This window comes from Spermophilus citellus, assembly GCF_964194105.1.
Source record: "Spermophilus citellus genome assembly, chromosome: 10".
NCBI classification, from domain to species: domain Eukaryota; kingdom Metazoa; phylum Chordata; class Mammalia; order Rodentia; family Sciuridae; genus Spermophilus; species Spermophilus citellus.
This window is the reverse complement of record NC_138197.1, coordinates 133,329,055-133,450,950: the sequence shown is the minus strand read 5'-3', so window position 1 is coordinate 133,450,950 and position 121,896 is coordinate 133,329,055. Positions and strand designations below refer to the sequence as shown.

Below are 121,896 nucleotides of genomic sequence, written 5' to 3'. Positions count from 1 at the left end.
CAACAGCCCTGCACCTCGCCCTCCACCCCACCCCTCGGCACCCAGGGCTGCCTGCCCTGGCCGAGCTGCAGAGCAGGGAGGGGCTGGGGCACCCGTGCCTGGCAGTTGAGGTGGTAGAGCCCGGGGATGTAGGGAGGGACGGGATTAGAGAATCAAGCCGCCTGGGGGCCATTCCCCTGACCTCGGCCCTCTGCCCAGTGGTGTCAGGGACCTTTGAACATGGCCTGGATCCCTGAAGGCTGAGCGGCCCCAAGGGGAACCACCCGGGGCCATGGGCACCAGGACCCTAGAGCCAGTGTGTGGAGGAAGGAAAATGGACACTGGCTTTCCATGTGTCCTTGGAAACTGGGCCAAAGTCCCCAGGGAGAACCCTGGCTCCTTCCGGCCTGGGGGCAGAGACACCCTCCCTCCAACCACCCTGGCAGAGCATCTGCAGACGGAGTGGCCTCTGACCTGACCTGACAGAGCAAGCGGGCAGCAGCAAGGCCACCAGGCGCCAGCGTCCAGCTGCCCCTGTGTCAGATGAGCAGGCCAGGCCTCGTGCATGTGGGCGGCAGGTCCACCCGGGATCAGGCACAGGGGCAGCGTGGCAGCTCTCCAGCGGAGTGGGAGCCGGGCTCCCCCTCCCATGACCACCTCCCCTGGCTGAGTTACCTGCACACGATTAACTATGCAATTATCCAGGCTGAGCTGCGGAGAGCAGCCCTCAGATTGTCCAGGTGGGCTGCGGCACACGAGCATCTCGCGCTGCACTGTGGGAAACATGCCTTTCTCTCTTCCAGAGCCCGGTGGTGGTGGCGGTCACCTCTGGGCCAGCCCAGCTCGGGCATGTCTTATCATTTTCCAAGCCCAACCTGCCCGTTCCGAGGCACCCACCACATGAGCCCCTCGGTCAGGAGGTCAGTGGACTGCACGAGGTGGCAGCAGGGGCCTCAGAAGCTGCTCTCTCGGAGCATGGGGGTCCCTGGTGCCAGTGTGAGGTCAGGGCCAGGGAGGGGGAGCGGAGGGGACCTGTGTGCCCTGGTCTTGGCCATGCTGTCCTGCTGAGCACAGCCCGCCCTGCATGGAGCAATCAGAGAGGTGCACAGAGCCCAGGAGGGACAATCAGTGCTGCAGGCCTGGTGCAGGGGAGGCTGAAGCCCGGGTCTTGTGCAGGGGGTTTTGGGTCTTTTAAATGGATTCTTGTCCCAAAGATGCGTAAAGTTAGACCATAGGAGAGGAGAGGAGGAGGAATGGATTTAAGTTAGATCTCAGAGAGAACTTCCAAGAGCAAGGTTTCAAGTATTTGAATTCTTGAGAAATCAAGAACGCTTTCTAGAAACTGTCTCCTTCCTCAGCTCCCACTGCCACTGCCCACGTCAGCCACCACCATGACACTATGGGCCACAACGTGGGCTGACCATCTGGTAAGAATCGGAGCATCATGCCCCTTCCTGTCCGTTTGCAGGGTTTTTATGCTGTCCATCCCATAGATGCTTCCTGGGCGCCTCTTCTGAGCCACGCACTCCCTGGGGATACCCCCAAGTGAACAGAGACGCGTCCTGGTCCCTCAGTGCTCCCCACCCAGCAGGGGCCAGGTGCACAAATGGACGTCCATAGCCAGTGACCCATTCTTGTGCAGTTTCACTCTTTCTGCTTCCTGTCCAGACTAGACTAACAGAAAGTGCCACTAGGTGCCCAGGTGTCCTCTTCTTTGCCATGGTGAGAAAGTGGCAGGAGTGGAAGGCAGGCTGCAAGCTCTGCAGAGCTTTTATATTTATTATCTCACTGAGTCGCCGATTCTTCCAAATGCAACTAGAGCTCGTAATATGTTAATGGCAGGGTCAAGGCAGCGGGCACCTTGGCATTCTCCCTAAAATTCCTTCAATTTTGCTGTATATTTGAGAAAGCTTCACAATGAAATATTAAGAAAGAAGAAAAGCACAGCTCGACTCCCAGGGCTTCTTCACTAGGACAGACTTGGGAACCTCACGGAGCCTTGGCGCGCCAGCTCACCTCCTTAGTCCCCTTGGCTGGGTGGCCCTGCCACTGTCCACCCAAGTCCCACAAATGTGCCGACACTGGTCTCACTAGGATGCCAGGTGGCCGGGGAGCTCCTGCCACATGCCGCGGAGCTTCTCAGTACAGTGGGGCAGGTCCTTCCCTCCAGCCAGCAGTTTCCTGGTTGAATGATAGTTTGGGCTTTCTGGAATCTTCCCTCCAAGTCCTTCTACTTCCAGGTCGGCAAAACGACTGGCCCTGTGTGTCTGCCTTCTCAGGCTTATAAACTGCTTTCCCTTCAGCGACTCCCCGCAATTACTTTGTTTAAAGGCTGCAATTAAGACAGGGAACTGCTGTTGGGGCCCAGAGGCACCTCCAGCTCTTATTAGCTGGGCCCTGACTGCGATTTCTTTGTAAGAATAATGGATACTTATTGGTGCATCCGGTGACCAACATGGAGTGTGAGATGAAATGGGAAGAGTTAGGGTTGGGTGTGATTTACACAGCTATCTACCGGGTCTCTCATGGGTGATTAAGAAATGGAAATCAGGGGCTGGGGCCGGGGCTCTGTGCCAGAGCGCTCACCTACCACGTGTGAGGCCCTGGGTTCGATCCTCAGCACCACATAGAAATAAATGAATAAAATAAGGGCATTGAGTCCAGCTACAACTAAAAAGGACACACACACACACGTAAATGGAAATCGGGACTGAAAATACACAGGCTTCTGGAGCCCGTTCGTGTGGCTTCAAGGCAGTGGTAGCCATCATCATTTTCACAGTCAGTGGTCACGGGATCTCACACTGTGTGCTTAAAGATGCAGAAATGAAGGCTTGGAAGATGAGAGGGATGCCCTGCTGGCCCTGACAGAGCTGAGGTTGGGTCCAGACTGACTCTGGATCAGGAAGGGTCAACACTGTCCCTTCCTCTCCGTCCCAGACCTGGCAGCTCCCAGCCCTGCCCCCTAATCAGCCCCCTCAGGGAAGGCCCTGATTGGCCATCTTAAGTCACATGCTCATCTGGGAGCCAATCAATGTCAGGAGGCTTGGCTCTGCTCACCAATGGCAGGTCCCATGCTAACTAATGCCAAGAGCCATGTGGAGGTGCCCTTTCCTGGAAGTTGTCAGGAATTCTGTGCCCCTGGCCCAGTCCAAGTCCCAGTCAGACCTCTGGAAGAACGTTCCAGAAATCCTTTGTTGAGCCTGGCCCCAAGCTGCCTGGCCCTGCAGATGACTCCCTAGCTGCAGGTGGCTGTTGGGCTCCACCTGCCCTCTCTTCTGCCCCAAGTCCTGAGGATTCCATTCCTGTGATCGCCCCAGGCTGTGCTCCCCTGCCAAGACCTGACTCCTTGGTCTGGAGAGCTGCTCGAATCCCCCTGTGCTGACCTTGTCACTGGACATGGCTCCCTGGTCTGCCCAGCCCCACACGGCCTTCCCCAGGCCTGGCCTGGCCTGACAGTGTTCACACAGTGACGTCGAAACACTTGGCGTTCCCCGAGGAGGCTGGACTCGTGTCCTTGAGGGTCGGAGAGGTCTGAATAGGCCTTCTGCAACACCAGCCGCACCCGGAGACCTGCTGGGGCCACGCTGCATGTGAGGTCCAGATCTCAGCCAGGGCCAGGGTCCAGGCTGCCGAGAATGAGAAGGTGTCCTGAGGGTAAAGGGGGTCTGTGCTTGAGAGGAGGGGAAAAGGACTCTTGGGGGGACAGTCCCTGTCCTTTTGCTGCTGAAGGACCCCTGAGCTAGCAGGAGCCCCCTCTTCCTTCTTTTTTTAGCTATAGATGGACACAATATCTTTATTTATTTTTGTATGTGGTGCTGAGAATCGAACCCAGTGCCTCATACATGCTAGGCAAAAGCGCTCTACCACTGAGCCACTGCCCAGACCAGGAGCCCCGTTCTAGAGAGAGTTCCATACACAGGCCATCAGGAGGATCACAAAGCTGTTTATTTCCCACCTGTGAGAAAGGATGCAGGGTACAGAGAAACCCAGCCCGTCCCCAGGCGACCACATGGGGGCCACACCAAACACAACAGCCTGTGTCTTTACCAAGAGACCCCCTTGTTTCAACAGGACTGCAGTTGACCTTCGGCGTTCTTTCAGGCTGCTTCTGGGGAGAAATGATTGTACATTTATGTGCTATTCTTCAGCAGCCATGAACTTAGAACACAGAAGCTGATTGGTGTCAAAGGACCAAAATGTCAAATTTCGTGTAATTGGGCCTTCTCTTGGATTTTGGACTGGCTGCCCCTTTGAAAGATGTCTTTCCTCAGTTCTTACCAAGGCCCAGTCCACAGGCAGAGAAAGGCACAAAATTTAACCTTGGCATTAAAAACATCAGCAAGGTCTTCAGCCAAACAGCTGAGCAATTACACTCATTATTTAAACACCAAAGTACATCGGATGGGCTTATTCACCTGGCTCAGCAAAATACATATTGGCCTAATGCTACAAACCAACACATAACATTTAAAAATGCCTTCAGGGTCAGACAGGCACAGCGGTCACTGCAGCAACGATTTGGGCTGCAGGTGCACCCTCGGCTGCCCTGTGGACCAGCCCTCAGAACCAGTACTCAGAGACAAAGATGTGGACGTTGACGACATTTCGATGGGAGACCACACCCCCGACCACGTAGTTCATCTCCAGCTTCAGGACGGCATGAAATGGGCCCACGATGGGCCGCACCTGGCGCACGACACCTGAGGAGAGAGCAAAGGTGTGCTGGAAGTTACCATGGACTGCAGCAAGGAGAAGGTGTAGGAGGCTTTCCCTGGAGCAGTGTCAGGGCAGAAGAGACCCAGGCTTCATCGCCCCAGCCTGAGCCAGGCCCCCAAATCCCTCGACAGCATTCCCTTCCAAGTCTGGTTCTGCTTCCCCCTCAGGGGCCCAGATGTGGACTCCCTACTTCCTGCATCACACGTGGCTGGGACAATGAGAGTGTGGGCCTTGCAGGCCGGTGGCTCTGGGGTCAGTGCCACTCCTGCCTTCTTGGAGCCTGGGTTTCTGCTTTACCACCATCTACCAGACAGGGTCTAAAGGAACTGAGAAAAAGGGCTGGCATGGAGTCGACGCCTGGTAGGCCCTGTCCCTCTCCTCCTGAGTCCCATGCCCAGTTATGACCCAGGGAGAAAAGCAGCAGAGGCTCTTCCCTGTGTTACTAGAGGATCACAGGGCCCTGGATTCCCCTCTTCCCAGTGGAGCAGCCCTGATTCCCGGGATGTGCTGAGGGCCATTGCCAAGTAGGAATGACGCATCGAAATTTCCTTGCCAGCGTACCCCATGTTAAATGGACTTGCCTTGGAATTTCGCTGTTGACATTGCATGTGTGTTTGAGAAAGGTGAACCTGCTCAAGGACGAGGGTGGATCCAGGATTAGGGTGTATCCTGCAGTTTGAGGAAGTATCCCGCTCCTTGGGTTTAGGGCGTTCCCAGTTTAAGACAATATGGGTTTTAGGGAAGTTGGAGGTTGAAGATTATTGCTGCCGGGATTAGGGTGTTCCTGCTGCTTGTTCCTGTTGAGTTCTCGTGAGATTCAAATAGGATATTGGAAAAAAAGCCTCGTGGAGTAGGTGAATGGGGCAGAGGAGAACTGGGATTGCCCCAGAGCGTGTGTGGAGGCCGGTGTGAGTTCGGGAATAAAGATTGCTGTTTGAATCTACAAAGCTGTGGTGGCTCGTGATCTTGTGCCCAGCCAAGACTGCGGCAGGGATGTGCCTGCAAGATCCAAGTGCCCCAATCATGTCCCTGAGCATCAGCTGCAGGAGTGCAGAGCCCAGCTCCTGCAGACCGGAGGGCTCCGCAATTCGCCTTATGCACCGCGTGCCTTCTTCACAGTGCCCCAGAGACAACTAACAGCCCTGCTTCCAAAACTGGTGGGGGATCTAGGATTGAAAATGGGGAGTGCTGTGTTCCCGCAGGAGTCTGTGCAGGTCCAACAGGGGTGAGGAGGAGGTGAGGAAGGCTGGGAACCAGGACAGGTTGCCGGAGGAGACGCCCTTCCTGTAGAGGAAGCCCAGGAGCCACACCTGCAGGCCTGGGGCAGAGCGTGCAGGGCTGCTGATGGCCTCTAGAGTCCCTACTCCACCCCACACCTTCCGGCATTAACTGCTTAGGAGCTGGTTCTCTGCTTGAACCACCTGCCAACTTCCATGGCTGATTGCAAGATTCCAACACAACGTCACTTCAATGGAGATGGGGAGAGACGTCTGTTAGCAGAGCTCCTGAGCCAGTGCCGTATCACATGGCAGCCTCATGGCCGTACCAACTCTGACCCCAGGCTGGCTTCCGCAACCCAGGCGGCCACAGTCTCAGGAAGTGCAGGGGACAGCCTGCATCAGGCAGCAGAGGCCTGGGAGGACTGAGGGTCATGAAGGCCCCCTGCACCTGCAGCAGGTCCATGTCAAGAACGTCAAGTTCATGCTCCAAAGGAGAATCTGGGCACACTTCACAGTGCATTGCCCAGCCGTCAGGGGGGAACCCCAGGCTGCTCCCCAACAGACCTGGGCACTAGTTCCAGGGAAGAGCGGCCCAGGCCTCTGCAGGCTGACAGCAACCTCTCCCCACCCTCGACCCTCCCCATGATGAGGCAGGTTTGTCATGAACATCTTCAGCTCCAGGGAAGGGGCGTGGCTTGTGGCCACTCGGTTGCCCTGGGTCTGAAGACAAGGGCGCTTGAGTCCATCCCTCCCTGGGCTGGGCCAGCCTGTCAGGGTCAGGGTGGGCTCACTCATGTCCCCGTCGCTCCACTATCACCTTTTCCTCTCCCAGGCCGGAGGCTGACAATGGCACCCACCAGCCACAGCACCCTGGGCCCCCTACTGACCTCACCTGTCTGGGCACAGCGGGGGACAGGGGGGTCCTTACTGCCCTTCCTGGCACTCAGAGAATGTGGCTCCAAGGAGAGAGTCAAGTGGCTGTGAAGCACCCCAGGGCAGAGGAAAGGCACCATCACGGCAGCTGCCTGTCTACTCTGACTTCCACGTGTTAATGAACAATAAGAACATGCAATTATTCAGCTGAGCACGGTGGCCCACGCCTGAGATCCAATCAACTCAGGAGGCTGAGGCAGGAGGATTGTGAGTTCAAAGACAGCCTCAGCAACTTAGCGAGGCTCTTAGCAACTCAGGAAAACCCTGTCTTTAAATAAAATATGAAAAAGTGCTGGGGATGTGGCTCAGTGGTTAAGTGCCCCTGTGTTCAATCCCTGGATAAAAAAAAAAAAAGAGAATATGGAGAATATGTAATCATTATAATAAATATATGTTATTTAAAATATATAAATATATATAGTTAATATATAAATGTCACAACATTTTATATAAAATAATTAATAAATTCGCATGTAATTATATGTAAAATATATTTTGTGTTTGGTTTTTTTTTGTTGTTTTTGTTTTGGTATCAGGGATTGAACCCAGGGGTGCTTTATCACTGAGCTACATCCCCAGCCCTTTCAGTTTGTAAAATATGACTTTGATATAAAATATTTATAGATTATGTAACTAAATATTTGCGTTGAAACATGTAGACAATATAAACATTCTAAAATACTGAATAATGACCCTCGCTGTTATATTTACATGTTTACCTATTTCACTTTACGTCTGTTTGTATCTGAGCTGTCCTGGCTGCATGTGGGACCTTTAACAACAGAACCCACAGTTCAGACAGCCCGCCCGTGACGGGGCCAGGTGCTCAGCTAAGTGAGCAGGTAGAGCCCGGCGGGTGGCGCTCCTCTGTGATCCCAGTGACTTGGGAGGCTGAGGCAAGAGGATTGCAAGTTCAGGACCAGCCTGAGCGACTCAGTGAGGCTCTGTCTCAGGCACACGGCAGGAGTTCAGCCATGAATGTCGAATGAGATTAAATGAGAAGAAAGAAGGAGAGAGAGAGGGGGGAGCCAGTCTGCAGAGCCTCCTTGGTCTAGAAAGATAAAACGTGGTCTTGAGGGGGGTCAACAGAGCTCTCTCTGGGTGAGGTATGTTTTGGGATTGGCCACTCTAGCAATAAAATGCAGGACAGAGGGGCAGCTCCGTCACGCCTGGCTTGCCCGTGCCACCTGTTCACCTGCCCAAAGGCTGGGGGAAAAAGGAAACAAGGACGTGGTGCTGAGTTCCACCTGGTTGACCTTCCGAACGTGCGTCCTTGGCATTTCTGCTCGGGGTCTGGTGCTGCTGGTGTTCCTCGGGTGTCTGTGCCGCCTCTAGATGTAATTAAGTCTTCCCCAGTAGAAAAACGTAGGCCCCCTCGGGCATTTCACCCTGGTGTCTTGGCTCTGCTTTGTAAATCCAGCTGATGCCCTGGGATCCGGGATCCTGAATACACAGCACAGGTCCAGAGAGGAGAATGTCATTGCGTCTTGGGGTCCGTGGCCACATCTGTGGCCCCTGAAGCCATCTCCCAGTTTCTGCCACTTGAAGCTGTATTTGCTGTCCATCAACCGTTTGAAATGATAAAGATGAGCCTCGGGGCTCTCAGCACCATCCCCACCCCTGACTCACTCAAGACACGGATCTATAAAGAAACCTAGAGCCGGCTCTCGGTGGTTCCAGGCTGGCCAGCTGAGTGGCCTCCTGCAGGCACCATCCGGGCTGAAGTCCATCCTCCAATGCAGGACTCTGCGATTCTACCCAGTGTGGTGGAGAGTGCAGGATTGTCAGAAGCACTTTAACAAATGAGATGACAAATCGAGACACTGCACGAGCTCTCATGCCAGGGGAAGGTACCTGTCTTCCAAAGGCAAGTGGCTGACTTTGAAGGCCACATGTCAACGCTACACAAAGAAAAAGAAGCTGTTCCCACTGAGATCAGACGAGGGAGTCCTCTGTCTCCTTGGTCATGGTATTCCACCACCAGGTGAGGCTGGGCCACGGGCACTGCTTTTCTTGGCCACTCCTGTGTCCCTGGTTCTTAGAACATGGCTTGCTCTGCCTGATGCACTCCAAAAATGGTTGTTGAAAGAATGGATGGACTCAAAATTCACATTAAGCACCACTTATAAAAGTACCACCCACAAATGAAAGTATTGGGAAATAATGACCAACAGCCGAAGTCACCGAGAGTTCAGTTGCTGCCCACCTGGAGGGAGACAGCAACAAAGAGAGCCAGTCCTCACCGTCCAGCCTTGGTGCCAACGTGTGCTGCCAGCCACGGGCAGGGTGAAAGGAGGTGTGGGAGGAGGGGCTGGAACAGAGTGCCAGGAGCTCAGAGGACACCTGTGAAGTCTTGCTTGCACACACAAAGGGCACTGGAAAGCAGTCACCAGATCTCAGAAAACTTCCTTGGATGGGAGTCACTGTCCCTGGAGGCTGAGACTGATAAGCAAGGGGGAGAACAGAAAGGACTGCCGTGGGCACAGTAGAGGATGCCTCATTGGAACCGGTGGGGGCAGAAGGCTTTGGATTTTGAAAGTTTCCGTCTCCATGGTGCGGTATCTTGGGGACGGCTCCCATGTCTGACCACGAAACTCTTCTGTGTTCCACACACCCCTCACACATGGCCTGACGGTCACCTACTCAATGCTCCTATAATTTTGTGTAAGAAGCAAAGTTTGAAGGTGTGGGATTTCCCCCAAGGTGGTGTGTCAGCATCTGACTGTCGGGTTTTAGAGCAGCAGAGTGAGGGTCTGGGTCAGGGGTACTCAGCTTGGACCTGCAGAGCAACAGACCTGGGCTGTTGCACGGCTGGGCTGGGAAGCAGGCTGCGCCTCGGGGGGCAGAGGAAGTGAGGAAGTGCACGGAGCCTGCGGCCCCCGGCCTCTTCCATCCTCCACCGGGCTCTGGAGACCCCATTGCCTGTCCCAGATTCCAAGCTAAGGGCCGTGGAGTCCAGCCCAGTGGGGCGGTCCCCAGAACCCAGCTCCTCCCAACCCACAGCCTGTCCCCACGTCACCCTGTGATGTGACCCTCAGGGTGCTTTCAGAACACACCGCCCTGAGTCTCAAATGTGTGGCAAATGTAGCAGAAAGGAATCGCGCTTTCTAGAGTCACCACCAACTCAGGGCGCTCGGAGTTGGTGGTGCACGGAGGGGAGGTGCCCAGGGCTTCCCAAACCCTGCCTCTCTGCACCCCGGGAAAGGGCGCAATGGTCCAGAAGAAGGTTGGGTGTCCCTTCTGCATGTTTAAACACCGACTGTCACCCCGTGCGCCCCAGGGAAGCCCATCCCATAGGCCACAGGGTTAGGAACGTGCCCCCCCACTCTGTGGAGGGGACAGCTAAATAAAGCAGAGCAGCCCAGGGGGCACCTCCCCTCCCACTTCCTGTGGGAACTGGGCTTCCACGCCTGTGGCCACCCAGCCCACCCGCCTGCCTTTCTCCCCTCACGGGGCGTGGCAGGGGCCACTACCATCTGTGGCTCTCAGGGGACTCAGGTGGGCGGGCTGCTGAGCATCCACAGCTGGGGAGAAGGAACCCAGGCCCCAGGCCACTGAGCCTTCCCTGGGCCACCGAGCCTTGCCACAGGGGGTGGGGGAGCCTGGCGGTGTTCGGGAGGGTCTCTCTGATGCACCCTCCTTCACATCGTCAGGCAAGATGGGAGGGGTAAGAGACCATCCCCTTCCTCTGTATCCCTGTCTGTCCTCCAGGGCCCTAGACCCAATCACTGACCTACTGGGATCTCCCCAGATGACCACAGAAACCCACCTCCCTCCCAGGACTCCAGCCTGCTCCCCAGAAGTCCGTCTCAGCAGGCCCTGCTCCCTCCTAAGGCTGGGGAGCTCTGTCCCGTTGGTAGGTGTCCGAGAGCAGCTGTCCTTCAGCCCTGCCCCTGTGCACCCGGCGTCCACCTGGGCTCTCAGGCCCCTCCTCCCCCCACACCCTCCCACTGTGGTCACAGCCAGACTCTGGAACGCGAACCTGATTGTGGGGTCCAGTTTCCGCCCTGCCTGAAGCTCAGCAGGGCCCTGTGCCACACAGGGAGGAAGACACACCTTGGTCAGGCCCCCCAGCCCTGTCCAGCCCACTGTGCCCCAGCCACACTGCGACCCCAGGTCCTGCCACCACACGGGGGCCTCAGAGGACAAGTCCCATCAGCTTGGCTCAGAATCGATGTCCCAGAGGCCATGGAGGGCCGGGTCCTGCCCTGTGCACCCCAGAGTTCAGCCACACGCTTCCTTCCTCAGATTGGGACGCCCCATGGGATTAGGACTCCCGCAAGCAGCCAGCGAGCGCAGGCGCAGACCTGAGGCCCAGGCCTGCAGCTGCACCCGAGCGAGGGCTGGCACTTGTTGGCCAGCCCCAGTTTGGGTCCTCGCAGGGCGCTGGCCCACGGTGGGGTCAACGCAGAGGAAACATGATCAGAACACAAAGGTGCCTCAGAGCTGGTGCTCGGAGGGCTCCTGGCCACTGTCCCCAGGACCGAAACTCCAGCTGAGCCCGCAAGGAAGGGGCTGGGGGAGGCACCTGGGCAGGAAGGGAGGGCTAGGTGGAGGGGCTCAGTGTCCTGGTGGAGAGCAGAGGAGGGAGGGCACGGGAGCAGGGAGCGGCACCCTGAGGCGCCACCTCCACCTCGCTCTCCTGAGCTGCTCTGTGGATGAGCCCTGGGGGCAGGAAGGGCTCCTGCAGGTCACGGCACAGCACCCCCAGGCTGAGCCAGGCCCACCTCAGCACCCCATTAGCCAAGCTCTGAGGGCAGAGGCCCTTCCACATGGGAGAGGCCCAGCGAATCCTCTGAAAGGGGATCTGATCCAAACACGGAGCCCGAGCCTGCTCCAGGAGGGCACTTGCTGTGGTGCCCACCGCACGGGCACAGCTGGGTATCTCAGAGCTGGGCCGGGCCTCCAGGAGTCACCAGGAAGATGGTGGCAGCAGGAACTCCCAGTAAGTCCCACTGTGCTGTGCACATTCTCAGGTCCTGTCACCTGCCCTGGAGTCCCCTCTGTGCCTCGGTTTCCCCACCTTGAGAAGGTAAATCACTCCAGTGTGGGTTCATATCATCCCTGGGCCATTTTTTTTTCTTTTTCCCTTCTCATTCTTCCCAGATGCCTCTATTGCCGCGGCCTTGGCTAGAGCGCATCGTTTAAAATCGGGAGTGATGGGTGCACCGCCTGTGGATGTCAAAGGCTTTGCAAAGGTTCACAGCAGCAGCAACGAGGGGGTCACAAATCGTCCCACTGGACCCGAGGAGCCTGAGAAGCTGGGAGGTCCACGAGGTGCCCTGGGCTGGGGGACTGCGGGCGTGTCTGCTCTGTGTGCACAAGGAACAAGCAAAGGGGCCTCACTGGAGGAGGGGACCCCTGCTCCTCCCGTCAACGTGAGTGAACGTCGAGCCCCAAGCTCAGGAGGCTGTGACTGGCTCTGGCATTGCTCCTGACCTTCGTCCTTCCCACGGGCACAATCGCGTCTCTGCCCTCTTCATGGCGGACTTCTAGAAGGCGTCAGAAGCCCTGGTGCCCCCACTCAGCAAGTCTTCCCTCCACAGGGCTCCAGGGGCCCCCCGGTCCTGGACACCCACGGTGCGTCCTCAGTCCTCATCTGACAAGGCCCCACCTGGAAACGCCGTCCCTCGGTGCTCCAGGATCACCCGATGTCCCTCTGCTGCCTGCTCTCATCCCCGACCTCTGACTACCAGGGCCCAGGCCCTCTTCTCCCACCCCTCTCCCCGTGGTAGTGAGCCAGTCCACGCTCGAGGCTGTAACCAACGGTCATCACACAGACTCACAGACCCGGCCCGTGCTCAGAGCTCGTGTCCACAGTGGCCGGTCCTCTCCGCACCTTTCTGACACAGTTTCCCCACGCCAGCTTTGGCAGCTCTAGTCTGAAGGTGTTTGGCTGCAAACCACGCAGCCCTGCTTGACTCCACATCCACCCCGTCGGCAAAACCCGGTACCACCTTCCAATCATATCCTGAGCCTGCCTACTTCCCCCTTCCCACGGGACCCCTGTGGCCAGACACCATCGCTGTGGCCAGGACTGTCGCAGGAGCCACTCAGTGCCCACAGGGAGACTTTGAGGTGTCGGTCATCTCACTCCTTCTCTCCAAACCCTTGTGAGGCTCCCAGCTTCCTTGCTCCATGGGAAGCCAGGGCACTGCGTTCCCCCCCCCCCCCCAGGACCTGCCCATGGCACCACGCCTCCCCAGGGCCGCCACTCCTGGCTGCATTTCTGGCACAGCAGGCTCAGCCCTGCCTCAGGGGCTCGGCACAGGCTGTCCCCTCTGCTAGGAGCACTCTTCCTCCAGGCTGCCCGGCCCGTCTCCCCAGCAACTCGGCAGTCGCCGTTTGAGTGGTCCCCCCACCCGTGCCCCACGCCGCGGGCGTCCCCTGCTCTGCTTTCTGCGCAGCACCCACCACGGCCACGCAGCACAGTACACTTCCTGCTCCTGCACTCTGGATGACAGGGTGCGACACAGGGATTCAGGTCGGTCCCTCTGTCTGTCCTGGTCCCTGCCACAACCCTTAGATCAGGGCCTACATGCTCCTATTGGGGAAGGAGCTCCCAGAGGCTCACCCAGGATGCCACGGGGTCCAAGAGAAGGGGTGGCAAATGTCACACGGGGAGGGGTGTGGAGGGCACCCAAGAGAGGCGATGGCTGGCCTGGGCTTTGAGGGTGAGTAGTTTACCAAGAGGAAAAAGAGGAGAAGGTCAGGGCGGAAGTCCAGGAAGGGCCAGAGCCGTGGCTCGGCCGGGTGGGTGGAGCAGGACAGAGGGGAGAGGAGGGGATAGGGCACGAGAGGTGGGGCCGGAGGAGCCAGCCAGCAGAGGTCAGAGCCTGGGCACCCCCAAGTGCTGGGCCTGGGGTCGGGCTCTGCTTGCTGTAAGGGATGCACAGTGACCCAGACAGACAGACGTGACTCCCTCTTCCAGAGGAGAGGGGCAGGCAGGCCTAGGTGGGGATGTCTGTCCAGCCAGAAGGCAGGACGGACAGGAAAAACAGGACTTCTGCAGAGTCCCAGCGGCTGGCCGTGGCATCAGGAGAGCCAGAGGGGCCACTGGCTTCTGGCTTCAGGAACCCAGTGGCTGGGCACGTCTCAGCACATGCAAGTCCACGGCTGAGACCAGAGGCACCTCAGTGGCTCAGCAATGTGCCCCCGGGATCCTGCAGCCTGGATGGAGGTGGGGAGGGGGCTGCCAGCCCGAGAAGCAGCCGCAGTGATCATGGGTCCAGGGCAAGGGGTGCTGGGTGCAGGGGGCTCGGCAGGGCGGCACTTCAGGGGTCCAGGACCCACAGCTGGCCTTGTCAAGAGGCCACCTGAAGGGCTTGCTCTGAGTCACCCCTGGACTCTGTCCACACAGCCTGGCTGCACCTGCCCAGGGTTTCCCCATGCTGCCTGATGGCTGGACTCCTGATGGCTGGGCACCCAAGCTGCTTGGCGCCTGGGCAGGGGACAGGTATCCATGACTGTGGGTCGAGAGCACGTGCTCCTTCCCCACTTCAGGCCCTCTGCATCCTCCCTGACTCCGGGGACACCTGGGAGTGACCCTGCACCACCCTGTGGCACAACATCCTGTCCTCTAGCACCTGTGACTCTGTCCCCAGGACGTCCCTGTGCCTCCCCAGGGACCACAGAGGTGTGGGGACAGGATTCTGAGATGCCCCCAGGCCCGAGTCTCCCAGCCCAGCTGCAAGTGCCGTCACTCACTTGAGAGGCAGGTGTCTCCAGTGTGGCCTTACATCTCCCCTGGGGCCACAGTGGTCCCACCCAGGGTGACTGAGAAGGCAGGGCTGGGAACCCACGGTGTTCTTGCAGCGTGGCACCAGGAAGCCCCCTGGAGTGCACAGCAGAGCCACCATGTTGCTCCTCCTTCAGGGGTGGCAGCTGCAAGGACAGGCCACCCCCACTGACTCTCGGGGCCAGGTCCTGCGCTGCCCAGTGCATGGGGCTCCCCCTCCAGTCGAGGCCCTGAACAAATACATTTGTGCCACAGATAGGCCCAGGGCGGGCAGCCAGGGAGCCCAGGGCAGGACAGGCAGCTCCTGGGGTGGCTCCCTGTAGCCCCTGGGCACCTCAGACAGGTGGGCCCCCAGCAGAGGTCATACCCGCCCCACTGAAGCCCACCAGTCCTCTGAGGAATCCAGCCCCAGCCCAGGGGCTGTCACTAGCTGTGTGACCTTTGAGTCTGCATCTGTGACTAGGGCAGGTGACCCCTCCGGTGGCACTCTGGAAAAGTAACAGCTGTCGTTTCAGAGTGGTCAACCTGGAGGGCACTGCCGCCTCTGCCCCGTGGGGTCCCCACACAGTGAGTACAAAGGTGCTTTTCCTTTTATGTCCCCCTCTCCCTTCTAGGGGACCTTCTTGCTGCCCTCCACACTGCCATGTCCCCTTCTCCCCTCTAGGGGACACTCTGCCTGCCCTCCACACTGCCAGCCTCTGGGAGAGTCAGGCGGCAGCCCACCCCAGAAATAAGATGGCGCACACTCGGCACTCGCCCACCTGAGCACACACACCTAAGTGCTCGGCCATCCCCACCCAGCCCACCTCCAGCCTCACGTGCTCACCAGATGGGACCGGGGGCTCGCCCGGGACCGAGGTGCACAGCAGAGTGGGCTGAACGTCTTCTCAGACATGAAGCTTGCACATGAGGCCAGGGAGGGTCCCACCCCGACCCTGAAAACGGTGTTCCCACGTGGCAGCCAACCCCACATCGGCCTCAGGGGTGCTGCCCTGGGGACCGGCAGGCTCAGGGTTCCAGGGCGCTCCAGGCCCTGTGGGCAGGTGGGAAGCAGGCGCACAGAGAGTCCTGTGTGAGCAGGAGGTCGCGCCGGCCAGGTGAGGAATGGGAGAGGAGGCCATAGAACACTGTCCTTCCCCAGCCTGGCAGGGCTGGACCTCACCTCTCCCACGTGGACACAAAGGAGGTCTTTACCCTAAAGGGGGCCAGGACCCAGGACCAGGGGCATGGCGGCTGTTTATAAGGACCTGCTTCACTACCGATGCTCTGTGGCTAGGACCTGGACAAACTGCAGCCAGCAGATGCCAGCAGTGTGGACAGTAGAGACCAGAGGACACCGGGACTCCACACTGGCCTGGAGTGGAGTCTAACCTCCACCCTCGCTCGCACCCCCACTACCTGGTCCGAGAAGCCTCCTACCCTGGACTGCTCCACCATCACGTCTGCGATCACAGCTGCTGACCCAAAGGCCCAGGACCAGTCGAGCCATGTGCACACCAGCCGCAGGCGGAAAACTACCTCGAGCTGCCTGCCCCCTGGCTCCTCCTGGCTCTCACAGAAACGTTGGCCAAGCCAGCTCTCCACCAGGGGTGCGGTTGAGAAGCAGAGAGCAGAGGGTGGTAAGGGGCCTGAGGCCCTGCGCCTGCTATAGCCCAGCAGCAGGGGTGCCCAGGGGCCTGGGGCCTGTCCTCCCACCCCAGGCTGGCCGCATGCAGCTGGCACCATCCTGTTCAAAGATCCCCGTTGGTCACCCAGAAGCTGTTACTTGACAGAGTTTTCTGAGCTCCCTGATCACAGCCTGCACCCTGCAGAGCCAAGGGTGAACCCCGAGACGGCTAAGGAGGGCTTTGAGGCCCGAGAGCCCCTCAGGCCCTGGAGGAAACACATTCTTCATTTTTCACTGACAGCCAGGGAGAGAGGAATGCAGGGGCACTGTCAGGGACAGCCGCTCGCCCGGCGCAGTCCCTGGATCCCTTAGAACAGGCTTCAAGACTGCATTAGCCGAAGGTCTGGCTCCCCTGGGTCCTGGTTGTCTCGGGGCATTGACCTCCTATGACTTTGAGGGGGGTGAACACTGGTCACTGGGCCTGCAGGCTTGTCCACGGGTGACTTCCTGGGACACCCACACTCCTAGCCAGTGGGTCTTAGTTGGCACCAGCCCAGCTCTGGAAGGTTGGGCTCCAGGCCCATTCTGGTCTGCCAGCCTCGTGCCCACCTGGCCCTTGCACCTGCGTCCCTGAGTAGGGGTGACCCACAGCACAGGGCATTGGCCATCATGGAACATCAGCTCCTATGCGTAGCAGCTCACCAACGTCCTTCCTGCCCACGGGTGGAGACTCAGCCTGGCCTTGCCTCCTTCAGGAAGCCCCTGGTGGTCCTCAGTGTCCACCCAGGGTATGGCCTTGAGCTGGCAGGCGTCCAACCAGTGCCCTGGGCAGGCAGGTGCCCCTGCCGTGTGCTGCTGGTGGCCGAGCTGCCTGGGGGGTTCTCAAGGGGCTCAGGAGCCTCCCAAGGCCTAGCAGGGAGCAGCAGATGGCAGGCCTGAGTGTCCAGGGACACTTTCTCCCCCTCAGTCGACACCCGGGCTCCATCTAAGATGGGGCCTGGGAATGCAGCGCGCTCAGAACAAGTCTGGAGATGTCCCGGCTTTGCGGTTTTCAGTTACAGGCTCACGCGGTCATTTAGCTCCCTTCCCTCCTTGGCCCAAGGGAAGGGCTCCTGCCTCATCCCGGGCGGTGATGTGAGTGGGCACAAGAACATAGGGGGAGAGCGCTCAGCAGAGGAGAGGAGCATCAGGGGGAAGCCCACTCCCAGGCAGCTGCATGCTGGCTCCAGTCCAGCAGGCAACCATGCCAGGTGGACGGGCCTGGAGCTGTGTGCCAGGGAGGTCCCCAGGGCCTCGGAAGCTCCCAGAGGTGGTTCTGGGCAGCAGAAGAGAGGAAAGAGGTGGACGGTGAAGGTCCCAGGGAAGACAGCCCCAGCAGAGAAATGTCGCATCCAGAGGCCCAGGGCCAGAGGCAGCCAGAAACACTCCAGAGACACCAAGATGGGACCTCCTGCCCACAGTGAGGGGGGAGCCACAGGGCCACCTGGCAGGCAGGGCTTCGGGAGGAGCCGTTCCCAAGGGCCGGGCTGGGGCCTCCCCATGGCCCAGCCCAGAATTCCAAAGACCAGGGCACCCGTGACCAAGCGCAGCGAGGGGAACGGCCGCTGTGTGGCTGGGTCCACATTCCATTCCCAGGAAGCCCACTGCCGGGAACACCTGTGGTCACCTCTCACGCCCTGGGGGCCGCTCCATGGCCTGCGGTGCCCCGAGTCACTGGTAGAAGACCAACAAGTCCCTGCCCCTCTGGGCCTCGGTTTCCCCTCTAGAGGGGGTTGGGGGAGGTGGTCTCCGGGGCCGCACGGCTGGCTGTTCTGCCCCAGCGCATGGGAAGCCGAGAAACGAAGACTCCCAGGGTGGTCCCTCTGGGATGCTGATGTGGCCAGAGACGGCATCCCAGGGCACTGGTGGTGTCATTTCCAGGCCCGGCTGCTGCCCAACCTCCTGGCTGGGTCACCCCAGGAAGGATTTAGCTGGGAACAGAAGATGCAAGAATGTCCAGGGACTCGCCCCCAAGAGCCCCCACCGGCCGAGGCTCCACACCCCCCAGGCAGGCCGTTCTGAGCTGTTGGTGAGGTGGTTTCCGCCAGGAGGGCTTGGGAAGGAGTGAAGGAGTGAACCGGAAGGTCTGTGATTCCAAACCGCTATGGTTCCCAGAGCCGGGAGCTGCCCAGGGGCCAGGTCCCGTCACAGCCACACCCGCAGGTCATTTTACTAGGGGGAAACAGAGGTCCAGAGCGGGCAGTGGCTCTGGGACGAGCAGCCGGTTTCATGACTGCTGACAGCCACGCTGCGCCCTGCTGGAGTCCCGGCGCGGGCTAACACACTTAACTAATTATTGCTGTTGCCAACTAGCGGAGGAGGAGGCTGGGGCGGGGAACCCCCAGACGACTCAGTCATGTTTACAACATGCAAACCCATTTAAGAGCTTGTAAAGTCGCTATAAATGGCTCTTTGGCAACGAGGGATTAACGGCCAGTTTAACAACCGGCAGGTTTGGGGCGGCAGGGGTGAGGTTCCAGGTCCAACAGCGCCACCTGGAGCCCACGTTCCAAAGCGTCCCGATCTGGTCAGGACCTCAGAAGCCCTCGGCTCACATGCCCATTCACAATGGGGACACTGAGGCCCAGGTGAGGGCAGGGGGTGTCCTCAGCTGCTTGGAAAGTGTTCATAGTACAAATCCAAGTCCAAACCGGCAGACCTGATGGTGACATTCCCTAAGAATAGAATTTCTTTGAGATGTAACTTTCAGGCGAGGTTCCGTGGACACAGGAAGCGTGTTGCCGAGTGCTGTGGTCTGAGCGTGTTTTCAGATGTGCTTTCAGACGTGGTTGAGACAGAGAGGGCTCTGCCCCGTCCCCTCCCATCCCCCTGACCAGCAGCTGACAGCATCCCCGCCTCCACGGGAGGGCACAGTACACGATCTCCCAAGTTCACTAACTTCCCTCTGGTGTCTGCTCTGGCCAGTCCTGTGCCCAGCTCACCCCTTCTCCTGCCCCTTTTACCAAGTTCTCTGCCCAGGTACCAACTCCACAGATTTGTCCTTCACCTGTCCTTGCTCTGGTCTCCTTGGTGCTCCGGAGACACCAAATCTCCAGGGAGGAAGCACAGTGGCTGCCTAGCCAGAGGGGCTCTAGGCAGTGGCCAGGCCTGGACCTCTTACCAGCGGACACTTGGGGAGCAGACAGAACACGTTCAAGGGTCACACCACAAGTCACAGTAGCCCTGTGGCCGAGACTGGAGCCCAGGCCCTCGGATTCTTCCTTTGCTACTCCTCCCCGAGACCCCAAGGGTAAAACCCCAGCGCTCCACTGACCATGGGGCCATGCTGAGCCTGGGCCAGAGCTCCCTTCACGTGGCAGCCTTTGGAGGTCACAACTGTGAGAGGCCACAGCTTTTAACCCACCTGTTTTACAGCTAGGGAGGTGGAGGCCAGGAGAATTCCCATGGAGAGCCAGGGGCACTGCCAGGGCAGGCTCTGCCACGCTGGGCTGTGCCTCAGGCTGAGATTGAGGGGGCTGCAGGCTGGCCCCAAGGGATGGTAGAGGGGACTGGCTTGGAAAAGAGACTCAGGTGTGGGCCGGGCAGGTCCAGAGAAGGCTTCCTGCCCAATAGCACAAGGAGGGGCAGTGGCTGATTCTTGGAGCACCGGGGAGGGCCACTCACCCACGGTCATGCCGTCCATGTAGCGTTTGATGATATCGAAGGAGTCCCGCAGGTTCCCTTCCGTTATGTCAAAGATGATGTCAGCCTGGTTGGCAGGATACAGCGGCGTGACCGTCCGCAGGAAGATGATCTCTGCAGAGAGGACATCGGTTGGGAAGGGGTGCACGACGGGGCCCACCCCAGTGACGCCCCCAGTAATGAGCACCCAACACCAGGGACTGTTCACAGGCAACGTCCCTGAAGCTGCGGACGCCCTACATGGAAAGGTGGAGCTCCCGAGCCCCACGTCACAGGCTGGGCGGCCCCATCAGCAGGGAGACGGGGGCTGGAGAGGTTTGGATGTGCCTGAGGCCAGGAAGCCCATCACAGCGGTGTCCACTGAGAAGTAATTAGTGAATGTTACAAGCACTTATGGAGCTGGGGAAGGGGACAGGAGGTCTGCGAGGACACCAAAGGCCCAAGCTGGTTCCTCTCCTGTGCACACCAACTCGGGGAGAGAGACCGCTCCTTGGGGAGGCTGGGCTGTGTGGGTTGGTCCATCTCTAGACCATTGTGAAGAGACCAGGCCACCCTGGCCTGGGAGCCACTGGTCACAGAGCCCAGCCTGACTCCTGGTGGTCTTGGGGGAGTCTTCCTGGGGCCTCAGTTTCCCCATACATAAAGTAAAGGGCCATTGGGTGACCACTAAGGTCCTCTCAGCACTGAAGTTCAGGGTCTGGACTTCCTGGGCCCAAGATACTAAGAGGCATCTCCAGCCACATCCAACACCCTGGGAGTCACCAGCCCCCATGTCGGCACTGGCTGGCAGGGCTACGAAGCTGGCCGTGAGGACTTGGGGAGCCTGCTGTGTGGCTTGGTGAAAAGCCAGCGTCACCAGCCTCCAGCCCGAGTCCAGACCCCCGTGAAATGCTGCTCCTTCCTTCTCTGGAGCCAGTGGGGAGGGACTGCGCGGGGACTGAGGCCTGAGGCAGCTGGGCCCTGGGGATCTCCCCTGTCATCCCCAGAGCCCTGCACCATCCTGCCACGGTGTCAGCACCGGGGTTGCCCTGGCTGGCTCAATTGGAAGTCTCCTCTGAGAGGAAGGATCTTCTAACCCTGGTGTCCCCAGAGCTTGACATGGGCTCAGTGAATGTCTGCGGAGTGGTCTGGTGATGGTGAGCGCCTTTGAAGGCCAGGGCTGGAGACTTCACAGTGGCAGAGTGGCTGGGGACCAAGCCAGCCCCAGCACAGGGCCGAACACCCGGGTGTGAGGGCCACGGAGCATTGGGCCAGCCTCTGTCCTGCCTGGGCAGCGCGCTAGGAAGGCAGGTATGCGGAGCACCCTGAGGCCCCTGGAGAGCGGGCGTGGGCGTGGGAACATGACCCAGGTGCCGCTTCCTCCGCCATCGTCCCAGGCTCCAGGACCATATTTCCTCCTGCAAATCTGACCAGCTGCAGCCTCTCAGTGCTCCCCAAAGCCTTAGGATGAAGCCCCAGCTCCAAGTTCAGGCTGATCCCTGCCGATTCCGCCAGCCCATCTCTTGCCATGTGGCTGCCACTCCAGCCAAACAACGTGGCTTCGTCCTCAATGCCCACGTTGTCCCACTCAACTCCAGACCTTGCCAGCTGTGACCTGGGCTTGGCGGCCTCCTTGCCCTTTCTGGGCTTTTCACTGAATCACCTCTCAGCCACCACTTGGGCCCCAGCACAAAGGTCACTTCCTCCCAGAGCCCTCCTGACTCCACAGAGCTTGGCACAGGAGCAACACTGTGGCTATTTGCAGAAGGACCTTGCTCTGAGGGCGGCTCGGGCTGGAAGGGTGGGTAGATGCTTTCGGCTCAGCCCTGACCGTGCCTTCTAGGGCCCAGCTCTCTACTCAAGCAGAGGGAGGCCCTCCAGGGGAGTCTGGAGCCTCCAGGCCACTGCCACTCACCTTCAGGGCGGGTGAACTCGCGGAAGGTGGGCAGCGAGATGACCGTGTGGGAGATGGTGTGCACGGGGTCCCGCATACAAGCGACGTCGGCGGGGCGGCAGGACTTGATGCAGCGGACGGTGTCCGTCTTCTCTTGCCGGACCCTGAGGGGAACCACAGCACACGCAGCTGATGGCAAAGTCAGGACCTCAGCTCCCACGGGGACCAAGACCCAGGGAGCAGCAGCAGGTGGCCAGGCCAGGGAGCTCCTGGCCCAGAGGACGCTCCAGTGGGGAACCGTGGCGGCCTCTGCAGCCGGGCTGCTCTGCGGTCCTTCCTGCAGACTGGAGCCAAACACAGGAGACACCCTGCAGCTGCGTCTGCCTGGTGGTGGGTGAGCAGGGCTCTGAGAGGGACGGACGGCAGCACCGAGCCTCAGTGCCTACACCACACGGTGCACTCACGTGCTGCTGGCTCAGCAGACGATGCCTAGTGCCTGCAGGGCACCAGGTGCACCGGCACCAAAGTGAGCAAGGGACACAGGCTCCCTACCCTGGGGAGCCCACGGTTGGGTGAGTAGCGGGTCACCAGCATGTACAAAGTGCCGGACTCAGTGCCCAGAATGAAGACGTGAAATCCGTGCCACTGTGCGACGGGGAGCAAGAGGAAGAGGACCTCAGCTCCCTCGGGGACCAAGACCCAGGGAATCACAGACCCACATCCCAGCACAGCTCCAGACATATTCTTAAGACCTCCTTATCATAAAATGAGACAGACACAAAAGCAACCCAAAGTGAGGGTCTAGCGAGATCAGATTGAAGGCAAATGTCTTCCTCATCATCACCCATGTCAAGAAAGAGGGCGTGGCCAGCGGTCTGGGCTGCCTCACGGGCACAGACCAGCGTGAACCCTTCTGTCCCACAAGCAGTCCCCGGCTGAGCCCCAGGGCAAGCCAGCCCGGTTTCCTGATGGTTCTCTGGTAGCAGAGGCCTCTCTAGACCTTTCATCTAGACCTGCTCGTGGATAAGTGCCCGCTGTCCTTTAAGTTCTTTTTAACATATGTCTAGGTTTCTTTTCCAGCTCTTATTTTCCACACAATTTATCTGTTAAAGGATGCAAAGCAGTTAAAGGGCTGGGCTGGAGCTCAGTGGCAGAGTGCTTGTCTGGCTCGTGTGAGGGACTGGGTTCACTCCTCAGCACCAGATGTAAATAAATAATAAAGGTTCACCGACAACCGAGAAAAGATTTTTAAGGAAAGTATGTGACACCGATGAGCTAAGAGGCTCTGCAGCCTGGGCTTTTCCATCTGCTTTCTCCTGGTACAGGTCACTGTGTCCCTGTCCTCTGGATTTCCTGCACGATGACCACTCAGCTGGTGTCTTCCAGGGGGTGTATCTTCCTCAGGGCACATGGGATCAGGTGCCTGTCTTCCTGCGATGCCCATGGTTGTCGATGCCCAAGGCCTAGAGCTGCCGACTCACGGGGATGGTGGCTCATGGTGGATAATGGCTCATGTTGGGTGGTGGCTCATGTTGGATGGTGGCTCATGGTGGATCATGGCTCATGTTGGATGGTGGCTCATGTTGGGTGGTGGTTCATGTTGGGTGGTGGCTCATGTTGGATGGTGGCTCATGTTGGGTGGTGGTTCATGTTGGGTGGTGGCTCATGTTGGGTGGTGGTTCATGTTGGGTGGTGGCTCATGTTGGGTAGTGGCTCATGTTGGGTAGTGGCTCATGTTGGATGGTGGCTCATGTTGGATCATGGCTCATGTTGGGTAGTGGCTCATGTTGGGTGGTGGCTCATGTTGGGTGGTGGTTCATGTTGGGTGGTGGCTCATGTTGGGTGGTGGCTCATGTTGGGTAGTGGCTCATGTTGGGTGGTGGCTCATGTTGGGTGGTGGTTCATGTTGGATCATGGCTCATGTTGGATCATGGCTCATGTTGGGTGGTGGCTCATGTTGGGTGGTGGCTCATGTTGGGTGGTGGCTCATGTTGGATGGTGGCTCATGTTGGGTGGTGGTTCATGTTGGGTGGTGGCTCATGTTGGATGGTGGCTCATGTTGGGTGGTGGTTCATGTTGGGTGGTGGCTCATGGTGGATCATGGCTCATGTTGGATCATGGCTCATGTTGGATCATGGCTCATGTTGGGTAGTGGCTCATGTTGGGTGGTGGCTCATGTTGGGTGGTGGTTCATGTTGGGAGGTGGCTCATGTTGGGTGGTGGCTCATGTTGGGTGGTGGCTCATGTTGGATGGTGGCTCATGTTGGGTGGTGGTTCATGTTGGGTGGCGGCTCATGTTGGATGGTGGCTCATGTTGGGTGGTGGTTCATGTTGGGTGGTGGCTCATGTTGGGTGGTGGCTCATGGTGGATCATGGCTCATGTTGGATCATGGCTCATGTTGGGTAGTGGCTCATGTTGGGTGGTGGCTCATGTTGGGTGGTGGTTCATGTTGGGAGGTGGCTCATGTTGGGTGGTGGCTCATGTTGGATGGTGGCTCATGTTGGGTGGTGGCTCATGTTGGGTGGTGGCTCATGTTGGATGGTGGCTCATGTTGGGTGGTGGTTCATGTTGGGTGGTGGCTCATGTTGGGTGGTGGCTCATGGTGGATCATGGCTCATGTTGGGTAGTGGCTCATGTTGGGTGGTGGCTCATGTTGGGTGGTGGTTCATGTTGGGTGGTGGCTCATGTTGGGTGGTGGCTCATGGTGGATCATGGCTCATGTTGGGTAGTGGCTCATGTTGGATGGTGGCTCATGTTGGATGGTGGCTCATGTTGGATGGTGGCTCATGTTGGGTGGTGGTTCATGTTGGGTGGTGGCTCATGTTGGATGGTGGCTCATGGCTCATGTTGGATGGTGGCTCATGTTGGGTGGTGGTTCATGTTGGGTGGTGGCTCATGTTGGATGGTGGCTCATGGCTCATGTTGGATGGTGGCTCATGTTGGGTGGTGGTTCATGTTGGGTGGTGGCTCATGTTGGATGGTGGCTCATGGCTCATGTTGGATGGTGGCTCATGTTGGGTGGTGGTTCATGTTGGGTGGTGGCTCATGTTGGATGGTGGCTCATGTTGGGTAGTGGCTCATGTTGGATGGTGGCTCATGTTGGATCATGGCTCATGTTGGGTAGTGGCTCATGTTGGGTGGTGGCTCATGTTGGATGGTGGTTCATGTTGGGAGGTAGCTCATGTTGGGTGGTAGCTCATGTTGGTGGTCACTCCTTTTTGTTTACTGGCTGGCTTACTTCCTGAGATGCCTTCCCTCATCTGCTACTGCTGTGTGGTCACTAGGGGGAACAGTTCACAGAGGAAAAGCAAGACCCATACTGGTTCTCTCCTTGTATTTTCCAGTTTTCAGGATTATGATCTAACTCTTATCATTCTCCAAAGAAAACACACACACACACACACACACACACACACACACACACACACCAGTGTAAATTCGTGATTGGAACCAATTTGATGATACTGGATCCACTGTCACTATCATCCTTTTGTTAAAATGCAAAATTTTCCATCCTTGTCCAATCGGGAAATGGTGCCTGGGTCCTTTGGGTCTGATTCTAGTGCTTCTTGAAGGCTTCTGGTTATCTGAGAGGACAAGGCATCCAGCCTCATCTTGACCTTTTACTGCCAAGACCTGGACTCAGTCATCGCTCCAAGAAATTCTGCATTTTTTTTTTTTGTTTTGCAGAAAACTGTGTTTCAAGACCACAACCAGGATATTGGTGATGCCCAGTGGCCCTGGGTTGGTCATTGTTCCTAGGCCTCGTTAGTGGACATTTTCATACATAAAACACAACATGAGTTCACGCTGATATTTCCAACTTGAAGTAAGGATCACATGATTTTTAGCTTAAGCTTTTCCACATGACCAAAGAATCTTCTTTGTTCCACAATAGGATCCCAATTTTCAAGGACACAGGGAATGACAGAATATCCCATAATTACTCATTTCATTTACCCCACATTTCACACAGGAGATATTCAAATCATCATCACTAACATAATTACTGAAAACAATTTCTTTGATATGTCCTCTCTCTTCTACTTGGGTTTTAAAGTGCTACCTCTCTGTTGTCTGAGCTATACAACAATTCATACAAACTCTTTCTGTTATAACAGTCATTTAGTTATAATTTTACAAATAATCACTTGTGCAGTGCTGGCATGTTCATAATAGCCTGTGGTCTTCATTTACAAAGTCAGTTTTGCTAGGTATAAAATCCTTGGTCTGCATGTTCTTGAGTGCCCTAAGTATGCTATTTAATTTTCTTCATCTGATGATAATAAGCCTTTTCCCCTTAGAAATCACTTTCTGTCTTTGTCCAGATGTTCACGTTTTTCTTCCCTTTTATTTAAAGTCCAAAAATTTTACTTGAATAGGTGTTGGTTGCTCTGGGTTGACAGATATTCTCAGGTATGTGGTACATTCTTTCAATATAGAATTTCAAATCTATTTTTTTACTTTATGGAAAGTTTTCTTGATTGATCATTTTTAGTGTCTCCTCTCCTGTTTTGGGTTTCCTCCTCAGAGATTCCTATCGTCTGTATGATTGATCTGCTTTGCATATCTTGAATCATCACTTTTTTCTCTAAGCCTTCTTGAAATAACATCTTTTGTTATTTTCCTTTGATTTTTAAAATTTTTTGTTCATTTCAACTTGTTTTTCTTAAGTGTTTTATGTCCTCAGTCTATGACCGCATTTCTCAGTTTATCCTAATTCTAATGCACTGCTTCTTCCGTAACTTGATCACTTTAGCACTTCTAGTTTGTTTCAAAGATAGAATATTAGTCTTTTTAAATTCTCTGCATGTTTTTTTTTTTTAAATGTGATTTCGTTATCTAGAGGGATATCATTCTGGTCCTGCTTAATTTTTTCCTTATAATAACTGCACGTATAGTTTGCTGGAGTTGTTGTAAGAGAGTATCGCAGAGTGGGTGTAACAGCAGACACTCATTGTCTCGCCGTCCTGGAGACGGACAGTTCAAGGCCCTGGGGTTGGCAGGTGGGTTTCCCGAGGCCCCTTTCTCGGCTTGTAGAACTCTGCCTTCTTGCTGTGTCCTTGCATGTTTTCCTGGAGTCCTCCCCACATAAGGACCCTCTCAGATGACCCTGTTTCCAACCTGGTTACTTCTGAAGACCCCGTCTCTAAGTGAAGTCACATTAAGACATACTGGAGGTCAGGACTTCCATGTGTGGATTTTGAGGGGGACACAGTTCAACCCATACACTCGCAGGAAGTAACACACAGCTGAACCGTGATCCTCCAAATAAGAAACACCAAAGTTCTAGCCCTTCATGCCCCAGATGTGACCTTATTTGGAGGTACAGTCGTTGCAGATTTGACCAGTTAAGATGAAGTCCTACTGGAATCCAGTGTGGCTGACGTCCTTATGAGAAGGGGACCATGTGAAATCAAAGGCACACAGGAGCACACCATGCCACCGTGATGGCAGGCACTGGGGTGGTGCGACTCCAAGCCCAGGAATACCAAAGGTTGCTGCTGAGCCACAGCCTAGAAAGGAGTCCTGGCCTCTGGGACAGGAGGTCACCTCCAGGTTTCAGATCCTCTGCAGGAGTCTGAACTACAGGCCTGCAGATGGTGAGGCGGTAAGTTTCTGTTCAGTCACCGAGTTTGTGCTACAATATCGTGGAAACTAGTAAACAGAATTTGACCTTATGATGCTGGTTGGTTGTCCTTAGTGGACATTAGTTTTCCTGGGATTTTGAAAACAGTTCCGTGCACAGGGATTCTTCCGGCCTCACTAGCTCGCCAGCGTCCTCCTCTGGGCGGAGCACTGTCTCACATCCCCGCATCTCTGGGACTTTCCTCTCCAGAATGTCTATTGTCACTTTCCTGCCCATTTTCTATTCCATTTCCAGCAGTGGTGCCACCATCGCTCCGGCCACTGCGTCCTCCAGGAGTCTCTGCGACTCGCCTGGCACTCACTATTTCATCTCGCAGCTCGCTGCTCTGTGCCCGTCACCTCCTTCTGTCACCAGGAAAGTGTCCTGCTCTGGACCTGGGACTCACAGAAGGGGACTGAGCCCAGAGCTCCAAGATGAGGCCCAATGACAACTACTCCCAGCGGTGCTGCCGTCTTCCTGGAAGGCGAGGTGGCATACGACAGGGTCAGAGCTCAGGCCCTGGACCAGGCTGTGGGCAGTGGAATGCCCCCAGATGCCAGCACTGGGGTTTGAGGCACTTACTTAACCTCTCTGCACCCCCATGTCCTGGGTGTGAACTGGGGGGACACTGCTTGCTTCCCAGGGCCGCTATGAGGATGAAATGAGCCGAATGCTTGGGACAGGGCCCTGCTCGGTGTTAGCTGTCACTGACACTATTGTTACCACTGTCATGATGACAAGCATCGTCCTTCCCTTTTCTCCTTGGGAGTTTGATTGACAACAGTGACACAGTCAGAAAAGCACAGTCTAGGGGCCAGCAGAGGCGGTGGCTCCACGGGTCAGTGACCTTGGACACATCCAAGCCCTTGGAACCTGCACCCCTCATTTAAACAACAAGCACAGGAATGTCTGGTTACCTTCCAGCAACTGCCAGCACCGGCACTCGCCAGGCTCCTACGAGCGCCAGGCACCGCCCTGTGCGTGACTTCGTGGAATCGTCAAAGTCCTCCATGAGCTGGGCCTGGAGACTGCAGGCGATGGCCCTTCCAGCACAGTGCCAGCCCGGGGCACGGGGGACACTCAGGCGCCTGCCCCATTTTCTGTGCATCAGCCTCTCAGCAGCACGATCCAGGCATGTCCCTCGACAGCCCAGGAACCGCAGGGCAGAGGTCGGAATCCAGGCTGTTCAGGTGACCCCGTCCCCCTCATGTGCCCTCGGGCCCCCAGCGCAGACCAGGCCACCTTACAAGGTAGGCAGTTCCACAAACTAAGGCAAGCGAGGCGGAGCTGACGCATCACTGGGGACAGTGTGGAGGGGATGCTGGCCACATAGAGCGCCGGATGGCCTGTGAGGCCCCCGAAGGTCCCCAGCTTCACAGTTCTATGAACACAAAGTGCTCCTTGGGGCCTGAGCCACCTGGAGGGTGATGAACAACGGACGGAGCAGAACGACCGGATCCCCCTGTGCCCTGCTGGCCTCAACAGAGGACACCTGAACTGCGCCTTAAAATGCCATCCGTCCACCTCCCTCCAAGCCCCCAATACCCACCCACCATCCACCCACCCACCGACTGGCCGTCCGTCCACCCATCCGTCCGTCCGTCTATCTGTATGTTCAGATATTTACTAGGCTCTTTCTTTAGTAAAAAAAAACACAGTCCCTACCATCAAAAAGCCCCTGGACCAGTGAGGGCCCCGAGGTCAACGACACGGCAATGGCTAAGCGCTCAGACAGGGACGCTGGGGCAGGGAGCCCCGAGCAAGGAGGCTTCCTGAGAGGTGTGACCCTTGACCTGGGTTTTGAGAAGAGTGGCAGTTGGCAAGTGGACGGCACCCCCCCCCCCCCAGGACGCTGGAGCTGGGAGAGGGACAGGGACCAGACAGGCGGGAGCGGCAGGCAGTTTCCAGGGAGGTAGACTTCCTGGGCTAGGAAAGAATGCCATGGAAGGTTCCAGAGAGGACTAGACCCGTCATGACCAGACTAGTCCTCCAGGGGGCCCTGCTGGGCTTGGAGGCTGGAGCCCTCGGTCAGCGAGGGGTCTGAGAGACTGAATGCACAGCTGGGGACGCGGGGCCAAAAGGGCTGTGCTCTTGGCATGTGAGCAGTGCTTCTGTGCAGGCAGGGAGTCGGTGCGCCCTGTCCTCCCGCATGGCTGCCAGGAGGGCGCCTTACCCCTTCACGGTAATTGCAGAGAGGACCTCAGGAGGACCTCAGGACCCTGCAGCATCCTTTGCTCAGCTCCACCGAGCTCTCCTGCTGGCCCCTGGGCTTCCTGCTTGGAAACACTAGACAGGTCGGCCATGTTGGCGGAGAGTCTCGTTGTCCCCATGGGCACAGCAGTGGACACTGACAGAGCACCCGCCTGTGCTAGGCAGCTTCCCAGAGCTGGGAACAGTTGCTGAATGAGAGGGACCTGGGTACTATCTTCATGGAGCCTTCCGGAGGGTGGGGAAGGCAAGTTTGAAAAACGTGGGTAACAGGATTGCAGTCCGTTAGTGGCACCGGGAAGCCAGCATCAGAGAAAGCCTGAGAGGACACACCCCGGGCGCTGGGAGGCCTCTGCTGTGGTCTGGGCTGGTCTGAGGTCCCTCAGGCTTCAGGGGTTGGAATTTAACCCTAGTGAAAATTAAGAAGGTGGAAATTGAATTCAAATGCAGTATTTAGAGGTGTGCGTCTGGGAAGTGATTAGGATTAGATAAGCTCATTAGGGAGAAGCCCACGATTGAGTCCCAGAGGCTTTATAAGAGGGAGAGACACCAGAAGAGAGACACAGACGCACGGGCATGCTCCCTGACTCCTACCAGATGATGCTCTGTGCTGGACTCAGACTGCCAGCAAGAAGGCCATCACAGGTGGGGCCCATGGACCTTGCGCTTCTAGAACCTCTTTTCTTTATAAAGTTATCCAGTCTCAGGTATTTTGTTATCATAATAAAAAACAGACTACTACAGCCTTTCAGAGGAAGACACACTTAAGCTGAAGTTCAACCAATGGGTTTAAAATGCAAAGGGCCTGAGGCAGCAAAGAACTTGCAGTATGGACTGAAGGAAACAAGCAAGTAGAAAACAAGCCAAGGTCAGGCTGGAGTCAGCATGCAAGGTCGAAATTATGCACAGGCTTGAAAGGCACAAAGGAAGGCGGGAAGAGTCTGGGTGGAAGCTTAAAAGATCCTTCTAGTTGCTGAGCAGAGAATGAGCCACAGAGTTGAATGGAGCTGGCACCCAGTGGAGGTGGCTTGGCTGTAATAGTGGCCCACAGTGGAGGTACTGAGACAGACTGCAAGAGGAGCTGTGAAGTCAGTGACTGGGGTTTGGGTACAGCTGTGTGATCTCGGGAAAGTCACATGCCCTCTCTGAGCATCTGGGCGGGGGGTGATAGAGGCCTGGCAGGCCTGGAGCCAAAGGGCCTGAAGGAGCCAATGCACACTAGTGGTCCCAGGAGCATGGCACTCACTGTGCTGTCCTTGCCTCCTCCTGGCACAGCACAGGGTGCTCAGAGGACGGAGCCAACTGACCCCACGTGGGCAAGAGGCTTGTCCAAGACGCACCAGGGTTCAGAAAGAAGGTTTCAGTCTAGAGCTTTCTTCTCTCTGTTAAATGCTCAACGCTGAGTGATACAGCAAGGAACCAGGCAGGGGCCAGAAGTCCTAGTTCCCTGTCAGGGCTTGGCCGCGAGAGGCCGTGTCGCCCATCTTGGGGCCTCAGTCTCCATATTTGAAAAACGAGGGGGACCAAGCTTGCTAATCTCTGAGGGCTTCTCACCACCACCTTTACCCTGTGGGTTCAGTGCAAAATGAAGAGCAAGCTCATCTGAAGCCCCCCACCCTGGCCTCCTCCCCTCGCTGGGTCCCTGGTAGGACACCCGGTGAGCTCTGAGGACAGGACCTTCAGGCACACGTCCCCTATGGAAAGCCCCTGTGGATACCAGGCGCTGGTGAGGGCTCGGCTCGCCCCGGGGGATGAAAAGCACAGGAACCCAACACCAAAGAACACCAAGGCACGCAGGCATGCTGTGCAGGACGGGCGGGCGCCGAGACTTTATTAGGATCCCGGTGGGGGGGGGGCGAGGAAAGCGACAAGAGGGAGACCCCGCGGCTGGCTGAAGCAAGTGCTCAGAGCTCTGCAGACACAAAGATGAAAAGCTTGGCCACAAAGGAGCTGACGGTGCCGTGGCGATGGAGGTCCATCTTGACGGTCAGGAGCAAGTCCCTGGGCTCAGGGACAGGCTTGGTGAGGGCCACCACCCCACTGTGGTGGCTCACCTTCCGGGTGGTGAAAAAGCCCTCCTCATTGCCGCTGGTGATGGCCAGCTGCATGCTGTCCCCGGGGACGGCATTGGAGGGGCCCATGCGGAAAACCACCGCGGGCACTTGGATGTTGGTGGGGAAAGAGAGGTGGTAGTAGGTTATTCTCAGAGGCAGCTTGGGGCACTCGTGGTTCTCATGGCAAGGCAAGCGCTCGCAGCGGCTGCAAGACAAGTGGGCAGAGAGACAAGAGGGTTAGGGCAAACTCAGCAAGCAGGGGACAGCAGAGTGGGCAAGCGGGGGCTCGCTGGGCGGGGCTCCCGCCGCCCCTCTGGCCCCTGTGGCCAATGCCAAGAGCACCCTCACTCACCTGGGGGAGGCGCGGGGACCTCTGGGCTGCTGACTCGGGCACCAGCCTCTTTCAACACCCACAGGGGGTGTTGGTGGCTGGGGTCAAAGGCTGTGCCCAGGATGCAGTGTGTCCCCTTCTCACAGCAGAGCCCCATCTGGGAGCGCTCAGCAGGCACACCCTGACCTGAGTGTCTTCCAGGCTCCTGGCCCCTCGCCCAGACAGTGGCCAGGGCCACACAGTCTCTCGAGTGGGTCTGAGAAGACCCCAGAAGACACTGTTCCACTGCTAGCAGTCAGGGCTGCTGCCATTTATCACGTGCTGGGCTCTTCCTTGGGCACTCTCTAGTCTGGCCACTATAAGTGCTCATGATGGTGACCTGAGTGCCATTTTTCAGAAGAGGAAACTGAGGTTCAGAGAGAAAGTGCCTTCCCAAGGTCACAGTGAGGAAGGGAGCCAACGGTGTGCCCGCAGCCAGGTCAGCTCTCCATTCCTTGTCACTAAGCTGTGGGTTCCAGGTCCCGTTCCCTGTTTTGGTCCACACAAGAAGCTCAGGATCAGAATGGAGGTAATAATTTCTTGTGAAAGGATAGAGACAGGCACTGTCTGTGACCTGCTGGGGACAGGTCCTAACTTTCTGTGATAGGATGGAGACAGGTCCCAACTTCCTATGACAGGATGGAGACAGGTCCTAAGTTTCTTTAAAAACATGGAGACAGGTCCTAACTTCCTGTGATGAGATGAAGAGAGGTATTAACTTCCTGTGACAAGACGAATACAGATCTTAACTTCCTATGGCAGGATGGAGACAGGTCCTAAGTTTCTTTAAAAACATGGAGACAGGTCCTAACTTCCTGTGATGAGATGAAGAGAGGTATTAACTTCCTGTGACAAGACGAATACAGATCTTAACTTCCTATGGCAGGATGGAGACAGGTCCTAAGTTTCTTTAAAAACATGGAGACAGGTCCTAACTTCCTGTGATGAGATGAAGAGAGGTATTAACTTCCTGTGACAAGACGAATACAGATCTTAACTTCCTATGGCAGGATGGAGACAGGCCCTAAGTTTCTTTAAAAACATGGAAACAGGTCCTAACTTCCTGTGACATAATGGTGTCTTGTCCTATGACAAATCCTATGACAAGAGTTGTGACTCCCTGTGGCTGGATGGAGACAGGTCCTAACTTCCTGTGACACCATGCAGATAAGCCCTTACTTCCTGTGACAAGATGGAGACAGGAACTAATTTCCTATGGCAAAATGGAGATAGTTTTAACTTCCTATGGCATGATGGATACAGATTCCGACTTCTTTTCATTGTATGGAGATAGGTCCTAATTTTCTAAGATAGGTCCTAACTTTCTATGGCAGTACAATTCTTATCTCCCTTCGATAAGATATAGAAAAGTCCAATTCCCTGTGACTAGATGGAGACAGGTCCTGACTTCCTGTGGTAGAATGTAGACAAGCCCTAACTTCCTGTGACAAGATGGAGACAGATCTAGCTTCCTATAGAAGGATGATCATAGATGTTATATTCCTGTGATGTGATGGTGACAGGAACTATCTTCTGGGTCCCCTACTCTAGGCTCCTCACACTCAGAAGGCAGTCTGACCAGAAATTAGGAAGCAGAGCCATAGGGTGGAGCCCGATGGGACTTAACTGAGCACTTCCCAGAACGTTCTGCCCTCTTGACTGTATTTGGATTCTCCATTCAGAGGCTTCCTCTCTCCTGGCTTTCATCACATCTCCCTTTTGGCTTTTCAAGTCATTGTGCCTCATCGGGTCACTTGGATCTACCTTACGTTTGGCACCTACTGTGAGGGGGTCTCTGCTTACCTCCTGTTTCCAGGCTGTGCATCAGTGCAGACAGCCTTTGCTTTACTTGGCTATTTACCATTCTGGCTCTGAGAAAGGACAACCCTGGGAATGAACCCCATGGCACTGGACACATGGGGATTAGGGACACTGGAGAGAGGAATTCTGCATGGGAAGAAGCAAAACAGATCCAGAGGTAGGAAAGGAAGCTGGTAAGGCACTGCTGAGGGGCAGCCACCTCTAGAGACGCCCAGGTCCACACAGAATGGGAGTGCTCCATGTGACCTGAGAGAGCACAGGGACAGAGCTTCGGAGGAGCTAGGAACGGGAAGGGTGGTGGAACCTGGCCAAGCAGCTGAGGTCCATGGACTGTGCTTCCCTAAGGGGTCAGGAGCGTGCCGGGCACACCAGGGCCTTCCTCGCGCTAGCTCTCTTCTCGGTCTCCCAAGTCTACCAGTGGGAAAACAAAGTTCCATGAAGATGTGTCTTGTCCAGCCCCTGTGGTCTGTGATAAGTGGCAATTTTGAGTTTCAAAGTTAGCCATGTCCTCTCGACACCTTTACAAACACACGTACTTACTGCACCCGGCGCTAACCCCAGCTCCTTCAGGCATGGCCTGGATGGTCAGCAGGGGGCACTAGAGTCCCCCTGGTGGGATGGCCTCTTTCTCACTTGTCGCAGGTTTCCTCCACTGACCAAGGATGGGGTTTGGGGTTGCCAGAAGGAAGCATTAACAAGGCGCGTGGGAGGTAAGAGACGCGAGGAGGGCACACCGCCCTGGTGCCGCTCCCTTGCCCATCGCTCACCAGAGAGCTGGACACTCCCTCTCTCAGGTTGCCCACACCCGGCCCCTGCCGTTCACCAGACCCCCAGAGCCCTTCCTCCACGAGGTGTTTCTGGGCTGGCTCCTTGGGGGCTCTCAGCTTTATCTCCTGTGCCCAACCCAGGGCCAGCCGGTCATGGGCTTCGTAAATGCTCACAGACATCTTGCCCTTGATTTTCCTGGTCAGTTCCAACCTCAGGGCACTGTTCTGCTTTGTCACAAACTTACTGAAAGAGTCCCCAAATCATAACTACCACATCTGGCAAGCTGCCTGCCTGTCACACTCAGAATGGCCCTAAAACCTTGTTTGGCCAGTGTGCCCAGACGGGGGACAGGCCATTGTCACAGAATCTGTAAGGGAGCCCTACCAAGCACTGGGGCCAGGCTTCCAGTTTCTAGCCTCCCTTGGCCTACCACGAATCCTGGTCACACCGGACATTAGGGGGCAATGCACTCTGCTTTCCAGTTCAGCACATTTGATCGCGGCATCCCAAGTTCTGTGAAAAGTCCGGAACGCCACCGCAGACCGAGATTAAAGCTCTCCAGGGCCTTCCTCCTCCAGGGGCAGCCGTCCAGCGACCCCAGCCTGTCTGATGCTAGTGGCCAGCCCTGCTGACATTTCCCTAAATTTATGTGCTTGTCAGGATCTGTCCAGGGCAGAGGGGCCACGGAGGGCTCTGCCTGCCTCCATCCACCCCAGGCCTGAGCTGCTCAATGGCTCCCCTCCCCCAGGACACGGCACCAGAGGCCCCAAGGCCCGGCACAGGCTTTCACAACCACCAAGGGCACGGGGAACATTCCCCATGGAAAGCTCTGGGGCAGCTTGGAACCCCTCTCCCAGGCACTGTGCAGGACCCTGACAGCCTGGACGGGTCCACCAGGCAACCTCTGTGGTGTGTGACCAGAGGGCTGAGACCCAGAGAGAGGGAGACAGAGGGAGAGAGACCTGTGCTCACATCTTGCCCACGGAGGCCCCCGAAGGGGAGGGCTGAGCGTCTACTGGGGGAAGTCGGCCACTGGCCCCTTCTAAGTGAGACCTGTTCAGATTTAAAAGTTGCTTTCTAAAGGTCACATAAGTCCTTTACTAGCCTTGGCTTTTAGATGAGGAGGAAAAGGGGCCAAGAGGTGAAGCCCCTGGCCTGAAGGGTAGCAGCGCTGGGAGAAGGCTGGCCAGGACCACCAGCTTATGTCTCGCACAGTGGACCCTGGGGGCCAAGAATGCTCCTTCATGTCAGTGACTGGTCACCACAGCTCACACTACACTCCGTGGTCCCAAAGCAGCCTCCCAATGGGGTGGCCAGCAGGTCACAACCTCCTGTGGCACGAATGGGGCATCCAGGCCGGTCCTGACTTCCACACCCGACACTGGGGTCCCCCCTGGCCTATAACTCCACAACAGGGGCCAACAGAGGAGAAAACCCTAACCAGAGATGCCCATGTGTGTGGCAGGGAGGGCCCCACACCACAGGGCCCCATGAGCCAGTGTCTGGTCTCCCTGGCTGAGAGCTGAGGGACCTTAGTGCAGCCCGTCACCCAGAGGGGCCGCAGCAGAGCAAAAGCCAGTTTTACTTGAAAGGGCCTCTGTCCCCTTACTTGGGGTACCCCGAGGAAAACACAGGGGTGCTCACTCTTCCCTCCCTGCCTCCCCTTCTCGAGCACCCCCTGGGGGCTCATTACCTATGATCCCCGACTCTGACAAGCAGGTAAGCTTGAGGCCACGTTACAGAGACAGAAAGGGCCCCACGTGGCCCGGAGACTGACCCAAGACCACAGCACTTGGAGGGTCAGGACCAGAGAGGCTGAGGTGGAAGCTCACCCCTCTGTGTCCCAGCTCAGGGCCTGCCCTCTCCACGCAGCCCCTCAGACCTGGACGCCAGTCCGAGTCTCTGGGACGAGAGGTGTGCGCCCCCACACCTGCCCCGGCGCTGATGTTCTGCACACGCGCCTACAGTGCAGGGAGTGGGGTCTCCGTGGGTCACTGTCCTCCCAGGCGCCCGCACAGACCTGGATGCCAGAGGAAGGCCACTGAAGACTCGCCTTCCCTTCACCCAGCACTGCTGGTGGGGGTCGATGCAGGGGTGCCCACCTGCACCCCACTAGGGCTAGTGAACAAGCAGAGGGAGGCACTTCCCCACAATCATGGGTCACCCAGGGCAACCAGGAAGGGGACCCCACCACAGCATCTGGTAGGTTCCTAGGAGCCCAGGGACCGGCCCAGGTCAGCTGACCTGGGAGTGGCTGAGCTCAGTGGAGCGCACTCTGAAGCTATGATCTTTCCAGAAGGCACCCAGCACACCCCCAGCTCAAGTCCTTGCCAGGGAGGGGAGCAGCCCCGGGTCCCCCACCTTTCCCAGCTCTATCTTTCTCCCCAGCCTCTGAGCAGGCCACTGGGTGGCGCAGGTGGTAATAAGATGACAGTCCCGGGGAGAAGGGAGTCACTGAGCATCCTCCTCCCCCTCCCATCTTTACAGCGGGGGGCTCAATCCCCGCCCTTTCTAGAGAGAATGGCAGAGTCCCCTTTAACAGCTCCCCCTGGTGCGGGGCAGGCTGCTGTGTCCATGGGATGGGAGAGACCAGGCCCTGGCTGCCAACCCGCCCTGGGTGGAAACCGCCCAGCTCTCTGGCTGAACACCCGATTCACTGCACGCATGTCCGTGTGCGCCCCACCACCTGACTGGACTCCCCTGACCTTCACTGGCAGCTGGCCAACCCAGGCTGCCCCGGCCAGGTGGGGGCGCCCCCTCTTCAGTGCCCCCCCCCACTCTCTTGGAGCCTTGGTTTTGGTACTTTGGCACTGGGGGTTGAACGGGGTGCTCCACCACCGAGCCACATCCCAGGCCTTTCATTTTGACCCAGGCCTTGCCAAATTGCCAAGGCTGACCTGAAGCTCGTGCTCCTCCTGCCCAGCCTCCCGAGTCTCTGGGATCACAGGTGTGCACCACTGCACCTGCCTAAGCACTGGTGTTCCACACACACACCTAGAAGCCAGTGCAGGGGACAAGGCTTCTGTGGGTCACTGTCCTCACAAGTGCCTGCACACAGTCAGCCCCACAGCAATGGCTTCCCCCAGCACCGAGGGTAGCAGTGGTTTCCACAGTGCACACCAACAGGGTGGAGGGTGACTCTGCCCCTTGCAGACAGTCTCAGTGAGCGAGGCCAACCTGCCTGCCCTCAGCTTGGGTGACACCATGACCCCTTGGGCACCTGCTCTTCTTTGGGTTTGGTGGCTCTGGGTGTGTTGGAAGTCCACATTGCAACCATGGCTGGCCTTCCTGAGTCCTCAGACTCAGAGGCTGACACAGGCCTGGAACACGGTGAACTCACAACGAGAAGTGGCTGCACAGCCTCGAAAGACGCACACGGACTTCTCAATGTCTCAGAGAAGCGCTGCCACAGCCCACCAGCCACCCCACAGCCCGCCAGCCACCGCACAGCCCGCCAGCTACCACGTAGCCCACACGCTCTGGGATGCCACCCACTTGCAAACCCCGGGTGGAGTGGCTTTCCCCTGGCAGGGCCCAGGAAGCACACAAGAGGCTGTGTTTTCAAGTGACAAAACTCATGCTGGGTAGGCACAGCAGCTGGGGGAGTCCCAGGTGGGTGAGTGAGCACCTCAAGGCCACAGCCAAAAACCAGCACAGCCAGGCCTCGGCCACATGGAGGGCACTGGGGGCCTGTGCATCGTCAAAGGAAGACACTGTCCCTTGAGCAGGAGGGGTGCAGGCCAAGAGCCCGAGACAGGCCCAGGGTCAGGAGGTCGCAACTGGGAGCCCAGGTGCTGGGGGCCCAGGTGCTTAGCCAAGCGCCCGCCCCGGACAGACAGGGCTCAGGAGCTCACACTCCCGGGCTGGCCCAGCCTGGAGCTTCCCTGAGGCTCATGACTCTGAATGACACTCTGAGTAAAATCAGGGGTGATGGTGGTCCAGGCAAGAACCACAGCCTGGGGGTCCTCGTGACCCATCCCATGGACACGCTGGTGGCCAGGGATAGAGAGCTTACAATGACACGTGGCCACACAGCCCCAGGTCTAGGACGCAGAATCTTCCACACTGTTCCCACAAGCCACTCTGGCTTTTAGGGGGTCACACCATAACAACACCCAGCAAGTCACGCTGGGTCGTGACTTCCAACTGACAGTCATCGCTACCAGCTCCACTGCCTCAGAGCCTGTTCTGACATCTTCACGTTATGAATGAGGAGACAGAGGTCCAGAGAGGTCGCCCACGGCTCACCCTGGGATGCCGGAGAGCTGAGGATCTGCCTGGCCCGGTGCACAGGCTCCACCAGAGGGCGGGCCCAGGACCCTTTGGTCTCTTGAGACCAGTGTCACCCGCCACTGGGGGTCTAAGAACCAGAATTCAGCTGATCCTCATGTCCCCACTGGAGGGCACTGAGGTGGCAGCTCCTTGACCACCCCCCTGGGCCACGAGCGGGGCCCCAGGAGGTCGACACAGACAGAGGACAGCAGGCCCCAGGGACTTACGTGTCTGCGGAGCGGCGGTAGTTCTCGGGGCACTCGAAGGCTAGGCAGCGGAAGCCTCCCTGGATGTTGAAGCAGGTCTCGTTGATGGAGCAGTTGTGGATGCCGGTCACACACTCGTCAATGTCTGCGGGAGACCCCGGGCAGCGCGGTCAAGGCAGAGGCCAGGGGAGCTGTCCCCACCCCAGAGGGAGGTGCCGGGCCTCCCACCAGGCAGGGCGGGACGGGCATCACACCACCCTCACCCTCTGCTGCAGCAGCACCTGGCACCAGCTCCTTCTTCTACGGGACACCTGGGGGGCTTTTGCTCATGCTCTTGGCCCCTGGGCGGAGGGAGCATAGGAGGGGCAACTCCGGGCAGCGGTGCTGTGGCCGTCTTGGCTTGGGAGAGCTCGCAGAGCTTGGGGCTGCCCAAGGTCACTCTGCTCTAAGTGGCAGAGCTGAGCTCAAACCAGGCAGGGGGGCGCCAGCGTCCAGCACTGACCCAGTCCTCTGCATGCCCTCCCCTCACATGGCGCAAGTGACCTCCTAGGAGGGACGGGGCAGGCCACCAGCCCGTGAACAGACAGGACACCAGGCAAGGGGTTAGGGGCCCTGACTGCCCTGTGTCCTGGCGGTGTGACTGGTGGAGGGGACAGCTGGGACTCCCTGGGCTAGGGAGCCCCTGTTATCCCAGAGAAGTTGAATGTTGGGGCTCAGGGACGTCACAGAGCCTGAGAGGCATCTGCTACAAGGTGCCAAGTGCCTGGCAAAAACGACTTCCCCGATCAGCTCAGGAGTGTGATTTTGCTGTGTCTGGGAGGACCCCAGGCTGCAGTGGAGCATCTGGCCAGGAGTCATAAAAGTGAAGGGCCCCATCCAACCCCAGATGCTCTAAGTAGTCCCTTGTGGGAAACGTGGGGCTACTGCCCCCCTTTGGTGGGTCATCTTCATGACCAGACACCGGGCCGGGGGCTGGGCTCAGCTCCAGGGGCCGTGGCTGGGGGGCCCACGCACAAGCCAGGACAAACGCTCAGACACCCACGAGAGCTCGCGTAGCCCCTCTCCGTCATCAAACGGAAGGTCATGGATGCAGGGGGCCCAGCACCCACAGAAACGGGTCAGAGCGCAGAGTGGGCCCCACCGGCCCCCATTAGCCCACGCTGGAGCTGGCCCGGCCCACTAGACCCTCGAAGCCACCTGTCCACAGACACCACACACACCTGACCACAGCTAGCACCTCGGGACAGAGGCCTCTGAGACCTGTTTTGGCCCAGGCCTGGCCCACAGCCAGGTTTTGCCCAGTGACCCAGTGAAAGGTGGCACCAGAAGCCCCAGGCTGCAGGGCAGGGACTGCAGGTTTCCAGCCTCCAGGGCCTCTTCCTAAAGCTGATCGTCCCTATCCCCGTCTTCTGGGATGGCCGGGCAGAGTGGGAGGGCTGAGGACCCAAAGATGAGGGTGCTGGGGGCCCGGGTGTAGGAGACCAGGGGACTGGTTGACCCCAGAACACGCCCTCCCAGCACACCGCCTGTGCCATGGCCCACAGGTTGGGGAAGGACAGCCCTCCAGCCCGGCCTGGGCACCCTGGTGTCACAGAGCCCAAGCACAGTCCTAGGACACTCCCACAGGCTCACCTTGGCAGTTGCGGCCGTTGGGGGCCAGCCTGTAACCGGACATGGGGCAGCTGCACTGGAAGCTCCCGGGCACGTTGATGCAGCGGTAGGAGCAGATGTGGCCCCCGGTGGGCAGGGCACACTCGTCGATGTCTGCAAGGGCAGAGCCACTCTCAGCATCCCAGGCCCAGCCATGGCCCCAACCCCAGGGGCCAGGCTGGGCTCCACAGGAGAGCAACACTGGGTGAGCTGTACAGAGGCCTCAGGGTGCTAGGGCTGGGTGGCCTCAGAGACCATCCAGACAGAACGGGAAACTGAGGCGCAGAGAGGGGATGCCTCAGATCCCAGGGCAAGTTCCCAATGTGCAGTGTGCAGGTAGGAGGACAATCAGAAGCACTTCCCCTGAAAACACAGAGTGAGCTCCCCTCAGCCAACAAGCTTGGGCCCTCAGTGTTTCAGATGTGCCTCCATATGACACAGTGGGCCACCTGGGGGTCGGAAGCCAAGTCTGAACATGGGGTTCACTTGTGTTACCTGTGCAGCTGCACCCATAACCCAAGAGTAGTTTGTACCAGGTCTCCAGCACACCTGCAGGCCACGCCCACCACCTGAGGCCAAGGTCGACCTTTCCACGTGGCACCAGGTCGGTGCTCAAGGAGCTTAGAATTCTGGGTCAGGGAGGCTCGCCCTGGAGCAATGAGCCAGACAGCCGCCCTCAAGCCCCCGTGTGCTCGGGAGTCCTTGTCTGGGTCATGATCCAACAGCCTGGCATGGGGACCAGCCCCTTGTGACAGCAGACTGTCAGGCCCCACGAGGGGGACAGAGCCAGGACTTCTAAGGGCTGTCGGTCTTCTGAGGGCTGCCAAGAGGGTGGTGGCCCCTGAGGCCCTCCTCACCTCTCATCCAGGTGCCCTGTGACCTGCGGCTCACGGTCTCAGCACACGGACCCGTGACACCCGCAGGGGCATTAGAGCACCACGGGGAGGGGTCTGCTGCCTCCTGCACCCTCACCCCCCACCCAGGAAGTGTCCTCAAGGAAACCTCAGACGGAGGGTGAGGAACGAAGCACGCAGCCTCCCAGGGCCGGGGAAAGGGCCTCGGTGGATTGGGGAAGGCCGGGAGTCTCCCCAGCAGGGGGGCACCCTCACCTTCGCAGGTGACCCCGTCCACGTCGCTGAGCTGGTAGCCGCGCCGGCAGTAGCACTGGTAAGAGCCGTAGACGTTGGCGCACTCCTGGCTGCAGGGACTGCTCTGACACTCGTTCACATCTGAAAGGACAGGCCCCGGTCTCTGTCACCGCTCATGCCATCACAGCTGCCTCCCGACCCCTCTCCACCCCCCACACAGAAGCCAGGTCTTGGGCACATGGCCAGCAACCTGCCTGGGGTCACCCCACAGGAACAGGGAGAAGGGGAGAGAAGCCCTCTGCCAGCCTCTCGTAGCGGTGAGCCTGGACCCTCATCTCTGCCACGCCCCAGTCAGGCCACCTCCCCCAGGACAATGGTGATACCCTGAGGGCAGGCCCCATGAGGCACCAGAATCTGCTCTGGGTCTCCAGTGGGAACTTGAGCCTGTGCTCCTCCTCTCCTCCCGGATGTCATCCTCAGCAGATAATGGCACGTGGGACCCAGTCCATGGGACAAAACTGATACTCCAACGCTTTGAGCTCACGGAGTCACTCAGCTGATGGCTCACTGGTCCGCTTTGCCTAGAGCAGAGATCAGTGGCCATGGTGACATCCAGCCCACCGGTCGGCTGGGTGAAGATGCACTGGAACACAGCCACCTCCTCTTACTCTGACCAATGGCAGGGCCGCTGCAGCAGTAGTGGGGCAGGGCAGGAGGGAATGGCCATTCGCCTCTCACCCGGGCTTTCCTCTCTGCAGCCCCCACTGCCCTCAGGGCTCCCCTGTCCACCTGGGCCCAGGGTGGTTTCCCACCGCACCCTAGACATGCTTCCTGGTGCAGGAACCGGGTTCTTGCTCCATGCCTGGGCAAGGCGCTTTATAAATGCTTAGAGAGGCGGCTGGGCCAGGCTGGCTGGGCCCTGCTCACATCCATAGTATTGTCCGGTAGCAAAGGTGTGGATGTCTGCTCTCCAGTGGCTTAGGAATGGCCAGGGGAAGCATGAGCCAGCCACAGAGGCAACACAGCAGTCTCCACGTGTCCAGCTCTTGGTCCTGTGCCGGTGATGAGCTCATCGCATGATTCCACTCATTTCCCCCAGGAGACCCCCACAGTCAGGTCAGTCCGACTGTCCCTGTTCACAGAGGAGGATGCCAACCCAGAAATGTGAGCTACTTCCTCAAGGCCACACAAACATCAGGACCGGGATTTGAGCCCAGGCCTGAGAGAAGCCTGGCCCAGGAACCGTGTTCCAATGCACACGTGGGTGGGGTCCGGTTCCTGGGGACACGTCCCAGAACTCTCAGGGAAGCCCAAGACCCACGATCCCATCACACCACCCATGATGCAGCGTGAGAATTGTGCACCGGGGCAGAGGCCCAGCCCTCTCCTTGGGCCGTGTCATGGGAAAGGGCACCTTTTTCTTTTTGTGCAGCGCTGGAGATGGAGCCCAGGGCCTCACGCGTGCCCGGCAAGTGCTCCCCAGAGCCACCTCCCAGCCAGGGAGCCTCCTTAATTCAGACTTTGAACCTGCCATGCTCCAGAGAATCTTGCCCCCTGGGTCACTGCACTGCAGAGCAGGGCACGGCGGGCACCGTGAGGCACTGGCAGGGCCCGTCCAAAGCGTTCCCAGTCCCTGCATGAGATGTGACACCTTTAGAGCACCTACCATGGGCCAGGCCCTGGCACGTGGGCAGACAGCTCAGCAGCCAGGAGACGCTGTTTTCTGAGCACGCAGAAACGTGCTCAAACACGGGGGGCTCTGCCATCCCCACCTCAGCAGACTTGGCCAATTTTGGCACAGCTGCTACCAGAGCACGGCTGTGTCCCCACAGTGAAGACCCCACACCCCTTCCAAGCCCCTGCCTGGGAAAGCTCACGTTGCTGGAGGAATGTACTCTTCCAGCCAAAACGCAGCAGCCATGGCCCCACCTCCCCGTGCCTCCTTTCCCTTCAGAGAAACTTGCAACCTAAATCCTCTCTGCCCCTTAGACATGGACCTTCCAGGGCCCAGAAGCACCTGTTCAAGGACCCAGGAACCTTTCCCATGGACCCTCATCCTCAGGAAGCTAAGACCTGCCTCCAATCTGTGGGTGGTGGGGGGGTCTGCACTCCACTGGGTGAGCAGCAGCAGCTGGCCAATCCCAGAGGGCACCGTGGGACCCGGCCCTCTTGCCCTTGGTGCCAAACTGTTTAAAAGCTTCGCCATCGGCCTCGTGGGCAGTCTGAATATGACCCATTCCAGGTCTCTACGTAGTGTCTGGCTTTTTTTCCTCTTTGGCATGTCAACCCATTTCCCCTGTGAGGTCAATTGTCCCCAAGGTCACCAAGCAGGGGCCCTTCGTCTCTACATCCCGTGCACACAGCCACATCCTGACAACCTCCAAGAATGGAAGTTACTGGAGGAACCGGAACCCCGTGGGAGCGTCCCCTAAGGAGCAAACCCCTCACAGGTGTCTCCCTGGCTTGCAAGCCATTTAGCGGGGAAACACAAACCAGCCTCCAGGGACCCTGTGGGAGGCGGCAGAGCTGGACTCCGCCCATGCCCAAGCCCATTCGCACCTTCGCAGGAGCGGCCGTCCACCGAGAGCCGGAAGCCCACGGAGCAGCTGCAGTGGTAGGAGCCGGGAGTGTTCTCACACTTGTGGCCACACAGGCGCCCGGGGTAGCGCTGGCACTCGTTGATGTCTGGAAGAGAGGGGGGCAGCTCAGGGCACCGCCACCTGCAGAGGGCCACACCTCACCCTCCTGCTAATGGCTGCAGTTCACGGCCCACCTGCTTCATCATTTCTGATGACAGAGGCAAAGTGACTTGTCCCAGCACAGCAGCAAGGCCAGACGCCCTGGCGTCCTGTGCCAAGCCCTGTGCTCCTGACATGGTGGCATACATGGACAGTGCCTTCCCACCAGCTCTCCACCCATGCCCTTAGGGAGGGTCCACTGGGACCTGGGATCCAGCAAAGGGGATGTGGCGGGGAAGCCCCTGCCAGCCCCCACTGAGTACCCTGGCTGGGGGGGAGCGGGGACTGACCCCACTCCTTGTCATCTTTGGCTCCTGCTGCCAGGGGCACCTGCAGGTCAGAGCTCAGTCTTGGGAAATCACGAGCACTTTGGCCACCTGCAGACCTGGGCTCAAGTCTCTCAGGACCTGGGGGTTGGGGTGGAGCAGAACACCCACCCTGCAGTGGGGACAAGCTCACACTGTGAGGGCCCTGATGGAGGCCCACGGAGGGGTGGCTGCCCGGGAGCTAAGACGGGTATCCTGGTGGGGCCTTGGCTTGGGGACTCTGCCTGCACTTGGGGCTTTGGGAGAAGGATGGCTCCGTGTCAGTCCAGCCAACAGAGACCGTGTCCTGTGTGGTGGCAGCTGGCTGGCCCCCCGAGGCTGGAAGGACACCCACGTACCCACACACGTCCTGCTGATGCCGTCAAAATAGTAACCAGCCTTGCACTCGCAGCGGAAGCTGCCGAGGGAGTTCACGCAGTGGTGCTCCTTGCCGCAGGGCATGGAGGGGAGTGAGCACTCGTCCACGTCTGCAAAGGAGGCAGAGATGCAGAGAAAGGCCTCAGCGGTCCCCAGGCCTGGGGCACACTCAAGTGAACCCTGACACGCAGCACCACTCTGCTCTCCGGGCTGCTGCGCGGCCCACACAGCCCCAGCCATGGAGCCTGCGCTGGCCGACCCAAGTGAGCCTCAGCAGGCAGAAGTGCCCAGTGAAAAAAATAACAAAATCATGGCATTTGCAGGGAAATGGATGGCATTAGAGAAGATTATGGTAAGTGAAGCCAGCCAAGCCCTTAAAAACAAATGCCGAATGTCTTCTTTGATATAAGGAGAGCAACTAAGAACAGAGTAGGGAGGAAGAGCATGAGAAGAAGATCACCATCAAACAGGGACAAGAGGTGGGAGGGAAAGGGAGAGAGAAGGGGAATTGCACAGAAGATGGAAGGAGACCCTCATTGTTATACAAAATTACATATAAGAGGATGTGAGGGGAAAGGGAAGAAAACAAGGGAGAGAAATGAATTACAGTAGATGGGGTAGAGAGAGGTGATGGGAGGGGAGGGGAGGGGGTAAAGGAAGGGGATAGGAAGGGCAGCAAAATACAACAGACACTAGTACGGCAGTATGTAGAAATGTGGATGTGTAACCAATGGGATTCTGCAATCTGTACACATGGTAAAAATGGGAGTTCATAACCCACTTGAATCAAATGTATGAAATATGATGTCAAGAGCTTTGTAATGTTTTGAACAACCAATTAAAAAAAAAAGTGCCCAGTGACGCACAGGGCACTGAGAGTGTCCTAGGTGTCATGGAGAAGGCCCTCTTCCCTGGCAGGGGTCTGAGATGGCTGACCACCCACAGCCAAAGACACAGGAGTAGGTGGGCAGAGGAATAAGAGCAAACGGCCGGCCAGGGACCCTGTGTCTCCTGGGGTGTGCCGAGACCTATTTCATCTGGATTACAAGGCTCATGAAGTTGGAGCCCAGAGAACTGAATTGTAAGCATCTGTGTGAGCATCTGTTCTTTGTCACCAAAGGGGAGCTGCTGAAGGGCTGTGAACAGGGAGGCATGACAGTGTCAGGAGGATTGGAGCCGGGCTGGAGGCAGGGATGAGCTGGCATGCCACAGCCGAGGTCCAGGCCAAGTAAAGGCCTGGGCCTGGGAATGGGCAGTGAGATAGAAGGACAGGCAGAAATGCCTTCCTCCCCTTCTAGAAAAAAGGGGGAGGGAGTGCGCGGGGAGCAGACAGAAAGTCAGTACCAACCGACACAGCGAGTTCCCTCCTCGTTGAGGTGGTAGCCCCGGCCACAGTTGGGCACGTTCTTCTGGCACGTGTAAGAGCCCTCTGTGTTGATGCATGTCTGCCCGACAGGGCACGGGGCACTGATACTTAAACACTCATTGATATCTGTGTGGGGAAGAGGAAGACGGGTGGTCACACATGGAGGGCGTCCAGAGCCCAGCAATGATCTCTGAAGAAGCTCCTCCTTCCGCCTCTTTCCCAAACCACAAACAAACAGATGCTGCTCCAGTCCCTTCATCCTGGACCACATGGCTACCCCCCAGCTAGTTCCAAATCTCACGAGCACACACAGCCTCAAACACCCCTCCCTGGCCCTCCTTCCTGACCCCAAATCTCCCACACCGCCATGTCCCACGTTCCACTGAGCCAGCCCACGCCTGCCTGGCTTTCCTGTACCACACAGTCCACACAGGTGGACAGAGCCCCTTCCCTGAGCAGGCTGCTAGGGAGGCAGAGGTGACCGTCCCTTCTGCGCCAATGCTGAACCTCAGAAAGGCTTTAGGTACCTCTGGTCACTGGCCGGGCCCTGTGTGCCTCTGCAGCCCTGCCTGGCCAGTCCTCTGAGCCCTCGCAGCACCTGCAGCCCCACTCAGGTGAAGTCCCAGTCCCCTCCTCTGCCTGCTAGCCATGGCTTTGGGTGCCACTTCCACAGAGCCTTCCCAGGTCCCCATCTGGGTCATGGAGCCTGTGCTGACACAGGCCAGCTGGGAAGAACTGTCCCCTGAGCTCCCGGCCTGGGAGACTCCCTCCCAGGGCACACACGCCTCCAGAGTGGGGACCTGGCTGCACACTTCTAGTGGACACCTGGCGGTGTGGACCAGAAAGTAGCGCATCAGCTCGTGCCTCAAGCTTAGATGCGGTGTCAAAACACAGATGAGACTGCTACTAGGGGTCCTTCCAAAAAGACGACTTTGGGGAAATCACCTCCGAGAATCTCCTAGTTCAGAAAAGCATGTGGGGTGGGGGACAGGAGCGGGCAGTGATGGCAGAAGCCCCACCACAGCCAGGCGGCTCCTCCCAACCTTGGGGTGGGCCTCTGCACCAGTGCCATGCTTTAGAGCTTGTCTGAGGTGACCCAGTGTGCCCTACACCAAGACATCAGGACCCAGAGAGAGCAGGTGACTCCCCAGGTTCACAGCAGCAGTGTGGGGTAACAACCCAGGCTAGAGTCCCGCCTCCCGGCCAGTGCCAGGTCCCCTATGTGAAGGTCACAAACCCCAGCCCTGGGCCAGTCCAGCGGCTGCCTGCGCTTGTGAATAAGGTTTTAGGGGCACACAGCTGGGCCCACTCCTCCTCGGACTGCCCACTGCTGCTCACCCACAACTGCAAGGGCTGCGTGCTGGCCACCGAGACTGGTATTTATCACAGAGACGTTGGCATTTGTCATTCAGCCCTCACGGCTTCCCCCTGAGCTTGCACGCCCCTCTCAGATCTGTTTCCCAAATTCTGTTCCATGGCACCCTGGTGTTCCTAGAAACATCATGAGCTTCATAGAGAGGGTCCCCAGGCCTGAGAGCTCCACCACATCAGGCAATGGACAAGTGAGTGCGTGAACTGGAGGGTGAACAAGCAAAGCACAAATCGATATAAAAAATCCCCCAGGTTGGGTCGCGTGGTCCACCCTCTCCCTAGGGATCCCCTAGAGGTCCCCTAGGGGTCCATGTGGGAAAAGCCCAGCCGTCAGGGCCTTTGCTTTGCTTGGGCAGGCGCCTCTGAGACTCAGTGGAACCTCTGCTGTCCCAGGACCTGAGAGTATCCCTGGGCACACAGGGTCCAGGGTGTGGGCCATGCCTGGCCGATTCCTCCTCAGGGCGGAAGGGACGACAGAGGGCAGGGAGAGGAGTGAAGGAAAGGAACAAAGAAAACCCAGCCAAGACAGGCCGTCTCAGGCCCCCAGCGACCCGAGCACTGGGAGGAGGCCCTGCGCTCCCGACCCCAGCAGCGGGCGGCTCCCTGCTGCAGGCTGTGGCTGGAGGTGGTAAAAACAGAAGCAGGAGGAAGAGCTTTCAATTCCATTTCAAAGAAAAGTACAAATTCTGTAAGAAAAGTTAGGGCAGCAGCAAGACAGAAATCTGCACGGCAGCGCAGCTCTGTGGGGAAGGGCTGCGGCCACCCCGGGTAGGCCGGGTCTGTCCGGTGGCACCTGCAGCCGCTCCCCGACCTCCAGGGCAGGACCTGGGAGCTGAGCAGAGGGGAGGGAAGCCAGCAGCTTGGACTCAGGGACCACCGCAAGCATGACAGAGCCAAGTGGCAGCTGGATGACGTGGAAGGGGGGACGCAGGTCTCGCCCACGCCGGTCCTGGGGCCTGGGCGGTCTCCCCGGCTCCTGTGGTGACACTCGGTTCCTGTGGGATTTCCCCCCCTCCCACAGGGTCTCCCTCTGACACCTCCTTCTTGTGAGGTCCCCGTGAACCAGTCCACTGCCCTCAGCACCTTAGGCCAGTCGCACCGAGGACCTTCACATACTCCTGCAGCCGTCACCACTGTCCACCTCCAGAACTTTTTCATCTTCCCACACGGAAGCTCTGTCCCCACTAACCACAACCCCCCACCACCGTCCCTGGAAACCGCCACTCCACTTCCTGTCCATGCGAACTCCACCCTGAACACCAAGTGCTTCTGACAGGTGGATGGCTGTGGCAGGTCCACCCCCACGAGCGCCCTGCTGTCTGTGGCTTCGGGCGGTGGGCTTCACCCTGGCCTCAGGCCCCGCAACCACATATCACAGCTGCCCCCGTTTCACAGGGAGAAAGCCGAGGCTCACAAAAGGAAGCAAGTGCTCTTCAGCCACGCAGTTTAAAACCAAAGCCTCTAATCCAAATCTAAACTCTTTCATCTAAACCAGTGGCCAGCGAGCCACAGCCCTGGGTCAAACGCAGCCTGTGGCCAGTGTTTGTAAATCAAGGTTTATTGGAATATGACCTTGCCCAGCTGTTTTTGTACAATCTGTGGCTTTGAACTGTACGGCAGAGTTGAGTAACCGTGACAGAGACCAACGGCCAGCAATGCCTAAAATGATGGCCACGGGACCCTTCACAGAAACTTTGCCAGCCCTGGTCCTTGCTCTGCACATCCCTCAATTCCAGGTGTGGCCACAGCCAGGCCTTCCCCGCCTGGTGGACCGTGCGTCTGGCGGCAGCGTGGCTTACCAATACAGCTGCCTAGAGCATCCTGTATAAATCCGCTCTTGCACTGTAGCTTGGGTCTGCAGCGGAAGGATCCCAGAGTATTCTGACAGATAAAATCGGGGGGGCAGTTATGAATACCACTCTCACACTCGTCAATATCTGGTGCATCATAAAAAAAGGAGATTGTTAGCAAGAGTCCTGCCAAAGGCATCACACAACACTTCAATATCACAAGAAAACATTATCAAAAATGCTCACTACTCAGACTACAACCCCAAACATTCCTACAGAGAGATCACAAACAAAAAGGGCTTCAGGGAGGCACAGAGTGCGCCCGCTGCTGAGGACTAAAAACGCAGCCTTTCTCGGCCACAGCCCTTGGGAGGCGAGGGCTGTATAAACACACAGCCCAGGCGTTTCCCTGGCAGATGGAGCCATCGTTACTCATCCAGATAAAGTGCATGTTTCTTTCATAAGGCAATTTTCTTAGTGCCAATAAACACAGCTTCTATATATCTTATTCATTCTGAGGTGCTTAGAATGTCCCACATATTAAGAATGATCGCATCGGGAAGGGATGTCAGGGCTGCCCTGCCTCGCAGCTTGGACAGGTCAGACGTTCAAAGCTGGGCATCAGCTGGCCTGGACCTGGGCTCTGGGGTCAGCCCATCACTGGGCTGGGCAGCAGGCTTGGCAGCCTGAGCTTGCTCAAAGGCCCTCTGACACCCGGAGGGTGTGCCTGGCTTTGGAGTCACCCTCATAATTCAAAGATGGACGTTTTAATGCAAGTGGTGCCATCTTTCTGGAGGGCTTGAAGCCCCGCACAGACAGCTATGTTCTAAAAGGTCCTCATCATACACTCTCTGCCAATGGCAGGCAGGGAGACCAGCGGGCAGAAACGCCACGCTTTTACGCAGCGGAAGGGGTGATGCTGCGTCCAGGAAGCTGGAGCCAGAGGGAAGCCAGCTGTTGTGCAAACACTTGTTTTCTTTGGAGGGGGATGTTTGTTTTTGTAAAAAGCACCTGTGAGCACCTCATATCCTTCTCTGTCTGGTTTAACTGACCAGGCACTGAGCCTTTAAACCCAAGTGGGCCATCATCATTGATGTGGCACCAGCTCTTCCCCTCGCCCTGTGGCCCTCCTGTGGCTGAGGAGGCAGTAGCCCAGGCAGCCACACGGGGGCAGCACCACAGAGCCCAGACCAGTACTGGGCCACCCACCCTCCCCTCAGCGCTCCGCCCCAGCTGGGGAGAGGTTCCCAGGCCTTACCTTTGCAGTTATTGTCCTCTGTGAGCTCATAGCCAGTCCCGCAGCTGCTGTCCCGCTGACAGCGGAAAGAGCCCACGGTATTGATGCAGGATTCTCCCAGACGGCAGCTGTGGCTGCCTGTGATGCACTCATTGACATCTAGGAGAGATTCAGGGACATGAAGTAACCAGCAAGAACTTCGGATCCCTGCACTTCATCAGAGGAAAGTTCTAGAAGCCGGGGTGGAACTGGCTTCCTGCATCTATCAAACTGCCCAAACTGAGCTGGGTCCTGCCATGAGCACATCCGGCTGTGCCTCAGGATGCTGCCCTGACCAGCCCTCACCAAATCCAGCCCAAGGATTCGCTGCCTTCCCACTGGCAGACCCAGGGCTCTGAGTAAGTGCTGGGCCCTGGACTGGAGACCGGCGGTCTCCATGAACCCCATGAAGGGGCAGCATCTCCCCATCTCCTAGCTGGGGAAAGGCCAAGGGAGGCTGAGGGACATGCCCAAGGCCACTCAGCCGGTCCTAGATCCAGAGCCAGGGTGGACCCCAAAGCCAGGCCCTTTCTCAGCCCTGGGGGTCATATTCTTCTGACGAGTGTCTTGCCAGGAGCCACTGCCCTGCCTACTCTGGAGAGCCAGTCCAGGCTGTCTCCGCCCACCAAGGGGACCTGTCAACCCTGCTCAGACCTGGCACGGGCTCCAGGCAGAGCGGCGGGGTCTTACCTTCACAGGAGACACCGTCAGGCAGCAGCTGGTAGCCCACAAAGCAGGAGCAGACCACCTCGTCCCCGGTGTCCCGGCACTGCTGCTGGCAGGGCCCACCCCCTGCAATCAGAGCCGGCGTGAGCGGGGCCAGCCACATCCAGAGGTCTCTGAAGCCACTCGCGGCCCCAGGGAGACCCCCAGACACTGGCTCTGGTCACCGCTGGGGTCTGACAAACCAGGCAGCCTACAGCTTGGCCTCTGGAGTTACAGAGGAGCTGTGAGGGACAAGGCAGGGATGGGGTACAGCTTGCTGCCAGCCACAGACACTGAGGAAGCAGGCCTGTCCCAGCTCCAGCAGCTGTAGGCCTCTGTGCTGCAGGTTCCTGGCTTCCCCAGGGATCCCAGAGCCACCTCTGCCCCCCTCACTTCCTACAGGGCAGCCAGAGTGATGCTCAAGTGCAACCGCAGGGGCCGAAGCCTCTGCCCAGGGCCTGCAGGGTCCTGCCTGCTGCCCTTCACGTGCTGGTCATCATGCTAAGCCACTCTCAGCGGCTGCAAACGGGCTGTCCCCTCCCCCAGGAAGACCCTCCCCTCAGGCAGGATTCTTGGGGCTTCTGTCCCTCCCTCTCCTCCCCTCCCAGCCTCAGTGCTGCCTGTCACTGCACCCTGACCATATCATCTTGTCATAAAACTGGCTCCCCAGTTAACACCTGACCACAGGGCCAGCTGCTGGGTGACCACGTGCAGCAGACCTGCCAGTCCGGACATACCCGGATGCTCACGAAAGAGCGAGAGTGTGACCCTGGGGGAAACAACCACCAAGGCCCTCTGGGTTTTAAATACACCCACAGTTCCCTGTGAGACAAGTCAATATGTCTGACAGCACCAGGCTAGGGCTCAGGTCGGGAAGGCAAGAAACGCTCGGCCCCACCCCGCGGTCTCCTGGCCTCTTGGACGCCAGCGGTCACCCTCTGAAGCCTGTGAGCTTGGGAATGTCCAGCACACACTGCAGAGAGGGGGCTTTTCACACTAGTTGCTGTGGCCCCTGCCCCACCAGCCCCACCAGGCCAGCTCTGGAGAGTCTAGGGAAGCAGGAGGGCAGGCCCAGAGGCCTGGGTTCAAGTCTCCAGGGAACGGCCGTGGAGATCCGGGGCCTTACCTCGGCAGCGGTCATTCAGGTAGGGGTCTTCCTGTTCCTCCTCCACCTCAGAGACCTTAGCTGAGAGGAAACAGAGACCAAGAGAGATTACCCAGAGTCCACCTTACCTCAGAAGGAACTTCCCGTCGATGTCAAGCAGGACACCCACTCAGTCCTCCTGAAAGCAGCTCATTCATCCTCATTAAAACAGAATTTTCCTCATGAAGGTAGCTCACCTTCTCCAAGGTCTGTGAAACAGAAGGGCCCAGGCACGAGGGAGGCCATCGCTAACTCCAGGCCCTCGACTGGGATACGGTCTCCACCTCCCCAGAAGACCCCCAAGGCCCATGGCAGAGCATGTGGCCAGCGCCTGAACCGCCCTGGGGGCCCCAGCAGGCCTTCGCTGCCTCCAGCCCTGCTGCAGGCCACAGCGGCCTGCACACCCGTGGAGCCTGGGGGCGGGGGGTGTGTGTGCCTGGGGAGCACACAGTAGGCCCACCATAAGGGAGCACACAGTAGGCCCACCATAAACGCCAGCTTCAGGAAGGCCACCGTGAAGCCCCCTCAGAGGAGGTGCCACTGGAGAGAAGTCTGGGGCAGGGATCAAAGTGGATCCAAGACAGGAGAGGAAAACCCTGGAGCCACAGACTCCCAGAGAGGCCAACGCAGGAGACAGGAATCACAGAAACCTCCCAGACACGAGGAACTCTGCCCAGGATGAGGGCTGGGCTTGTTTACTGTAAAACATCATCTCTGACTTCAAAAGCCCAGGAGGGAGCAGGAATGTGGTCGATTCCACATCAGAAGTCAGCTCAACAGTGACCGCAGCAGCCTCGACTCGAAAAACTAAGATCCAACGTGATTTATCAAGGCAGAGCCATGGGTCACAAAGCCAGAGGGCGAAGGCCTGACTGAGAGACCTAGGGGCGCTACCCTTTTATTTTTGTTTGTTTGGGTACTGGGGACTGAACCCAGGGTGCTCTGCACCACTCTGAGTTACATCCTGGCCCTTATTTTATTTTATTTTTAATTTTTGGACAGGGTCTCACTAAGCTGCTGAGGGTCTCACAAAGTTGCTGAGACTGGCCTCAAACTTGTAATCCTCCTGCTCAGCCTCTCAAGTCTCTGGGATGACAGGTGTGCGCCACCATGCCCACCTGGCAGAGTGCTTCCCCCTTAACCCCTTCCTGTACCTTCCCCTTTTTCAACAGAAAGGGGCAGAGCCCAGAGAGGGCTGGGAACAGACAAAGACCCAGCAGGCGTGGGCAGGGCAGATAGGGCGCCTCTCAGGGTACTCCACTCTGGCACTGGAGGCCACCGGGCAAGCAGGAGAGGTCGCCAGACACCAGGAAGTCTCCTACAGGGTGGAGCTCAGGACAAACAGAGGGGAGGGAGGGCAGAGCTGGTCACCCAGCTGAAGCCTCCGGAAGCTGCCTCTGGACGTGCCCCTTGCTGAGGAAGCGTCTGTCCTTTGAAAGAGGCACCTCCAGCCTCTGGCCACACACCCTGGGCTCCAGAGGGAGAGGGGGCTCCCACAGGCCAAGTCTCTGCTCTGTGTGCTGGCCATGACCCTGAGCACCAGCTGCATATCCCAGAAACAGAGCAGGGGCAGCCAGAGCTGTAGGCGGGGTGGAACCCTGAGGGGGCACGGTGTTCCACTCTCCACCCTTCCAGCACCTCCCGCAAGTCCATTCCCACATGCCCTCGGCACCCGTCAGGGACGCCGGCCGGAATCCACGGATGCTCAAGTCCCTTACATGACATGGTGCAGGATCTGCTGGTGATCTACATGTACCCTCCGTATGCTCACTTACTTTTTTTGTTTGTTTGTTTTTGTACCTGGGATTGAACCCAAGGGCACTTCCCCACTGAGCTACATCCCCAGCCCCAATATATGTATATACATATTCATAGATGCTAAGTGAAGTATGCCAATGCCAAAGACCAAAGGCTAAATATATATGTGATTTAGAGACAGGGTCTTACTAAATTGCTCAGGGCCTTGCTAAGTTGCTGAGGCTGGCTTTGAACTTGCAATCCTCCTGCCTCAGCCTCCTGAGCTGCTGGGATTACAGGCATGCACTACCATACCTACCTTACTTTTGACACCTAGAACAACACAAATTCTTTTCTTTCTTTTTTATTTTTGTACAAGCACTTGCTTTATTGTAACTTCAATGTAGAAGAGTGGGGAAAATATTCTTTTTAATAAGTGGTAGTGAGTTGATGCTTAACTCTTTAAAAATTGTGACTTCACCCCACTTTATACCTGAGAAATCATAAACTCGGTGAGGGTTGTTGGTTTATTTTTACTCTTATTATTATTTTATATACGTATACACAATGAAATATTTTCTGTTTGTTCTTTTTATGCACACATGACACAGAGTGTTTTTTTGACATATATCCATGGAGTATAACTTCCCATTCATGTTGAACATGACGTGGAGTTAGTTAACTGGTCGTGTATTCATATATGAACATAGGAAAGTCATGACCTGTTCAATCTACTATCTTTCCTATTTCCACCCCCCTCCCTTCCCATTTGTCTAATCCAATGAACTTCTATTCTTCCCTCCCCCACTTGTTGTGGGTTAGCATCCACATATGAGAGAGAATATTTAGCCTTTGGTTTGGGGGGACTGGCTTATTTCATTTAGCATGGTAGTCTCCAGTTCCATCCACTTATGAGCAAATGCCATAATTTCATTTTTCCTTATGGCTGAGAAACATTCCATAGTGAACATCGACCACATTTTCTTTATCCATTCGTCTGTTGAAGCGCACTTAGTGGGTTCCATTGCTTGGCTATTGTGAACTGAGCTGCTACAAACATTGCTGTGGCTGTGAGCATATACAACACAGATTCTGAGAAAACAGTTGTTAGGCTCTATTATTTAGGGAATAACATGGGGAAAATTCTGCACATGCTCAGTGCAGATGCAATTTTTTTTTCTCCCATATTTTTGATTTGTGGTTGGTTGAATCCATGAATGTCACAACCATGGACAGAGAGGGCCAACCTTGCTTATGTACACACACACACCCCGGAGAACCTTGACCAGTGCACCGCCCAAGAGGGAAGAGGGGGGATTACCTGTGCCTTGGAGGTCCCCCACATCCCCAGGGGTGAAGTCCGCGGTCTCCTGTCCCTTGACACAGCATGCCCGGAACACCATCCCACACTGGTAGCCGATCATGAGGCTGGGCTCGCAGCTCTGGCCCCGGGCCTGGGCCACCCGCCCCAGCACACAGCAGTGGCAGCATCTCTGAAAACAGCAAAACTCAGACAGGCCCACTCAGGGTCCCAGAGAGACCCAGGAGACGCCTCTCGGATTCCCCTGGTCTTCAGCATGAACAGCGGGTGGGGGGCACGTCTGACTTAGCCACTAGGTGCTTCCCCGAAATTCCACGGTACACAGCGAAGCCACCAAGTCCCCAGCTCTCCTGATCAGCTTTGGAAGGGGACCTGCAGTGCCCGGCCCCCAGCACACGTCCTGCCTCCCCTCCCAACCCTGCTAAGGACTGCCCTTGCACCCCCCCTGCAGAGCCACCCCACCCGCCCCCCACTCCAGGGGGAGGGAGCCCCACAAAGCCCTGGATGCTGGCTGTCTGTGTGGTCTAAGGTGTCTCCACTGCGCCTGGAAGGCTCCTGGGGGCCAGGCTGTGCTTTGAAAGCACAAGAACCTGAAGGCACCGGCCAGGCAGGGGACAGGGTTACAGCCTGCAGGTGGCACCCGTGGAGCCCAGCCCTGTGAGGAGGCAGCCATGGACACCCAGGTCCTGCTGCCAGGACCTTGACCAGGCCACGCGCCTCCCCCAGCCGACACCCTCAGGGGCCTGGGGGTCCCTGCCCCAGGGTCTCCCTCTATGGCCCGTCTGTGTGCAGGCCCCCCAGCAAGGAGCCCACCTGACACCTCCAGGAATCCCCCCTGGCCTCCTGGTGGGGACTCCACTCTTTGGTACCTTCTCAGCCTCCAAACCTGGCCTCCTCCTGCCCGGCTTGTTTTCCCTCCCTCAGCAGAGGTCAGGGAGGGGCTGAGTGGCTCTGGGGTCTTCCCACATCACTAGGTGGCCCTCAGTGACCTGGTCTGGAGGTGGGGTCCCAGCAGCACTCGGGGAAAGGGATTCTGCCAGTGATTCCCGCTTCACCTTCAGGGTGGGAGCCCGTCTGGCCCCCTGACAGGGCTGCTAAGAGGCCACTTAGGAGTGGGGGCCTCTCTGAACTTCAGTTTTTTCCTCCAGGGTGGTCATAAAAGCCATGTGTTACCAGGGGCCCTTATAAGGGCCCATTCTGAGCTCTAAGCCCAACTAGCCTGAGGCACACAGAAGCCTGAGGACCTCCTGAACATTGTTGGGGGCCCACAAGGAACTGAGCAGAGAACCCGGGGCCCTGGACGGCCCCTGCTCTGACCTTTGCACTGTGTCTGAGGCCTGGGCAGGGTGTGCCAGGTCCTCCCCGTGTTCCTAGGGGGGCTGCACCCTCAGCCTCTCATCCCTTAGCCAGCTTGGAGGTTGGTAGGTGAGCTCTACCCACCACCTGCAGTGGCCTGGCCCTTCCTGGCCCAGGCAGCCAGGGGGTGGGCCAGGGGAGTGGTGTGATGGGCAGTGCTGCTCATGGGGGCCCTGGCCTGTGGCCATCAGGGGTGGCGGTGGCCCCATGTGGTCCCCAGGTCCTCACCTTCATAAACATGGCCTCGAGGCTGGCGTTGTCACCGCCCGGTGGGACACAGGCGTCCTGGTCGCTGGCCAGGTTGATGCCCGCGGCACAGTGCAGCTCCTCCACCTGGCTGTGGCAGCACTGCTCCTGGACCATCCTGGGGACAGAGGGCAGGGCTGGACGGGTCTGCAGTGGCCCACGGCCTGTCACAGGGCTCTGTCCTCCACGGCTTCCCCTCCCCCAGCTCCCAGGACAGACACACAGCCCTCGGCATACAGAAGGTGCCCAATAAGTGTGTAGTTAGAAAGACTGCAGGGTGGTATACGGGCTGAATCGGGACCCCGAGTTGTGACCCAGAGGGAAGAGTCTGCTCTGAGCCTCGCCTCTCCCACAGGACGTCCCCATGTTTAAGACACAGCCCCGGGGCTGCCGATGCCGGCCCACCCCGTCCTGCGCCACACTGAGTTCTCAGCATTCACGCCCACCGTCCAGGCTCACAGGGACAAGCCAGAGAGCTAAAGGCTGCCATGGTGGCTCCTGGTGTGGCCCCCAGCTCTGCCATGCCTCTCAGGTATGGAGGGCTCAGGGAGGGAGGAGGACGTGACCTGCTAGGGTCAGTTCCTCAGTCAGCCAGGGGACCAGGGACCAGAGAGCTGGGACCAGAGAGCTGGCCCACAGGCAGCAAGCAGGAGGTGTGTGCGCCATGGGTAACTCCCGTCCAGACCCGAAATGACCCCAGCTCCAGTCACAGTCAGCAAGGGCAGAAGAATCACCCACTGCGTCTGGCAGAGAGGACGGGGCTCACAGCCTCCCCGTGCAGCCATCCAGGTGGCCTCTGCCCCCAGACACAGCCCCCACCTTTCCGTCCCCCCCACCACCCTGGAGGAACCGAAGTCTACACCAGCCTTCCCCCGGCTCACGACTGGCTTAGAGTGGATCTGTCTACACTGAGCAGTTACACACCGTGCCCAGGCTCACAGTGGGTGAGGAAATGACAGGCATTTCACTAAACTGCCAGCGCTCTCCTTGTCTTTACCAGATCCACACATTCCACACATTCATTCAAAACCTTTTTGTTAAACAGAGAGTCACAAATGCTGGAGCAGAGTGGAGAAGCGAGCCCTCACGCTCTGCTCACGGCAATGGAAATGGGGCAGCCATTTGGGAAACAGCATGCGGTTCCTCAAAAAATTAACAATAGAATCAGGACCCAGCGCCCCTGCTCCTAGGTGTGTGCCCGAGAGAATCCAGAGCCGGGTCTGAAAGAGATGCCTGCCCACAGTGCTCACGACGGGCCGGCCATCTGTCTTCATTCAGCCTTGAGAAGAAGGAAACACGAGCAGCCACAGAGGGACGAGGCCGTGTGACCCCACCAACACGAGTCCTGGAGTGGCTAAGTTCACGACAGAAAACAGAGGGAGTCGCGGGGGCTGGGGCAGAGCAGGAGGAAGGGCAGTGAGCACTTAATGGGGTCAGAGTTCCGCCTCTGCTGGACGAAGAGCCCGGGAGGCAGGTGCTGGCACGCTGGCTGGCCATCATGGGTGGCTAACTGCCACGGGAGCGCACACCCAGACTCCAGGAGAGTGCCTCTCGGGTCACGTGCTTTTTACCACTGTTTAAAAACAACTGGCTGTGGCCCCTCTGGACTGCTGGTTGGCGGTGCAGGCTCCAGGTACTTGAAAGCCTTGGCCTGGGGGGGACAGTTCCTCTCCAGCTTCGGGGGACAGCGGGTGCTAGACCCTGTCCTGAGGGGAAGGAGCCAGGGCAGCCATCTGGAGGGCTGGCTGCAAGTCCTGCTCTCCTCTGGCTGCGTCCTGGACAAGCAGTCCAGCCTCGGAAGGGCAGGGTCAGGCAATGCCACCTCCCTCAGCCAGCCATGTCACAGTGGCCCTTGAGCCCTGGGGCACAGCAGTGGCCTGGAGGTTGAAGCCTCACCCCACGTCACGGCTGCCTTTGTCCGACTGGCCCTGGCATTTGAGTGGCTGGCAAAGGCCATGTCAAGAGTCAGCCCAGAGCACCTGGCTGCCGTCCCCACCCACCTTCACTTCCTGGGTGGGTGACCTTGGGCTGATGGTGGTCCTCGTGCACGTTGAAGGGTCTTGGCTGCAGGGCACCGGGAGGGGAGCTCAGAGCTGCCCAGCTGCAGCCCCCTCTTCCGGGACTGCCAAGGGAACCAGTTTGCAACCAAAGAACCAGAGTTTCTAGGTGCCATTCTGGGGAGAGTCACGAAGCTGGTCACTCTACCCTGTCCTGGAAGAGCCTCCGTCATCTGCCCCACACGCTCTCCCTGGCTAGACTTGCCAAGCACGTCCTGGTCCTGGGGCGCAGGGGCGGGTTGTTGGTTTTGGTAGTTGTTGTTTTGTGACTAAGGGTTAAACCCAGGGGCACTTAACCACTGAGCCACATCCACAGCCCTTTTTTATATTTTATTCAGAGACAGGCCCTCACTGAGTTGCTGAGGCTGGCTTTGCACTTGTGATCCTCCTGTCTCAGCTGCCCGAGTGGCTGGGGTGACAGGCTGCATCTCTGCACTCGGCTCATGGTGGGTTTGTGAGGGGCCTGTCCACCCTACTGAGGCCTGAGGGGAGGACTCACTGGCCCCACATAGGAGGACCCCAGGGCCTCCACCTCACCTTCCTGCCAACCCACCAGCCTCTCATGCCACCTGCATACAGGTGGGTGTTCCTTTCTGTGCCCTCCAGCTCCTGACCAGGCTCCCAGAGGCCCCCTCGGATCTCCTCTTAGATGTCCAAGGGCACCCTAAACCCATGTGCCCCCTAAACAAATGTGCCCGTCCCAGCACCCCAGCTGCCTCTCCAGTGCCCCTTCTCACCCAAACTGCCTTCCCAGCCCCTCATAGCCGGGCCCTGGACGGAGCCTAAGGCCACCTCTGCATCCCACTCCACTCAGTAAGGACAACCTGGCAGCCTGCCTCCAAGTCACGCCCACAGCCAGCCAAGTCTCTCCACTCTCTCCGGGCTCTCACGCAGCTCCAAACCACCAGCACCTCCCGGGATTGTCAAAACAGTCAACTAGGGCCTGGGCTTCCATCTTCCTCCCTCTCCCCCTCCTTCCAGGCAGGGTCCCTTTTAAAGGCAAGTTCAGACAGATAAGCGCCCACTTATCCCTGCTCAGAACTTTCCACCAGCTCTCAGCCACCTCAGTCAGCCTCTGCAACGGCCACCAGGCCTGGGACAACCACCCTGCAGCACCCTGGCCAGCCTGGATTCCTCCTGAGCTCGTGTCCTTCTGCCCAGTCCAGCCACCACTCACTCTGTGCAGCCGCTGGCCCCGGGCTGCTGCCGGGTCAGCCTGCACTGCAGCTCCTTTGAGCCTCCGTGCTGGCTGTTCCCCCGCCTGGATGCCCTTCCCCACACTCCACTCAGCTGGCTCTCGCCTCCCTCCGGGCTGGCTCAGATGGCCTCTCAGGGAGGCCATCCCTGACAGCTCTAAGGGTAGACCTGCCCTGAGCAGAAGACCCCACTCCCTCCCCGGGATCTTCTTCCCCACGTGGCACACACAACCCTCTTACAAACCCAACGTGCAGTTACCATCCTAAGGTGAGTCGTGGCATGTTCTAGAAGGCAGCTCCTGAGGCCTGGCCTCCTCATTCCCTGACCTGCCCCATGACCCTGGTGAAGCACACAGGCTGTTGGAGACGTCGGCTCAGAGACAGCCGAGTGGGCTCCTCGTGGGCCACGTTCCTCCAAGAGGATGAAGACTCGCGGTGAAGTCTGGCCCAAGGTTTTAGGGGATCTGGATGGGGATCTAAGGAATGTTGGGCCTGATGAGGGCCAGCATCACCCACCCACCCACCCCGCACCCGGCACTGCTAGAGCTTCAGGTGGCCTGACCCCTGCCAGCCTCGCTGAGCCCCCTGCCCACCCAGGGGAGCCAACCCTGAGAACCCTGGTTGCCCCCCACCCTTAACTCCTGCCCAGGAGGCCCAGCATGGGGCTCAGCGCCCCCCACCTGAGCTTACGACACAGCACCAGGGTCAACGAGGACTGAAGGGCTAAAGGAATGAAAGTGGAGATTTACTGAAACTGTGAGTCCCAAGGTGGCTCAGCCCCTGCCCGTGACTCCTGGGATGAGCCAACCGGCCTCAGTAAAGCAAAGGGCCAGTCATTGGCATTCGATGACATTGACTGGTGTCCTGGGTGCTCAATAACACATCCTGGGGACACTGTGATCTGGAAACCCACACAACCCCGCCGGAATTTTCCACGGCCCTGAGAGAGGAGGAGACAGACACAGGCGGAGGGTCAACAGGGGCGGGGCAGCCCCACCTCCTGGGGAAAACTGTCTTCTCTGAGGTTAGGGATCAGGAACCTCCTAGTGGGGGTGCAAGGTGCCCCTGCTGGGGTGAGGTCAAGAACAACTGCTGTCTCCTCTCTGCAAGGAGCCTGTGCCTGTTGAGCCCTTGTCCTCAGGCAGTGTCACAGAGACTGGCACTCCCACATGTGGCTTGGTGCCACTGGTTTCAGGCATCATCCGCAATCATCTTACCAACCTGAAGGAGAAGTGCACTGGGGGAAACCGAGGATCCAGGCTGGCTCAGCTCTCACCTCCGCCCTTGGCCTTCCCAGGGCCAGGCTGCCTTGGGCCAGCGCAGGCCGTAAGCAGAACCCCTGGCGCTGAACACCCACTCGACTACACAACCACCAGCAGCCGCGGTGCTAAGCACCCTGCCAGCCAAGCTCGCTCGCGGGCTCTGCGCAGGACGGGTGGCTTCCAGTCACTCCACCCCTCTGAGGCCCCTGCCCTCTCTTCCTTTGTTTGGTCTTTCATGCTTTTGACTTGTCAAGAGTCTCCTGGGTCAGGATCTACATCACCGGTCACCAGTGGCAGGCACAGCGCACTCAACGCCAGCACAAAGGCAAAGCTGCCCAGGAGGCAAAAGAGATGTCCCTGTGCATCTTCCTGTGACAGCCGTCTAACCAGCATGCACGGTGCCCAGGGCCAAGGCAGCGCAGAGTCAGACTAGAAGCAGAGAAAACAAAGGGGCAGCCAACCCCGGAAGCCTTCCTCCACCTCCCTGCCACATGCTCCCGGGCCAGCAGGCATGGCTCGGAGCCCAGCATCACAGTTTACCAGCTGTGCACACAGGGATGCCCGTTTCCTTGTCTATAACATGGATTAATAACAAGGTGACACAACACGGTGTATGTCAAATGCACAGTGCACAGTAGGTGCTCTGAAAAGCTTGTTATTCTTTTCATGATATGATCAACATGACCTATTCCATCATTTATTCTAAATGTATATTATCCCAAATTTTGAGGATGCTTGAGTCAACTTAGGGAGAGAAGACAGTCAGCCCAGATGCCGGCTGTGGAGTGTGGTAGACAACTGTCTGTGGGACTCCTGCTTAGGGCCTGGCCTCTGAGCCTTCAGGTGTCCACTGGAAAAGCACGTCCAATCCCACAATCTCACTGACCCCCAGAACAAAACGCTCTTTTCTTTGGAAGAAACAGACTCGCCCACAGCTGCCCAGATGGGACATGCTGGGCTGCAAACCCCAACCTACTTGCTTCCAGCCCTGGGAAGGGATCAGATGTCCCCACAGACACGGGGGGCCCAGAAGGGAGAGCAGGGTCCTGTGTGAGGCCTTCGGGTGCAGAGGAAGGAGCGGGGGAGGGAGGGGGACGCAGATGCAGCCCAGCTGGCCTGCGGGTGAGTCCTGCCTGTCCCTAGGGGTCCTTCCTCCCCCATTTCCCCCTAAAGAAACACTGTTCGGGTCAGAAGGTGGCCACGGGCAAACACACCTGCACTCCTTAGACTCCGAGGCGTAAGGCAGCGAGCAGTCTCGGTGCTGAGTGGCCATCCGATGTCCATCTGCACAGCAAGCCTCCATGGGGACGTCTGCGCCCACTGTGAGGGAGAGGACAGCAGGTGGGTGAATTGCCATGCATTGCCCACCCCCCGGGCGCACCAGCAGGACAGCTGCTGCCCCAGCCCTGACCAGAACATCTGGCCAGGGATGGAAGGGTAGCGGGCACAAACGGCACTTCCCTTAGTCACTCTGCAGATGAGGACTGAGAACCCCATGACCCCAGGAAGCAGCCTGCTCCCCGTAATTCTGATGGGGTACAGCTCAGCACCCCTGCCCCAGCCACCCATCAGGGATGGGTCAGGGTTGCTGCCTGTATGATCTAGAGGGCCCTGCCCAGCCGTGCATGGGAAGCGCCCAGGCGCAACCAGCCGGAGTCCCTGCAGGGGGTGCGGAGAGGGGTCTCGAAGGCAGGAAGAGGGGTCGGCAGTGAAATCACGCTGGTAATGGCCTCCACCCTCGTTTGCCACAAACCCTCTGTGAAGACAGAGCACAGCCACCTGGCTGAGCAGCCGGCCCTCAGCACCAGGCTGAGCTGGACGCCCAGGTCCTCTGCCAGCCCAGGCTGTGGCCCCAGGGCACTCTGCTCAGAACCCTGGGCCCTCCCCTCCTGGGAAGAAGACCCTGCCATGCCCCTGGGAGGCGCAGCTGGGTCTCAAGGTGCCACACCCTTCGCTCTCAACATAAGGGTCAACAGGCCAAGAAGGACAAGTGCCCGAGGCCTCCACGGCCAGGCAGAGGCCACCTCCCAGCAGGACACTGCAGACGAGCTCAGGAAACACCCGGCTTCCTCACCATCAGCTTTCCAGGGCCCTGGGGAAAAGTGCCCGCAGGCTGGACGGCTGGGGCCTGCTGAGCCCTCCGCTCTTCAAGGCCGGCTCCCGCCCACAGGAAGTGGCCCACAGGAAGTCTTGCTCTTGTGTGAAAGCAAGACATCCCTGACTATGTACCCTCGGCCACCACAAGTCCTGAACTCCCTGTCCCCTCTCAGAGGGACAGGAGGAGCATTCGGGATGGGCGTGGCCAGCGCACACAGGAGCTGAGGCTCAGCAGGGCCACTCCACAAGGCCAGGAGCAGGGTCCTCACACCCCTAAGACTATTGCAGGGGTTGCCCTTCCCCCCAGGGCTTCTGGAAGACTGAGCAGCTCTCTGCAGTGAAAGAAGTCCCCACCCATTCCTGTAACGCCGGGCTCCCCTGGGCTGGCCAGGTGGTCAAGGATGGAAGCCTGTCTCGGTGGCCCCACAGCCCACCCCCCAAGCTGTCCCTCCATCGTCCCTGATGGTGTTGTCTGGTGAACAGGGAACACTCATGACAGGCTGCTCTCATCAGTGGGCTGGAGTCACAGGCCTCAGAGCACCAAAGCCAGAGGACTGTCATAAGGGAGGCCTGCCATCGTGGGACCAGCCACTGGGCTCCTGTTTGCCTAGTTACTCAGGCTCTCACTCCAGTATATTGTTTAAAAACAGCATTCACAAAACACAGGACCTCATGAGTAGAGGAGAGCTGTGGTTCAAGCCCCACATGATGGTGACATGCCCTGCAGGGGGCTGACGGCAAAGCTGCCCTGCCCACGTGGCCATCACCCCCGGCACCTGGTCACCCCACACTCCAGCCCTCAGCCCCTGCCTGCAGCCTCAGCCCTCGTCTCCTCTCACAGACCACTCACCCACCCAGCCTGATGCAGGGCCCGGGCTCCTGCCTGGCCACCCTGGCCCTCACACCACCAGCCTCTGACCTTCTGACTGTCAGCTTCACCAAGCCAGCCAGAGGTCCTGGGGTGCGGCCGTCCCTTGTTCCCCTACCCTTCGACACAGAAGTGGGTGCATGGCAAACAGAGCCGAGCAGAAAGGGCTGAAGCTTTGGGGCCAGATGGGCTGGGCCTCAGAGCCAGCTCTAGCACCTTCCGTGACCCCGGCCAGGCTCCTGCACTTGGAGCCGCAGGTTTCTCAGTGCTAGAGTGGATCGCAAGAACTTGTTGGGTGGCCGAGGAGGTGGACAAACTTTATCAAGTTCCAAACACAGAGTAAGTTCTCCGTAACAGGAGCTCGATCACAGGTTACATGATTGACAGGGATTGACTCACTGTCACCCCTGAGAATGCGTGAGGCACAGCCGGTGTCAGAGTGTGGAACCCCATGGAAGAGCCGCAGCCCCCAGCCTCCCTTAGAAGCAGAAAAGCAATACCAAGTACATACAGATGCCTGTTCCCCTCAGCAGGGCAGGAACTCAGCAGCTGGAGCTGCGGAAATGATTCCTGCCAGGGAGCCCCGGGAACAGGGCACCTTGTTCTCAGGACAATCAGATGCCAAGCCCTTCAGTCCACCAGGAAACTCGGAATGTCCCTGGGATGCAGTTCCAATGTCCTGAGCAGCCCCATGGCTGGAACTCGGGCATAGGGGGCAATGTAGGGGCCCTGGCCTGGGGACAGGCCTGGGGATCAGCCTCTGCCACCCAGACCATAGGGGCATGAGAATCAACTCAGCCTCCTCAGAGAGACCAGGAAGAACTAAGAAGAGACTACTGCTGGGCTGGACAGCAACGACACAGAGTGTGGACGGGACACAGGGGGGCATTCCTGTCCTTGTTGTAACAAACAATCCCAAACCGCAAGGCCCTGGCCCGTGAGCGGCCCTGCAGAGAAGGCCTCTTCCTGTGCCTGCTCCCCTCCCGGGCCCCTGAAACTCATCTCCTGGTGTGTGCGTCAGTCACACTGTTGAGAAGTAGCCCGGGGCCTCACTCATTTCCCTGCCCAGGGCTGGGGTCACTTCCGATTTTTGACTCCCAGGAAGGAGTGAAAAACCGTGGACACTGATTTAAATCTTTTCCCCTAAAGTCACAGAGCCCGGGGAGCGGAGCGGGTAGGGAGGAATGCTTTCTGTCCCTGGTCCTTGAAAGCAGGCTTCCATGTACACACCCGCAGCTGTGAGTGGAAATCTTAGGGTGTCCAGTGGGGACCTGTGGCCTGCAGGGGCCTACGGGACTCCAGAGAGCGGGACTGGCCTGGCTTGTGGCTCCTGGTCAAGGCTGAGGCATCTGCCTGGGACCTGCTGGGAGCTCCAGCCCAAGCTGAGAGGGGTCCGCAGGGAGAACGCTCCTCTGGAAGGATTGCCGCTCCTCTGGGGACAGGACAGCGGGGCAGTGAGCACTCTCAGGACAGAGAGGTCTGAGTCCCCCCCACTTCTGGGCAGATTCCCACTGCGCCTGAACCTCAGCCACACCCTTCTGGGAAGCGAGGTTTGCACGGCCACTGAAGGTCCCTGGGTGCACGGAAAGTCGTCTGGTCCTTCCCACTTCCTTCCTTCCCTTACACAGCCCACTGCTCTCTTCCACAATGCGTACCTGTGGGCACCCTGCAGCCAAGCTGTCACCTCAGGGACTTCTCGGAACCCAAACTTCAAGCAGAATTGAGAACAGAGGCTGAATGAAGTGACCAGTGATGTGGACTAGTGAGCACCGGCCCAAGCCAGTGTGTAGCCACCTCTGCCCAGCGCTCAGCGGGCACTGCACATGAGTCCCTGGCACTCTCCGGCTCCGGGGCCTGGGCTCCAGCGTCAGCCTTATTCCGGCAGCCTCCAAAGCTCCTCTGTCCTGCAGCCCCTGAATTCAGACCTCCTAGCGGCCCGGGACATCCTTCCCCTCTCACTGTGGCCAGGGAGGGGATATTTCTCCTCTCACCGTGCCCACAGCCCTTGCCCGTGCCCAGCACACACCTGGGGGTTCACAGACTATTAATTACAAAGAACCAAGGTGGGGGTTGGCGAGAGGCGGGATCAACCTTAAAATGCAGAGGCTGCTTGGGCGGGACCCGGGCGGGACCCCCCCACCCCGAAAGGCCTCTCCCTTGTTTCCCAGGGCCTGGAGGAGTGGCCCCAGGGGACTTCCCTGAGCCAGCCATCACAGAGTGAAGGGCTGATTAGAATTTCAGGCTGGGCTAGAGGCTATGGAACTGCCACTTCCTGGCCCTGGAGACAGCTGTGGGAGTTCAGCACTGGCTGTCCCCAAGCCACAGGAGGACTGCTGGAGAAGCCCCTGGTCACAGCTCAAGACACCAACCACGGCAGTCTCTGCAGCAGGTCGGTCCCTAAAAGCTGTGTGTGTTTCAGCAAGACAAGGTCTGTTATTAGCCTGGGCTCCAAAGCCAGAGCCACCCACGTCTTCCCAGGCACTTGCAGGACGGGGCAGGGCGGGCGCTGTGAAGCACAAAAGCCAGTGCTGTCCCCACCCCACCCCAGATGCCTCTCCTCCAAGCCACATTCCACTTAGAAAGGCAAACTGCTGTTTTCAGATTTGTCCCTTGTAGTCAAGCGAGCTTTCCTCCATTATGAAAATCACTGTGGCCCAGGACAATGGCACCTAACAAGTCCCAAGAGGAGCCAGGTTCACAGGAAGACAGGGGCTGCCAGGGGCTGAGGAGGGGAGGGGAACAAGAAAGCTCTGGAGATGGCAGGTGGTGACACTGCAGGACAATGTGAATTTACTTGTGCCATTTGAACTGGTTAGGAGGGTACATTTTATGTGATGCATATTTTACTACAATAAAAAATACATTTAAGCTGGGTGCGGTGGTGCACGCCTGTAATCCCAGCAACTCCGGAGGCTGAAGCAAGAGGATCGCAGGTTCGAAGACAGCCTTAGCAATTTAGGAAGACCCTGTCTCAAAATAAAAAATTAAAAGGGCTGGGCTGGGGTGTAGCTCAGAGGTAAAGTGCCTGGGTTTAATCCCCAGTGCAAAAACAAACAAACAAAAAATACTTCCAAAAGTTAGTGTCTGTGGGCCACCTGCCCACAGGTGTTAGGAAAGGAGCCAGTGCTCTGCCCAGGAACTCAACGTTTCAGCCATTGCTGTTCTAATCACTAATCTGAGCACTGGGAAGAGATGATTTTGGTCACTGTCTTTTTTTTTTAATATTTATTTTTTGGTTGTAGTTGGATACAATACCTTTATTTTATTTATTTATTTTTATGTGGTGCTGAGGATCGACCCCTGGCACTTGCTAGGCGAGTGCTCTAACCCTGAGTCATAGCCCCAGCCCCTGGTCACTTTTTCTAAGATGTTCTTGCAGAACAGCCAGACAGGAGGCACGAGAGATGACATGGGACTCCAAACGGGAAAAGTTAAAATGTTCAGTAACTACGCAAACTGTGACCTTTTAAAAAGAATAAAGATGGCTTTAGAAATTCAACAAAATTTCAGGGGTTTGGGGCAAGGTCCAAACACATTCCCAGGGGCCTGCTGAGGTGGCCGCAGCACTGCCCAGGCTCACTGACCTGGGTCACATGGCTCCAAAAGCCAGCACCCTGAGCTTCATGGCCCCACCACAAAAGTCAGAGACTCTGAGGCCCACCAAGGCACCCCTCCTCCCAGCCCTGCTCATTATGTCACATGCCACACGGTGTCTTCTATGCGGGCCCAAGACTCACCAGCACCTCCTGGAAAGCCACACCCACCTGAAGTGCCTGGTGTCTAGGAGGACGGGGGGGGGGGGGGGGGGGGGGGGGGGGGGGCTCAGTTCCCAGGGGTCAGACACCATTTGCCACCCACCTGCCCCAGGTGGAATGGACCTGGGGGTAATGGGCCTCAGCCCAACGCCACACTCATGGGCACCAAGCCTCCCAGTGAGCCCAGCACCCGCCCAGCTCTGCACCAGTCCCAGGCCCACTAGCAACACCTATCAGAGGCCAAAGAACAAGCAATCCCCACAGAAGACCCCTGCGCCTGAGCAGACCTAGAGCATGTCAGGAGTGACCTGGAGCCACGAGGCCAGCCCTGCTGCTCCTGTCCCCCGACCATCAACAACCATGATGGCTCCATGATCTATATTTCCAGGTTAAGTCCCACGCTGCATGCTTCCCAAGCCCACCCAGATCACCCTGTCTCTCAACTGCCAGGCAGGCTCTTTGACCCAGTGCCAGGCTCTGGGGACAATCTGGAATCTTCTCTCACTGATTAGCTCCTTTTTTTGTCTGAGAAGAAACTCTCATCATCCACAGTTCCAATGTAATCCCTCTCATCTGACCAGGTGGTGAGGCCCACAAAGAACACTCAGTGCAAGCCAAGAACAAGCCCTTGCAAATTTAGTTAACCCTGCACCAGACATTCCACGGACAGTGCAGGGGGTGAAACTGCCCAGTCTTGCCAGGCACGGTGACACACCCAGCAATCCGGAGGCTGAGGCAGAAGGATCCAAAGTGTGGGGCCAGCCTCAGCAACTTAACGAGATCCTCAGCAACTTAGCAAGACTCTGTCTCAGAATAAAATATAACAAGGGGTAGGATGTAACTCAGTGGTGAAACTCCCCTGTGTTCAGTGCCCAGTACTAAGAATGAATGAATGAATGAATGAATGAATAGAAGCAGTGCCCAGCCTCAACTTGGCAGCCCATCTCACTAACCCCGGGGGCCTGGTTCCTTCAGAGGCACAGTGGGGTGAGTGCACTCAGTGTAGGGTGGGAAGGTGAACAGGACAATCCAGGGCAAGGGCCCAGTCTGTATCCTGACCAAGGAAGAGTCTTTGAAATCCAAGAGAAGCTGCCCTGGTGGGAACAGCACACTCCCCAGGACTGACAGGCTGTCAGGTGGCCTGCACCCGCCCACCGGCACCTCCTGGAAAGCCACACCCCACCTGAAGTGCCTGGTGTCCAGGCGGACGGGGACTCAGTTCCCAGGGGTCAGACACCATTTCCCACTTGCCACAGCAGTGAAACTCAACTGCTTCCAGGTACGTCAGGCTTTCTAAAGATTATGGCGTGGACATGGACCGCGGGGATGACGATGCGGGTTCTCAGGCACAGAGAGGCTCATGGTTTAGAGGGACAGGGAGAGGCCCTCGACCTGAAGTGAGGACATGGCCACATGGTCTTTCCCAGACCATAGATGTGGGGCTGTCAGTCAGAGGGATTCATTACCAGTCTCTGGGTGGAAGCTTCCAGAATGTCAGCCTGCTAGCTGTAAACATCTTAGGGGTTTGGGGCAATGTCCAAACACATTCCCAAGTGGCCTGTGAGCCACAGGATCTAGTGTCCTAAAGGCAGCTCCGCAGTGGCTAAGACTCAGGGCTCTGGAAAGGGAATGGGATCCTGCCACCTGTGTCCCGGTGCCTCCTAGTTCACATACCCTGCGGGGACCATGCCCATCAACACGGGCACCTTGTCTGAAGCTGTGCAGAGCTGAGGGGACTCCAGGAACCCCGGGACCTGGGAATCCAGAAATACAAGAAAATGGCAGCCCAGGGCCCTGGGCAGCTGGCAGCCTCTGCATGCCTCACAGGACCCGGTGGGGACAGACCCAAGGCCACCAGGCCTCCTTGAGAAGCAGCAGGGTGAGCTGGCGTCTGCTCTTAGGGCTCCAGGCCTCAGCTCCACCCAAGAGTTCCTGTGTCCTTGAAGCCTCACCTGCCACTCCTGAGCATGTCCCCAGCAGTCACAGAGACCCCAAGGGTCTGAGGCAGAGAAGCAGGAGGATGCAGCAAGATAGAAGGGGCAGAAGGCACAGCTGGAGAGGTGAGGGGAGTGACCTTCCCCCAGGCTCTCTCGGGCAGCCACTTCCTGTGCCACATGTCACATGGGCCATCCACACCTGGTCGCCTCTGTAGCATCCCACCCTGTCCAAGGGGATCCTAGGCCTCCAGGACCCCTCTCCCCCAGGGCCTCTGTCTCTCGACACCCACCTCGCATCTTCTGCATCTGCTGGCTGGATCCCGCACCCTGCTAGCCAGGCCACCCAGGGCCCTCCTCTCCCCTGGCCAGTGCATTCTTGCCACGCCAGCCCCCTGCCCTTCCTCCAGTGCCCTCCCTGGCCGCCCCCGGCACGCAGGCTCACATAGGGCACATCTGTTTCCTGCCCTGCATGGTCTCTTTGTTCCCTGAACTTTCCAGCACTTAGCACAAATGATTAACCCTGGACTCAGCACCCGGAGAACGGGGACTCAGTCCCGTTCTAGACTCTGCCCAGTGCCTGCTGAGCAGTCACTCAGTCGCTGTCTGTGAATGAATGAATGAGCAAATGATCTCAAGGGACCTCAGCCCGTGGGGCAGGGGAGGGGAAGAGACTCAGGACCTGGCCCAAGGCCACGCAGGGCTCCAAACCCTGCTCTGCTCGACCCAGGCTCACTGCAACTGCAGGAAACCAGCTTCCCCTAAAGCCGGACTTTAGACCAGTCCGACTTGGGTTGGTGTTACCATGGAGTGTCCTGGTTAGCAGGGTGACACTGCCTGGAGTCCTGGGGCCACTGTGTGCTGGGGACATGCTCCCTGCATCTCGGTGTCCTCCCCTGTGTGGTGGGAACAGTGACAGTGTCTCCTCGTGAGATTAATGTGGGGGCAGCCAGGTACCAAGGGTCCTGGGGGTGGTGAGACAGGTGCTCTAGTCCCAGCGCTGTGAGGAGGGAGGTGGGTGGACGGAGCTCGGGTGCCGCCTGACCCTACATGGCAGCACTGACTCCCAGGTCCAGAGAGGTTTTTTTAAACCAAAATAAGAAGCAAGTCTTCAAATGTAAAAATCAAACCTTACAGTCCATCTCTACTGCAGCAGGTGACATGACCAATCCAGAAGGAAAAGGAGGTTCAGGTGAATCTGGGTCACCCACTTCACAGGGTTGTTGAGAGCCATGCTAGTTACGAACAAAAGCCCCTCGGTTCCAACAATCGCCCAGAGCAGGGCACACTCTCAATCCATAGTGTTGGAAAGGGCCGGAGAGAGCGCCGGACTGGGCCACTGTCTCTGAGTCACTTTCGGAACTGGGACCAGCACATCTGACCAGTGATTGCTGAGCAGTCACTCAGTTGTTGACTGTGAATGAGTGAATGAGCAAATGATCTCAAGGGACCCCAGCTTCCAGGGCTGGCCCCAGTGTAGGACCCTCCTGATAACCTGCAGGCTTCCGGAGCCATCCTCCCAGCCCTGCCCACAGACTCAGCCAAGGTCTCCTCCTCCAGGAAGGCTTCCGGACTGCCAGAGGGCTCTTTCCGTCAATGGGGCCCCCAGGAGGGCAGGGTTTCTCTCCTTCCTGCCAAACCCCCAGACCTATAGCAGTGCCCAGCCCCAGAGCTGTGCCAGAGGTTGAGAGAAAGGGCCAGCACCGCTCATCTATCGCCCTGCAGGGCTGCTTCCCGGCTCCAGGCTGGAGAGCTGGTATTAGGAGAACATTCAGGGCAGTCTTGGGGAAGGCCATCTTCCCACCCAGGAAGGGTCAACACCAATGACAGCTGATAATAACAGAGACCATGGTGGCTCTGTCCTGGGTTCTCCCCTTAATCTTCAAAGCCACCTAAGAAGGCGGCTTCTGTTATCTTCATTTTATAGATGAGAAAACGCTCCAAGCCATCCGTGAGTCTTTCTGAAGAGAGACAGACTGGTTTCCAGTCCCTTGGGCCCCATGTACCCTGCTGGGACCTGAAGATGAGTGAGCTGTCCCAGGCTAGTCCAGCAGGGACAGGGCATGCAGCCCAAGCTGGGGGGGCCTCGGGCAGAACCAGGAGAGGTCCCAGGGCCACCCCCACCCAGAGCACCCCAGGCTCATCTTCTAACATCAAGCGCTCGGCCCCGCCTCCCGACTGGGAAACTTCCAGGAGCCCAGTGCGTGCCACATGGTCCTGAGCCAGGTCCTCCAGCCTTTGTTCTCCTCCCAACATGCTTTCTTTTAATCAGTGGGAAACTCTGCCCTGTTGCAGTCAGAGGCCAAGAAAGCCTCAGAGAAAACACAACTGTTTTTCCCAACACCCACCTCCTCCCCCTCCTTCACACACCAGGGCTCGGGGCAGCTGGACAGGACAGACAGACACAGGACAGACAGGCCCTCATCTTACATCTGCCCCAAGAAAGATCAGGGCCCTTCTACATGGCCCGATACCGAGTGAACCCCAGCAGATTAGCAAAAGGGCTCACTCTTTTCCAGAATGGGGCCCCATGGTGGTGCTACCCAGGCTGCAGGAAGGACCTGGGCACCTTCTGACCTCGTCTTCCCAGGCCACACCAAACTGTTCCAAACTGTTTCCAGAATCAAAGAGGGTTCTGCCCGCAAGAAACAGCCAGGGCCACAGGACAGCACAGCTCTGCTCACTCAAACTTTTTAAACGCTTCAGGTTGGGAGCTTGTCTATGAAGACGGATCCGTGAGGTAGTGAGGGGCGCCGGGCTGGCCAGTCCTGGGAGCTCAAAGTCAAACATGCAAGGGGAAAGTTTTCTCCAAAAGCACAGGGGTGGTCAGTGAGGGAGGACTTGGGGCTCCTGGATTCCTGAGAGTTGACTACATCTTCTCTCTGGATCTGTAGCAGCGTCTCTGTGGCCTTGTGCTGCCTGCCCGACAGCTCCAAGGCCCTCTCTGGGTCTTTACCCTGCCTAACAGTGACACAAATGTCCACTCTGCCCAGAATGTTCTACCAACACTGCTTCCAGCTCCTCCCCAAGCACCATCTCCTCCAAGTCTCCCAGGAGCTCCTGGGAGTTGAGGGACACACCAACACTGAGCCCTGGCCTCCCCACAGTCTCCAACCTGAGGAGGGACCCAGGGATGCCCAGGATGGAGCCAGTGCCCAGAACAAGCCGAGTCCCCAGAGGCCTGCAGCAGTAATGGAGCCAGAGCCTCTGCAGAGCCAACCCCCCTCCTTGTCCCCCTCCTGCAGCCTCCTCTTAAATCCCCTGCAGGCATTATCTGGGACAAGTGACCTTTTGACCAAGGAGGAGGGTAGTGATCAGAGAATTCAAAAGAAACTAAACTAAACCAGGGATAAAGAATCTGAGATTCCAGGGGTGGTCTGGACCTGGGCTCCGGGAGAAACAAAGACTCCAGCGGCGCAGGGCCTGGCTAATGGCCCTGAGAAGCCACAGGGCCAGCAGAGAGGTCAGAGGTCATGGCTCTCCCGCCCAGCAGCTGCTGTGATCCAGAGGCACTGGGACTGCCCCCCCACCACCACCACCACACCAGGCCTGGAGGATCTGCAGAGAGAAAGGCACCGCGTGGGTGGCACTATCCCTGCACCGTTCCTCCCAGGGCTGGGAGAGGAGGTTCTGGGCCACAGATTTGCTAGAGGACACCCCTCCCACCTTGCCACAGGGTGGTAGGTTTGGAAGTGGCCTGTCCCCTGTCCCAGCTGAACACGAAGCCTGGCAGAAGCACTGCCTTGGGTCCTGTGTCCCAGGGGGGCAGGAAGGGAGGAGATGGCCAGATCCCAAGAGGACCACCACCTTGAAGTCCTCCAGCTTCGCCCTTACTTTCTGATTTCTTCCTGTCCACTTCCCTACCCCCAAACCCACTGTCTCTTGGACAAATTACTGCTCCCACCCCTCAGTTTGCTCCTCAGCGAGATGGTACAACAGCCCCCACCTGGGGTGGGGCTGGGGCAGTGGGAAAAGACACACAAGGGGCTTGGGGCAAAGTGTTCCCCACCCCCAAGGACCCAGGTTGGGGTCTATGTGCCAGGACTGGGGTAGGAGGGTGGATGACAGGGCGCGCTAGAGGAAGAGGGACGTGGGGTAGGGTCCCATCTTTAAGACAAGACCCCTGAGCGAGGGAGGTGTTAGGCCGACCAGGAGAGAGAAGGGAGGGGACGTCCCGGCCAGCGGCTCTGGAGCCTGCACGATGACCGCCCCGGAGGCGCAGCGCTGGGCTGCGCACGCGGCTCTGAGTCCTGGCAGCTGCAGAACTTCCAAGGAGCACGGCCAGGGAACGGGGACGGGGACCCTACAGAGGGGACCCTGGGCCCAAGACGCCCTACCTCGGGCCGCCAGCAGCGAGAGGCCGCCCAGCAGCAGCAGCAGCAGCGGCAGCGGGACGGGGCGCAGCGGTGCGGCGCGCTCCATGGGGCCGGCGGGCGCGGGCGGGCGGCGGCGGACAAAGGCGCGGCGGCTCCGGGCTCACCGGCGCGACGGCAGCGGCTCCTCGATCGGCCGAGCCTGGGCAGCCAACGCTGGGCCGGGCCGCGCCGTTCAATTATCCCGCCCGGGAGGAGGCGGGGCCGCGCGTCCTCCCTCCCGCCGCCCCCGCGCGGCCCCGGGACCCTCCCTCCGGCACCCTGGCCGCGGGGGCGAGCTGCCACGGCTGCGGGCGGCGCGGGGCCCTGGCCCCCCTGCAGGGGCGCGCGGAAGGGGGCCCTTCCGGGCGGACTTGCCCCAGACCCCCAGACTCGGCCCCCGCAAAACCCGATCCCCCTCCACTCGCCGCGGGCGGGCTCAGGATCAGGGCTAGGGCGCCTGGCCCGCAGAAAGGACCCGCGCCCGGACGCGGGCAGCCAGGCCGCTGGGACCCCGGCCTCAAGTGTCCTAGGCCCCCTGGAGCGGGCCCACTCGGGGCTCCCCGGTGTGCTCGTTTCCCGCCTGGGGCGCCCGGCTGGCGGGCATCGCTGCAGGTCCCTCGCCTGTCCCAGCTGGACCCAGAAACCCTATGGAGAGGAGAGTTTTCAGGCTGGGAAGCCATGGGGCAGCCTTTGCAGGGCCTGTAGGAGCCGATTTGTGCTTAATTCGTAACTGCATCCAGTGGTTACTGAGGACGAGATGGTCTGCCTGAAACAAATAGATTTCTTTAAACACACACACACACACACAAAAAAAAAAAAAAAAAAAAAAAAAAACCCAAACCAAACAAACAAACTAGTACAGGTAAAGATTTGGTTCCCCGGGAAGAGAACCACAGGAACTCTATTTAGCTGAATGTATGGATTCCAGGGTTCTGCAGTTCTGCTCCGGGGCGCTTTCCAGCAGAAATAGGAGTGCACACTAGCAGACAGACGTGTACTGGGACGGTCACAGTGGCACTGTTCAACAGAGCTCCCGAGTGGGAGTGACAGCATGGTCACAGCAGCACAGCAGAGTGGATCCACCCTCAGTGTCCACACCGGGGACTTGGAGCAAGGTGCACTCTAAAAAGCAAAGGAGCACAGCTCCACAGGGTGATCACAGTCTGAGCAGCAGGGCCAGCCACAGAGCAGCACTGACACGAGGTTCCATTTATAGGAAGAACAAGCACAGGCCAGAAATCAGGGGAGTGCTGATCACTAGTGTGGGTTAGGGACTAGAGGGAGCATGAGGGGCTGGCTTCTTAACCTGGGTTCTGGATACAAGGTTGGGTTCAGTCTGAAGTTTTGTCAAGCTGCTCACTTACAAAATGTGCCCCCACCCATTTCCTTCCTTCCTTCCTTCCTTCCTTCCTTCCTTCCTTCCTTCCTTCCTTTCTTCCTTCCTTCCTTCCTTCCTTCCTTCCTTCCTTCCTTCCTTCCTTCCTTCCTTCCTTCTTTTTCTACCAGGGATGGAACCCAGAGGCTCTTAGCCACTGAGGCACATCTCCAGCCCTTTTTATTTTGAGACAGGGTCTGGCTAAGTTGCTTAGGGCCTTGCTAAGTTGCTGAGGGTGGCTCTGAACTTGCCATTCTCCTGCCTCAGCCTCCCGCCCGCCCTTTTTTCTTAAGATGGGGTCTCGCTATGTTGCCCAGGCTGGTCTGGAATTCCTGGGTTCAAATGATCCTCCTGCTTCAGCCTCCCAAGTAGCTGGGACCACCAATGGGCACCACCACACCCAGCTGCCCTTTTCTGAATGTTAAATTTTAAAAATCAAAACCTGGGGCTGGGGATGTGGCTCAAGCGGTAGAGCGCTCGCCTGGCATGTGTGTGGCCCGGGTTCGATCCTCAGCACCACATACCAACAAAGATGTTGTGTCCGCCAAGAACTAAAAAATAAACATTAAAAAAATGTAATGCAAAAAAAAGGAATATATGTATAATGGCATAATTTAAAAAAATAAAAAATAAAAACCAAAGAGACAAAAGGCATTTTCCCACAAGATGCCTCACACACTTGAGGTTTGCAGAGAACCCAGGAAAGCTCATGAAGGGCACCTGCCACTAACTGCCTGCTTGGTTACGGAGACCTCCCCGACAGCGGAATTGCCGTTGAAAGCTAAGCAGTTGGGTGGGAAGGGCAGAGGGGAGAGCCTCTGCAAAGGCACGGAGGCACCAGAGACCCTGGGCAGCCTCAAAAGGGATCTGGTATGTTCTTGCTGGAGATGACACCAGGCACCTAAGCATGTGCATGGACAGAGGGGCCCCTGAGCTGGGCAGACTGGGACTCTGTAGTACTTTGGTATTCTTTTGTCTTTTTTTAAGCCATGGGGGAATAAGGGTATGTAGAGTCTAGAGGGCTAAGAGAGGGTGGCTGATGGGGAAGAGTCCTGGGCCCCCCAGACAGGAGACTGGAAGAAATAGGCAGAGAGGTGGGAGGAAGGCTGGGGAGGGAGATATCCATGAAGGGTTCAGAGAGGGAGTCTGGCTGGGGCTGCCCAGTAGAGCCTGGGATCAGTGAGGCTGGGCCTGAGAATTCCTGCCGGAGCCAGAGCAGGTGCCCCTGCATCACCCTTTCTGAGGATGGGGAAGGAATGACCAGGCTGTAGGTGGCTGCAGAGGGGGTGGGGGTATAGACAGGGACAGGAGGAGTAGGTGGCTCATTCCTGTCCTCTGACTCCCAGCCCCGGGCTCCTCCGGAGGTGACTTTGTATCCAGTTTCCTGTTTCTCACTGATCATGGAAGTGTAACCCCCCCCCCACACACACACTGGAACACCTCGTGAACACCTAAAGAATGGACAGTGCCAGAGTTGAATCTCCTATCACAGGACAGTTCTGTCAATTAAATTTTGCAGGGTTTGAGTTGGGGTGGGGCTCAGGATGAGCGCTTGCCCAGCATGTTTGAAGCCCTGGGTTCCATCTTCAGCACTACAAAAAATTAAAAATTTAAAAAAAAAATTGTGGGCTTAGAAATTACTTTGCAGTGAAACCTGTGTGACCAGAACAGGCTGTATCTCAGTGGCTCCTAACATGGGTGCCCTGAAAGAGTCGTTTCAGCCAGAAATGGACAAATTCACTTTCAGGCCAACAGGCAGAGAAGCCCCAGGTCCCTCCACCGCCCCTCCAGATTGAGTAACATTGTGTTTAAAGTGGGCCACAGGCTGTCTTGTTTCAATGTGTCTTATCAGGAGCAATGGCTGGACTTCTCTAGTGCTAATGGACCATTTCTGTTGTGTGACTTGTTCACAACTCATTTATATAATGGCATGATTATGTATAACAGGAAAATCTAGGAAAAGGCAGTGTCCAGTGCTAGCCCATGTATGGTCCATAGGGTTGGATTCAACTACCATAGATCAGCATTCAGTGACTCAACAGAATATCAAGCTATTGTTGAAAAGGCAGGACAGGAGACCAAAGCAGCAATATGGTATTAGTGAACTAACTGCACGTGAAAATAGAGCCCACATGAAGGGTGAGTGTGCCATCATGACGACGCACAAGCTGTATCCATGTGGCTAAGGACCAGAAGGAAACCAAATGAAAGTGGATGCCTCATTTGATGGGGGAAATTTTTATTCTTAATTTCTTAAAAATGTGATTTAATTTGTTTAGGGAACAATCAACAGGGGAATCATTGTGCCAGAAACCTCCAGTGATGTAATTACTACACCTAAACTTGACCTGACCTTTCTTGGCCACCGAGGCAAACATCCCATTATGAGCACTGCTGTGGCTCCTGACCAAAGAAAGCGCACCGTGTTATCTGGGGAGACCAGCGTGTTTCTGGCCCAAAATTCTGATCATTTTCCTCCTGGGTCTTTATGTAAGAGTCAAGAAACTTGATAAGCAGCACATTTGCTAGCAGTTTGCAGAGAGAGAGGGAGAGACTGATCTTTGGACAGGTTTCCTGTGGGGTAGAAGGGGCGGAGGCCCAGCCTCTGACCCAGGGTTTTGGGCAAGATGACACACACACACCCTGGAAATCTGCTGCAAGCAGGAAGTCATGCATCATGTCCACAGTGACAGTCCGGCACTCTTCCCCATCACAAACAGTTCTCCATCTGTTTGAAAGATCATGGCTGGCGCTCACGGGCTGTTGTTCCCAAGTTAATAGACAAATGCCCGGCCCAGCCTCCTGTGACCTTTGCACCGCAGTCTTTGTGCCTGAAGCTGCATTCCTTCCTCAAGGTTTCTGAGAGCAGCCACTGCCCTGCCCCCGCCCTTCCAGGCACACCTGGGCCCTTGACCCTGGTACACCTTGCTAACCCCTCACTCACTGGCCACAGCGTCCTGGCCTTCGCCTGACCCCTAGAGCTCAAAGCACCAGCCTCCCTTTCCTCCTCTTTGCTTAGAGCAGACAGGAGTTCCAGACAGGCTCGGGCCAGGAGCTGGGAGTCCTGGGCCTGCCAGGTCCTTAAGCCCTCTCCAAGGCCGTCTTCTAGTTCTGTCTAAGCAGCCAGCTCCTTCCTGTCCTTCGGGTCTCAGCCAAGATGCACTGTTGAGAGTGCTGTTGCTGCTCATGCTGACCCAGGCCTTGGGCCTGGATGTCCCCTCTCTGCCCTGCACCGCCTCCCTGTGGCCCTCTGCTCCAGCCCCACCATCCCTCCTTTCTGTTCGTGTGCGGGCTTTTGCTCTGCCCCCTCGCCCCTGGGCTCCCTGAGGCACAGCCTGTGTCTGCCATCTTTGCCGTGGGCCTGGCTTCCTGAGCCACTTGCTGAGGGCGTGAATGGAGAGAGTGGCTTCCTAGCAGCTGGCAACACGTGGTGGTAAGAAAGAGACCCAGGTGACGTCATGGCCACCACTGAGATGGCCTCTCTTCTCTGCATTTTATAGCTGAGGAGGTGGCAGACCTAGTGTGGCTGCCCAGTCTCTGCCCTCTGCCAGTTGGGAGCTGGCCTGGGCTGCGGTCCACTTACTGTCCCTTTTGAGTCCCTCCTCCACTAAAGATTTTCTTCACTGGGAAGGTCCTGGGCAAACCTGTGACCAGGCCCCAAAATGTGGGAGAATACCATGCTGTCAGTGGGCTGTTGGAAATGAGAAACCCCAACTTATTCCACACACATAAGATATGGAGAACCACCGAGCTCCCCAAACCTCCAAGCAGCTGCTCCCTTCTCAGACCCAGACACCTTGTGCTGTGCCACCTACACCCGACGGCCCTCCGAGGCTCTCCGAGTGCGTGTGCATTCTCACAGTAAGTGGGCACGGGTGGCCGCTCTGCCATGGGCCCACGCTGGCACCTCAGACTTGTCCCTTGCTTTCAAGGGATTCCTCCACATCAGTGACAACCCCCTGCCACTGGGCAGGCAGGGACAGGAGGATGGCTGAGGAGGAAGAAGTAATCAAAGAAGGCTTCCTAGAGGAGGTAACCAGACGCCTGCGCTGGAGCCATCTTGGGGGTGAGTGGGGCTGGAGCAGGTCCAGGCCAGGGGGAGGGGAAGGGCCTGGGTGGGTGACAGACATCCCAGATGAGGGAGGAGCAGGCAGCGTCCAGGTCTGAGGATGGACCGCGTTGGGTAAAATTAGTGGGTGCAGCTCAGCAGGACAGGCGTGGCCTGAGGAGGGGATGAGAGCGGGCAGGGCCACCACAGGAGGGGCTGAGGGGAAGTGGGCTCAGGAATCCGGCAGGAATCCTCTGCCCGCTGGGCCCTGCCTGGGCCATCTTACTCTTCCGTCCAGGGGTTAGTTTCCATGGTTCTAGCGCCCAGTGATGGTCAGCCCACAGGAAGTGGCTCCCACTTCACAGCTGGGGGGACAGCATCACCAGGGGACCACCAGCTTCCCGTAGACCAGAGCCAGGACGTAAACCAGGCAGGTCTGGGTCCCCAGCTGTGTCACTGACAGGGGACAGACAAATGCAAGTGATGGGAACCTGAGGTTAGGGGAACAATTCTGTAAACTGCACCCACTGTGCTGACCCCACATACTTTCATTTCAAGAAACAATTTACGTGCAGTCCGGTTTTAAGGACTTAAGAGGGGCTGGGGATGTGGCTCAAGCGGTAGCGCGCTCGCCTGGCATGCGTGCGGCCCGGGTTCGATCCTCAGCACCACATACAAACAAAGATGTTGTGTCCGCTGAGAACTAAAAAATAAATATTAAAAATTCTCTCTCTCTCTCTCTCTCTCTCTCTCTCTCTCTCTCTCTCTCTCTCTCTCTCCTCTCTCACTCTCTCTTTAAAAAAAAAAAAAAAGGACTTAAGAGGCTTAAGAGGACAGGATGTGTCACATTCCTCAGCAAGCCACCGGTCACCTGCAGGAGAAATTCAGGCCTTCAAATAATGTTGATAAGAAGAACACAAGTCACTCTGAACTGGAATTCAGGGAGATAAGAATAATTCTCCCTAACCATGAATTCTGTAAGAAAAGATTCCAGTTGGAACCTGTCAACATGGGCCAAAGTGACTGGAGTTGTCATGGCAGTGGGGACTGGAGAGTCTGATGTCATCCTGCTGTCAGGCAGACATCAAGAGGTGGACCTGGGTGGGACTCTCTGGAAACTTCTCTGGGATCCCCAATAAAGTGGAGCACAGGAGAAGCACCTTGTTGCTCTTCTCTCTGAGAGGACCCACTCTCTCCTATGAGAGCGTCTCCTTCGCCCCCTTCCCATCCCCTCTAGTAAACACATCCCTGTTGCTCTAAGTGGCATGTCTGAAATCTGTCTGATTAGGCTGCAAGAATTGGGGTTTGAAGGGGGGGTCCTTATGCTGCCTCAGTTTCCCAACACTACCCCCTAGTGCCCACTTAGCACAGTGCCAAGTGGCTGCCTGGAGTTGTGGGTGGCACTGTGCCCCCAAGTTCATATGCTGAAGTCCCAGACCCCGTACCTCAGAGTGTGATTGTATTTGGAGACAGGGTCTTTAAAGACCTTACTTCAGGGTGGGCTCTAATCCAACAGGACTGCTGCCCTGTGAAAAGCAAAGATTAGGACACAGACCTGCACAGAGGGGGACCAGTGAGGACAGAGAAGACTCCTAAGGAGCCAACCCTGCTGACACGACACCTTCACCTTAGACTTCTGGCCTCCAGCACTGTGAGAAAATAAAGCCACCCCGTCTGCAGTGCATGTCACAGCAGCCCAGCAGACCAGTGCAGTGGCAGAGAGAGGGAGGGACAGCCACCATGCTGGACCTGGGACACTGTCTCAGGCGTTGGAACCAGGAGGGAAGGGGGCACACGTTCCAGGATATTCTAGAACCTGAACCCTCCACGGGTCAGAGGAAGAACAGGGGCAAGTTCCGATAAAACACCATCACTTATTTGTTTGTTGAAACAGTCCCTGGGGGGCCACCCGAACAAAGGCCCAGTAAACAGAAAGCCTGAGGAGCCTCATGTTAGGGAGAGGGGCATGGTCCTCGGGCTGTCCCCACAGCGGTCAAGTGGAGCTGGAGAGAGTGAATGTGCTTCTGGGGTAACCACACAAAACAGGAAGTTTGTGTGCCTTTCCTTGGGACCACATGGGACAACCTCAACTTCCTGCCTTCTTGGAGGAACCAACCCTGATGCCCGGGGCTCTGCCCTGGAGGCTGGGACAGTCCTTTCATCTGGCTATATATATATATATTTATATATTAGTTGTCAATGGAACTTTTTTATTATTATTATTAATGCGTGGTGCTGAGAACGAACCCAGTGCCTCGCACATGCCAGGTAAGTGCTCCACTGAGCCCCACCCCAGCCCAGCTCTGCCTTCCTCTGTGTTGGCCACTCTGAGCAGGAACGCAAGCTCTACCTTCCCTCCAGCGCAGGCTGTGGAGCAGGGTGTGCGTCATCACAGACGTCTGTCTTTCTCACTGGGATTGCCACAGAACCAGAGGAGGAGCGGACATCCCCTACAGAGTGGACACAAAACTATGGTCCCAATGTCACCGTCTCAGAGGTAATAACTGGGTATGATCTTGGTTGCCTCTGGTGGATTAGTAACTGTGAACCTGCGTGATAGCTGCGTCGAGATCAGCAATGGGCAGTTCACACAGACAGAGAAAACGGTGTTTGTGGGTACTGGACAGTCCAGGGGAGGGGTCTGCATCCCACAGTCCCATTCAGTACCACAGGCAGGACCCTGCAAGAGTAACTCAGCAGCTACTGGGACAAGTTGACCCTAATCACAAGATCATCTGAGTCTCGGACAAGAAGAAATATCTTTTGGAAACATGACCCTGGGCCAGTGGAAAGTTACTGGATGTCAGCCTCCCCCAGAGACTCAGCCCAGGCTTCCTCCCACTGCATTTGGGGAGCAGCCTGTCTCCTTCAGCTGGAGCCCCAGGTTCTGCCTGGGTGCATGTTTGCTCTCCCTGGCTGGTTCCTTTTCCTTCTTCCCTGGAGTCGGAAGTCCCAGCTTCTGGGAACATCTGTACCTTGCAGCTTGGTGTCCTATGATCTAAACCCCCCACTTCCTCCCACTCCTGCCCTGTTGTCTTCTATTGTATTCTATTCATTCCTCTTTTTATTTATTTTTTAAGATTCCACATATAAGTGAGACCGCGTGTCTTTGTTCTGTGTCTGCCTTTCCCCCTTAGCATAAAGTCTTCTGGGTTCATCCATATGTGGGCACCTACGTTTTTATTTTTTTGGTGCTGGGAATAATCAAGCCCAGAGCTCCTGCAGGCTGAGCCTGGCTCACACTCCAGACCTAGCCTGCGTCTTTAGTTCTAAGCACTTTATATTTCTGTTGTCCTTCTGGGTGGAATATTTTTCATCATGTTTTCTAATTTGTTATTGCTGACACAAAGGAAAGCTCTAAGACTTTACCTGTTCACTGTGTACAACCATAGGAACATTATATATAACCATATTTATTGTCATGAGATTTATAATAGAAATATAATCATAAGTAGAAACTTGATGATGAATGTGTTAGAGAAACAGATAAGTAAATACAATGTGAACCACTGAATATGGAGTAACTACATTTGTAAATAGGAAGATGGTTGCAACCAAGATACTTGGTTTTTAAATAAAATAGAAGTGAAAGCAGAACTTTAAATCTGTTACATGCTAGGCTTTGTTAAAATACGTGCAAAGCCGGATGTGGTGTCGCACGCCTGTGATCCCAGTGCCTTGTGAGGCTGAGGCGAGAGGATGGTAATTCAAAGCCAGCCTCAGCAGCTTAGCAAGGCCCTAAGCAACTGAGAGAGACCCTGTCTCCAAAACACAAAAAGTAAAAAGGGCTGAGGACGTGGCTCAGTGGTAAAGCACCCCTGGGCTAAATCCCTGGTACCTAAATAAGTGAATATATAAAAATTAATTAATAAAATACATGTAAACATGGCTGAAACACTGGCAGCCTCATTAGGATAGTGGCATCTGTGTCTTTCTGCACAGAACACTTTTCGTACCGCACGTGTATTACTGTTCCACTAAAGAAGAAGAAATCTGGAGCAGGCGCTGCCTGTGCGTCTGCTGGGCCGTTTGTTCCCAAGGCAGAAGTCTCTCTCTGCCCTGGAAAACTTGCCACTGGTTCTCTGTTTTTTCCTTTTAAAAAATTTACAATGTGCTTTTAACCATGACCACATCGCCTAAAACCGGGAACGTGGAGGCAGAAACTGCCCCTCGTCCACAGTCCCGTCCTGGGGCACAGTATTCCACATGCGATGTTTACACAGCGCGTCGCAGGGTGCAGAGCTCTGCCACCTGATTTCTTTAATTAACATTCTGTCACAAACACCCCGTGGTCTCAGAACCTCCCTGGCTGTCCCTCCGCAGCGGGCGACAGGCGCCGTCAGGAACATCAGTTGGTCCCTCTGTGGGACGTTCGGGTTGACTCCAGTTCCTCTGCTGTTTTAAGAAATACTGCGAAGACCATTTATTTGTCCATATTTGGGGTTATTTCTTTGGGATGTGTTCCCAGAAGTCAGATGAAGGGGTCAAAGGGCACGCTTGCTCTAATGAGCGGCCCTCTCGAAGTTGGCCTGGTCACCTGCTGCTTGCTGGAAGGACACATGGTTCCAATTAAAGGCCCAAAGCCTCCCCAGGGTTCTAGCCACAGGTACGGGGGAGCCCCTGGGACCTGCACAAACAAGCTTGTTCTGCTAAATTGTCAGCACAGAGAGTTTCCTGATAGTGTTTTTCCAGAGGACTCAAGAATCTCCATGTTGGGGCTGGGGATATAGCTCAGTTGGTAGAGAGCTTGCCTTGTATGCACAAGGGTCTGGGTTCAATCCCCAGCACCAAAAAAAAAAAAAAAAGAAAAAAGAAAAAAGAAAAAAGAAGCTTCTCATTGACTCATCTAATAGGAGAATCTATGATAGCTGTGAGCCTTACGGACACCCCCAAGCCCCACTTCCCTGACCTGGGCTTGAACTGACACCAGGACCCTTCACAGATGAATTCAGGGTGTGATGCCTCTCCGCCCGTCTTTGCTCCCCACTGCTGCACCCTATGGAGGAGGAAACTGAGGTTCAAGTGGGTGAACAGACCTTCCTGCCATCACAGTTTTATGAAGTGGCCAAACCAGCACCTGGTTTAATCCCTGTGACTCCAGGTGGACTTCAGAACCCACCTGTGTTGGGCTGGATTCATTCATTCGATAAACACTGAGCACACCTGGGCCAGGTTGGTGTTGGACCCTGGAAACTGAAGGGTCAGGCCCAGCTCACTGTCTGGCGGTGCCGGGGAGAGCCGTGGGACCCTGAGAAGGGGCACCTGCTGGAGGTGGGCTCTCAGAGGCCCCAGCAAGAGTTTGCCAGGTGGGCGGGGAGGGGAGGAGAGACGGCGGGCATCTGGTCAAGTGGTATGGCCCTGTCTCTCCAGAATCTCAGTGTCAAACAGATGCCAAAGGAAAAGGATCAGGAGAGGGTGCCCAGGGACAGTGCTGGAGGCCACGTCCAGTGACTCCTGGCGGGCAGCGTGTTGTGACGCTGTGAGGGTGTGTGGGCTCTGTCTCTATGGCCAGCAAGGAGCTGATGACCTTGGCCACCCTGAGCTGCACATGGCTGCGACCCAGCTTCATGCTGGCTCTGGAGTTGGAACCCCATCACACGTGGAGCCTATTTGCTAAGCGTTAGCTGTGATGGCGGCGGCCACAGCAGGGAGAGTCCACCTCAGAAGACGTGGGGAGGCTCTGGATCAGGAGTTCCGTGGCAGAAGGAGCGTGGAGAGGCACCTGAGGCGGGAAGAACAGCCCAGACTGGAGAGAGGCCGTGGCGGCTCCACGTAGGTTTAGCCGCCTACAGTGTGTCTTCAAGGAGTCCTGAGGGGGCCGGGCCCCTGGCCACGTGCTGGACGCTCTCAGCCCTTCTGCAGGGAAGCTCAGGAGACCAATGTCCCCAGCCATCCCTGTTGCCTCGCCTTCTTCCCAGCCCTTGGCTTTGCCCCTGTTTGTCTCCGGCTCCCTGATCCTCAGCCGGGCACTGGCCATGGCTCGAGTAGCACAGCAGGAACCAGGAGCTTCAGGACAGGCCCCGGCAGACCCCAGGCTGTCCCGGGAGGCTGTTTGTGGCCAGGGCCTCCCAGCTGCACATCTGCCTCCTCCCCCAACGTCTGGGACAGCTAGGCAAGGGCAGTGGCTTGGTCCTCCTCGCTGATTACCCAGGGTCTGCAGCACGAGGGTCAGGACCCAGCGGCCATGTGCAGCCCTTGGACACTGCCCTGTGTTTTAGTTCATCTTCAGCCTCTTCTCTGCACATCCAGAAACAGCTGGTTCATTCGCTCACTCAGCAAATGTTCTACTGAGCACCTACTATGTGCCAGGCACTGTTCTCTGTGCAGAACGGAACCAGACTGCTCTCCGGCCTCCACGGAGCTGGCACTGCAAGGGACAGAGTTTCCGTTGAGACAGGAGCTACCCTTCCCCACGGCCTCCCCTTGCCTGCGGCTGCCATTGCCCCACATGGCAGGCCCTTCCCCTCCCCACCAACCTGTTCTCTCCCTTCAAAAGCTGCCCAAAGTGTTCAAAGAGCTGCTCTGACAGGGACGGGACATTTCAGCTCTGTGCACCTGCCCCCCCTCCCCCATCACAAACAGAAGCTTCCAGCAAAGAGAAACGCCTGACATGGAGTCGTGATCTCACGGCTGTACAGGGCTCCTACTGCATCCTCAGTTTTAGTTTCTTTCTTGGTGTAAAATGTGCAGTGTTTACTCTGAAACAGGAAGAAGTCCGCCGTGTCTCAGGTTTCACATTTCACGAGGCTGACTTCATTCATGACCACGTTTCACACGTTCTCATGTTTCAGACCACCATCGCCATCCGCCCCTGGGATCTGGGGTTTGATGGTGCTTGACGGCACCAGCACATGACGTCAGGCTCCAGCTGGGCAGTAGGTGGGGGGGGGGGCATGGGGCCATGCTTCTCCTCCCGGCCCTCTTCTCTGTCCCCACAGGTCCTCATTCCCTGGGTCTTGGCACACAGCACCCATTTTGGCCCTGCCTGATTGCCGTCTCTCTCACTGCAGGGTGGGGCTACCCCTTGTTCATGTCAAGGTCCCCAGATCAGGGATTGCCCAGAGAATGTGCATGTGCGTCCTGCATGCATTCATGTGCAGTCTCTATGCACGGGAGAGCCTGACCTGTGATCGCACCTAATCAGATCCTTCCAGGAGCCCCAGGGCCGGGCATGTGTCCCTTCTCTATTGGTGCTGGGCCTCCACAGTGGCCACATGCACACACCCATGGGCAATGGAAGGCTGCTGCTCAGGTGGACTCCCAGGTTCAAAGGCAGATTCTGTCAAGACCTGGCAAGCCACACACAGCCTGGGCCCAAGAGGTGCAGGACATTGTTCACTTACAGAGAGAGAAACCTGGGCCCAGCAAGGCCTGTAGCTTCCCAGGTGCCCACGGACAGGAAGAGGCTGAGCCTGGTGCTCTCCCCTCCCCACCTCTGACTCCAGTGGGAGCTTGAGACACCAAAGCACCAGAGAATCCAGGAGGCTCAAGCAATGGACACTCATGATGCTTCCAGCCTCAACCTTGTTAAGATCCAGATGAGAAGGAAGTCAGGACTCTTCAAAGAGCAGGACTCACCTGGCATGACTCAGGGTAGGTAGAGGGGCACAGCACTGGCCATGTATAGGGACAAGGGACACAGTCCTACAAGCAGAGGCACAAGAGCCAAGTGTGAATTTCCAAAATACTTTGGAAAATTCCACAAACTACATTATAATCCTATTAAAGGAAATAAAAAAGAGGAAAAAAACCACAATTTGATCACCCCGACCAGCCAGTCAATTTCCCCATGTTCCCTGCAAGGTCTTTGCATGGTTGCTTCGAGGATCTCTCCAGTGGGCATCCCAGTGTGGATGCAATTCTGCGTCTGGTGGTTCCCCTAGAGCACAATTATATTTTAAAAGCAAAACTCTATGTAGGGGACATTCTTCCTGTGTTTTGTAAATTGGACTAAGTAGTAGATCATCACGGCCCATGTTCCCAATGCAATGATTAGAAAAAGGTGGATGAATGAAAATCAGACTTGGAAACGCACAGAGGAGCCCGGAAGCCAGGGAACTTAGGAGTTGCCATTGGGAAGTGTGCACTGACGGTTTTCAGCTATTATTTTATTTATTTATTTTTTCTGAGGGCTAAGGATTGGGCTGCTGGCAGATCCAGAAGAAAAACCACCAAATACTTGAATGGTCACACAGGACAGGGCGCCTGTGTGAATGTGTGGAGAGGCACCTGAGGCGAAAAGAACAGCCGAGGAACTGGAGTGGGTTCGGATGCATAGCTGGCTTCCCCTACTGGTACATTCTTGGAAGTCCACTTGGGTGGAGTGGGAAAGCTGAGCTAGGAGGGCAGAGCTGGCTGTCTTGTGGACGTTCAGGGCCGTGGAGACAGAGGCCCACCAGGTTCTCAACGAAAAGCCTCCAAAGGCCTCTGACAGCGTGGCCAGGGGCAGGCTGCACGTCCAGCCCCTTTCCTGCCCAGTTTCCGTTTGGATTGAAGTGAACAGCTCTCATATTATTTATTCAACAGAATCAGCTGTGTGTTCAGCTTCTTTCACGTAAGCACGAATAGTTTTAGGACTCGAGGAGGAACCATCCTGGGGAGCGCCATGCCACCTAGAACCTACTTCTCGTACACAATGTCCAGCACACCATTCAAATCCCTAGACACGAAGAGTTAAGAACACGGGGGGGGGGGGCAGTGGAGGGAAAGATGCTCACAGAACCAAGGCAGATGTTGAGATCAGTGCACCAGGATCTTAAAATGATAATGATGACTATGTCAAACAAGACAGAGGAAAATGTAGACAAAATAATAATAAAAGGCGTACTTTCAATAGAAAATTGGAATCTTTGTAGAGAAAGGGCCAAATTAACATTCTAGAATGTTATATATAAATTATTATAATGTAGAAATTAATGGAAGACTTTAACCACAAATTAGTTAAAGCAGAGCACAGGAAAAGTAAACTCAAAGGAAGCCTGTAGAAAATACTTAAATTGAGGCAGAGAAAGAGGAATGGATAAAATAAAACAGAGGATACCAAGACTTGGGGTCTAATAAAAAGGTTTGGCATACTTGTAATTGTAACCTCAGAAAAGGAGGAGAGAGAGAAAAGAACAATAGCCATACTTTGATTATGACTAAGAATTTCCCCCAAACAGGAACAGATGCCCATCCAAAGGTTAAAGAAGCTCAACTTACCCTTACCCAAATGGCGGGGGGGGGGGGGGGGACGACACAAAGAGAATCACCTTCTAGGTCCAGCAGAGTCAAATGCTGAGGAATAACACAGAGAAGAGTCTCAGAAGGAGCAGGGAGTGCAGGCAGGACAGGTCTCTCTAGAGAACGCTGACGGTCTGGGTGGCAGAGGGAGGGCTGCAGGGGGCACAGAGCATCCTTCACTCCCTCTGAAACACAGAGCTGCACGAGACGAGGGCCACCCCCCCAGGGGAGCTCACAGACTGGGACACAAACAGAAGATTGCAGCACCCTGGGATTAGGTTAGGACAGAGGGACTCACGGAGGACAAGGAAACCCCGAGAGGAGACAGGTCACCGTGGCCCAGGGCCGGTCTTCCTAGACAGGGAAAATGTGACCCAAGGACTCCTAAGGAACAGGTGAGGGTCACTGGGAAGAGAGAAGGCATTCCAGAGAGAGCAGCCAGCGGGTCCTCTGCGAGTGACCCCCACCCCTGGCCCTCACCCACTGTGGTGCAGGCCCAGCTGTCCTGGGGAGGAGCAGAGAGCGGGCACAGGTCATGGCTGCACCAAAGGCTCTCTTCTCCCCCTCCCAGAAGTCTCTCCCTCCGCCAAGCAGCTTCTTGGCTTTCTGGAAGTGAAAGACAGGGCAGCACCCTCTGTCCTGAGGTGTGTGTGACTCCTACTCCCGGGAAACCTGTCCATGTCCCCTGCCTCTCAGGGCAGTGTGTCCAAGTCACGCAGCTGGCTGATACCCGTTAACACCTCACACAGCTGGGCACCAAGCAAGGCGGGAAAATTAAGGAAAGAAGGCGTCCCAGGCCCGTCCCCGGGGAAGGAAGAACCTTAATGAGAAACACGTGCGGGCAGCCCTTGGGTAAATCGATTTGGGGCCAATATGCTGAAACACTGTTCCCTCCACCCCGGGGGATCCAGTTTGGAAGTACATGGCCCAGGCGCTTTTAAAACCTGCGCTGCATCCCCACACACATAAGTTACTGGCACGGAAGAGCCCGGAATCAAGGCTCTACAAATGCGAGAAAAAATCTGGAGGGTGTATAATCTCATAATTTTATGCCTTGGAGTCACAGTATGGATTCAGGCCAGACAAACACAAAACAAGCCCAAACTAAAAAAGAAAAGATATCTGTTAAAGACTCTCATCACCCAGCCAAGACTGAACCCTGAAATCCAAACTGAAACATTCCCCAGAGAACACGTGTATTTTTATAGCAGGCTTTATTCGAGCCTAATCTCTCTCTCTCTCTCTCTCTCTCTCTCTCTCTCTGCGCACGAAAATCACTTTAATAAAATTTCCCCCACACTCACATTCTAGAAAAAGCCATCTGTTGGCGATTCGGAGGTCTTATGACTCATTCTGATGCCAGGGAACATTCAAAATATACTTTTCAAAGCTTAATGGAAAATGAAACAGACCATAAAGATATGAGGTCTACCTTAGAGAAACAAGAAAGAACGGGTCCAGTTACGCAGAACACATAATGCTTCAGAACTCTTCCAGAAACCCTTCTCTCTAGACTCTGAGGTCACCCCGGGGACTGGAGACAGAGGCTTTGCTGTCCGGGTCCCTCGGCTCGCTGCACTTTGGCAGTAGGAGGTGTGTCCCTGATCCTCTGCGAACGCCACCCAGCAACACCTCGGGTCACACATGTGCAGAGAGCCAGTCCCCACCAGCGAGCTTGCTCAGGGTTGGAGCGCGTCCCTTCCAGCCTGTGTCTTTTCATTTTGACAATTTTTGAATGGAAGAATTTCCAAAATGCAGAATCTATTTCCTTGCCTTTAGAAACAGGGTGTGCCATCATTTCTTCTTTTTCGGTGGTTTGTGGTCATTATGTCCGGAACATGGGCATGAGCCTGGCAAGGCTACTCTGTCCAGTCCTCCCTCAACGCGCAGCCCTGCCCAGCACAGACACACACAGGCATGGCCACAGGACCTTGGTTGGTGGGGACGGCACCCCAGGCCCTTGACACCTGCCAGCGCCTTGGGATGAGCACCCCTCTCTTTCCTGGGCATCCACCGTTTCGTAATGTGCTAACGACCATGAGTGGTAGGGGAGAAAGGAAGGGAAGCAGAGAAGACCAACAGCACCTTGTGCGTGGATTTTCAATTTCTGAGAGCGGGAAGGTTTGTTAGGGAAGCAGGCCGGCTCCACATGGTGCTCCAACCACTGATATGATGTTTGCAAAAGAGAAGGTTCATTCATGAGGCGGTGGCAGGTGGAGATGAGGGGCAGGTCTCAAATCTCCTCCGTGAGGATAGGACTTCGGGCATTGATGGCCGCAGCGTGGGGAGAGGGGCCAGGAGGTTAGGCATTGGTGGCCTGTGCGTACGTAACTCCAGTGCACCCACCGGTACCCGAGCTCACACGTTAGAGGTGGTTTTTATGGGGAGAGGATGGGAGGACTGAGACTCGGACCCAAGGCCTTGTGCGTGTTAGGCAGGCACCGTACCACCTGCTGCTCCATCCCCGGCCTCACGCTGCTCAAGTGGCCAAGAGCAGGAGAAGAGAGGCTGAGGGATTTATCAGGTTTCCCTCCTCCCAGGCTCCTCCAGGGCCTTCTCCCTGCCCTAACCAGACTGGAATCTGGACTGTCTGTGGGCCTCAGGGGAGTCTCCTGGGCTTGACTCTGAAGCTCTCCAGCCAGGCCCACCCCTTGGTCGGTCAGCTCAGCCCTCCATCTCTCAGTTACCAGCGCAGCCTGGAAATTCCAAAGCCACAGCTCCCCGTCCAGATCACAGACTCGTTTGTTCCAAGCATCGCGAGGACCTACTGTGTCGGGAGAGGGATCCAAGGTGAGAGGGAGAGCCTCAGTGGTGAGCGAGCATGTCAAAGACGGGAGGAAACAAAGATGCCAGTTTTATACAGACTCTGTCGGCAAACAGGAGGAGGACTATTTCCCAATCCGCTTCGTAAAGCCAGCCTTGCCCTCTTCACCAACACCAGAGGCTCTAGCAGAGAGGCAACCGCACCTCAGTGTCCCTCGTGAATACAGACGCGAAGGTCCTTCATGAGGCATTACCAGACCAAGGCCAGTGTAGAAAGGGCAGCACGCATGGCCAGGGGGGCCTCCGCAGGGACCAAAGTCGGCCACATGACAAAGCTCCCCACGTTGGCAGGAATCCGACAACCACTCCAGGGGACACAGAAAAAGCATTTGACAAAATCCAGCCCATGATGAAAGCCTCGGCACACTGGAGAGGGGTGGTCCTGGAGGCCTGGTGGTGAGACACGCTCAGTGGTTAGTGAACAGCCAGGCTGTCCCAGCTGGGGCCATTAAGAACAGGCACAAGGGCTGAGGTTGTAGCCCAGTGGTAGAGCGCTTGACTGGAACATGTGAGGCCCTGGGTTCAATCCTCAGTGCCACATAAAAATAAATGAGTAAAATAAAGACATTTTGTCCATCTATAACAATATTAAAAAGAAGAAGAAGAAGGCACAACCTATATATATCAAGTACTGATGTGGAGGGAAGTCTTCATTTCTCAGGAACAGTTTCTAGTGCCTGTGAAAGCTGTTTAGTTCTTTTAGAGAAACTGCCGCGTGGTTTTGCGGAGTGGCCGTACCCCGTTACGTTCCCACCTGCAGTGCACCAGGGTCGGTTTCCCTGCGTCTTCACCAGCACTGGGTGTTGGCACTCTTTTCCATCTCAGCTGTTCAGGGAGGTGTGCAGTGAACCATCCCCTGCGGCTTTAATTCACAGGGACCTGACGGCTAATCTCTGTGCTTCTCGTCATCTGTTCTTGGGTGAGATGCCTCTTCACAAGTTTTGGTCATTTTCTAAGGGGGTTGTTGGCTGCGTCTGGTTTTTGTTTTGTTTACTGCTGAGTTTGAGAGGTCTGGTGTCAGTCCTTTGGTGGGTGGGTGGGTTGCTTGAAGACACTTCCTCCCAGTTGGTAGCTTTCATTCTCTTAGCCAGGTTTTTCATAGCACAAAAATTTTTAAATTTGGATGAGCTAGATTTATCAGTTTTTCTGTTTATGAATAATGCTTTCAGTGTCAGCTCTGATCATTCTTTGCCTTGTCCTAGATTCCAAAGATTTCCCCCTACTTTTTCTAAAGATTATATAGTTTCATGTTTTTCATTTGAGCCTGTGATCCACTTTGTTTAATTTTTATGAGGCCTGAGCCTTTTTTTTTTTTTTTTTTTTTTTTGCCAATGGATGTCCAATTTAATTTCCTTTTTCTCTTTTTGTTTGTACTGGATATTGAACTCAGGGGCACCTGAGCCACATCCCCAGGCCCTTTATTTATTTATTTTTGTATTTTATTTAGAGACAGAGTCTCACTGAGTTGCTTAAGGCCTCGTTAACTTGCTGAGGCTGGCTTTGAACTTGCGATCCTCCTGCCTCAGCCTCCTGAGCCGCTGGGATGGATGTCTGATATCTCTAGTGCTATTCATAGAGCAGGCCACTTTCCCCGGGGTCTGCTTTGGCACCTGTGTCAATCATCAGCTGGGGGTATTTGTGGAGGTCTAGTCCTGAGTTCTCTGCTCTGTTGATTTGTCCCTGTGACTGCTCTTCTGCCAACAGCCGGCTATATAATAAACCACGTGACTGGATCCATTCCTCCCACTTTATTCTTCCTTTAAAAAATTGTTTGAGCTATTCTCATTCCTTTGCTTTTCCATGTAAGTCTTAGGATGCTCTTTCTATTTCTATGTATGATCTATTCTTGCTGGGATCCCGAAGGGAATTGTGGTAAATGTGTGCATATTTGGAGAGGATCGACAATTGTTTTGTCTTTCAGCTCAGGAACAAGGTGTGCCTCTCCATTCACTCAATCTCTTAGTTACTGTCATCTGCGTGGGATAGTTCTCAGTATACATGTCCCATCCATGTTTAGTTAGATTTACATGTAATTCATTTTTAAAATGATCATGAGATTGTGTTTACAATTTTGGTATCTGCTCTTCGCCTTTTTTCGGCCATTGTGGTGCGAGCACCGAATTCGGTCCCTCACCATGTCTTCTCACAAGACTTTCAGGATCAAGCGATTTTTGGCCAAGAAACAAAAGCAAAATCGTCCCATTCCCCAGTGGATTCGAATGAAAACTGGTAATAAAATCAGGTACAATTCCAAGAGGAGACACTGGAGGAGAACCAAGCTGGGTCTATAAGGAATGACGTGAAATGGCGCACATATTTATCAAAGCTGTGATCATTTTGTCACATCCACCTGAAAATGTCTACCCTATCTGGATAGTGTCACAGAAGCTGTAGTACTGGTTTGGGTTGGTTTGCTAATAAATATGTGAAACATAAAAAAAAAAAAAAAAAATTGGTATCTACGTATTTGTTGTGACTACATGGAAATAACGTGGAGTTCTCGATGTTTACTTCACATCCTTCAATCCTGCTGAACTCACTAGTTCTAAGTATGTTTTGCTGAATCCAAGGGATTTTCAACCAAGGAAACTGTATCATCTGCAAATAGGGTCAGTTTCATTTCTTCCTTTCCAACCTGTAGACCTTTGGTTTCCTCTTCTTGTCACGTTTACTGGCTTAAACTTAGAGCACTATTTAAATAAGAGGGGAGAGTGGACATCACTGCTTTGCTCCCAATTTTAGGGAAATGTACCTTATTAAGTCTAGCTGTAGGGTTTTGTGGGTGCTCTTTATCAACTTGTGGAATTTCCTCTTTATTCTCATTTTCTAAGCATTTTTTCCACACATAAGTTTGAATTTTGTCTAATGTCTTTCCTGCATCAATCGAGAAGCTCATAGGATTTTTCTTCTCTAGTCCATTAATATGTTATATTGTTTTTCAAATATTGACCCAGCTTTTTGTCTCCAAAATAAAATCCACATGGTTGTGTTGTATAGTTCCACACATTGTAAGTTCTACTTACTAGTATCTTGTCAGGATTTTTTCACCTGTGTTTAAGGGGAATATTGTTTTTTTTGTTGTTTGTTTCACTATCTGTTTTTGGTATTGTCTTTCTCTGGTTCGGGTATCAGGATAATGCTATGTTCATAAAGCGAATTGGAAAATATTCCCTCTCCTTCTGGTATCTGAAAAAGATTGGTAGAATTTTTCAATTAAACCTTCTGGACCTCAAAAAGACTTCTTTCAAGGCATTTTTAAATTATATGATCAATTCCATCAAAAGTTACAGAGCTGCCCAGATGACCGGTATCATATTGGATGAGTTGGGATTGTTCACCAGTTGTGCCGTCTCCTGTGTTTGATCTGTGTGTACAGAGCTGCGCATATTGGGCTGGGCACGTGGCTCAGTGGTTGAGTGGTCCTGAGTTCAATCCCCAGGACCAAAGGAAAAGAGAGAGAGAGAGAGAGAGAGAGAGAGAGAGAGAGAGAGAGAATAGAGTGCCTAGTTTTCCCTTGTCATCCTTGGGAGCTCTGCATTTATTGGTAATCTGTGTACTGTCTCTGTTTCCTTTGGCAGTGTCGATAGGTTGGCCAATTTTAAAGAATCAGCTCTTGGGGCCGGGGCTGTGGCTCCGTGGTAGAGCACTTGCCTTGCACATGTGACACCCTGGGTTCGATCCTCAGCATCACTTAAAAAATAAATAAATAAAAATAAAGGTATTGGGTCCATCTACAATTAAATTTTTTTTTTTTAAAAGAACCAGTTCTTGGTCTAACAGATCCTCTGGTTTTGATGGCGTTGATTTCTGCTCTGTATTCTTCCTTCCGCCTACTGCCTGGGTGGCTTTTCTCTTCCTTTTCCATCCCTGAGGCGGAGTCCCTGACTATGGACTCGGGCTTTTCCTCCGTTCTAACTGGGCACTGACCGCTGTGAGTTTCCCTAGTAACACAGCTTTTGTGTCTCAAAGATCTTGAAGCATTTTATTTTCATTTTTATTCAGTTTAATGTATTTTCCTTACTTCCCTCAAGACTTTCTCTTTGGCGTATGGATCACTTAGAAGTAGGCTGTTTAGTTCTAAGTGTTGGAAATCTCCTGTTTTCTTTCTGTCATTGATTTCTTATTGAACTCCATTGTGAGTAGAAAACATGCTTGGTATGACCTCAGTCTTCACAGTGTGTGGAGGTTTCTTTTATGGCCCGGGAAGTGGTCTGTCTGGGTACACGTTCCCAGTCACAGGAAAAACACGAGGCCTGCCCTTCTGAGGTAGGAGTCTATAGATGCTGCTCAGGTCCTGTGGGTCGGTGGGTGTTGATTTCTTCTATATCCTTATTGATGGTCTGTCTAGTTGTTCTATAAATTACCAAGACAGGGTTACAGAAGACTCTACAAATATTCACCTACTTATATTTTCAGTTCTATCACTTCTTGGTTCACACATTTTACAGATTTTTTTTTTCTTTTTTGTACCCATGTGAACCCAGGGGCACTCGACCACTGAGCCACACCCCCAGCCCTATTTTGTATTTTATTTAGAGACAGAGTCTCACTGAGTTGCTTAGCACCTCATCTTTACTGAGGCTGGCTTAGAACTCCCAATCCTTCTGCCTCAGCCTCCTGAGCGGAGCCACTGGGATTGCAGGTGTGCGCCACTGCACCCAGCTACAGCTGTTTTTTTTTTTTTTTAATGCAAACACATTTAGGATTGCTATGCTTCTTGGTGGGTTGGCCTTTTTATCAATATCTATTGCTGTTCTCTGTCTCTAGTAATTTTATTTATTTATTTTTGCTCAGAGTCTATTTTATCTGATATCGACATGGCTTTCCTTTGATTAATATTTGTATGATATATCATTTTCCTTCCTTTTGTAGTTAACCCGCCTATATCATTGCAAGTTTCTTATAGACAACATATAGTTAAATAGTGTTTTTTAATCCACTCTGCCAATATGTGCCTTTTAATTACTATTTTTAGACCATTTATATTTAATGTAATTATAGGTTTGTTAATGCTGAAGTCTGCCATTTTGTCTTTTTGTTTTATATGCATTCTGGTTTTGTTTCTGCTTTTTTTAAAAAAAAATATTTATTTTTTTAGTTTTAGGTGGACACAATATCTTTATTTTTTATTATTATGTAGTGCTGAGGATTGAACCCAGTGCCTCATGCATGCTAGGTGAGTTCTCTACCACTGAGCCACAGCCCCAGCCCTGTTTGTACTTTCTTTTTCCTGTCATCCTGTAGATTACTTTATCCTTTCTTTTTTTTCTTCCTTCTTTTCTTTCCTATGTGTGTGTGTGTGTGTGTGTGTGTGTGAGAGAGAGAGAGAGAGAGAGAGAGAGAGAGAGAGAGAGAGAGATACTGGGATTTAACCCAGGGTCTTTTTACATGCTATTCAAATGCTCTAACACTTAGCCACCCCCCCCCCCCACACACACACACTCCTATATTTCTCCTTTTATTTTGAGACTGGGTCTAGCGAAGTTGTCCAGGCTGGCCCCAAACTTGTGAGCCTCTGACCTCAGCCTCCCACATAGCTAGAATTACTAGAATTTTAATTTATCTATAAAAATGTATTATTTAGCAATTTTAGCAGTTACTCTAGATTATATGTACATGATATATACAGAACTTACCTATCAGTATTGACATTTACCAATTAAAGTGTAGAAATATTACCTCCCTTTAGGTTAATTTACCTTCTCCCATTTATAATTGTCTTAAATATCTCCTCCACCTATATTTAGAGCCACATCAGATAGTGTTGAAATTTTCATTTTAATTGTCAAACATGATTTAGAAAATTCAAGAGAAGGAAATCCTACTGTATTTTCCCATATTTTTGCCTATGTTCCTGACGTTCCAAGATTCCTTATCTGATTTTTTCCCTTTCTGCTTCGGTTTCTCTTAGCAGCTCCTTTAGTTCAGGTCTGTTGGTGAGTGACCTCCCCAGCTTCATTCCTCTGGTCTGTATTGGTTTTCCCTTCATTCCTAAGAATATCTTCTCTAGGATTCTGACTTCTTTCTCCCAGTCGTACCTCTTTCTCCTGACTGCCGTGGTTCCCATGAGAAATCTGCTGCTTTCGAGTTTTCTTCTTTTTCTTAGTTTCTGGAAGTCCCCCACCCAGTTCCCTAGGTTTTGTCTATTTTTCCCCAACCATCTCCCCCATTGTGGATCCTGGGCAGTCTCTGCTGCTGGATCGTTCTGCTCCCAGATGGTTTCCTTGGTGTTCCGACGTTTCCTGGTTGAGGCTTTCTGTTTTTTCACTTGTTTGGTATCATGGCTGCGAGAACCTAACGCATCTGTCCTTGGTTGGGTCTACTCATGGTCGTTTTCCATCCACTTTGAAACCTTTCTGGTTCTTGGTGAGATGAGGCGCATTTTCGCATTCCTGTGAGGTCCTGGATCTCATTTCACCTGTGAGACCCGGCCTGCTTCCAGGGCTCTGGCGGGGAGCAGGGGCCGCCTCCTGCCTGGAGGTGGAGGTGGAAGTCAGGGATCCTCTCAGCCTGACGCCTGCGGGGGGGCTGATCCTGGAGGCAGGAGTCCCGTCCCTGCCAAGCCTCCAGGATGGCTCCCTGGCTGGGAGGGTGGGAGTGCCCAGTTACTTCTTCCCAGCTGGAGCCGCGGGCGGAAGAGGGGGAGTCTCCTTGCCCTTGGGTCACAGAGGGAGACTCAGTCTCGGCAAGGCCTGCTTCTTACTGACACCACCTGGGGGGACCTCATTACCAGCTGGCGGGAATGCAGTCCCCCTCAGCCTTCTCCGGTACCTGCCCAGGGCAATGGCGGCCAAGTCATCACCGCCTGACGAGGCTGGGCCGTGGCTTTTCTGTGGGGTGGAGCACTTGCTGTCTGAAGGGTCTCCTGGCGAGGCCCCTCTCTTGACCCTTTGGGTGGAGGATCAGGCTTCTGTTAGGACGGTTGTGGGTTAGGGTTAGGGCCAGTTTCCTCCCAAGGCTACAGTATTCAAGACAAAAGGGAACCCCAGGGAACCCACTGCCTTGTTGTTCCTTGGGTCCTGAGGTCCCTGTCATCTTAAGCTCCCCCCGTCCCCACTGGTCAGTCTTCTTATATTTGTCCAGGGTTTTTAGCGGTATTTAGTGAATGGAATAGAAAAAACGATCTGTTCCATCTTCTCAGAAACTGAAGTCTCTCTGTGCTATTTTTATTTCTCACGACCTTCCGTGAATTTATAATTATTATGAAATGAAAAGTTAAAAAGCTGGGGCTGGGGATGTGGCTCAAGCGGTAGCGCGCTCGCCTGGCATGCATGCAGCCCGGGTTCAATCCTCAGCACCACATACAAACAAAGATGTTGTGTCCACCGAGAACTAAAAAATAAATATTAAAAATTCTCTCTCTCTCTCTCTCTCTCTCTCTCTCTCTCTCTCTCTCTCTCCTCTCTCACTCTCTCTTTAAAAAAAAGAAAAGAAAAGTTAAAAAGCAATGCTAATGTTGGTGCCTAATTTGTTCAATCAGACTGCAAGGATGATGTTTCTTTTTTTTTAATTTTTTAACATTTATTTTTCAGTTTTGGGTGGGCACAACATCTTTATTTTATATTTTATGTGGTGCTGAGGATCGAACCCAGCCCCCCGCGCCTGCCAGGCGAGCTTGCTACCGCTTGAGCCACATCCCCAGCCCCAGGATGACGTTTCTTCTAAGAGAAGAAAGCTATCCGTCCCTTCAAGTCAGCATGTGACAAATGCCAGTGTGTGGAGGGGCCCAGGATGGAGGCTCAGAGCCCGAGCACATGCAGGGGTCCCGTCACTAGCAGCAGGTCCCCGAGGCAGCGGGAGAGGGCAGCGATCCGAGAGGTGGAGCTGAGCAGGCAGAGTGGAAGCCTCTCTGAGGATCTCAAAATAACATAATGGGCATCAAGACTGCCTACCCCCCCCACCCCCCACCCCACCCCACCTCCCGGCTGGAATGCCTGACTTCCGGAGCACAGCCTGGGGAATGCTGGAGCCCCAGGGGCCGTGGGGACGCCTTCCAGGCCCTTCACCACCCCAGCTGCACCGGCCAGAGGAAGGCGAAGGCCATCTGGATGTGCGGGTGCTGGGCTGCGGGGAGGCCCGTGCTGGGGCCCAGCTGGCCAGCCGGACTCCAGGCTGGAAGAGATTGGAGGAGATAGAAGCATCTGGAAGGCATCATTCACTTCAGCCAATCAATGTTTAAAGGCCAAACAAAGGCACACTGAGCACAGGCTTTTTAAATTTTTTTAGCCTTCCAAGTCGAACAGCACATCTGGATGTTTCATTTAAGCCCAGAATCCTTTGTGGGGAGGGTGTGAGCCTCTCATGATCAAAGGGCGCATTTACCCCTTTTTTACTCCCAGAAAGTAGGCTGATTTCAGACAAACAGGAATTCATACTTGCCGGTGGAAACTAAAAATTAATATTTTCGTATTTTTATTTTTATTCTATTCCTGAGCCAGGCCCCTGGGGAAGGGCTGGGGACATGGATGGAACCCAGTTCCTGCCCTAGGTGGTCTGCCATTTCTGGAAGACATGAAACCGGACTCGTGCCAGAAAGGAGGAGGCCATGTGGAAGACCACTCCCTCTCCCCCTTTGGTACCAGGGATGGAACTCAGGGGTGCTCAATCAATGAGCCACATTCCCAGCCCTTTTTATTTATTTTGAGACAGGCTCTCACTAAGTTGCTTAGGACCTTGCTTAAGTTGCTGAGGTTAGCTTTGAACTAGTGATCCTGCTGCCTCAGCCTCCCAAGCCGCTGTGATTACAGGCGTGCACCAATGAGCTGGAAGAAATCTTCTTGGGTTCCTTCTGCAACTCCCCCCCCCCCTCCTGCCCTGTGGCCACAGCTTCCACCTGCACTTCCCACGGTGAGCTCCTGGGCTGTGGCCAGGTCCTCCTTCTCCCTCCCCTCTTTTTTTTTTTTTTAAAGAGAGAGAGAGGGAGGGAGAGAGAGAGAGAGAGAGAGAGAGAGAGAGAGAGAGAGAGAGAGAGAGAGAGAGAATTTTAATATTTATTTTCTAGTTTTCAGCAGACACAACATCTTTGTTTGTATGTGGTGCTGATGGAACCGGGCGCGTGCCTGCCAGGCGAGCGCGCTAACGCTTGAGCCCCATCCCCAGCCCCTCTCCCTCCCCTCTGCCTCTCCTGTGCTCCGGTCACTGTCCCTCAGCCGCTCATCCCTGAATCTGCAGCCGCAGCCAAGCCCTCCCTCTGAACTCAGACCCCCTCCACCTCCCCTCTTGGATGGCTCCGGGTTCTCAGAACTCAGCCCACTCAAAGCCATCTGCCTGCTGTTGTGGTCTGAATCATCCCCGCTCCCCATCCCGGGCCACAGTGTGGAAGGCCACCTTCTCAGGACCTCGGAACGTGAGAGAGAGGGTCAGTGAAGTCACTGAGATAGGGTCCCCAGGGGGTCAGTAAAGTAGAAAGAGGTCCCTGCCGATCCTTCTAAGAAGAGGAAACAGGGATCTTAGGAGCGACCACACAAGGGTGCAGGAGAAGAAGGCCATCTGGGAGTGAGTGACGAGAAGGGCCAGAAGACACCGGACCTGGGCCTCCAAGATGGTGGGAAAGGCTTTTCTTGTGCTTGTGGCCCATCTGCCGGACTTGGCTGCCGCGGCTCTTGCAAACTCATACACATGCTCTCCCTCTGACTGTGGCTTCCCGCCTCTTTCCCGCTCTGTTCTCGTCACCACACCTGGGCAGCAGCCAGAGCTGCAAAGAGCCTCCTTCCCCCTGTTACCCCGGCTCCAGGGCCCATCTGGCAACTGGGTCTCCTAAATGTCTCTTCAGTCCCCACAGCCCTCCCCCTCCCCCAACGCTGGATGACCCCCCAGCAGGCAGAACTGCCAAGCTCAGGGTTTCTCAGGCCCTGGTTTCTTGGTTGCAGGGACCTGACACATGGGTGCCGCCCAGACACTCTGGAACCCATGGGCCAGTCCCCGGATGGTGCGGTGCTGGGAAACTGCCCTGGGACTGAACCCATCGCCAGGCGCTCAGCAGCCACAACTGAGGCATCCCCGCCCGTGTTTCCTGGGCGCTTTGTTATTGAGATGAACAGTGATGTTCCTAAGGTGTGTGCATCTTTGCACAGTCACACGTGCCCCAGATACCTGCATGCAAGGGGCACCAAACAAGTGTGAGGAGAGCGGGGCAGAGAGGGGTGTCGTGCAGAACGTCACGACACCCGGCTCGGGAGGCACCTTTCCGTTTCAGTGAATGCTAAGCTGGAGTTTCAAATCACCAGTGAGGAGCCCAACTTGGGGTGGCTTTGGCACCAGGTCAGGGGGCAGATCATAAGAGGAGGCTGGCCTGGACATGGGGTCAGGGGTCCCCTCCCAAACACTAAGCAGTTACACGGGCCAGAGGGTGCAGGATTCAAGGACACAGATGCTCCCAGGGGCCGGGTGCCTGTCCTCCCAGGGCCCACTGTCCACTATAGAGGAATGCTGCGAGGTCTCCCAAGACAGGTGTACCTGGCTGGCATGGGGGTGGGAGGGGAGAGGAAGGAGGACAGGAACTGCTCCTGAAAAGACCCCCGACCGCTGATGCCTGGAAGGTCCTGGAAGAGGAAGAGGAGGTGTTCGTAGCAGAGAGGTGAGCAGGACGCTCCGGGGGGACAGATAGCCTGGGCAGAGGCCCGGGGGCACAGGGGGCTGCGGGGATCCTGGAAAGCGGCTGGAGTGGCAGTCAGGACCCCGAAGGAGGAGGCTTTGGGGCCCAGGTCCATCCACTCTCTTGGACTGAGGATGCCCTGAGGGTCCAGGAGAGGGACGTGGTCTGGTTTGTTTCTTGAACTTGGCCTCATGGCCCCTGTCTCTCAAATGACAGCCTGAGCTTCCTCATCTGCTACGTGGGGATGATGGAGGGACCTTGGGACTGTCATGCAGGCTCGACCCGTTCATGCAACAGAAGTGTCTGGAAGAGCGCCTGGCCACGGCCACACTCCGCCCGTCAGTGGTGTTCTCAGTGGCCTGAGGCATGGGTTCAGGAAGACACGCTGCCTCCTGGTTGAGGGCAGTCAGGTGCTGCCCAGTGGGAAGCTGTTGACTGCAGCCAGACAGGCCCAGGGCGACCAGCAGCCTGGTGGCCACCCCACTGTGAACTGGCAACTTTATGCCTGGGCAAGTGGCCACACCTGCTGAGAGCCAAGGGGACTTCCATGTCCCTTCCACTGGGTGAGGGCTGGAGGGGTGGGGTGTCTCAGGAGTGGGGTCCCCTCCCTGAGCCCTCAGGACTGGGCCTGTCCGGGGGCAGTCAGGCAGATGCCACGTGACAGGAAAACCCGCTGGTCTTTAGAAGCCAATGTCCCTGTGTAGGGTCGTGGGGCCACACACAGGGAAGCTGTAGAGCATCTTTTCTGTCTCAGAAAGGGTCAAACAAACCTGGATTCAGGCCCCTGCTGCGCAGTGGGGCCCGTGAGCCATTTTCTCCTCTCTAAGCTGGGGAGGAGGTGAGACTGCTGCCCACAGCCCACAGGAACAGAGCCTGAGAGGCACACGCGTGTGTGGCAACTGCGCAGGGCCCAGCGCAGAGCAGGTGCCCCAGCCGTGCCAGCCGCGAGCCATGGGGGTGGGGCAGCAGGCACCCATGCTGTCCACTGACGCCTACGTTCCGCTGGAAGATGGTAGTTTGGCCAGAGCTCTACTCTAATTAGGAAGCAGCAGGAAAACTGAACTCAGGGAAGGTGAGCCCCTGATGATTTCTGCAGGAGGTAGGAAAAAATGCTAAATGACAAAAACAAACTGCGAGACATTCTTGAGGGGAAGGGGGAGAGGCCGTGAGCAGCGCGGCCTAAATATAGCTAAGAGTATTTTTGTCGATGGTGAAAATGGTGCCCAAGTCCTGCAAGAATCCGCGGCCTCTTCCCAAGTTTCCATCTGGCTCTTTCTTGAATCACGGGGGCCAGCAGCGTCGGAGAGCCAGAGCCTCCGCTCCAGTGCTGGGCCCTCCTGGCGCAGAGGGACTAAGCAGGACAGTACCCGACCCTGTGACTCCGAGGCCTTGTGCTTCCCCGCTGCCTCGGGGCCTTCCAAACAGCACTTGACAAAGGAAACACGACTCCAAAAAGGCAGATTTTGGTCAAAGAGCTTCATAAACAAACTGGAGGCCCTGAGCTCCCCAGCCCCTAATTGGGACCAGGTTAGTGGAGATGCCCACAGGGAGTCGACCACATGGCCTCCCGACAAGGCCTTCCTCTCCAGCTCTTTTCTTTCTGATTTTTCAACACAAACCATAACAAACACCATGCAGAACCAATTACACAGCACCCCACGGAGGAGGCCCTGCTGCAGTCGGGGTGGCTGGAAGCGGGCCCCTCGGATGCCTCCTCTGTGCAGAGACCACCCCACGGGCAGTTCCCTGACGCTCTGGTGCCCAGAGCCAGGCCTGCCTTCCAGAGGAAAACATACGCTGGGATTTACTGTGAATTCAGGGTGGAGCCTACGGTGCTCAGCAAATACCCTAGACCAGGGAGCTGGCTGCTGGCCAAGGCGGCACTCCTATCAGACATCCAGGGATGGGTCTGCTCACAGGGATGGCTGGATGAGTGAGGACTCCCCTCCCCTCCCGGATATCAACTTAAGCTAGCAAGGGGCTTTGGTACTGGAATCCCAAGGAGGAGCTGGCGCCAGGGGGGTCGGGCTGGGTGGGGTGGGCTGTCTGAGGGAGCCAGGCGCCCTGTGCTCTCTGCAAATGTCTGCTGAGTGCCAACTCCTGCCAGCTTTGTTCCAGGCTCCGTGAGCAGGGTTCCCTTGGATCCTATGCCTGGGTTGCATGCAGGCTCAGAGCCGCACTGGTCGGGAGCAAGAGAACATGCAGCAGCAAGGTGCAGAGCCAAACCTAGCCAGGGTGCATGGCACGAGGCTGTGTCACTGAATGCGTTGTGCAGCCAGAATGACAGGTCCCCACCCTCACTGACTGTGAGATTTTGCAACCCAGGCCCTTGCTTGCTCACCTGCAAATGGGAGTGTCAGAGTATGGAGCTCACAGGTGCCTGTCAGCAGGGCAGGACACACTCCAAGAAAAATGTTCAGTGCACAGAGGTGACATGAGGGAGCCTGGGGTGTTCGCTAGACAGATTAAAAGTTGAATGAGCGGTCGACGGGTGGGGTCTGCATGAACCCCAGGCTGTGCCTAGGAGTGGGGCTCTGTTCCGTGTTGCTGGCCTAAGGACTCACTCAGCTCCAGCAAAGAGCAGATAAACCTGGCCAGAAGTGGCCTCTGTCTAATTATCGCAGTAGGACCCACTTCCGTGTGGAGACTGCAGGTGCTAATGACACAGGCCACAGTAAAGATGTGGGCGGAACCACCAGGCAGGCACTGCCTCCAACCCCCCTCCATGTGCTGACGAGTGGCTGAAAGGAGTCACCCAGAGACTGAGGGGGATTAAAAGGCGTAAGAGGGACACAGGGAGGCCGCAGGGGCACCCTTGACAGTTTGCTCACACATGAGAACAAAGCCGTCTCTCCTGTACCAAAGTGTCCCCAAGGAGCTCCTCTGCTGAAGGTCACAACAACCCACGGGTGGGTAACAGAAGGGCCCCACGGAATGAGCTGTTATCACCCTCCTGCTGCAGCCACCAGCCAGGGGACAGAAGCCACGAGAGCTCTAGTGAGCTTTGCCCCTCGGGTTCTCAGGGAAGACTGGTAGGGGAGCGTGTTGAGAAACGGGGACCATTCACTTACCTGACAATGTTCATTTTCCGGCTGCCTTCTAGAAACAAAGCAAAGTGGAGCAAATGCACACAAATCTGTCAAGAATCAGGCCGCAGCGGGCAGACCTCCCAGTGCTGTGGAGACACTGGCCCAGGCCCAAGAAGCCCAGGCTTGGTAGGTGAGGGATGGCGGGCCCGGGTGTCTCTTGCCCCATCCTGATTCCCAAGTGTGAGTCCCAAGCAAAGGCTGATGAGGCTTGGGAAGTGATAGTGGAGGAACTTGCAGTCTGTAGTCTTACCACTAGAAAGCCCAGCACTGCCGCCCACTAGTTCTCCGCCAGCCCCCAGCCCCCAGCCCCCAGCCGGTCTGCCTTCCAGCGTCTTCTCAAACTGGCTCTGCCCGTCTCTGGCACCTCCTTTTGGAAAGCTTCCTTTCAGTAATCCTCCAGTGCCCATCCTAGACCCCTTACCAGCAGGGACTGAGTCTGGGTGGTGTCCATGTCCGGGGCCACTCTGGAACCAGCTCCTGCCACCAGACTGTCGGTTCCATTATGAGGATGTGGTGGGTGGTGAAAGGGAGGAACGGGTGCGAACCTCACCCCGAGTGTCCTGGGCGCAGGTAGCTCAGAGAGGTGCCCCTTCAGCAGATCCTAGACAGGAGTTTCTACTGAACCATTTACATTTTTCTTCAAAGGTGGAGTTCAAGTGGAGGATATTGATGGATCAGGTTCCAATTCAGTTTGGGCCACAGCCAAGTGTGATCTGGGTTTTTCCAAAGATCAATTTGGCTGGAGGTGGGGTTGGAGGGGTGGGGAACTGACTATTGGGGGCTGGCCAAGGGAGCCTGCTATAATGCTCTGGGACTCAGACAGGGACCCCAAACCAGGACATGGTCAAGGGGATGGGTAAGGGGTAATCCACTAGGACCAAGAGGGGCCAGCCTGGACCCATTGGGCTGCATGGCTGGAGGAAGGGGGTGTCAGGAATGATTTCCAGGTTTCTCCCATCAGTGGGGAGTCTGGAGATAGAAGAGCAGTTTGGGGGAAATTATGAGTTTGGTTCTGATGTGACTGTGGGATGTCCAGGTGAAGATTTCTAGAAACAGTCAGAGACAAGGCTCAGACGAGAGGTGGGGGCTGCAGGTCTAATTTGAGCTATGGGACATTTACCACCAACTGGTGGAAGGCTTTGCCCTGGTGGCTTTGCCCCAGCCTTCTGATGCCAGAAAGGGGAGGAGGCAGGAGCCCCAAGGGTTGCAACATCCGAGGTGATTTATCGAGCAAACGTCTTGTGTGTTTGTTTCTCGGCGCTGCCTTCCAAGAGGGAACCTAAAACCCCACATTCTGATCCGAAGTGTAATTTCCAGTCATTTCCACCAACAACATTTGGTTCTTATTATCAAAAGATACTCACACAGATGTAGCATTAAAATGTTGGCCCCACAGATAAAGAAAACAAGGTCGTCTCCAGGCTTGAAGCAACCCTCAGACATTTACGATTCCAAGAAATGGTTGCTGGATAACTCCTCTAGAATATCCATTTCCCAATGTGTTTCTGAGTGGAAGAAGGCCAGACACTCGGTCAATGTCAGGCTGTCGTCTGAACTTTCAGCCGCGAAGGCCGAGCGGGCTTAGATGATGATCCCCGGAGGCAGGCGGGCCCGGCATTCCCCCCAACCCTGGCCGCCCCAGCTTTGTACTCGGGGTGCACAGACGGGGCTAATAAAGGGTTTGTTGATTGAGAAAAGAAACAGGCGGACGCTGGGAGTCATCCCAGGCTGTGTTCCCATCGACGTTTCTTGCCAGAGGTTCCAGGGGCTTATTACGGGGGGTAGGAGGGGGACTTCTCTAGACAGAAACGGAAAATATTTATACAGAACTCGTGTTTTGAACTTTAGCAGAGAAGCTTATCCTTCCCCTGTTAAATTTTATATTAGTGATTTTGGCTCCTTCCAAATAACATTGCCAGCCTGGCAAGGCTCTACGCGCGTGAGCCCTGGAGTCCCCAACGGTATTTTTCACGTAATAATTTATTAAGTTCATCCTATGTGCCAAACGCTTTAACAAATTGTGTCATTTAGTTCTCAGAATCATATGGGCACGATGATGTATTTACTAACCCCATTTTATGGATGTGGAAACTCGCCTGGGAAATGTAGGACATTTTTCCACAGTGAGGCAGGCAGTGCAGGGGGTGCCACCCCACAGCTGCTTTGCCCAGAGCTTTCCGGCTGCTCTGAGTGCCAACCTGACCAGCAGGGTGGGGGACACCCCTCTCTGTACATTCTCTAGTCACTCCTTCTTACATCTGGAGAAGCTGAGTCTCCTGGGGATGAAGTCCCTGGCAGCAGAGGACCTGGTTCCAAGGACACTGGGGAGCCTCTTTCCCTCCTGTTGGCCCCAGGACTCCTCCCCTGCTCCTCCCCTGAGCCCCTCTGCCTCCTTCCACGAGAACGGCACAGGCCTATGCCCCCAGGTACCACTGCAGCTGCAGAGGGGGGTCTCCGTCGGGGAAGTCCGGGGTCCTCCCGGCCTTGGTGCAGCTGTGGCTGTGCCTGGCCAGGTTCAGGGAGTCCTAGAGAGGAGGCAGAGGGTGAGCCACCAGCATCAGAAGCCCTTTGACATACCCATACCTTTTGGCTTGGGCACAAAGCCACACGAGAGCAATGCAGAGACTGACCCGATCCCCCCCTCCTCTGGAGCTTGCTTGCCTGGTGGGCTTGAGCCCAGACTGGGACAGCCTCCCTCTTCCTCCCCACTTGGTGCCGCAGTGACCAGCCAGCTCCCTGCCCCACCCAGACAGGCCTCGCCAACTTGCAACCCCTGAGCAAAAACTGGGCTCTGGGAAAACAGCCTCACATCATCCGGGATGCTGACAGCTACGGGCTGGTGCCCAGGGTGGTTCTCGTTGGCCCTCCTCCTGCTCCTGGCATTGACCGGGGCCCCAGACACAGCTGTTAAGGGAGCAGCTCCCAGGGGCTGGGCCTGTGCACACACCTCGAAGAATTTACCCATGGGCCCTGCCAGGTGAGCAGGGTTAGCTCCAATCCACAGACGAAAGTCAGGAGTCCCAGATGGGCCACGGGGCTGCACACCCTGGCTCCCCCTCCCGGCTCAGTACGCAGTCTGGCACATCCCTTTCTTGTCTAAGTCTCATTTTACTCCTCATCAGCAATATGGGGGCACCCTGAGGGTTCTTCACTTGGATCCACGGAGTCCTAAGGTGCACATGGAAAGGACCCGGTGGGGGTTCCTTGGGGAAAACTGCCTCTTTATTCCAACCAACCTGTACCTGAAATGTGGCAGTTCTTCCCACAAGGAAGGTAGAGAACATTCCAGAGGAATATCTGTGACACCTGTGACCATCTCATCAATAGATGTGGCCATCTCTACTCTCCACCTGGCTGTTAGACTCGTCACTGGGTCTCACTTAATGCACTAACTCATCAACTCCTTTCCTAAATGCATGTCCCACAGAGGAAGCCGGGCCTCGGCTGGGCAGCGGGTCTGTCTCTAACCCCACTGTCCCACAGCTGTGCCCCCTGGTTGGCTTTGTCACCTGCTGCCATGTCTCCTCCTGGAGGCTGGGGCTGAGCCAGGGAGGACAGCCAGCCCCTGTCCATGGGCTCAGCTCAGCAGATTCTTTTGCACAAAGGGGTCATTTTTGGCAACAGCAACTCCATGCAAACAGATGCTCTGTCCCCAAACCTTGGAGTTGTCCTCGACCCCTCTTCAAACCCTGCACCACTGTGCCAAGGGTCTCTCCACTGTAATTTAGATTTTCCCAGCAGCAGACTCCTTCTCGCCACCTCTGCTGCTTTGTCGTGGCCCAAGCTGCCATCGTCTCCTACTGAGATCATTGCTGGGGCCCGGCCTCCCTCTCTGGGCTCAGCGCAGGAACCAGATGGATCAGTTCAACGCACAGGGCAAATCCCTCCTGCTCACAGCTCTCTCAAGGCGCCAGTCTGGCTCCCAGTAAAAGCCCCAGAAGCCTGGTGGGATCACGCCCCCCCCCCCCCCACTGGCTCCAGCTGCGGGGCCTCCGCCCAGCTCCTCGGGCACCCAAGCCCCGTCTCTGCGAGGGCTGTGGGCCTGCAGCTCCTCTGCCTGGAGGCTCACAGTGAAATGCCTCCCCGCAGAAGCCTGTTCCCGTGGCGGATGCCCAGCCGGGTGTCCAAGCTGGTCCCTCCCCACGGCCTCGGGCTTACAGCCTTCTCTGAGCCTCACCTCGGCCTCGTCCAAGCCTGCACTCCTGCAGGGCTGCCTCGGCCACGACTGATGAGTGTGGGGCGCGAAGGCCTGCTCCTGCCCCGATTCCAGATGGTTCTGGGGGCTCATTCCTGTCTGGAGCGCCTCGTGGGGATGGTTGAGGCCTCTCTGGGGCCTGCGTTGTCGCTCGCTGTCTCCCCCCACCCCCATCCCACCTACTGTCCCTAGTGAAGCCCTGCACACTCATCTCCGAGTCAGTCTGCTCCCGGGGATCTCAGACCATGTCACCTGCCACCCCACCCAAGCTTCAGCACCCCTGCCAAAACCACTCACCACCCCTTCCTGCTCCTGGACACCTGTCACCACCTGCATGCCCAGGTGCCACATGTTTGTCTGCTCTTCACCTGTCCTCCTGCAGAGCATGAGTTCCGTAAGGGCGGGCGGGTTGTATCTGGTCTGGTTTTGAATCCGTTGCCTAGACTAGTACCCAGCGCTTGAGCATCCAAATGCTGTCGTGTGAATGGGTGGCTGAGAGGCCACATCATCCTTGACAAAATCCTCCACATTATTTTTACCCGAGCCGGGACCCTGACATCACCTGCTGCCGTGTCTCCTGCTGGAGGCTGGGGAGGACAGCCAGCCCCTGACTGAGGGCTCAGCCCGGCAGATTCTTTGGCACGAAGGGGTCATTTTTGGCAACAGCAACTTGTTGTCTCGACCCCCCTTCAATCCCCACACCACTGTGCCAACTGGTCCGTTTGCTGTATCTGTGTTTGTGCAGTTAGTCTGGGAACCTGACCCCAGGTCTTGACAACTCGCCATTATTAAATTCCGTTTTGCTGCCCTTCAGATTGTGTGGGTCTCGACTTCTGGCTCTAATCCCCTGATGACCCCCAGAGCACGTTTTATAGCACCTTTTCTCCAAGTCACCAATACAAGCCTTGAGTAGAAAACACCGCTCCCCTGCCCTCCGTCGCACTTGTCTGCGTGGATGTCATCGTGCATTTATTCGCTTGTTCCTCTCTGTCCCTCCCCAGCATGTCTTCTAATTGTCTTACGTGGGCCTGGTGCGCCGCGGGCTCTCCATGAACCTGTCAGATGGACGAGTGGCTCTCCCCTTCCCGAGTGCGAGCTCTCAGCAGCAGCCGTGTCCCTGAGTCCACATGCAGCATTATGACCTCGATGAGTAGGGCTGGCCCCCGAGCAGGAGGGTGGCCGTGACTCCGGCCGAGCCACGTGAGCCTCTTGCCATGGCCTCTGCCCTGAGGAGAGGCCATCATACTCCCTGATATCTCCTGATACCGGGCCATCCCTCAGAACCACCGCCAGGTCAAGCGACCTCCTGTCCCCTGCACCTCCCCGGGATGGCCGTCTCTCAGAACCACCGCCAGGTCAAGCGACCTCCTGTCCCCTACACCTCCCCGGAATGCCTGTCCTCAGACTTCCAGTACCCTCCCTGGATCTCGAACAGCCCCCGTCCCACGGAGCTGAGACTGCTCTCTCCACCATCTGGCCACTGTAGTTAGGCGCTGGCCTGGCTCCCCCAGGAGAGGCTTCCCCAGTCACCGTGCCACCAGGTCTCTAGAGTTGTGGGAAACAGATCGCTCGAGAAGCAGCAAGCAGCACTCCAAGAAGGTAACACAGCTCCACATTCTGGGCCCTGGGCCCAGCTCCTCGCGGCACTTACAGGTCGTTTGGCGTCATCTTAGAGCCATGCTACCTACCACGGGGGCTTTTTCCTCTATTAAACCTTCCGACTCTCCGAGGCTGAAGCCTGTGCAGGGTCTAGGGAGGGGCAGCTCACAGGAACGGAGGAGAAGGAACGGCTCTTTTCACAGCGTCTGCTACCTTCCAGGAGGGAGTGGTCAGACCCCAGGGCAGTTATTGAGAATCCAAAAGGCAGGGACCCAGGGCTAACTGGGCTTCCTGGAGAAAGGCTGGGCGAGGGGAGGCAGCTGACCGTCCCCAGGCCCTGGCCTCTTACCCTAACGGAGCCTCTTTTCTCTGCCAGCCCTGAGGTTGCCATCACAGGAGCACCTCCCCGGCCTCCAGCCACGAGCCCAGCAAACCTAGACCCTGGGGGTCTGGCCTCAGAACATGGAGCCCACACCTCACAATTCAGCATCAAATCAGTGTCATGGGGCCTGGGGATGTGGTCAGTGGTAGAGTGTTCGCCTAGCATGTGTGAGGCACTGGGTTCCATCCTCAGCACCACAAAAAAATAAAATAAAGATATTGTGTCCCCCTACAACTAAAAAATAAATGTTAAAAAAAAAATCTGGGGCTCAGGATAGAGCTCAGTTGGTAGTGCCTGCCTCACATAGGTTCAATCCCCAGCACCACAAAATCAATCAATAAATAAATCTGTGTCGTGGACAGTCAGAGGTTCTGGGAAGATCTGCGCATAAAGCAAAGTCCCTGTCCTCATGGAACATGCATCCAAGTGGTGGGGAGGACCAATGGGAGGTGACATTTCAGGAAATAAGTGCCATGGGGGGAGGAAGAGTGCTGGGGAGGGAGGGTGTCGCCCTTTTGTGAGGGGCCAGAAGGCCCCACTGAGAAGGCACTTTTGAGCTGAGTCCTAAGGAAGTGATACAGTTGACCATGGGCACTGGGAAAGAGCACCTTAGCAAGTGCAAAGGCAGGAACGTGCTTGCTGTGCTCAGAATAACAAGGAAGCAAGTGTGGTGAGGCGGAGTGAGCCAGGGGGAGGGCAGTGGGAGAAGGGGTCAGAGAGACAGAGCAGGAGCAAGGTCCTGTGAGCCTGGCAGGCCACCGTAGGAACTTGGGCTAGCTTCGGAATTGGGAGGGTCCGACTTGCATTTTAACCCAGTCTCTGGGGCCACTGTGTTGACAAAGAAATCAGGGAAGGGGAGAGGCAGGGACAGTGGTGAGCAGGCCAATGCCATCATCTAGGCAGAAGACAATGACTGGGACCACGGTGGTGGCTGTGAAGGTGGTGAGAAGTGGCAAATGTGTTGTATGTTTTGTAGTCTTGCCCACAGGAGCTGCTGATGGAGAAACCTGGCAATTAATCCAACTTTCTGGCCTGAGATCGCAAGAATGGGGTTGCCGTTGGCAGAGTGGGGGAGGCTGCTCAGCCCCCGGGCCATGAAGGCCCCAGCAGGGTGTTTTCCAAGTCCAGAGAGAGACTCTGGAGAACCCAGTGGAGAGATTTGGGGATTTTTTTTTTTTTTTTTTTTTTTTGCTTACTCTTTGGTCACAGCAGAATTCAGTGGAGACTTGTGCCCTGCCCACAAGCAGGGGAATACACAGGACGGGTGGCTGCCCGCTGTGCAGGGGGCTTTTTCAGAGGTGTTGTGAGAGCATTCTTTAACAACCAGGGAATGGCCAGCTCCCCCCACTCCCCTCCTTACCGCATTCTTTCGGAGAGCTTCTTATCTCACTTTAAGCTTCCTCAGGCAACGGTTAGTGTTTAGCCCACAGAGGACTTGGGAGGGACAGGTTTGGAAGGGGGAGAGGGAAAGTGGCTCTGGACAGATGGAGTAGCACATGGCCAACTGCTGCTCTGCAAAGTGGAGTAGCCACGGGTCAGGCCCAGCCTGGAGACTGCTGTTCTGTGTGCCGCTGAGTGAGCACAGCAGGGCCCAGGGTTGTGACCTCTCCACATCCAAGGAGAACGATCCAGTCCACATTAGACACTGAGCCTGGAAGGTGGCTAGAGAGATAGTGAAGCTTCTCTCTCTCTCTCTCTCTCTCTCTCTCTCTCTCTCCCTCTCTCTTTTTCTCTCTTTCTCACACACACACACACACACACACACACACACACACACACACACAGAGTTGTCACCTGTTTTCTATTAAACTGAATGAAGTTTGGCCTAGACTTGTCTCCAGACTAGGGTGATAAAGTTTGGCCCCCAATGGCCTCTGTACATAGTGAAGGTGCCCTGCATACATACAATATAACCACCTTGTAACCCAGGAGTATACTCCTGTGACTCAGCAACTGAGTCTAGCCAATCTAGCTGAGCGTCAGGCAATCACAGGCTGTCAACTGATTAGACCTGGCCCACCGAAGGCCAGTGCCCCTGCAGCCGTCAGGCTGTTTCTGCCTGCCACTGCTTTGTGTGGCTATTAGTAGAAACTGCATGCTGGTGGGACAGAGCATGCTGAGCCCATTGTGATTGGTGATATTACCCGATTGTCACGAGTGAGCTGTCACTGACATCGACCAGGCACATCTGTGCCTTTCAATGTCAGCGTTTATTGAATAGCAATAAATTCACAGGCTGCGCCCCTTCAGCAGTGGCAGTTCTCTGGATGCTCACGGTTGCCTGGCAGGCATGAGCCGGCCACCCCAGGCTCTTTATTCCAGTCTTAATTACTAATATCTCAACACTTGAGTCACACATCAACTTCACAGTTACATACATAGGTGACAGAAAGGCAGGGAATACCTGAGACAGCCACAGGGGTTCAGGAGGCGGGGCTGGGAGCTGGGAGCAAAGTCAGAGGATGGACCGCGACAAGCGTTGCTGTAGGTGCTCAGGCGCAGGGTCCTCAACGCACAGGGACTTATTCTAGCCAAGGTCCTGATGGAGGGCCATGTCACAGTGTCCGCCTAGAGTGTTGGCTTCAGGTGTCATCTTGGAGTGGGCCTTGTGTGGTCGTAAAGGGCAGGACAAACGGCACCTTGCTTAAGCCCAAGGACAGAGAGCCACGGTGGTTTTCTGGGCAAGGCTCATGACGAGTGACCAGGTGACAGAATCAGAGTGTCCCCCCCCCCCCCGTTATGGGCCACAAGCAAGGGGTTGCACCATTCCGTGGTCTGGTGTGTTCCATAAGCTCGTGGGCCGGCTTTTTCCCGGATGAGCTGGATACAAGCCATGCATCCACTTGCTTTGGATTAATTTGATAAAACACGGTGGTCATTTGATCAGCATGATCAGGTTGTGCCTTGTGGCTTTGCCAGGCAAATGGTGGCTGCTGACTTGTACGAACAAGGTGTGGAGTCCCTCCACCTCGGCACTTAGATGCAGTAGCTCATGGCAAACTGCCGCTTCACAAAATGGACGGACAGAGGGCCAGGCCCAGCCTGGAGACTGCTGTTCTGTACGCCATTGAGTAATACAAAGCAGGACACAGCCTGCTCTCCACTGATTCCAGAACCTTCCTCTTGGTCAAATAAAACTTAAACCATCTCAGAATTTTCTCTAACACTTCACTACCCTGGGGCTCAGCTGACCATCACGTTGTGGGCACTATCTCAGAAGTGGTCAGGACTTTGGAATCAGAATGAGGCTCCCTGCCTGGCCCCACCCTTACCTGGCTCTGGGATCTTAGGTCAGTTTGTTGGCCTCTGGAAGCTCCAGTTCCTCAACTGGGATGTAAAACTGGCCTCAGAGACTTGAGGCGGATTTAATAAGATAATATATGCTGTGCCAGCACCATGGGGGAGCCCCACAACAGCAACTGTAAATACCAGGAGCACATCTTGCTGGACACATCATTGTTGCTACAAGCCAACTGACCTTTCACTCTGCGGTTACACAAGATCCTCTCTTGGGAGGAAGGGGCCCTGGCTTATGGGCCATCTGAGCAGATGACCCTGTCTACTAAGCCTCCTGCTCATGGATTTGGGTTGAGAACGAGGAGACTGGGCCTGTCAGTGGAGGGTCTAGAGAAGAAAGGCTGTCCTGGGCCACTTACCCAATGAGCAAGGCAAGGACTGAGTGACCTTGGGTAGAGCTGGCTCCTGTTCTCTTCCCAGATGGCTGAGTCCTGTCCTCAGGCTCTGCCAAGTCATCCTGGACATTCAGTCAACAATGCTGCATTGTGAGCCCGAGGGCCCAGGGGGGGTTTGGAGATGATTAATTCGGAGCCCGTCCTGGTGTGGAAGAGGGCCTGGCTTGCTTCTTTCTTCAACCTGCTTTGAAACGTTCTGTCCCCTGAAGACTGTGGCCAATAGAGCTGGGGTTTCTTCTGGCGTTGTTAGGGCAGTGTGTCCAGAAAGCTTTCTGGAATGACTGGTGAAAGACAAGGCCCCTTCAATCCTGGGAATCCCATTGGCCCATTCTGCCGTCCACGTCCACCTTCTGGGCCACGCTAGGAGCTGGCGCCAGGGGCTGTGGATTCCTCCTTCATTTGGTGAAAGAAGAGAAAGAAAACTGCCTTACCAGACGCAGAGTGGGCAAAAGTGACTTTGCCAGGGCTGGGCGGAGGGTAGCTGCGTTCTACAATGGAGCAGCTCAAACCCAGGGTCCGGACCTTTGCTGGGTGGGTTGCAGCACCATGAAGCCTCAGCCTGCGACTGTCTCCGCCCCGGAGCTGCCGGCCTGGCTCCTGGCTTCCCCCACTTCTTTCATCCCTTGGCTGCGCTGCATATGGTCATGGAGGCCTTGCTCAGTTCTCCCAGGCCTCCACCCACGCTCCTCTTTGACCAGGATCAGGGTGCAGTGGCTGTGGTCTCAGCTTTTCGGAGGCTGAGGCAGGAGGCTTACTGGAGCCCATGAGTTGGAGATGAGCCTGGGCAACACAGCAGGAAAGACCCTGTCCCATTAAAAAAAAAAAAAAAAAAGGATGAATATTATGCTGCGGGTCAGCCAAGGAGTGTGGGGACCCATCATTGTCCTGACATGCCCAATGGCTGTGGCACAGGCGTGGTAACTGCCTCCACACCGGCCTCCTCTGTCTGCAGAGAGGCCATAGGCTCTGCGGGGGCTGGAGCAGGAGAGCTGGCAGCGCCACCTGCTGGTGGATGTTAGTGAGCACAGAGGGGGGCTCACGGGGAGCGCGTCGGGTGCAGAGGAACCCTTCCTTTGCAGGCCCACTGGGAGGGGTGTGATAATTTTTTCCCACTGCTCCCAAGTAGCCCAGGCCCCTCTGCAGTCGCCCCCTCGACCGGGTGCCGCGCCCAGGCAGCCCTGGTTCTGCACAGAGCTGTAGTGCTCTCTCTTTGGCACCTGCCACCATGTTTCTGGATAAGGTTTCTGGTTCCTCTGTCTTGCTGGGGGTGTTCCCGGTGTGTCTCTTGTAAGTGGTGAGTGGTGTGAAAGCAGCATACTGTCTTCCTGATGACCTGTTGGTGGACATTTTGGCTGATTCTGCTTTGGGCTGCTGCGAGCTTTTCTGTATAGGTCTTTTTGTGGAGGTGTATTTTCATTTGTATTGAAACAGCGAGGTCCTCGGGTAAGTGCAGGGCTGATTTTGTAAACACTGCCTCCTCCCACTTGCATCGAGGCCATCATTTGGTGTGTGTGGTCGGTCTTTGTAATTTTAGCTGTTCGGTGGCCGTGTAGTGAATATCACATGAGCTTTAAAAAACTGAGACATAATGGACACAACATAATACTCATCCTTTTGTGTGTGTGTGTGGGGGGGGACGGGGTCTTGCTTGCTGTGTTGCCCAGGCTCATCTCCAACTCATGGGCTCCAGTGAGCCTCCTGCCTCAGCCTCCGAGTAGCTGGGACCACAGGTGGCACCAGTGCACCCAGCAGTACTCAGTATTGAAAAGTGTGCAGTTTGGTGGTTTTGGTAAAGCCTCAAGCTGTGCCACCATCTCTGCTTTCTGGTTTCAGAATGGGGAGGTGGTGGAAGGGGGACTCCTGTGTTCTTAGCTATCAGCCTCACCTCTAGAATGACTCTAATCTGCTTCTTATCTCTGCGGACTCGCTGTGGTGGACATCTCATGCACTGTAAGTGGATCCTGCCGCACGTGGCCTTTGTGCCTGCTCCGTCCCCTTGGCCTGCTGTTTTCCAGGCTCATCTATGTTGTCTGTTTACGACAGTAACATCACATCCAGACACATCGCGTTTCGCCTCTTCTTCAGTTGGTGGACATTTGGGTGGCTGTTGTTTTGTGGCTGGGGTGAATCATGCTGTTCTGAACGTGGGTGAACAAGTGTTTGTGTGGACACGTTCTCTTGGGTCCTTGCTTTGGGGTGGAACTGCTGGGTTGTGTAGTTACTCTGCCCCACAGATTCCAGCCACCTCTGAACTGGGAGAGACTGGTGTGCTCAGCACGGGTCCCACCCTCTGCCGGGTGCAGCCCCTCCAGGAGAGAGTCCTGGAGCTTACGCAGCTCGTGTCTCTCAGAGATCACAGTCCTGAGCTGCCGTCCAATGTCTGAAAACAGTCATTAGGTCAGTGCTCTGCTGCTTATGGGAAGAAAGAATCAAGATGGCCATTTCATCAAGACTGGAAGCAGAAGACCCTTACATTCATAAAGTAGTTATTTCTGAAATATTCATGATCTAATATTCTCGGAAGATCTAAATCTGGATTTTTTTTCACTGTGATTCACTCCCAGTGTCCGGTGTCCTTGTGTGTTTAGAATGCTTATGTGAACCTAATTGGGTTGACTCCCTCTGGGGAGTCCTGAAGGGTTTAAGGGGGCCGCTTTCTTCCAGAGACGACTGTGTTAGCTTCCACTACTTCCCCTCCTACTCTTTTGCAGTCAGTCTCTCATCACTCTGGAAAAACTAATCTGAGAAAACTCGCAGGCAATTTTTGTCTGCTGGGAATTTCCTTTATCTCTTTGAATACATTGGAACTCTGGGGCTGTAGAAGAGTGGACATTGGGTGTGAGTTCTCAAGACTACCACTACCATCACACCAGCATTATTGTCACCACCGTGGCCACCACCATCATCACCACCATCATCAGCTGAGCACGGTGGCTCATGCCTGTAATCCCATTGGCTAGGGAGGCAGAGGTAGGAGGATTTCAAGTTCAAAACCAGTCTCAGCAACTCAGCAAGACCCTGTCTCTAAATCAAATATTAAAAAGGGCTGGGGATGTTGCTCAGTGGTTAAGCACCCCTGGGTTCAATCCCCAGTACAAAAAAACACAAACACTACCACCACCACCATCACCATCATCACCACCACCATCACCACCATCATCACCACCATCACCATCACCATCATCACCACCATTGTAACCATCACCATCACCATCATCACCACCACCATCATTACCACCACCATCACCATCATCACCACCACCATCACCACCATCACCATCACCATCACCATCACCATCATTACCACCATTGTAACCATCACCATCACCATCATCACCACCACCATCATTACCACCACCATCACCATCATCTTCACCATCACCACCACCACCACCTTCACCACCATCATCATTACCACCATTGTAACCATCACCATCACCACCATCATCACCATCATCATCATTACCACCATTGTAACCACCACCATAACCATCATCACCATCACCATCTTCACCATCACCACCACCACCATCTTCACCACCATCATTACCACCATTGTAACCACTACCATCACCATCATCACCACCATCATTACCACCATTGTAACCACCACCATCATAACCACCACCACCACCATCATAATCAACACCATCACCATCATCACCACCACCATCTTCACCATCACCACCACTACCATCTTCACCACCATCATCATTACCACCATTGTAACCACCACCATCACCATCATCACCACCACCATCACCATCATCACTCTTCATTACTATCTCAGAGCCTGCTGGCAGTCTCTTTTCTATCCACCCTCCTTTCACTAAGAGTACAGCTGCCCTCCAAGATGCCAGACTAAGGCGGAGCTCAGCTGTGGGGCCCTTTCCTTGTGAAGGCCTCTCATTGTCCTCCTGACTGTTAACCTCCAAAGATCTAAGTTCCTGTTACCAGTTTTGACACCAGCGCAGTCCTGCTGCTATGGCTCATTCCTGTGAGCTCTTCTGGTTTCCTCTGACTGGTTCCTCACATGTGAATGTGACTTTACAAGGTTCCAGTTAGTCTCGTGAGGTCAACAATGCATTTTACTAATCAATCCTGGGTCTAGTTATACTTTTTAGGATATTTCATCGGCCACATAGACCATTCTGTTAGAAGCAGAAGACGTCCGTGTCAGTGACTTCATCTGTGATAAAGGCAGTAGCCCTGATTTCTGAGGACGGTTGAAAGGGGCAGAGAGATGAGTAAAGCACAAATTGTAACACAAAGCACTGTCAATTCCTTCCAAGGCTAAGGTAGGCCGGGGCCAGAGCAAGGCTCCACTACAGTCTGGGAGGTTCCATGTCTTGGGCTGGTCTCTGTTGGTGGCCAGTAGCTGTTGAGAGCCACAGCCCGAAGGGGCCCCAGCAAACTTTCAGACTGCCAGCTGATGATTGGCTCACAGCGGCCCCAGCAACTTCTAGCTCATTGGCTCCTCTGCGGTGATGCTCATTGGGTTGATTCCCTGCCCTTTCAGACCATGGAGCTGCTCATTGGGGGACATTTTTTGGCTCCGCCCACGCAACCCAGCCAATTGGCCTCAAGATCAGGAGGAGGGGCGAGGTTGAGAGACTTGTGGGAAGCCAGTGGTGGCAGTTGGGCTCTGAAGGTTTTTCCTGAGGAGCAGTTTTGTTTGGCGTGTGTGGTTCTAAAAATAAACTTCATTTCTTTTGACAAGTGGCTCCTGATTGTGCCCAGCCAGACTACGGCATTTGGTGGGCCCCACGGGAATGACTGAGGGTAAGTGATAAGGTAAACTGCTCGCCCCTGAGGGCAGGGCGAGAGGATGGGTAGCCATTTTAAGATTATTCTTTTGTTTTGCTTCACTTTTGTTTTAAGTTGCCTGTCCCTGGAGATGAGTGAGATGGAAGAAAAACTGCTCACATCTGAGGAACAGATAGGGAGCAAGGACGGATGGACATTTCAGGAAGATGGAAAGGCTGATATAATAATTTTGTGTTGTTCCATTTTTGTTTCATTCTGTCTCGGCTTTGTTTGGCGTCATCTTGTTGGGTTGTATTATAGTAGAAATATGGGATCAGAAATTAATAAAAAACAAACCGAAAGAGTGTTAAGTAAATTGTTAGAGGAAGGAGGCATCCCAGTAAAATCAAGAGCAGTCAGGGCATACGTTGATACAATACAAAAATGTAGCCCATGGCTTTTTAAGGAGGAATTGTTAAATATACCACAATGGAACCATCATGGTGAAGATTTAAAAAGAATAGAAAAGAAAAGCCCAGGGACTCTGCCAGTTGGCAAATTGCCATTGTGGACGTTCGTATCATTCGTATCTTGTTTGCTTAGTCCAAAGCCTTCAGTTCAGACAAAGGTAGAGGAAGGAGAAGACATATTGATTCAAGTAAAAGAGAAGGTCTCTCAAGTTAGTCAGACAGAGGAAAAGATTCAAGTAAAAGAGAAGGTCTCTCAAGCTAGTCAGATAGAGGAAGAAAGCTTAGAGCAGAAAAAGCCATCAGGGGGAAAGTTACAACAGGAGACTGCTACTAACACCTTTCTATCACCAGAGGGCGTAAGTGTCCAACCAACAGCGCCACCTCCATATGCTGGGAGGCTCCCAACCCCTGCAGTTGATAGTTGGGATCCTGAGACAGGATCTCAAATATTAGCATGCCCTGTACTTGAGCAGGCAGGAGGGCAGCGAATTCACCATGCTTTAAATTTCAAAAAAGTGAAGCAGCTAAAAGAGGCTGTAACAACCTATGGTCCTCAAGCACCCTTCACTGTAAGCTTGGTTGAATCCA

General features: G+C 55.8%; 2 protein-coding genes across 4 annotated transcripts; one reads left to right on the top strand and one right to left on the bottom strand.

The window, feature by feature from the left end:
* Positions 1–3,909: 3,909 nt before the first annotated feature.
* Positions 3,910–75,247, bottom strand: FBLN1 (fibulin 1). 3 transcript variants are annotated; one of them, XM_081310655.1, is made up of 17 exons: positions 75,056–75,245; positions 63,279–63,384; positions 57,532–57,667; positions 55,948–56,119; positions 52,872–52,931; positions 51,731–51,832; positions 51,023–51,160; positions 49,774–49,911; positions 46,586–46,729; positions 45,219–45,347; positions 44,376–44,501; positions 41,838–41,957; positions 40,711–40,842; positions 39,100–39,223; positions 21,771–21,913; positions 19,859–19,990; positions 3,910–4,682 (listed from the first exon to the last, which is right to left on the bottom strand). In XM_081310655.1, exons 1-17 carry the CDS (start codon positions 75,138–75,140, stop codon positions 4,543–4,545), a joined length of 2,127 nt encoding a protein of 708 aa, XP_081166781.1. In that variant the 5' UTR covers positions 75,141–75,245; the 3' UTR covers positions 3,910–4,542. The 3 variants fall into 3 exon arrangements, with proteins under 3 accessions (XP_081166781.1, XP_081166783.1, XP_081166782.1); XM_081310657.1 differs by lacking the exon at positions 49,774–49,911 and having other exon boundaries at positions 75,056–75,247; XM_081310656.1 differs by lacking the exons at positions 3,910–4,682; positions 19,859–19,990; positions 21,771–21,913 and adding an exon at positions 31,399–31,846 and having other exon boundaries at positions 75,056–75,246.
* Positions 75,248–94,616: 19,369 nt separating this feature from the next.
* LOC308658342 (large ribosomal subunit protein eL39) lies at positions 94,617–94,993 on the top strand. The gene has a single exon (XM_081310900.1). The coding sequence runs from the start codon at positions 94,677–94,679 to the stop codon at positions 94,830–94,832; it is 156 nt and encodes a 51-aa protein (XP_081167026.1). The 5' UTR covers positions 94,617–94,676; the 3' UTR covers positions 94,833–94,993.
* The last annotated feature ends 26,903 nt before the right edge of the window (positions 94,994–121,896 follow it).

Excerpts from the sequence above, each read along its gene's own strand:
- FBLN1 (XM_081310655.1), bottom strand. The coding sequence starts at position 75,140 with ATGGAGCGCGCCGCACCGCTGCGCCCCGTCCCGCTGCCGCTGCTGCTG. Across the intron at positions 52,932-55,947 it reads GGGGGACCTCCAAGGCACAG|CTAAGGTCTCTGAGGTGGAG; the intron begins GTAATCCCCCCT and ends GTTTCCTCTCAG. Across the intron at positions 41,958-44,375 it reads GGACGGCCGCTCCTGCGAAG|ATGTGAACGAGTGTCAGAGC; the intron begins GTGCGAATGGGC and ends CTGTCCTTTCAG.
- LOC308658342 (XM_081310900.1), top strand. The coding sequence starts at position 94,677 with ATGTCTTCTCACAAGACTTTCAGGATCAAGCGATTTTTGGCCAAGAAA.